The 144179-nt window shown below is 44.9% G+C and overlaps 1 protein-coding gene across 1 annotated transcript; it reads right to left on the bottom strand.

Annotated features, from left to right (window-relative positions):
- Window positions 1–54614: 54614 nt before the first annotated feature.
- On the bottom strand, window positions 54615–111838 carry LOC141073497 (acidic mammalian chitinase-like). The gene is made up of 11 exons (XM_073560742.1): window positions 111759–111838; window positions 111519–111548; window positions 110086–110287; window positions 109864–109920; window positions 109621–109786; window positions 80116–80240; window positions 79800–79923; window positions 62929–63114; window positions 62083–62199; window positions 55972–56101; window positions 54615–54991 (listed from the first exon to the last, which is right to left on the bottom strand). Exons 1-11 carry the CDS (start codon window positions 111781–111783, stop codon window positions 54687–54689), a joined length of 1467 nt encoding a protein of 488 aa, XP_073416843.1. The 5' UTR covers window positions 111784–111838; the 3' UTR covers window positions 54615–54686.
- Between the last annotated feature and the right edge of the window lie 32341 nt (window positions 111839–144179).

Below are 144179 nucleotides of genomic sequence, written 5' to 3'. Positions count from 1 at the left end.
GGTGTCCTCCATTCATTATTGCGCCAACACACTCAGCACCGCTACATCTGGGTGCCGGCTTCCACACCGCCTGCGCCTCTCCTCATCCATTATACCTACACTGCCCTGGGACTACAGCTCCACCTGTGGGGAGCTTCACCATCTTGGCTGCACCACACCACCAGCCCCAGAGGATCTGTATGCAGTGTCGGCCTAACATCCTACTTGCCGAACACCACAGGTGGCATCACGATTTATTCATCTAACTACATTCCACCATTACATTCCCCCATTACTTGGGTGCCCAGGACCACGGACCGGGTCACCGCTGCTGTGACACATCCCGCTGACACCGTTGTGCCTTTTGTTCTATTTTTTTTACCATCATGGCTTAGTTTTGTTTATTTTTCCACTGTTGACCTGTTTTGATTGGCAGCGTTTCTTCAATTAGAACTGTTGAGATCATGGACGCTGAATGATCCGGAACTGTGTTTTGTAAATAGTTGCACCTCTTTAGGTGCCCTCTCTTCGTTTTACATAGGACACTTTTCGAAGATAAGGTCTACCTCGTTTGGAGCGAGATTCCAATCAAAGGACACTGCAAGGAGATCCAGCGTTTACAAGAATTATTGAAAATATTTAATGTGAAGTATTTAATGATGTGTCTTATGAGAGTAAGTGGCTTTTATATAGAATTAAGAATGTTTGAATAAAGAGATGAGAGATATGAATAAAGAATAAAAAGATTGGAAAATGTAGATGGTGAACCAAGTATCAATGGTTGTCACTTTAAGCTGGTGATAGAGAAATAGAAAATGTAAAAAAGGGAAAGATGATGCAGAAGTGTGTTGATGAAGAATACTGAAGTGATAGTGAGCAATAGATAATAGCACTTTGAATTACGAATTGTATTGAAACTTGCACTTTTGACTTAAGATTTTAGATAGATAATTAAAAATTGTTTGCAACGTTTAATAACGAGTGCCTCTCATATTGGGAAGTTTAGTATAAGAAATGTTTATTCAGCATTATAAAAATTTTGTATGTTCCTGTATTGTCAACTTTGTTTACCTTGCAGCCCACGGATGTGCTGTGTTTAACGGGGGGGGTATGTGGGTTAGAGGAAGGACCCTGCCTATAGGTTCTAAACGCAAGGCCGGGGCCCGGTCCCCGAGGTTGTATGGACACTTATGGTTCTGCAGCAGACACTGGTGGAGTAGTCGGCTGTAAATGCACTACTCCCATCTAAGACTTGGGGCACAACAGCAACTTGGATAGTGAGCCGGGACTCACGAGAAGGGAGTCCCTGAAACAGGATACAGCTGTCTGCCATACAAGTAGAGTTCTTGGGAACATCTGTCCGGAGGAACTCCAGTGTAACTCAGTACTAGGAGATCTTTACACTTAAAGGCACTATAGAGGAGACGTTCATAAAGGTACATATTGGCGGAGTGTTAGAGGGGAGCATTCCATCTTGCCTGGAGGATGACTGAGTCTCTAACCCGGAGGACACGGCCCGGAGGCAGGCACCTGTGTGTACTCCAGACTGTGAGTAAAGCTTTGGAACTACAAGCCCCGGTGTCCTCCATTCATTATTGCGCCAACACACTCAGCACCGCTACATCTGGGTGCCGGCTTCCACACCGCCTGCGCCTCTCCTCATCCATTACACCTACATTGCCCTGGGGCTACAGCTTCACCATCTTGGCTGCACCACACAACCAGCCCCAGAGGATCTGTATGCAGTGTCGGCCTAAGACCTCCCTTGCCGAACACCACAGGTGGCGTCACGAACTATTCCATTAACTACATTCCCCCATTACTTGGGCACCCAGGGCCACGGACCGGGTCACTGCTGCTGTGACACATCCCGCTGACACTGACCCGGTACCGAGTACCCCACAGCCCTGGGAGGGTCACCCATGAGCAGCAGGCAGCAGTAATGGAGTACCAGCTGCATCAGGCGCAAGCAAGTCACACTGTGCGCCGGTCACACTTCAGCACCACTGAGTGGGCCTCTACGAAGGACATCTGCCACGTTTTGCGTGCCTTCGATGATTCCACGCAGATGGTGAGTGCAGACGATGCACTAGTCAGCATGACTGTCCCCCTTATCTGCCTGCTTCAAAAAACACTGCAAGCACTAAGGGAGGAGGTTTAGGAAGAGGTGGAGGATGAGGAGTCACAAATGCCATCTGCTTCTGGACAGTCTGCGCAACGTGGTTCCTCACAAAGGCCTAGGCAGGGGACACTTTGTGAGGAGGATGAGGAGGAGTCAATGGAGGAGGAAGACATCTCTACAGAGGAGGGAGGTACACAATGCTCTAGTAGTCAGTATGTACAGCGAGGGTGGAGTGATGCAGAGCAGGCAGAGATGACGCCTCAAGCAGGGAACAGCGTTTCTTGGGCAGTTAGGAGTCTGCAGCACATGGTTGATTTCATGCTGCAGTGCCTGAGAAACAACCGCCGCATCGCCCACATTCTCAACCCGCCTGATTATTGGGTGTACACCCTCCTAGATCCTCACTACCCGGACAACTTACAAAGTCTCATAACATCGTTGAACCGGGAGCGTAAAATGCGGGAGTACCAAGACACACTGGTGCATTCCATCATGTTCTCCATTCCACCCGAGAGCAGTGCTGCTAGTGCTTTACAAAGCAGCTCTGTGCGTCGAGGCAGTGGAGGAAGCTCTGCACAAAGAGGCAGCAGAGGCAGCGCATCAGCACAAGGCAAGACCAGTATGGCCCAAATGTGGCAAAGTTTTGTGTGCCCGCCACAAATGTCTACACCATCACAGAGGGCTCCAGTCAGCAGGAGGCAATGTTTCCGTCAGAAGGTAACAGACTACATGTCTTGCCCTGTCAGTGTACTCCCAGACGGCTCTTCCCCCTTCAAGTTTTGGGTCTCTAAGCTGGATACATGGCCAGAGCTTAGCCAGTATGCACTGGAGGTGCTGGCTTGCCCTGCTGCTAGTGTATTATCGGAACGCGTCTTTAGTGCCGCAGGTGGTGTACTAACAGACCGTCGCACACGACTATCCTCCGATAACATTGACCGGCTTACATTTCTGAAAATGAACAAGGCCTGGATCTCGCCGGAATTTGCCAGTCCTCTTCCAGAATAAATAATTGGTTGGCAGCAGTATTCAGGTCTCCTGTTGTGTTCATTTTTCTACTACCTGAACTGTAATCCCTGGGCTCTAACATCGCCAGTTGCTGCTCAGAAGTGCCATCTGCACAGAGAAAAACACTAGCTCCTGTGTTAGTGGGGTTCAGTAACGCCAGCTGCTCCCCTGCTGTGTGTCCGGCAAAGTCTCCTGCTGCCTCCACATTCAAACTACATCAGATTTTGCACTTGCTCCAAGTTGGCCTCAGCCTACTCCATGAATGACCCTGGGCTCCAACACTGCCAGTTGCTGCTCAGAAGTGCCGTCTGCACAGAGAAAAACACTAGCTCCTGTGTTAGTGGGGTTCAGTAACGCCAGCTGCTCCCCTGCTGTGTGTCCAGCAATATCTCCTGCTCCCTCCACATTCAAACTACATCAGATTTTACACTTGCTCCAAGTAGGCCTCAGCCTACTCCATGAATGACTCTGGGCTCCAACACCGCCAGTTGTTGCTCAGAAGTGCCGTCTGCACAGAGAAAAACACATGCTCCAGTGTTAGTGGGGTTCAGTAATGCCAGCTGCTCCCCTGCTGTGTGTCTGGCAATGTCTACTGTTGCCTCCACATTCACACTACTACTGATTTCAAACTTGCTCCAATTAGGCCTCTGGCTCCACTCTGTCTCTAGTATTTACCCTGGCCTCCAACACCGCCAGTTGCTGCTCAGAAGTGCCGTCTGCACAATCAACATTTGTTCCCGTGTTACTGGGGTTCAGTAACGTCAGCTGATCCCCTAATGTGTGTCCGGCAATGTCTCCTGCTCTGTCCACATTCCCACTACTAGTAGGCCTCTGTCTCCACTCTGTTTGAAGTATTTTCACTGGGTTCCAGCACCGCCAGCAGGTTCTCGGCAGTGTCTTTGGCACAGGTACTCCCTCCTGCCCAGCCTGGTTCCAGCACGCCTGCTGTTTCCGGATAGTGTCAATGTCACTTTGCCACCAATACGTTGTCCTGTCGTGTTGCGGTCAGGTTAGCCGAGTCTATGGTGCCTGCAGTTTATGGGCTTCCTATGTGGGCAGCGGGATCTGGCAACAAAGGCTGGTTCCATAGTGCCAATAGGACAAGCACCCCCTATAGGACTGTGGGTTTTGGTAACTGCGGCCTGCTCGCAGCCTTGCAACTTTGTTTTTCATGGGTACCTTCTGCTACCCATCCGGGTTCCAGTACCATCAGCTGGTTCTCAGCAGTGCCTTTGGCTTAGGTGCCTCCTTCTCAGTATCCGAGTTCCAGCAAGTCTGCTGGTCCTTGGTAGTGCTTTCTAGCACAGGTACCTCCTGCTTAGTAACCAGGTTCCAGCACCGTCAGCTGGTCCTCGGTAGTGCCATTGGCTCTTGTTCCTTCTGCTGCTCCTCTGGGTTCCAGCACCGTCAGCTGGTTCTCGGCAGTGTCTATGGCACAGGTACTCCCTCCTGCCCAGCCTGGTTCCAGCACACCTGCTATTTCCGGGTAGTGTCAACGTCACTTTGCCACCAATACATTGTCCTTTCGTGTTGCGGTCGGGTTAGCCGAGTCTATGGTGCCTGCAGTTTATGGGCTTCCTATGTGGGCTGCGGGATCTGGCAACAAAGGCTGGTTCCGTAGCGCCAATAGGACAAGCACCCCCTGTAGGACTGTGGGTTTCGGTAACTGCGGCCGGCTCGCGGCATTGCAACTTTGTTTTTCATGGGTACCTTCTGCTACCCATCTGGGTTCCAGTACCGTCAGCTGGTTCTCGGCAGTGCCATTGGCTCTTGTTCCTTCTGCTGCCCCTCCGGGTTCCAGCACCGTCAGCTGGTCCTCGCTAGTTCCATTGGCTCTTGCAGCTTCTGCTACCCATCCGGGTTCCAGCACCGTCAGCTGGTTCTCGGCAGTGCCTTTGGCTTAGGTGCCTCCTTCCCGGTATCCGAGTTCCAGCAACGTCTGCTGGTCTTTGGTAGTGCTTTCTAGCACAGGTACCTCCTGCTTAGTAACCAGGTTCCAGCACCGTCAGCTGGTCCTCGGTAGTGCCATTGGCCCTTGTTCCTTCTGCTGCCCCTCCGGGTTCCAGCACCGTCAGCTGGTCCTCGCTAGTTCCATTGGCTCTTGCAGCTTCAGCTACCCATCCGGGTTCCAGTACCGTCAGCTGGTTCTCGGCAGTGCCTTTGGCTTAGGTGCCTCCTTCTCGGTATCCGAGTTCCAGCAACGTCTGCTGGTCCTTGGTAGTGCTTTCTAGCACAGGTACGTCCTGCTTAGTAACCGGGTTCCAGCACCGTCAGCTGGTCCTCGGTAGTGCCATTGGCTCTTGTTCCTTCTGCTGCCCCTCCGGGTTCCAGCACCGTCAGCTGGTCCTCGCTAGCTCCATTGGCTCTTGCAGCTTCTGCTACCCATCCGGGTTCCAGCACTGTCAGCTGGTTCTCGGCAGTACCTTTGGCTTAGGTGCCTCCTTCTCGGTATCCGAGTTCCAGCAATGTCTGCTGGTCCTTGGTATCAGGGTCCTGACAGCGCTGGCGTACAGCCTCCGCTAAGCAGGGACTCACCAGTACTGTAGAGACCTCTGGGGACAAGAACAGCCGGAAAATACAGATGCACAGGACCTGAACACTGAAGTTTAGCAAGCCGGCACAGGACCTACGGTCATGTGACTGCAAGGGGGCGGGGCTTAGCATCCTGCTTTCAGAGAAGGTAGAAAACTCAGAGTCGGGCAAAACGGAGGTCATACACAGTACAAGCAACAAGGTACAGGAGGGATCAACAGACGGGAGGTCAGACAAAGCCAAAGGTCATACACAAGAGGGTGGAGCGGTACCAAAGGGATGGGCAGAGAGCAGTCGAGTCACAAGCAGAGAGTCATACACGAGACAGCGGTGCGGTACAAGAGGGGCAGGCAGAACTCGTAACAGGGACAGAACCGGATCACAACCAAACAAGCAACAAGCAATCAGGCACAAGGCACACGTATACAAAAGGTCAACTAACTCAGCCGAGAGCAGGAGTATAACTGACACTGGACCTAGGTCCAGTGAGCATTAAATAGCCACCCTCTGCCAGAGAGAGGCAGAACAAATAACCTCCAGTCTGACCAGGACGGGCCAAAGTGAAACCCCGTCCTGGATCATGACACTTGGTAGTGCTTTCTAGCACAGGTACCTCCTGCTTAGTAACCAGGTTCCAGCACCGTCAGCTGGTCTTCGGTAGTGCCATTGGCTCTTGTTCCTTCTGCTGCCCCTCCTGGTTCCAGCACCGTCAGCTGGTCCTCGGTAGTGCCATTGGCTCTTGTTCCTTCTGCTACCCATCCGGGTTCCAGTACTGTCAGCTGGTTCTCGGCAGTTCCTCAACCTTCTTGTACCTTCTGCTACATTTCCAAGTTCAAGCTTTTGGAAATGGTTTTTGGTTATCACTCTGGATCTCCCTGACGACGACCCTGAAGACGATGACCCTGAAGACCACCCCGAAGAAGACGACGACCACGAAAACGATGACCATGAAGACGACGACCCGTAACACTACCCCGAAGAAGACCAAAAAGATGACCCTGAAGATGACCAAGAGGACAAAGAACATGAAGACAACCACCAAGATGCAGAACAACAAGAGACAGAAGACCAAGAAGCAGAAGAACAAAAAGCAGAAGAACATTAAGCATAAGACAAAATCAGAGCAAAAGATATTATCTAAATTATAAGCAGAAGAAGACTAAGCAGTGTATGGAGGTGAGTCCGTTCCTCCTCGTGGTGCCCCTGGAAAATGCCTGCTGCTGCAGGCCAAACAGAACGTGGACAAATCCTGTTGTAAATCTTTTGTGACAGGCAGAACAGAAGGTGTAATCTTCAAACTTTTATAGATAACAACTACAGGAACGACTGTCACAAATAAGAATATGATGAAGAAGAAGAATAGGAAGAAGATGAAGAAGTAGAATATGAAAAAGAATAATAGTTGAATAAGAAGAATATGAAGAATGTAAAAGAAAAGAATAATAGGAAGAAGGTGAAGAAGAAGAAGAAGATGAATAAGGTGAAGAAGAAGTTGATGAAAAAGATGCTGCTGCTGAGGATCATGAAGGAGAAAGTGTGGGAGAAGTAAAAAAGAAGGTGAATAGTATGGAAGTAGTGAAACATACATATCTGACAAAATGTAAAAAACTTAACATAGTCAATATCTTTGTAACGTCCAACGTCTTTAAAAAAAAAAAAATATTCCTGCTATTCCATTTGATTGGGCTAAACCACTATGCCTTTAATGTCTCCTCCACCTCCCCCAATACATTCTACATTATTATTAGTTGTTTTTCTTCATGTAGAATTAACCTACAAGGAAAGAAAGGGGTTTTTTTAATTCCGATATTTCTGTCCCGTTGACTTGCATTGGTTTCCGGTATCGGAATCAGCAATATCCGATACTTTTTGGGTATCAGTCCGATCCAATCCGATCCGATATTTCACGATATCGGATGGTATCGCTCAACACTACTCTTTACCCAAAAAATTTGGGAGGAAAATGGTGGGTGTGTCTTATAGTCCGAACGCAGGCTTACTGGGGGGTTGCGGCAGCAGTGTAGCAGTGGAATCGGCGGCAGAGGTGTGGCGATGCTGAGGCTCAATGTCGGCGGTGAGTGGTGCAGAGTGCATCTGAGCAGGATCCCTTCCTCAGAATGCTGGTGGCAGAAATGTGGTGACTCTGCGGCCCTGAGTCCATGGCGAGAATTGCTGAGTGCATCACCGGTTTCCCTGCGGCCATCTTCCTGAAGCCGTGGGACGCCGGATGCGGCGCATGCACAGATGGCGATCTCTGGGACCCTCAGCTTCATTTTACTGGAGCTGAGGGACAATGAGATCTCAATCTGTGCACACGTGGCCTCAGGAAGATGGCCACCGAGAAACCGGTGATGCACTCAGCTCTGCTCACCGTGGACACCGGGCCGCTGCGTCGCCACATCTCTGCCTCTGGCATCCTGAGAAAGGGACCCTGCTCCATGCTCTGCATCGCACCCCAGGACTGCAGAATTGCCCCACTTCAGCCGCCGGCTTCCTGAGGAAGGGACTATGCCTCCTGTGACCCCGCTCTACCACCGCTGGCCCTCAGGTAAGATATCTTAAATATGGACAATAAGAGGGACCCACATCTTATAAAAATCTTTTTTCTGATATTTTCCACCCCAAACCCGTCTTATGGTCCAGTGTGTCTTATAGTCTGAAAAATACGGTAAATCTGGTATCGCTGTAATCGCACCGACCTGAAGAATAAATCTGCCTCATCACATATCAAAACTCAAGACTAAACAGAAATCTAAAAAGACCAGTGAAAAATGACTAAGCAAATACATTTTTTTTAGAAAATCACGTATAAAAACAGACTAAAGGCAATACATATAAACATAATAAGAGAGCAAATGGAGGCGATAAGAAGGTAGGCAAATAAGATTAAAATAGATAAATCTCCGGGTCTGGATGGCATACACCCACGAGTACTAAGAGAACTAAGTAATGTAATAGACAAACCATTATTTCTTATATTTAGAGACTCTATAGCGACGGGGTCTGTTCCACAGGACTGGCGCACAGCAAATGTGGTACCAATATTCAAAAAGGGCTCTAAAAGTGAACCTGGAAATTACAGGCCAGTAAGTCTCCTCTATTATTGGTAAAATATTTGAAGGGTTTCTCAGGGATGTTATTCTGGATTATCTCAATAAGAATAACTGTTTAACTCCATATCTGCATGGGTTTATGAGGAATCGCTCTTGTCAAACCAATCTAATCGGTTTTTTGAAGCGGTAAGCTATAGACTGGACCAAAGTGAGTCATTGGACGTGGCATATCTTGATTTTTCTAAAGCGTTTGATACCGTGCCGCACAAGAGGTTGGTACACAAAATGAGAATGCTGGGTCTGGGGAAAAATGTGTGTAAATGGGTAAGTAACAGGCTTAGTGATAGAAAGCAGAGGGTGGTTATAAATGGTATATTCTCTAACTGGGTTGCTGTAACCAGTGGGGTACCGCAGTGGTCAGTGTTGGGACCTATTCTCTTCAACATATTTATTAACGCATATGCATCCATTAGCCCTCTGTGTCTGTACTGATACACACTTAACATTATGGCTGGTCCATACAATCAGGGCAACTGTTACCACCCACCTTTCGTGTCTAACTTTTTTCCTCATAAATTGTAAGCTGGCGAGCAGGGCCCTCATTCCTCTTGGTATTTGTTATAATCTATGTGATTATTGTTATGCTGTAATGTCTATTGTCTGTACAAATCCCCTCCGAAATGTAAAGTGCTGCGGAATATGTCGGCGCTTTAGAAATAAAATGTATTATTATTATTATTAACGATCTGTTAGAAGGTTTACAAAGTAAAATATCGAAATCTGCAGATGATGCAAAACTATGTAAAGCAGTCAGTACAAGAGAAGATAGCAGTCTGCTATAGATGGATCTGGATAAATTGGAAACTTGGGCCTAAAGGTGGCAGATGTGGTTTAACAATGATAAATGTAAGGTTATACACATGGGAAGAAGGAATCAATATCACCATTACACACTGAACGGTAAACCACTGGGTAAATCTGACATGGAGAAGGACTTGGGTATTCTAGTTAATGATAAACTTACCTGGAGCAGCCAGTGCCAGTCAGCGGCTGCCAAGGCAAACAGGATCATGGGGTGCATTAAAAGAGGTCTGGATACACATGATGAGAGCATTGTACTGCCTCTGTACAAATCCCTAGTTAGACCGCTGTTGGAATAATGCATATTGATCTGTATTATTGCAACAACTACTACTGTACTGTTTTATATATTGTGCATATTGTGAAATTGTTAACAAAGTTCAGTGAAAAAAAAAAAAAACAGACAGGATGCCCCCTCCTTCTCTTCCTTTCTTGTAATGCTCCCATGCTGCAAGCCACAGCAGATACCAGACTGATCACATTTCATGCTGTAAGCTGTTCAACCTGGATATGAATAAATCTACATTCTGTGTTGCTGACTCTGGATGTTACGCTGATTAATCCGCTGCTAACAAGTTATGGGCCCAGAGTCCTAGAGTCCCAGATCCCCAGAGCACAGAGAAAAGAAAAGAAAGGAAGACAGCAAAGATGGCCACCAGCAGCAGCAACTCCATGAAGTTTACAGTACCAAGTCTCACTAACCAGAATTATCAATCCTGGAAATTCAAAGTGAAAATGTTGCTGATAAGAGAAGGTACTGTCAGAGACACCGCACTGAACTTGCTCACTGAGCCAGTGCGCGTGTCCTGAGTAAAGCGAACTGTGCTCAAAGCTACCTGTGGAAGGGGCAGCAACCGAATAGATGCATACTTCAGAGCTGCAGGTCCTGAAGCACATGACTGCTAGAGGCGTGGCCTAAACTCCACAGAGCTAGGAGCTGCAAGACAATTCCTAGCAGAGTAACTGCGAGACAAAGTTACCAAGGGCATAGACAGTGAGAATAGTCAGGACGTAGCCAATGAGTCACACACAGAGATAGCTGTAGGGTACCAAAGGGGGCGAGCAGAGAGTAGTCAGGTCACATGCAATGAGTCATACACCGATAGTTGCAAGGTACAAGAGGGGCGAGCAGAGAGTAGTCAGGTCACATGCAATGAGTCATACACAGATAATAACGCAGTACAAAATCAACAGGCAAACTCACAACGGGAAACAGAATCGGGTCAGAACCATATAAACAAGCTATAGCAACAAACAGGCACACGGGGGTCAGCACACTAGGCCAATGGCAAAAGTATAACTGGCAGGGATTGAAGCTACCCAGGGGTTTATGAAGCTCTCCCAGAACCAGAAAGAGGCCACAATCATTAACCCCAAGTGTGCAGGTCAAAACCTGCACAGAGCTCCAGATATTAACCCCCGGTGTGCAGCTCAAAAACCCACACTGGGATCATGACAGTACCCCCCTCTCAACGGGGGGCCTCCGGACCCCCAGGCTTCCCCGGGTACTTGGCATGGAACGCCTGAACCAGGCGATCTGCATGTACCAAGCGAGCAGGGACCCATGAGCGCTCTTCTGGTCCATATCCCTTCCAGTGGACCAGGTACTGCACCCGCCGAGAGTCCACAATATGTCCGACCTCATACTCCAATTGACCCTCCACCAGCACTGGAGGAACAACAGTCTCAGAGTTCTCTTTGACAGATCCTGCTGGTTTCAACAGAGACTTATGGAACACATTAGATATTTTTAAGGAGGCGGGGAGACGCAACCTATATGCCACAGGGTTGACTATCTCCATAATCTCGTACGGACCAATGAACTTTGGTCCCAACTTAACTGATGGTACCTTTAAGTTGATGTTACGCGTGGAGAGCCAAACCTTCTCTCCCACCTGAAACATGTCTCCCGAGGCTCTCTTTTTGTCCGCAAAATATTTGTATCTCCCCTGGGCTCGAGAGATATTACGCTGGACCTCAGCCCAGAGGTCTTTTAACCGTTGAACGGACCCCTCTGCTCCTGGACAACCGGAATCCACCCGAGAAAACTCCCCAAAATGCGGATTGAAGCCATAGTTAATCAGGAATGGGAACATGTTGGTGGACTGACTCACCCGGTTGTTAAAAGCGAATTCAGCCAACGGTAAAGCATCACACCAATCCTCCTGTCTGGCGGAGGTCGGATACCTGAGAATTTGCTCCAGGGATTGATTGGTGCGTTCTGTCTGACCATTACTCTCCGGGTGATATGCCGACGAGAAGGAGAGTGAGATGCCCAATTTCATACAGAACGCCCTCCAAAATTTGGCCACAAACTGCACACCTCTGTCAGACACAACATTCAGGGGTACCCCATGCAATCGGACCACATGCTGCACAAACAATCTTGACAACGTTTCTGCTGAAGGTAATGCTGTCAAGGGAATGAAATGGGCCTGTTTAGAAAACCTATCCACCACCACCCAGATCACGGTATTGCCCCTGGAAGGTGGAAGGCCGGTAATAAAATCCATGGAAAGATGAGTCCATGGCCTATCAGGAACCGGTAAAGGTATGAGTTCCCCAGCCGGTCGGTTATGCGAGCTTTTGGAACGGGCACATATGCCACAAGCAGAAACAAATTCCTTGACATCAGACCTTAACGAAGGCCACCAAAAACCCCTGGCTACTGCCTCTCTAGTGGCCGTGATACCTGGATGAGCACTCAGCCTAGAATCATGAAACTCCTGCAGAAGTCTAGGCCGCAATGAATCTGGAACAAACAGTTTATCACTTGGCCTGGTTGCCGGAGCTAGGGCCTGAGCCCTTAGGATTTCTTGTTCCAACTCAGTTGAGACCCCCGCCACTACCACCCCTGGGGGAAGAATGGAGGACGGCGGCTCAGGGGGAGACACTGGATCAAAACTTCTGGACAGGGCATCCGCTTTAACATTTTTGGACCCCGGTCGAAAAGTAATTGAGAACTGAAATCGTGAAAAAAAAAGTGACCAACGGGCCTGTCTAGGAGTAAGCCTCTTAGCAGATTCAAGGTATGCCAAATTTTTGTGATCTGTGACAACCGTGATAGGGTGAGCCGCCCCTTCCAAAAAGTGCCTCCATTCCTCAAACGCCAGCTTGACCGCAAGAAGTTCTCTATTGCCTACATCATAGTTTTTCTCAGCTGAAGAGAACTTCTTGGAGAAGAAGGCGCAGGGTTTGAGATTAGTAAGGGTGGCCGGACCCTGGGACAGCACAGCCCCCACCCCCACTTCAGAAGCATCCACCTCCACAATGAATGGTTTGGACGGGTCAGGTTGCACCAACACCGGGGCAGACATAAAACATTTCTTAATCGCTGAGAAGGATTCCTTAGCGAGTACAGACCAATTTTTTACATCAGCTCCCTTCTGGGTAAGATCCATGAGTGGTTTCACCACTTGTGAGAAACCTTTAATGAATCTCCGGTAATAGTTCGCAAATCCTAAGAAGCGCTGGAGCCCCTTGAGATCTCGAGGCTGAACCCAGTCAGCGATCGCCAGCACCTTCTTAGGATCCATACGAAACCCCTCACAGGACACAATCAACCCCAAAAAAGACAGCTCCTGTACAAAAAATGAACATTTTTCCAATTTGGCGAACAATTGGTTCTCCCTGAGTCTCTGGAGAACTGTCTTTAGATGTTGCAAGTGAGATTGACTGTCCGGGGAATACACCAAAATATCATCCAAATAAATAATAACAAAACGGCCTATCAGATCAGAAAACACAACATTGATGAAATTTTGGAAAATAGCGGGTGCATTAGTTAACCCAAATGGCATTACCAGGTTCTCAAAGAGTCCTTCTGATGTGAGGAATGCCGTTTTCCACTCGTCCCCTTCCCGAACCCTTATCAGATTGTAGGCCCCCCGCAGATCTAACTTGGAGAACCATTGGGCCCCAGCTAACTGGTTACATAAGTCTGGGATGAGTAGAAGCGGGTAAGAGTTCCTAACCGTTATCTTGTTCAGTTCCCGAAAGTCGAGGCACGGCCGCAAACCACCATCTTTTTTCTTCACAAAGAAGAACCCTGCTGCCACAGGTGACACAGAAGGCCTGATATGCCCTTTGCGGAGACTCTCAGCTATGTACTCCTTCATGGCTTGGCGCTCAGGCCCAGACAAATTGAACAATCGAGCCTTAGGTAACTTGGCTCCGGGTACTAAATCAATGGCACAATCATAGGGTCTATGTGGTGGCAGCGCCTCAGCCTCACTTTCGGAAAAAACGTCTTCGAAATCTTTCAGGTACTCCGGAATACCTTCCAGATCGACAGACGACACAGACACGGATTTAACAGCGTTAACAAGATGTCCCCGGTTACCACATTTATTATTGCATCCCCATTGAGTGATTTCCCCTGTAACCCAATCAATGGTAGGATTATGGCGTTGAAGCCAAGGCATCCCCAGTAACAGTCCTGCAGGCAAGTTATCTAGCACCAGACAACTTAGTTTCTCCACATGAGTGGAACCCACTTTTAGAGAAAAATGTTCAGACCTGCAACAGATACCGTCTTGGTTAAGAGGAGATGAGTCAATTGCCACAAGTTTAACAGGATCATGAAGCCTGACTGTCCCTATCTTATTAAGAGTCATAACCTTGGTATCAATCAGGTTCACAGCCGAACCGCAGTCAATAAAAGCAGTAGTCTTAACAGAACCATAACCAAGTTCCAGTTCCACCTGCAGCACCATTTTTGCACATGAGGAAAATTGTACCTGAAGGTCTGGGTAGCCTCCTCGATTACTACCCAGACCTAGTCATTTCCCGCCATCTTGGAGGATGACGGACAGGAGGGGCAGTCCTTCTTCCAATGTCCAGATTTCCCACAATAGAAGCACAACTGCTTTTCCCGGCGGCGTCTTCTTTCTTTTCCCTCACAGGTGACAGCGCTCACCTCCATAGCCATAGGAAGAGTCTGGGTCTCATCTCCACTGAAGAATAAGGGCGATTCCCGTTGCATAATGCCTCTAGCCCGCAGCCTGCGATCCATGCGAACCGCTTGGACCATGGCATCCTCCAGGGAGTCAGGCGGAGGATGGAGTGCCAAAGCATCCTTCAGACGTTCACACAGGCCTCTGTGGAACAGCCCCCGAAGGGCGGCATCACTCCAGGAAATCTCCGCTGCCCAACGTCTGAATTCAGTACAGAACCATTCGGCCGAGTGCTCCCCCTGACAGACACTCATCACTTTGTCCTCAGCCGACCGCACTCTATCAGGCTCATCATAAATAAGCCCTAAGGCTTCAAAAAATGCATCCACAGACATTCTCTCAGGGGCAGAAGAGGAAAGCGAGAACGCCCAGGCTTGTGGGGACCCCCTAAGCAGGGACATCACCACCCCCACCCTCTGTTTCTCATCCCCAGAGGAGCGGGGTCTCAAAGAAAAAAAAAGCTTACAGCCCTCCTTAAATGCCCTGAAGTCATCCTTGTTACCAGAAAATATATCTGGCAATTTAACCGGGGATTCAGGTGGGATTAAAATGACATCTCTATTCCCCACCTGCTGGAAGCCTGCGGAAAGTACCCCCTGAACTGAGTCCTCAACCCGCCGTTGGGACTGGGCCAGAGATTGGTGTTCAAAACTAAGCTTCTGCAGTGACTGAGTCAAGCTTTTCACCTGCTCAGATAAAGCACACATTGGGTCCATGTTGCAGAAGTGAGGAGAGAGAAAGAAAAAAAAAAAAAAATTGTAGGCCAGTTATAATGTCAAAGACACCGCACTGAACTTGCTCACTGAGCCAGTGCGCGTGTCCTGAGTAAAGCGAACTGTGCTCAAAGCTACCTGTGGAGCGGGCAGCAACCGAATAGATGCGTACTTCAGAGCTGCAGGTCCTGAAGCACATGACTGCTAGAGGCGTGGCCTAAACTCCACAGAGCTAGGAGCTGCAAGACAATTCCTAGCAGAGTAACTGCGAGACAAAGTTACCAAGGGGCATAGGCAGTGAGAATAGTCAGGACGTAGCCAATGAGTCACACACAGAGATAGCTGTAGGGTACCAAAGGGGGCGAGCAGAGAGTAGTCAGGTCACATGCAATGAGTCATACACCGATAGTTGCAAGGTACAAGAGGGGCGAGCAGAGAGTAGTCAGGTCACATGCAATGAGTCATACACAGATAATAACGCAGTACAAAATCAACAGGCAAACTCACAACGGGAAACAGAATCGGGTCAGAACCATATAAACAAGCTATAGCAACAAACAGGCACACGGGGGTCAGCACACTAGGCCAATGGCAAAAGTATAACTGGCAGGGATTGAAACTACCCAGGGGTTTATGAAGCTCTCCCAGAACCAGAAAGAGGCCACAATCATTAACCCCAAGTGTGCAGGTCAAAACCTGCACAGAGCTCCAGACATTAACCCCCGGTGTGCAGCTCAAAAACCCGCACTGGGATCATGACAGGTACGTGGAAATACACACAGGAGCCTAAACCTGACCCAGTATCACAGGAGTGGATAGAGATGGATCAGAAAGCACAAAGTACCATATCACTCAGTATAGATGATGATCAGATTGTGCATGTGTGTAAAAGTGAAACTGCAAGAGAAATGTGGGAGCAGCTGCAAAAGGTGCATGAGAGGATAAATTTAAGCAATAAACTTTATCTCATGAGAAAATTGTACCAGTCTAAACGACAGAATCGCCAGGATATGCAGGACTACATAACAAGCATTCTAGAGATTGTAGAATGCCTGAGAGGCATTGGGGAAGATTTGAAGGACTTTCATGTAGCCGCATTACTGCTTAGTGGTCTTCCAGAAAACTATGACATGCTTGTAACCGCACTAGATGCACGCCCAGATGATGAGCTTACATTGGAGTATGTCAGAGGGAAGCTCATAGATGAATATAAGCGGAAAGCGGAAGGTGTAAACAGCAGGACATGCGATGCAGAATCTGCTTTACAGACACAAAATCTAAATGATGACAGAAAGCACCTAAAAGAAACACGTGAATTTTTTGTTTGCAAGAAATCAGGACATTTGAAAGCCGACTGCAGAGTCTGGAAAGCTAGAATGAATCAGCTGAAAAAGCAAAGCAGTCTTCAAAGGGTTAAAAGTGCTGTGTCTGCAGAAAATGATTCTGTGAATACTGACACTGCATTTACTGTCAGTGTAAATACATCAAAGCATGCATGGTGTATAGACTCTGGAGCAACTAGTCACATGACTAATAACAGGGACTTCTTTTCTAAGCTTAACCAAAGTAAGTCAGAGAAAGTGATTATGGCTAATGGCCAGTACATGACTTCACAAGGTATTGGAGATGGTTACATTGATTGTCAAATCTCACCAACGCAAAGCAAGAAGATCCCAGTAAAAGATGTGCTCTATGTGCCTAGTCTTGAGAGTAATTTACTATCTGTGAAGAAACTCACAAAACAAGGAAATGAAGTTACATTTAAGCATGATAGCTGCATCATCTCAAAAGAGGGCCACACACTAGCAGAAGGAAAAATCACAAATGAACTTTACCAGCTTAAATGCAAAGAGTGTGTGTATACTGCTCAGGAAGAAAGGCACAATAACTGCATTCATGTATGGCATAGGCGCCTAGCACACAGAGACCCAGAAGGAATAAGGAAGTTAGTTCAAAAGCAACTAGCTGAGGACATTACAATTGATCTATGTAACCAGATAATGAAATGTACTAGCTGCATCAAAGGAAAAATGTCTAGAAAAGCTTTTCCTAAGAGAAGTACTACAAGAACAGAACAGACATTAGATTAAATACTTACAGATGTCTGTGGTCCAATGAGCACTCAGACTCCTGGGAAGAAGATATTTTCTCACATTTATTGATGATCATTCAAGATATACAGTTGTCCATCTGCTTCACAGCAAGAAAGAAGTTCCAGAGAAACTTGAAGTATATCTAGCTGAGGTATATAATAAATTTGGGAGAATGCCAAAGATTCTACATGCAGATAATGGGACTGAATACACAAGTAATGAGACACAGAGCATTTTAAGGAAAAATGGAATCCTATTTCAGACTACTGTACCGTACAATCCTGAGCAAAATGGTGTCGCGGAAAGAAGGAACCGAACACTCTGTGAAAATGGAAGAAGTATGTTGTTTGATGCAAATCTGCCCACAGCATATTGGGGTGAAGCAATCATGACAGCTTGCTATCTTCAGAACAGACTACCAGGTAAAGCTACAGAGAAAACTCCGTTTGAGCAATGGAACAGCAGAAAGCCAAAACTACATCATATAAGAATATTCGGAAGTAAAGCGCTTGTACATGTTCCCAAAGAAAGGCGAACTATGTGGGAATCTCACGCTAAGGAAGGGATCCTGGTAGGCTACAGTGAAACCCAGAAAGGTTATAGGATTCTACACCCAGAAACAAACAAGGTCACAATAAGTAGAGATGTAGTGATTGATGAGAACTTTGTGTCCCCCAAGTTTTGTGACATCACGCCAGTAGTCCAGCTGAAGTCACAATTACAAAACAATAACAAGGAGGATGTAGAGGTCTGGCTGGATTCTTCAACCACTGAAGGAACAACAGAAAAATCAGGTGAATCTGAAATCAGGAGATCTTCAAGATCAAACAGAGGCTAAACGTCTATCCTACATAGTCAAGACACTACCTGAATCAGAGCCGCAGTAATGGGATAAAATGCAAGAACTACCTTTCCATGAAAGAACAAAGTGGATCAATGCTGCTAATGAGGAAATCAAATCGCTTCATCAACTTCAAACTTGGAAACTCACCAAGCTGCCACAGGGCAAAAAGGCAATCAAGTGCAAGTGGGTCTTCAAAACCGAATATGACTCTGAAGGTAAAGTCGACAGATTTAAAGCAAGATTGGTGGCAAAAGGATATTCTCAAAAGTATGGCGAAGATTACGATGCTACGTTTGCTCCAGTCGCTAAACAGACCACGTTCAGACCTTTGTTAGCTGTAGCTGCTGTACAAAAGATGAATGTCAGGCATTTGGATATAAAAACTGCCTTTTTAAATGGTGACATTGAGGAGGACTTATACATGACTCAACCTGAAGGTTATGTAAAAGGGGGTGAAGAGAATCTTGTTTGAAAACTACAAAAATCCCTTTATGGTCTTAAGCAATCAGCAAGAGCATGGAATACCAAGATGAATAAGGTCTTGTTGGAAGAAGGTTTTAAAAGAGGTCAAGCGAATCCATGCTTATACACAAAATATACAGATGGAAAGTGGATGTATATTCTCTTATATGTGGACGATGTGATTGTAGTTCATCAGGAAGACGCAGAAATTGGAAAAATGGCTGAAATTCTGAACCAGCATTTTGAAACGAAAGACCTTGGAAATGTGACATATTATCTAGGAATCCAAATCCAGAGAGAGGAAGATGGAAGTTTTCTTCTAAACCAAAGTGCAAAAATTAATTCGATTCTGAATCAGTTTGGAATGTCAGAAGCCAAACGTATATCAACCCCAATGGAACCATCCTACCTGAAGCTGGAAGGAGAAGATGACCTGTTGCCAAACAATGAGAAATATCGTCAGGCAGTGGGGGCACTTCTATACATATCAACTATGACTCGACCGGATATCACAACAACAGTTGGAATCATTTGCAGATATGTGCAAAAACCACGCCAAAGAGACTGGAATGCTGTTAAGAGACTTCTCTGATATTTAAAAGAAACGCAAGGTGTAAATTTAAAGCTGTCTGCAACAGGAGATCTAGAACTCACCGGCTATGTAGATGCAGATTCGCCTGGTGATTCGCATGATCGTAAATCCACAAGCGGATACTTGTTTAAAGTTGGAGAAAGTTTAATCTCCTGGTCTAGTAGGAAACAAGTGTCTGTTGCCTTGTCATCTACAGAAGCGGAGTATGTGTCCGCAGCCTATGCAAGCCAGGAGGTCATTTGGCTAAGACAATTGATGGATGATCTTGGCACACCGTCAACTCAGCCGACGGTGATTTATGAGGACAATCAAGGATGCATTAAACTTGCATGCAGTGAAAAGATCAGTGCTAGAACCAAGCACATTGACGTCAGACATCATCATTTACGTGATTTGATAGATCGTGGCATAATTCAGTTTTTCTATTGTGAAACTGATAAGATGGCAGCTGACATTATGACAAAGCCATTGCCACGAGCCAGGTTCCAAGAATTGAGGACCACACTGGGACTAAGAGGATAAGTAGTTGTTGAGTGGGGGTGTTGGAATAATGCATATTGATCTGTATGTATTGAAACAACTACTACTGTACTGTTTTATATATTGTGCATATTGTGAGATTGTTAACAAAGTTCAGTGAAAAAAAAAAAAAACAGACAGGATGCCCCCTCCTTCTCTTCCTTTCTTGTTGTTGTAATGCTCCCATGCTGCAAGCCACAGCAGATACCAGACTGATCACATTTCATGCTGTAAGCTGTTCAACCTGGATATGAATAAATCTACATTCTGTGTTGCTGACTCTGGATGTTATGCTGATTAATCCGCTGCTAACAACCGCACATGGAGTACTGTGTACTGTTTTGGGCACCGGTGCTCAGGAAGGATATAATGGAACTAGAACGAGTACAAAGGAGGAAACAAAACTATTAAAGGGGATGGGGAAACTACAATACCCAGAGAGATTAGCCAAATTAGGATTATTTAGTCTAGTAAAAAGATGACTGAGGGGCGATCTAATAAATATGTATGGGTATATAAGGGAACAATACAAATATCTCTCCGAGGATTTTTTTATTTTTTATACCAAGGAAGGTGACGGTCACAAGGGGGCATTCTTTGCGTCTGGAGGAGAGAAGGTTTGTCCACCAACATAGAAGATGATTATTTACTGTTAGGGCAGTGACAATCTGGAATTCTGAACTTTGGAGGACAGTCATTTTCAGGTCTCTCCAGAGATGCTCAATTAGGTTAGGGCTCTAGCTGGGCCAGTCAAGAATGGTCACAGAGTTGTTCTGAAGTCACTCCTTTGTTAATTTAACTGTGTGGTTAGGGTCATTTTCTTGTTGGAAGGTGAACCTTCAGCCAAGTCTCAGGTCCAGAGCACTCTGAAAGAGGTTTTCATCCAGCATATCTCTGTACTTGGCCGCATTAATGTTTCCTTCAGTTGCAATCAGTCATCCTGTCCCTGCAGCTGAATACACCCCCATAGCATGATGCTGCCACCACCATGTTTCACTGTTGGGATTGCATGGGGCAGGTGATGAACAGAGCCTGGTTTCCTCCACACATACCACTTAGAATTATCACCAAAAAGTTCTATCTTCCTCTTATCAGACCAGAGAATCTTATTTCTCATAGTCGGGGAGTCCTTCATGTGTTTTTTAGCAAACTCTATGCAGGCTTTCATATGTCTTGCACTGAGGACAAGCTTCCATTGGGCCACTCTGCCAAAAAGGCCAGACTGGTGGAGGACTGCAGTGATAGTTGACTTTGTGGAACTTTCTTCCATCTCCTTACTGCATCTTTGGAGCTCAGCCACAGTGATCTTTGGGTTCTTCTTTACCTCTCTCACCAAGACTCTTCTCCCACGATTGCTCAGTTTGGCTGGATGACCACATCTAGAAAGTCTTCTGGTGGTCCCAAACTTCTTCCATTTAAGGATTATGAAGGCCACTGTGCTCTTTAGTACCTTGAGTACCGCAGAAATTATTTTGAAAGCTTGGCCAGATGTGTGCCTTGACACAATTCTGTCTCTGACCTCCTTGGCCAGTTCCTCTGACCTCATGATTCTCATTTGGTATGACATGCACTGTAAGCTGTGAGGTCTTATATAGAGAGGTGTGTGCCTTTCCAAATCAAGTCCTATCATTTTAGTTAAACAAAGATGGACTCCAATGAAGGAGCAGAACCATCTCAAGGAGGATCACAAGGAAATGGACAGCATGTGACTTAAATATGAGTGTATGAGCAAAGGGTCTGAATATTTGTGACCATGTGATATTTCAGTTTTTCTTTTTTAATAAATTTGCAAAAATTTTTACATTTTTGTTTTTTTTTTCCAGTCAAGATGGCATGCATTGTGTACATTAATGAGAAAAAAATGAACATTTTTGAATTTACCAAATGACTGCAATGAAGCCAAGTGAAAAATTTAAAGGGGTCTGAATACTTTCCGTACCCACTGTACCTATAAACCAATATCATGAAATGCCATCGGAAAAGCACCTGCTTACCCATGGTAGGTCCAGACCACTACAGCCTTCCTTGCTGCCCCTGACGCACATTTCGCATGCTTGCTTTATCACTTATATTGCATGATGAACAGCGCAAAAATAAAAATAAGAACTATTCCTGTACAGGTGTCTATTTGTTCATTCTACCTCTCAATATTCAGAATAAGGCTTGGCTCACAGTTATCCTGTGCTCTGCTATGAGCGCTTACTTTGGGGTTTCTGTGTAAATTCCCCAAAACCGGGTTCAGGCAAAGCCCCAATGGAATCACTAGCTCATGAGGCAGAAGGAGTAACTTCGGACTGGTCTATGCTCCAGCGATGTCCCATCATTTTAGGTGTCTTTTTAGTGCACAAGTGTGGGCAACCACAGATCTGTGGATACTACTGAAGCAGATGCCAAACAGAATGCAAAGTGTTTCCATCTGCCTCATGGTGGGTGGTTCCCTCAGGGGTTTCAGCTAAATCACAATTTTGTGGGATTTACATGGAAACCCCCATGTGAGTGCTCAGCTCAGCGTAGAACACAATTAACACAAGCATGTGATCCTAGCCTTAGTCTGGAAGCGATCGAATAATATTATGTACCCCAAAATGTACATAAAAACCCTAATTTATCCTGCACGAAACCAGCATCCACTCAGGTCCGTCATCTGTCACTGAAACAATAGGTGGTTCCTATGTTACTGGTAGAACAAAGACTCTGGAAAAGCGACATGGCTCCCACCTCCTCAAAAAATCCAGTGAATTCTGCACTCCCAAATTCTAATGCCCCACTCCTGACACCCTCTGTGCCTAAACCACAGTAAGAGACCACATGTTTGGCATTATTGTAATGGTGAGAAGGCACTTAATTTACAGGTGCATATTGCCAGAAGCACAAGCAGGGCACAATGTGGCGCTACACTGTATGGGTACTACAGGATGGGCCATGTATATGGATAATGTCATGATCCAGGACGGGGTTTCGCTTTGGCCTGTCCTGATCAGACTGGGGGTTAATTGTTCCGTCTCTCTCTGGCAGAGGGCGGCTATTTAATGCTCACTGGACCTAGGTCCGGTGTCAGTTATACTCCTGCCCTCGGCTGAGTTAGTTGACCTTGTGCGTACGTGTGCTTTGTGCCTGATATCTTGCTTGCTTGTTTGGTTTTGATCCGGTTCTGTCCCTGTTACGAGTTCTGCCTGCCCCTCTTATACTGTGCTACCTCTCGTGTATGACTCTCTGCTTGTGACCCGACTCCTCTCTGCTCGTCCCCTTGGTACCACGTCGCCCTCTTGTGTATGACCTCTGGCTTTGTCTGACTACCTGTCTGTTTGTCCCTCCTGTGCCTCACTTGCCCGTACTGTTGTGACCTCCGTTTTGCCTGACTCTGAGTTGTTGTATGATGTCCAGTCTTATCTGAAAGCAGGATGCTAAGCCCCGCCCCCTTGCAGTCACCTGACCATAGGTCCTGTGCCAGCTTGCTAGCTTCAGTGTCCGCAGGTCCTGTCCCTCTTTACTTTCGGGCGCTGACTGGACCCTGACACTAATAGTTTGAAGCACGCATTGTCACCTCTGCTGACCAGCTTCACAGGTATCTTTTAGCACTGTTTCTGTACTCAGGACACGTGCACTGGCTCTGTGAGCGAGTGTAGTGTGGTGTCTCTGACAGATAACACCTAAATAAAATGGGAATGGTTGGTGATATCAACTTCCTGTTTGTGTCACATTAGTATATGGGAGGGGGGAAATCTTTTCAAGATGGGTGGTGACCATGGCGGCCATTTTGAAGTTGGCCATTTTGGATGCAACTTTATTTTTTCCAATGGGTATCCGGGTCATTGCAGCAGATTTCAATGCAATACACCCTATTTAGTAAAACTGTCACCATTCCCATTTTATTTAGGTGTATCCATATAAATAGCCCACCCAAAAAAGTTTGCCTCATCACTCAACATAATGTTCTGTGTAAACTGACGGTCCTGTTCCAACTTTTGTTTTGCCCATTCTGCAAATTCAGCACGCTGATCTGGGTCATACTCGATGAGATGCTGTAGCAGCTGGATTTTGTAAGGGTGCCATTTGTGAGTAGCTAATAGCTGCCAAAGGGATGTTTGACTGATGCCAGATCTAAAACAACATTGTTGTGAAAAAATGAAAATGTTCAATATGACTACTTAATGTTATAATGTTGTAGCACCTGTGAGTTCAAAATGCTCATTGTACCCCTGGATAAAATCCTTGAGGGGTGTAGCTTCCAAAATGGGGTAACTTGGGGGTTTTTACTGTTTAGGCACATCAGGGGTTCTAGAAAAGCTAATTGACACTATTGAGAACAGCTATCATCAAAACAACCCCACTATAGACTGATAAAAAGTTATACCTTTATTAACTTATCAAAAAGAGACAAACAACATACAGTGACACACACCATGGAAAAAGTACACACTACGTCCACTCTATAGATGATCCCTGACCTGTAACCTACCTACCTGCCGAGGTTGTCACCCTATGAAGAAATATACGAGAATGGTGCTAGATAACCCTAATCAAAAGTGACAGATGCACACATCTACATGCAATATCCATCCATCCAACCTCCTGATGAGCCGTGTGGTGAAACGTGTAGAGGTCACATGATACCTGAATGATAAGTATCCCCCTCTGACTATTTTTTGTTAACATGCTTTATCTGATATCCTACTGGAGGGTTTAGGTTTGGTTTATATTATATCAATATGAATTTATAGCCATGGAATAGCATTTACTTACCCTTTGCTTCCACTTACCATTAATGGTCAACCCCTGGGTTAAGAGTTTATCAGAGCTTCCCAGTAACAGCCATCGTGGAGCACCACCCGGTGGTCGGCACTCATAGAAAGTCAACAATTCTTCTACATGCATGAACAAGTGTGGAACAAGTGTGGATTGTGCAGACGCCACTTCAGAGCAGCAACTTGCAGGGTTGGAGGCCAAGGGAAAAACTAGAGACAGTAGAGCCAGAGGACTAAGTGGAGCACGGTTAAAATCAGTAGTAGTGTACAACCGATATAAAACTTGCTTGTTCCTGGGTTACAGGGGCTCAGTCACATCAGTTGATCCCCTGATGTGTATCCGGCAAGGTCTCCTGCTCTGTCCACATTCCCACGACTAGTAATGGGAATGTGGACAGAGCAGGAGACATTGCCGGACACACATCTGGGGATCAACTGACGTGACTGAGCCCCAGTAACACAGGAACAAGTGTGGATTGTGCAGACGCCACTTCAGAGCAGCAACTGGCGGGGTTGGAGGCCAGGGGAAATACTAGAGACAGTGGAGCCAGAGGCCTAAGTGGAGCACAGTTAAAAATCAGTAGTAGTGTGACTGTGTGGGCAGCAGGAGACTTTGCCATCCACACAGCAGGGGAGCAGCTGGCGTAACTGAACCCCACTGACACAGGAGCTAGTGTTTCTCTCTGTGCGGACGGCACTTCCAAGCAACAACTGGCTGTGTTGAAGCCCAGGATCAATCATGGAGCAGGCTGAGGCCTACTTGGAGCGAGTAGAAAATAAGATGTAGTGTGATTTTGGAGGCAGCAGGAGACTTTGTCGTCCACACAGCAGGGGAGCAGCTGGCGTTACTGAACCCCACTAACACAGGAGCTATTGTGCTTTTCTCTGTGAAGACGGCACTTCTGAACACTAACTGGCGTTGTTGGAGCACAGGATCAAGCATGGAGCAGGCAGAGTCCTGATGGTTTTTGAATGTGGAGGCAGCAGGAGACTTTGTCGTCCACACAGCAGGGGAACAGCAGACGTTACTGAACCCCACTAACACAGGCGCCAGTGTTTTTCTCTGTGAAGACGGCACTTCTGAACACCAACTGGCGTTGTTGGAGCCCAGGATCAAGCATGGAGCAGGCAGAGGCCTGATGGTTTTTGAATGTGGAGGCAGCAGGAGACTTTGTCGTCCACACAGCAGGAGAACAGCAGACGTTACTGAACCCCACTAACACAGGAGCTAGTGTTTTTCTCTGTGAAGACGGCACTTCTGAACACCAACTGGCGTTGTTGGAGCCCAGGATCAAGCATGGAGCAGGCTGAGGCCTGATGGTTTTTGAATGTGGAGGCAGCAGGAGACTTTGTCGTCCACACAGCAGGGGAACAGCTGACGTTACTGAACCCCACTAACAAAGGAACTAGTGTGTTTTTCTCTGTGAAGATGGCACTTCTGAACACCAACTGGCGTTATTGGAGTCCAGGATCAAGCATGGAGCAGGCTGAGGCCTGATGGTTTTTGAATGTGGAGGCAGCAGGAGACTTTGTCGTCCACACAGCAGGGGAACAGCAGACGTTACTGAACCCTACTAACACAGGAGCTAGTGTTTTTCTCTGTGCGGACAGCACTTCCGAGCGACAACTCGCTGTGTTGAAGCCCAGGATCAATCATTCAGCAGGCGGAGGCCAACTTGCAGCAAGTTTGATATAGGTTGTAGACTACTACTGATTGTAACCGTGCTCCACTATGGCCTCTGGCTCCACTGTCTCTAGTATTTCCCCTGGCCTCCAACTCCTCCAGTTGCTGCCCTGAAGTGGCGTCTGCACAATCCACACTTGTTCCTGTGTTACTGGGGCTCAGTCACGTCAGTTGATCCCCTGATGTGTGAGACAGTAGAGCCAGAGGACTAAGTGGAGCACGGTTAAAATCAGTAGTAGTGTACAACCGATATAAAACTTGCTTGTTCCTGGGTTACAGGGGCTCAGTCACATCAGTTGATCCCCTGATGTGTATCCGGCAAGGTCTCCTGCTCTGTCCACATTCCCACTACTAGTAATGGGAATGTGGACAGAGCAGGAGACCTTGCCGGACACACATCAGGGGATCAACTGACGTGACTGAGCCACAGTAACACAGGAACAAGTGTGGATTGTGCAGACGCCACTTCAGAGCAGCAAGTGGCGGGGTTGGAGTCCAGGGGAAATACTAGAGACAGTGGAGCCAGAGGCCATAGTGGAGCATGGTTAGAAATCTGTAGCAGTTCGATTGTGGAGGGAGCAGGAGACTTTGCCATCCACACAGCAGGGGAGCAGATGGCGCTACTGAACCCCACTAACACAGGAGCTAGTGATTTTCTCTGTGAAGATGGCACTTCTGAACACCAACAGGCGTTGTTGGAGCCCAGAATCAAGCATGGAGCAGGCTGAGGCCTGATGGTTTTTGAATGTGGAGGCAGCAGGAGACTTTGTCGTCCACACAGCAGGGGAACAGCAGACGTTACTGAACCCCACTAACACAGGCGCTAGTGTTTTTCTCTGTGAAGACGGCACTTCTGAACACCAACTGGCGTTGTTGGAGGACAGGATCAAGTATGGAGCAGGCAGAGGCCTGATGGTTTTTGAATGTGGAGGCAGCAGGAGACTTTGTCGTCCACACAGCAGGGGAACAGCAGACGTTACAGAACCCCACTAACACAGGAGCTAGTGTTTTTGTCTGTGAAGACGGCACTTCTGAACACCAACTGGCGTTGTTGGAGCCAAGGATCAAGCATGGATCAGGCTGAGGCCTGATGGTTTTTGAATGTGGAGGCAGCAGGAGACTTTGTCGTCCACACAGCAGGGGAACAGCAGACGTTACTGAACCCCACTAACACAGGAGCTTGTGTGTTTTTCTCTGTGAAGACGGCACTTCTGAACACCAACTGGCGTTGTTGGAGCCCAGGATCAAGCATGGAGCAGGCTGAGGCCTGATGGTTTTTGAATGTGGAGGCAGCAGGAGACTTTGTCGTCCACACAGCAGGGGAACAGCTTACGTTACTGAACCCCACTAACAAAGGAACTAGTGTGTTTTTCTCTGTGAAGATGGCACTTCTGAACACCAACTGGCGTTGTTGGAGTCCAGGATCAAGCATGGAGAAGGCTGAGGCCTGATGGTTTTTGAATGTAAAGGCAGCAGGAGACTTTGTCGTCCACACAGCAGGGGAACAGCAGACGTTACTGAACCCTACTAACACAGGAGCTAGTGATTTTCTCTGTGCAGATGGCACTTCTGAGCGACAACTGGCTGTGTTGAAGCCAGGGATTACAGTTCAGGTGGTAGAAACATGAACACAACAGGAGACCTGGATACTGTTGCCAACCAATTATTTATTCTGGTAGAGGACTGGCAAATTCTGGTGAGATCCAGGTCTTGTTCATTTTCAGAAAAGTAAGCCGGTCAATGTTATCGGAGGATAGTCGCGTGCGACGGTCTGTTAGTACACCACCTGCGGCACTAAAGACGCGTTCCGATAATACACTGGCAGCAGGGCAAGCCAGCACCTCCAATGCATACTGGCTAAGCTCTGGCCATGTATCCAGCTTTGAGACCCAAAACTTGATGGGGGAAGAGCCATCTGGGAGTACACTGACAGGGCAAGACATGTAGTCTGTCACCATCTGACGGAAACGTTGCCTCCTGCTGACTGGAGTCGTCTGTGATGGTGTAGACATTTGTGGCGGACACACAAAACTTTGCCACATTTGGGCCATAGTGGTCTTGCCTTGTGCTGAGGCGCTGCCTCTGCTTTCTCTTTGTGCCGAGCTTCCTCCACTGCTTCGACGCTCAGAGCTGCTTTGTAAAGCACTAGCAGCACTGCTGTCGGGTGGAATGGAGAACATGATGGACTGCACCAGTGTGTCTTGGTACTCCCGCAGTTTACGCTCCCGGTTCAATGGTGATATGAGGCTTTGTAAGTTGTCCCGGTAGCGAGGATCTAGGAGGGTGTACACCCAATAATCAGTCGTGTTGAGAATGTGGGCGATGCGGCGATCGTTTCTCAGGCACTGCAGCATGAAATCAACCATGTGCTGCAGACTCCCAACTGCCAAAGAAACACTGTCCCCTGCTTGAGTCGTCATCTCTGCCTGCTCTGCATCACCCCACCCTCGCTGTACATACTGACTAGAGCATTGTGTACCTCCCTCCTCTGGAGAGATGTCTTCCTCCTTCATTGAGTCCTCCTCATCCTGCTCACAAAGTGTCCCCTACCTAGGCCTTTGTGAGGAACCAGGTAGCGCAGACTGTCCAGAAGCAGATGGCATTTGTGACTCCTCATCCTCCACCTCTTCCAAAACCTCCTCCCTTAGTGCTTGCAGTGTTTTTTGAAGCAGGCAGATAAGGGGGACAGTCATGCTGACTAGTGCATCGTCTGCACTCACCATCCGCGTGGAATCATCGAAGGCACGCAAAACGTGGCAGATGTCCTTCATAGAGGCCCAATCAGTGGTGCTGAAGTGTGACCGGCGCACAGTGCGACTTGTTTGTGCCTGATGCAGCTGGTACTCCATGACTGCTGCCTGCTGCACACACAACCGCTCCAACATATGTAATGTTGAATTCCACCTGGTGGGTAGGTCACATATGATGCGATGTTCCGGTAGGCGTAATCGGCGCTGCAGAGGAGCAAGGCGCGATCTTGCCGTGCTGGAACGCCGCAAGTGAGCGCACTCTATGCGGACCTTTATATGAAAAATACTCCAAAGAAACATCCTTATTCCATTATTAGTAAAGTACATTAATAGTGCCTCATGAAATCTATTAACATGGAGACGATTCTCAATAAAATGAGAGAAAGGAGAGCCCAGAATCCAAATCCATTTCAACCGTATATTATATTTATTTATCAAAAGAGACACACATTGGAGATACAGGAAAATAGGGGAACCAATAAAATGGGTAATCACATAAGGCCCGATACTAGAAAGATAAGCAGACAGCCTATAATGGGCATGTATAGCCAAAAGACAAATACCACAGGTTTGCAATATAATCACTATGATAGTAGTAGAATGGCATAGAGAGTAATCACTAAACCAGCCACAGAACAAATGGTGAATCTATTGTACAAGAGTCGCTGTCAAAAAGCAACCCCAGGGCAATATTGTGTATTGTTTAGTACCCTGATAGGAATGACGGTGCCAATTACTAATAAACTGGGTGTAGGTCAGCCAATATGTTCTAAGACTAAGTATGTGAGAAACTCAAACATGCGCCATATGAATGTGTCATAAATCATGTGGCAAACAATCCTGTGGAAAGAGTCAAAGATAAGCTCAAATGAGCTGGTTAAACATACCCATCATGTCCCAGTGTGTAGTAGGCGTCAGCTTGTATGCCCCTACGCGCGTTTCGCGGTATAGGAGACCGCTTCCTCGGGGGGGCGTGAACGCCGCAAGTGCTGGAACGCCGCAAGTGAGCGCACTCTATGCGGACCTTGTGCAGCAGTGCATCAAGATCCGGATAATCCCTCAGAAAGCTCTGCATGACCAAGTTCAGCACATGTGCCAGACATGGGATGTGAGTGAGGTTGCCTAGGCCCAGAGCTGCTACCAGATTTCAGCCATTGTCACACACTACCAAGCCCGGCTGGAGATTCGCTGGCACAAACCACACGTCGCTCTCCTGCTTGATGGCATTCCAGAGCTCCTGCGCTGTGTGGCTTCGATTCTCCAAAGAAATTAACTTGAGTACGGCCTGTTGACGTTTGGCCACGGCTGTGCTCATATCGGTCGTAACAGGCTCCTGCAGCGCTGTTTCTGAGGAACTTGAGTAGGAGGAGGAGTCAATGTGTAGAGACTGGATTCCTGCAATCCGTGGAGTTGGCAGAACACATACAGTGCCACTCTCCAGATCTGTACCCGGCTCCACAACATTGACCCAATGGGCAGTGAGGGAAAGGTATCGTCCCTATCCATGGTTACTGGTCCACGCATCAGTGGTCAGGTGGACCTTGCTACTGACGGCGTTTAGTAGCGCATGTTTTATTTTTCCCTCCACATGTTTTTGTAGGGCAGGGCAGGCTTGCCTTCTGAAATAAAAGCGGCTGGGCACGGTGTATTGTGGGACTGCCAATGCCATGAAGTTCCGGAAGGTGTCAGTCTCCACCAGCCTGAATGAGAGCATTTCAAGGGCCAGTAGTTTGGCAATGCCAGCATTCAGAGCCTGTGCTCGGGGATGGTTTGCCAAGTATGGCCGCCTTTTATCCCATGCCTGTGCTAACGGTGGCTGTAGAGTGGCCTGGGAGTGTGAGGATGACAGGGAACGTGGTGCTGTGGGTGGAATGTCACTGGGTCTCCAGACAACGGTGCCAGAGGTTCTTCCTTGGCGATCCTGTGAGGAAGCCAAACCAGCTGTGTGTGAGCTGGAGGAAGAGGCCCCAACACGAGCTGAAGAGGTGGTAGGTGGTGCTGTACGTTGGCCTACGTCTTCAGTGTGTCTGTGTAACTCCAGTTCGTGCTTGGTCCGCACATGTTTCCACATATTTGTGGTATTGAGGTTGCTGACATTTTTCCCTCTTTTGACTTTCTGATGACACAGCTTGCATTTGACAAAGCAAATGTCATCTGCAAGTGTGTCAAAAAAAGACCACGCACTGCAAGTCTTGGGAGCGCCCGTTTTGGCTTTTGGAAGAGGAATGCTCCTAACGGGTGCCGAAGTGGAGGCTACAGGCAACCAAGTCTTCACCTTCCCTCTCCCTCCTGATTTGGCTGTTCGGGGAATCTCTTCCTCAGAGCTGCTCCCACCACCTCCCTGTTCCTCACGCCATGATGGGTCAAGGACCTCATCATCTACACTCCCCTCTTCAAACACCTGCTTCTCCTGGGTTGTCTCGCCAGCACCGTACGCACCAGAAAGTGGCACCTGAGTCTCGTCATCATCTGATGCATACTGAGGTGTCCTGACTAGCCCACCCGCCTCTTCAGATTCAGAGGGACAAAGAAGTTGCGCATCACTGCATACTCCCTCTTCTTCACATTCTTGAATGCTGCTTGACTGTCCCCTCTTTCCAAGCCAACAGATTCAGAGAACAGAAGTAGAGACTGTGATGGCTCCTGTCCAGGGCTCTCTGACTGCCTGGGCACTTTGGCAGGTAGTGAAGAGACAGATGGTTGCTCTTCAGTCCTCTGGCCCTGAGAGGACGTGGAAGTCATTGAAGTTGATGCGTTAGCTGCCATCCATCCGACAACAGCTTCAATTTGTTCCTCCCGCAGCAGTGGGGTACGGCGAGGTCCTACAAAGCTGCGCATAAAGGACTGTTGCCTGCTAAAACTGGGGGATGCTGATTCACTGGTGCCCGCAGCAGGCACAGAATCCCCACGTCCTCTCCCTGCAGAATCCCCACGTCCTCTCCCTGCATAATCCCCACGTCCTCTTCCTGCTGAAACTCCACGCCCACGCCCACGTGCCTTACTCCCTGCCTTCTTCATCTTGGTAGACTGATAAAGATAGGCAGAAAAGTACAAAGTGTGCTTATTCCTGAACAGCTCCTAACAGGTATAAGAAACACTAATTTTATAAAGTGTGTGGACTACACTTTAATATGAGCTAATGTGGCCTACACAACTGTCAAATGGAGTGTTTGGTGAACTTTAGTTTATTTGTTTGTTTTTTTTAAAAACTAAAAGGATGTGACCAAAGATTTGAAAGCGATAGTATCACTAACTTTTTGGAGCTATTACAATGCAGGAAGGTAACCTACAATGCAAAAGATGAGGCTCCAAAAAATAGGGTAATACTAATCTGGCTGCAGCTGAAGGGCACAAGCCAGAAAAAAGGCTCCTCTATCTACTCCTATATAGTGTTTGCAACCAACCAATGTAGATGGATACGGATGGATGCACACTAATAGGAGAATAAAAAATGAGCTGCAGTAAAAGAAAAATATGTGTGAGGCAGTGACGCACGCTGAGCGGCCTACAACCAGGCGTAGCTGCAGGTCACACTACTCAGCGTGAGCTGCACTCACACACAGTCAGAGACCTCTCAGACAGCCGTGAACAGTGCAGATAAGTGGGCACTAGCACTGAAAGGCTGCAGAGAGGCTCTGCTGTCTACTCCTATAGTGTTTGCAACCAACGTATATGGATACGGATGGATGCACAGTGCACACTAATAGGAGATTGAAAAATGAGCAGCAAAAAAATAAAAATATGTATGAGGCAGTGATACGCTGAGCGGCCTACAACCAGACGTGGCTGCAGGACACACTACTCACACAGACCTTGCAGACAGCTGTGAACGCTGCTGCAAGGCAAAAGAAAGCTACAGTGCTGGATTATGTAGCCTGGGTAAAGCACACTATGATTGTGAAAATCGCTATCTCTAACTGTCCCTCACAGTCTTGAACAGCAGCCTGTCCCTAACTGAATTCACAGCAGAGTGAACCAGAAATGGCGGCTGCGGCGGCTTTTATAGTGCATCATGACATCATTTCAGCAGCCAATCACAGCCATGCCATTAGTTAACATGCCTACATGCCTAACAGGATGTGCCCACACTTCTGAGGATTGTCATTGGCTGAATCAAATCAAATTGGCTCATAGCATTATGGGAACTTCCGATTCCGGTATTCGATATGCTAAAAGTATCGGAACTCAGTATCGGAATTCCGATACAGTGAATATCGGCCGATACCCGATACTTGCGGTATCGGAATGCTGAACACTACTCGTTACCAACTGATTTATGACCTGCCCACATGCTGGAATTCAACCTTTCATATGTTGGCAAGGCTTAGTGAGCAGCAGAGGGCAGTGTCTGAATTCCAGCTTCTCAATACCGTTAGAGTAACACTCAGCCCCCCACATAACAACTGCGGAGTGGGTTTGGATCACTGACATATGTGAGGTTCTTCAAAACTTTGTGTACTGCACTGCAGTGGGATGGTGAGCATCGTTGATGCTATTATCCGTGTAACCATGCCACTGCTCTGTCTATTAAAATGTTTGCTGCAGAATCTCAAAGAGGAAATTTTGAATGCCGAGCAGGTGGCTATGGAGCAAGATTTTTCAGTGACTGATACCACAAAGCACAGCCTCAGATAATATTCTGAGGCCACATTGGGTGATGACGAGGAACAGGAGGAGCAGGAGTTTTTGGTCTGTGATAAAGAGGGGATTCCCAATCCCAGCTTCATGCCTGTCTAGCATGGATGGCCTGAAGAGAAGGAGGAGGAGGAGGCTGATTTCACACCACACAGGAACCTATGCAGCTAACTGACAAAAATATTTACCTCTAGCAAAATGGTGGCGGCAGCAGGAGTGGCCCCTGTGCAGTTGCATCTATCACTTAAAGATGAATGCTACTGTGCATCCTCCACCGCTATCTTGCTGGAGACAATATTTTGTTGGCTCAAAGTAGTGCCGGCTCATACACAGTAGCATCTATCTGCAAGCGATGCTCATAATCTGCTCGAACCCTGCCCACTGCTGGCAGAGCTTGCACAGATTTACTCTGCTGGAGGTAATTTGTTTTTTCAAAGCCCACAATATTAACTGCAATATTGTGTCTCCTGGCTGCACCGCAATATTAGGCATAACAATTTTTAAGTGGAAATCTAGCCTTCTGATTTGCAACTGAAACACAGGTTTATCCCAAACTATTTGGATTAGCAAATTGGTCCTCCTGACTGCACCCCAATAGTAGGCCTAATGATTTTTAAGTGGAAATCTGGCCTTCTAATTTCTCACTAAAACACATTAGTATCTCAAGCGATTTGGGGTAGTAAATTGGACCTCCAGGCTGCATCCCAATATTAGGTCTAACGATTATTAAGTGGAAATCTGGCCTTCTGATTTGCCACTAAAGCACAGTTTTATCCCAAACAATATGGATTAGCAAATTGAACCTCCTGACTGCAGCCCAATATTAGGCCTAATGATTTTTAAGTGGAAATCTAGCTTTCTGATTTCCCCCTGAAACACAGTTTTATCACAAACGATTTGGCTTAGCAAATGGGGCCTCTAGTGAATGCAACACAGTTTTAGCACAATCTAGTTAGATGCCAGAAGATTGATTTCACACGGGACAGGTTCTTCTGTAGCTAACTGATAAAAATATTTATGGGTCACCCTCCCAGGGCTGTGGGGTACTCAGTACCGGGCTTGTCAGGGAGATGTGTCACAGCAGCGGTGACCCGGTCCGTGGCCCTGGGCGCCCAAGTAATAGGGTGGTGGAATGTAGTTAATGAAATAGTTTGTGACGCCACCTGTGGTGTTCGGCAAGGTAGATGTTAAGCCGATGCTGTATGCAGATCCGCTGGGACTGATGGTATGGTGCAGCAAAGATGTAAAAGCTCCCCACAGGTGAAGCTATAGTCCCAGGGCAGTGTAAAGGTGGTTGGCACGGGGATGTAGCAGTGCCGGAAGGGTAAAAAGCAGACAAGACACAGTGGGGTGCAAATTCTGTACCTTTACTTGATAACTGCAGTCCAGGGTCCTGATTACAGATGGTATTGGAGCAAGTTAGCCTGGAAGCAGCTCAGGGATTCTCTCTCTGCAGAAGGGCTGTGCAGTCTCCTTCCTAGCGCCTCTATATGTGAAGATCTCCTAGTACTCAGTTCACTGGAGTTCCTCCTGTCAGATGTTCCCAAGAACCTCACTTGCATGGCAGACAGCTGTAGCCTATCTCGGGGGCTCCTTTCTCCTGAGTCCCGGCTCTCTATCCAAGCTGCTGTTGTGCCCTCTAGTCTTTGATGGGAGCAGGGCATTTACAGCCTCCTACTCCTCTGGTGTCTGTTGCAGGACCGTTAGTATCCGTACAACCGTGGAGACCAGGCTCCAGCTCATGCGCTCTCACCGTGAGGGAGCTCTCCAGCTGGAGCTCAACCTCAGCGCTCTTTCCACATGTCTGCACACTTCACCCTCAGCAGACTAACTGACTACCCCTTTCTCTTTGCCCACAGAGAGCACTCCTCCCCTTAATCCTGGTTCAGAGTTCCCCCTGCTGGCCTGGAGTGGAACTGTATTGCATGTATAGGTAAACTGCTGGAGAGACCCATCATTGCCTCCAAGCCTGGCATTACCCTCCCCTGGAGGAAGGCAAAGCCAGTGTGGCGACCATACTGCTGGGGGCGCCACATTCCCCCCTAGTGAAAGTCAGCACTCCTGGGCTGAACAAAGAAAAACATGAATAATACATAACAGTTAAACAATAGGAATTGCACAAGATTTAAAAATAAAAAGTTACAAAAACCAAGTGTTTCAAAAATGGTCCTATGATGACAAGTCCAAACATCAATGTCCATGGTCCATTCCTGGCAAATAGTAAATTATCTACAAGCAAAGTTTTTGACCACACACAAGTCCTGTGGTTCAGTGTCCATAAAAATTCAAAGGGAACTCTTACAGGTTACCTGTAGGCACAAACTTGAAAAACAGTTACATATTTACACAAACAATTTTAGTATTTACATTTATTCTACTATATACAATATCTAAGGGGCGGTATCCCTTGTGTGATGCGGGTAGACCTGCGTACGACTGGTGTAGTGAGTAATGTACTGGATACACTACCGGGTAGTAAACTGGGCAGCACTCTCATATGGACTCTTAGACTCACCAGGGGCATAACAGGTTCACCACTGGCAGGGTGAGGGTTCTCTGGCTCCACTGCTGGTGAGGCATCTGCTGCCTGGTTTTCCTGATCCTCAGGATTCTCTTGAGTCACTTCTTCCTGGGCTACCACTTGAGGAAATATCAACAGTGGCACCACTATTACATCATTCACTTTAGTCCAGTTCACAGGGAATTCTCCAAGTATTGTGCTGACCTTCTTTTCTTCCACTATGGGTTGGATGTTATCTGGCTCATCTTTTCTCTCTTTTAACTGGTCAGGGCACAACTTCAAATGATCTCTCGATACCGCTGCTGAGGTCTCTCCTCCATCCTTACTAACAAGGCATACCTTAGTATTATCAAAATTTGAGGGCATAATGGTATAAGGTTCAGCTTCCCACTGATCATCCAACTTGTGCAATCTTCTCTTCCTTTTCAAGACTTTCTCTCCCGGCGACAAAGGAACGGCAGGTGCATTTTGATTATACAGCTTCTCCTGCTTTTGTCTTGCCTGGGCTAAACTTTTCTCCACACATTCTTGAACTCTTCTGTACTGTTGCTGCCTTTCCGTATCCCAGTCAGCATCTGGTGACGTTACTCCAGGGGTCAGGACTCCCATGTCCTGATCAATAGGCAGCTTACCAGGTCTTGCTCTCATTAAGTAAGCTGGGGTACAGTTGGTGGAGTTCACGGGAATATGGTTGTAGAGGTCTACCAGATCTGGCAACTTCTCTGGCCACAGATTTCTCTCCTCCAAGGGCAAAGCCTTCAGGAGGTCCATCACCACCTAGTTCATCTTCTCACACATGCCGTTGGTCTGTAGGTGATACGGTGTTGTCTGTATCTTCTTACAACAATACAAGCTACAGAATTCATGGAACACTTCTGCCTCAAAAGCTGGACCTTGATCAGTAAGCACTCTCTCAGGATACCCATGCGGTCTACAAAAATGTTGTTGGAAGGCTCAGGCTGCTGTCCTGGCTGTCAGATCTTTGACAGGTACAACTACCAGGAATCTTGAGTAGTAGTCCACAATGGTAAGAGCGTAGATGTAGCCTGACCAGCTTGGAACCAGCTTCACATGGTCCAGGGCTACCAACTCTAGTGGCTGTTTGGTGATGATTGGCTGTAGAGGAGCTCTCTGGCTGTCTCGATCCTTTCTGCGCAGGTTACACTGTCCACACTCCCGGCACCACCTCTCAATGGCTTTCCTCATACCAGCCCAGTAGAACCTCTCCCGGAGCAATACTTCCAACTTCTTCCATCCGAAGTGTCCAGCTCCATTGTGGTATGCTTCCAGGACCATTGATGCCTCTCTCTTTGGGACTACCACCTGCCAAACCAGCTCATGAGTACGGGCATTGATACTCCTCCAACACAGCTTTCCTTCATAGATAAACAGCCGGCCTCTCTCCTTCCACAACTGCTGGGTTTCTTCCGGAGCATCTGACTCTGGACGTGAGTCAACTTGTGACAGTAGCTCCTTCACCAGGCGGACTGCCGGGTCACCATCTTGCGTTTCTGCCTTATCATGATGGGACAACGGATTCAGGGTGACCTCCTTCATGCCAGAGCGCCTGTTCCTCACTCCTTGAGCATGTTGGGCCGCAATTGGCAGGTGGAAGGGAGGTAATTCTATTTCCTCCAGAGCCTCAGGGTCTTCTCCTGCATCTGGCAAATTAGGCATCCGGGACAGCGCATCAGCATTGGCATTCTTGTGCCCTGCTCGGTACTTGATAGTGAACTCGTAATTAGACAGCCGAGCCATCCATCGCTGCTCCAGTGCATTCAACTTTGCAATGTCCAAGTGGGTCAACGGATTGTTGTCCGTGAAGATAGTAAACTTGTCAGAGGCTAGGTAATGTTTGAACCTTTCGGTGACAGCCCAGACTATGGCAAGGAACTCCAGCTTGAAAGAACTGTAGTTGTCAGGGTTCCTTTCAGTGGGGCGCAACTTCCTGCTGGCGTAGGAGATGACTCTTTCCTTTCCAATCTGTACCTGCGACAGTACTGCTCCTAGTCCCACATTGCTGGCATCAGTGTACAGCACAAAGGGTTTCTCATAGTCTGGGTAGGCCAGAACTTCGTCACCTATGAGAGCCATCTTCAACCGAGTGAAAGATCTCTCCAACTCTTCAGTCCATTCAAAGGTGGAATTTTTCTATTTGTTCTACTTGGACTGCCCCACCAGAAGATTTTGCATAGGGGTGGCTATTTCAGTAAAGCCTTTGATGAATCTTCGGCAGTAGCCTACCAGTCCAAGGAATTGGCGTACTTCATGGAGGTTGCTGGGCTTCGTCCAGTCCCGGATGACTGTGACCTTGTCAGGATCTGGTGCCACACCTTCTGCACTGACCACATGACCGAGGTACTGTACCTTGGGCTTCAGGAGATGGCATTTGGAAGGCTTCACCTTCAGGCCAAAATTGGACAGAGCCTCAAACACTTTAGCCAGGTGTTCCAGATGATCTTCATAGGTCTTGGAGAAAACAATCACATCATCCAGGTACAACAGGACCGTCTCAAAGTTCATGTGTCCCAGGCAGCACTCCATCAGCCGTTGAAATGTTCCTGGAGCAGTGCAGAGCCCAAACGGCATATAATTGAACTCACAGAGACCCATTGGAGTGGTAAATGCGTTTTTCTCCATGTCTGCCTCTGCCACGGGAACCTGCCAATACCCACTAGTGAGATCCAAGGTGGAAAAGTAGTTAGCAGTTTTATGTGCAGCTAAGGACTCTTCAATTCTAGGTAATGGGTAGGCATCTTTATGTGTAATGCTGTTAATTTTCCTGTAATCAACACACATTCTCATGGTACCAACATTTTTCTTTACAAACACTATAGGAGCTGCCCATGGGCTACAACTGTCTCTGATAACCCCTGCTTCCTTCATCTCTTTCAACATACTCTTAGCACATTGGTACTGTGTTGGGGGTATAGGTCTGTACCTCTCCTTTATGGGTGGATGGTCTCCAGTGGGGATATGATGTTGGACCCCTTTTGCCTGCCCGAAATCTAGTGGGTGTTTGCTGAATACCTGCTCATACTCTTGTGTCACTCTGTAAACCCCATTTTTCTGGTATGAAGGTGTAGAGTCAGTTCCCACCTGCAGTTGCTGGCACCACTCCTCTGGCTGCTTCACAGAGCCATTGTCCTCCACCTGATCGGATGAGACCAAGGGCTCTGCTGCCTGCAATGAGTTGTTATTAACAGTGAGCAGCTTAGCAACTGTGGCGTAACGAGGTATGGTGGCCTCCTCTTCCCCACAATTCAAAAGGGGTACAGGTACTCTCCCCTTACGTACATCAACCACCCCTCTGGCTGTCAGGACAGTGGGCCTGCTATCAGAATATACTGGTTCTACCAATGCCTGGTAATCTCTCTCTCTAAGACCTATAGCTGCCCGACACCATATCAACATTTCACATCTGGGGGGTATTGCAATGGGGAAAGCATCACTCACTCTGACGCTGCCAATCTCACCGCCAGAGAGTTCTACCTGCTGTCTTTGCATCAGGGCTCGGATCTCCTTCTGCAGGACTTGTTGTTCTCTGGAACCAGCAGTCTCAGCCACCTGTTGCAACAAGACAATAACCTCGGACAGACAGTTTTCAATTACATTGGTACCAAGAGTCATCATGGGATTACATTCACGTCGATCAATATCAGCAACTATCAGGCCCTGAGATTTCAGCTCTACCCGACCCACTTTAACAGTAACCTCTTTACATCCAATCTGCGGCAAAGTCTGACCATTACTGGCAACTACTGTTAGCTCATCAGTTGGGCCACGGGTGAGTTCAGAATCAGCCCAATATCTCTTATACAAAATATACGGCATAGTGGTCACCTGGGAGCCAGTGTCCAGCAAAGCGTTCATGGGGATACCGTCAATCACCACAGGAAGGATCGGTCTCCCTCCCACATACTTGGCTAACCAGTTCCTTGGGCCTGCTGGTCCTACTCCTGGGGATTGGCCCTCTGCCCCAGTGGTTGCTCGTTTAAAGGACAGTACCTTGCAAGATGACCTGCCTTGTAACAGCGACGACAGATGGGACGTCCGTCCTGGTCATAGCGATCGTTGTTCCTTCCTCAAAGTGGCGGGGCTCTCCTCCTCCGGAGCCATGGGACATCCTCTGGACTGGAAGCAAGCTGGAGCTTTTCTTTGGAGGACACCTGTGGGACTGCATGGTTTTGGTAAGTGCAGCCATTCCTTTGGTCATCTCCTGGACCTGAAGACGCAGCTCCTCAGTTGGATCCTTATCCAGAGTCTGGGCATCAGCCTCCACAGGGATGGAAGGGAAAGACGTGGCTTCCTGGTGGTAGGTGATCGCTGGGCGCCTCAGGGGCGCTGGACGACTGTCAGCAGGTTCCTGCAGTACCCGTATAGCCCTGTCCTTAAAATCAGCAAAGTCCAGATCAGGGTCTTGCAGGGTTAGAATGTGCAACTGTCCTCTGTGGGTACTGGACAGGAGTCCCTCTATGAACTGCTCCTTTAACAGTTTATCTTCCTCTTTTACACTCTCAGGATCAACTTGCTTAGCCACTCGCAGCGCCTCCTGCAGGTTGAGAACATAGTCCCTGATACTGTCCTGCACCTTCTGTTCACAGCCAAAGAACCTCATCTTGATTTCAGCTGCAGTTCGGGTGTCAAAGGTGCTTCTCAGCTTGGCCAGGATCTTTACAACAGTCTCTTTATCAGTGTCCTGCCAGGCTTTCACCTCTCTCTGTGCTGCACCCGTTAGCTGTCCAATCAGGATATTCACTTTCTGGCTTTCAGACAGAGGGTATACTTTAAACAAACTGCACAGTCTCTCTTTAAATACACTCAGGGTATGCGACTCCCCCGAGTACTGTGGTAGCCAGGCCGCTCCCGGTATGTAAGGCTTAGACAGCGGCATTATGGGGACTGCTGCTGCAGGCGTTCCTCCTTGCGGTGCTGCGGGGTTGGCGGCAGCGTCCGCCGCTGCATCGCCTTGTGGCGCAGACATTCTCCCCCCCCTAGTTAACGTTAGCCAGGGCCGGGGGTTGTGTGTGCTCACCGGCGGCCACTTCGCAGGCCCGATGCTCCGGACTGTAGGCCTCAGCTCCTCCTCTTCTCGCGCGCTGTCCTCTCTTCCCGCGCGGCCCTTCACTTCTTCGCGCTCTGCGGCATGATCCGCCCACGAAGGCCTGCCCCTTCTTCTTCCCGCGCGCGCCAAGCAGCGCCGCAATGGCGGCGATTGGTGCCAAATTTCACACACAGTCTATGGCACACAGGACCCGGGGGTACCGGGCTCCGCAATCCTGTTCGTGACACCAAGTTGGGTCGCCCTCCCAGGGCTGTGGGGTACTCGGTATCAGGCCTGTCAGGGGGATGTGTCACAGCAGCGGTGACCCGGTCCGTTGCCCTGTGCGCCCAAGTAATAGGGTGGTGGAATGTAGTTAATGGAATAGTACGTGACGCCACCTGTGGTGTTCGGCAAGGGAGATGTTAAGCCGACGCTGTATGCAGATCCGCTGGGACTGATGGTATGGTGCAGTAAAGATGTAAAAGCTCCCCACAGGTGAAGCTATAGTCCCAGGGCAGTGTAAAGGTGGTTGGCACGGGGATGTAGCAGTGCCGGAAGAGTAGAAAGCAGACAAGACACAGAGGGGTGCAATTTCTGTACCTGTACTTGATAACTGCAGTCCAGGGTCCTGATTACAGATGGTATTGGAGCAGGTTAGCCTGGAAGCAACTCAGGGATTCTCTCTCAGCAGAAGGGCTGTGCAAGTCTCCTTCCTAGCGCCTCTATATGTGAAGATCTCCTAGTACTCAGTTCACTGGAGTTCCTCCTGTCAGATGGTCCCAAGAACCTCACTTGCATGGCAGACAGCTGTAGCCTATCTCGGGGCCTCCTTTCTCCTGAGTCCCGGCTCTCTATCCAAGCTGCTGTTGTGCCCTCAAGTCTTTGATGGGAGTAGGGCATTTACAGCCTCCTACTCCTCTGGTGTCTGTTGCAGGACCGTTAGTATCCGTACAACCGTGGAGACCAGGCTCCAGCTCATGCGCTCTCACCGCGAGGGAGCTCTCCAGCCGGAGCTCAACCTCAGCGCTCTTTCCACATGTCTGCACACTTCACCCTTGGCAGACTAACTGACTACCCCTTCCTCTTGGCCCACAGAGAGCACTCCTCCCCTTAATCCTGGTTCAGAGTTCCCCCTGCTGGCCTGGAGTGGAACTGTGTTGCATGTATAGGTAAACTGCTGGAGAGACCCATCATTGCCTCCAAGCCTGGCATTACCCTCCCCTGGAGGAAGGCAAAGCCAGTGTGGCAACCATACTCCTGGGGGCGCCGCATTTACCTCTAACAAAATGGCGTCGCCAGCCCCTGGCAGTATCATCTGTCGCTTATAGATGGATGCTAGTGTGCATGTGCCTCCTCCATCTTGCTGGAGCAGATTTTTTTTTTTGCTCCAACAGGGCAATGCGCAGTAGCAACTATCTGCAAGTGATGCTCATAATCTGCTTAAGCCCTGCCAACTGGTGGCGGAGCGTGTGCAGATTTACTTTGCTGGAGGCAATTTTTTTTTAAACCTCACAATATTAACTGCAATATTTAAAATAGGAGACAGGATTAGTGACCTGTCATTTAAGCCACAGTAATGAAGATGAGGCTCGAGAGCCCCAAATATGGACTCGCCCACAGCCCCACCCCAAAGCACTAGAATCTCATTAACTGAAAATTGAAAGCAAAGATTAAACAACAACCAGTTTCTTAAACCCAGGTATTGTAATTAGTCAAATAGTGCCAACCTGACAGTGTCTTTAATTTATTTAGCAAAATCCTGATGACAGGTTCGTTTAAGCAAGTTGAAAATGAAATGATTTCTAAAAGGGCTAAAATTATAGATTGCACATTTCTTTTTAGGATGATGCAACGGATTGGACACCCTGCATGGTTAGTACCTAGTAGCCCTCCCTTTTGAAAGTATCACAGCTTGTAAACACATTTTGCAGCAGCCACAAGAGTCTTTCATTTCTTGCATGAGAGATTTTCATCCATTCTTCCTTGGAAAATTCATCCAGTGTTTTGAGATTCCTGGGTTACCTTGCATGCACCTCTATTTTGAGGTCTAGCCACAGATTTTAACCCCTTTCTGACATATGACATACTATCCCGTCCATGTGCCCTGGGACTTAATTCCCAAGGACGGGCTAGTACGTCATAGCGATCAGCGGCGCTCACGGGGGGAGCGCCGCTGATCACGGCCGGGTGTCAGCTGATTATCACAGCTGACACCCCGCACTATGTGTCAGGGGTGGTCACGGACCACCCCCAGCACATTAACCCCTGGCACAGTGCGATCAAACATGATCGCAGTGTACCGGGGGTGTAGGGAAGCATCGGCAGGGAGGGGGCTCCCTCCGTGCTTCCCTGAGACCCCCCCAGCAGCGCGATGTGCAGCGCTGCTGTGGGGGCCTCCTTCCCTGCAGGTCCCCGGATCCAATATGGTGGCGGGGACCTTCGGGAGCCTGCAGGGAGCCGGCTTCCTCAATGCCTGCAGAGCGCAGGCATGAGGAAGCCTGTGCAGTGCCTGTGTCAGATCGCTGATCTGTTACAGCGATCTGTGATGTGTCAGATCAGAGATCTCTCACACATGACAGTGATGTCCCCCCTGGGACAGTGTACTAAAGTTAAAAAAAAAAAAAAAAGTGTAAAAATAATTTATAAAAAATCGCTAAATAAATTAAAAAAAAATATTCCCTAATAAATTCATTTTTTGGAAATAAAAAAAAAACAATAAAAGTACACATTTACTATTGCCGCGTCCGTAACGACCCGTCCTATAAAACTGTCCCATTAGTTCACCCCTTTAGCGAACCCCTTAAAAAATAAAAATAAAAAACAAAGCAAAAAATAATGATTTATTATCATACCGCCGAACAAAAAGTGCAATAACGCGCGATCAAAAAGACGCATATAAATATCCATGGTACCGCTGAGAATGTCATCTTGTCCCGCAAAATACGAGCTGCCATACAGCATCATCAGCGAAAAATTAAAAAGTTATAGCTCACAAAATAAAGCGATGCAAAGATAATTATTGTTTATATAAAATTGTTTTCATTGCATAAAAGCACCAAAACATAAAAAAATGACATAAATGAGGTATCGCTGTAACCATACTGACCCGAAGAATAAAACCACCTTATCAATTTTACCGCATGTGTAACGGTGTAAACGTACCCCCCAAAAGAAATTCATGAAATGCTGGTTTTTGTTAATTCTGCGTCCCAAAAATCGGAATAAAAAGCGATCAAAAAATGTCACGTGCCCGAAAATGGTACCAATAAAAATGTCAACTCGTCCCACAAAAAATAAGACCTCACATGACTCGGTGGGTCAAAATATGGAAAAATTACAGCTCTCAAATTGTGGCGATGCAAAAACTATTTTTACAATAAAAAGCGTCTTTTTAGCATATGACCGCTGCCAAACATAAAAGCCCGCCATAAATAGTAAATCAAACCCCCCATTAAAAATAATAAAATAAAAAAAAATGTATTTATTTCCATTTTTCCGCTAGGGTTAGGGTTAGGGCTAGGGTTAGAGCTAGGGCTAGGATTAGGGCTGAGATTAAGGTTAGGGGTGTGTTGTTGTTAGGGTTGGAGTTAGAATTGGGGGGGTTTCCACTGTTTGAGCACATCAGGTGCTCTCCAAACGCAACATGGCGTCCGATCTCAATTCCAGCCAAAAAAGTCAAATGGCGCTGCTTCCCTGGGCCAAATAGTCATTTACACCCACATATGGGTTATCTGTTGTGAGTTCATTTTTCCCTTCACCATTGAGGTCTGTTGAACTCCCTCCTCTGGTGAAGGAAGGTAGTGAGGCTGATTACCTAACACCTGGGCAGCTAGATGATGACTGGGTGGCTGGAATTGAGGACTGGATATAAGACAGCCGACGCCCTTCTTCCTGGCTGGTGATTTTCCTGCTGGATTCTTGGAGACCAGTCTGATTCCTGCATCTCAAAGCCAAGTTTTTCTGCTCTTCTTTGTACTCTTCAGTTTTGTTTTTGTTTTGCCTTGTTTTTTTGGGAGTTCTGCCATCTCCGGCCGGGGGTGAGCTGAACTCCATTTTTGTCTCTGATCTGTTGATATTTTGCTCTGTCATCAGAATATACCTGAGTGCTGATATAGTCTTTTGAAGCCTAGCGACTTCAGGGCCTGTTTTTCCTATGAGTCGGTTGGCTCATTTTGATAGGGTTTTTGCGGATGGCAGACAGCAGCTTTCCTATCCTGTCCTATGTTGTTAGCTTGGGCCCCATCATTTGCTCAACCTATCTTTCTATCTGTGTTAGTGTTTTCATCTTGCTTCACCGTCATTATATGTTGGGGGCTGCCTATTGCTTTGGGGTCTGCTCTGGGGCAGTTTAGTTTTTCCCCTTTCTGTCTTTAGGCTATATAGTTCTCCGGCTGTGATCGAGGGGTCTAGGGCACCGTAGGAACCCCCCACGGCTACTGCTAGTTGGTGTGGATAGGTTCAGGGGTCTGCAATCCGATAGCTGCCAACCTCTCTGGTTTTTCTGGACTTAGCTGGTATTTTGTTTTTTCCTCCTTCGGTGACTCATCATAACAGAATCACCAGCCATACCACAGGTACTCAATAGCAGGAAAGAATTGAAAAAAAAAAAGTGTCAGATTTTTTTTTTTTTTGTGTGTATATTTTTTCCTCTATATCTCTGAGGCCGTAGGGGGAATTTTTCTCTCAATGGAGATGAAGCAATTGTCTGATCATGTGGAGCAGCTCGCTGCTGAAGTGCGGGGTATTTCCGCCTATCTTGCTCATTCACATGCTGCTGAACCAAAGATTCCTACTCCTGATGTATTTTTGGGGGATCGGTCTAAATTCTTGAATTTCAAGAATAATTGTAAATTATTTTTTGCCTTGAAGCCTAGCTCGTCAGGGAACTCCGCGCAACAGGTTAAAATTGTCATCTCTTTGCTGCGCGGCGATCCCCAGGATTGGGCGTTTTCTTTGAAACCTGATGATCCTATTCTGAATAATGTGAACGCATTTTTTCAAGCCTTGGGGTTGTTGTATGATGAACCTAATGCTATTGATCAGGCTGAAAAGACCTGTTGGCATTAAGCCAGGGTCGGGATTCGGCAGAGTTGTACTGTCAAAAATTCCGAAAGTGGGCGGTCCTTACTACCTGGAAAGATGGTGCCTTGGCAGCCCTCTTTCGGAAGGGTTTGTCAGAAACTGTAAAAGATACTATGGTGGGATTTCCTGTTCCCTCTGGTCTTGACGATTCTATGTCATTAGCCATTCAGGTGGATCGGCGTTTACGTGAACGCAAAACTACACGAGAGATGTTGCCACCTGTTGAACACATGTCTGAACCTATGCAATGTGATAGAGTTTTGTCTAGGGCGCAACGTCAGGAGTTCAGAAAGCGTAATAGGCTGTGTTTTTTTTGTGGAGATGCCTCGCATGTTATTTCTGTCTGCCCTAAACGAGAGAAACGTTGTGCACACACGTTTTCTGTGGGTGGTGTTCATCCTAAGTTTCTTCTGGCAATTACTCTGATCTGCTCCCTGTCCACATTTTCCACCAAGGCTTTTGTAGATTCAGGAGCAGCTCTGAACCTGATGGACTTGGATTTTGCTAAACGTTGTGGATTTCCTATGACACCTCTGCGGACGCCTATCCCTTTGAGGGGTATTGATGCTACTCCTTTGGCGAAGAATAAACCTCAGTTTTGGACCCAGGTGGTAATGCGGGTCGCCCCAGACCATCAAGAAAATTGCAGATTTTTGGTGTTGCATAATTTGCATGATACCATTGTTCTGGGGTTTCCCTGGTTGCAAATCCATAATCCAGTTCTGGATTGGAAATCTTTGTCTGTGGTGAGTTGGGGTTGTCAGTGTGCCCTTAGTGATGCTCCTGTTTTCTCCACCTCTCCCCAGTCGCATGATGTTCCTGACTATTTGGCTGACTTTTATGATGTATTTAGTGAGAATGAGTCTGCGTCTTTGCCTCCTCATAGGAGTTATGACTGTGCAATTGAGCTGAACCCGGGGTGTAAATTCCCCAAGGGTCGGCTTTTCAATTTATCTGTACCCGAGCACGAGGCTATGCGATCCTAAATTAAGGAGTCATTGGAGAAGGGTTATATTAGACCATCCTCTTCACCCTTAGGTGCTGGGGTTTTTTTGTGGCTAAAAAGGATGGTTCATTAAGGCCTTGTATTGACTATCGTGCCCTCAAAAAAATTACTGTTAAATATCAGTATCCATTACCCCTGATTTCTGATCTATTCTCCAGAGTTAAAGGTGCTTGGTGGTTTACAAAGCTTGACCTCAGGGGGGCGTATAATCTTATTCGCATTAAGCATGGGGATGAATGGAAGACGGCGTTTAATACTCCGGAGGGACATTTTGAGTACCTGGTGATGCCTTTTGGGCTCACTAATGCCCCTTCTGTCTTCCAGTGCTTCATGAGCAATATATTCCGAGACTTTGTGGATACATTTTTGATTATCTATCTGGATGATATTTTGATCTTCTCCAAGAATTGGGACTCTCATGTGGAACATGTTCGGACTGTGTTCCGGATTTTGAGGGAGAATTCCCTGTATGTTAACTGTCAAGGGATCGAAATGCCTTTTTGGGGTACAGAGGATTTCATTTTTGGGATTTATTTTGTCTCTGTCAACTATTGAAATGGACCCGGCCAAGGTACAGGCCATTTATGATTGGGTTCAGCCCACTTCTTTGAAGGCCCTCCAGAAGTTTTTGGGTTTTGCTAATTTTTATCGGAAATTTATAGCTAATTTTTCTGGTATTGCCAAGCCATTGACGGATTTGACTAGGAAGGGTGCTGATGTGCTGAATTGGTCTCCGGAGGCTGTTTCTTCCTTTCAGGAGCTGAAGCGAAGATTCACTTCTGCTCCGGTTTTGCGGCAACCTGATGTCTCACTCCCGTTTCAGGTGGAGGTGGACGCTTCTGAGATTGGTGCAGGAGCGGTGTTGTCCCAAAAAGATCCTGTGACATCTAAAATGAATCCTTGTGCTTTCTTTTCCCGAAAGTTCTCCCCATCCGAACGTAACTATGATGTGGGGAATCGGGAACTGTTGGCCATGAAATGGGCATTTGAGGATTGGAGACATTGGTTGGAGGGAGCCAAACACCAAGTCTTGGTCCTTACTGACCACAAGAATTTGATTTACCTGGAGTCGGCCAAGCGCTTGAATCCTAGACAGGCTAGGTGGGCCTTGTTTTTCACACGTTTTGATTTTGTGGTCTCTTTTCTTCCGGGCACTAAGAATGTCAAGGCAGACGCCCTCTCTAGGAGTTTCCTTGCTGATTCTCCAGTTGTGACTAAGCCTGCTACCATCTTAGACGAGGGGGTAGTTCTTTCTGCCATCTCGCCCGATTTGAGACGTGCTCTGGAAGAGTTTCAGGAGGACAAACCTGAGCGTTGTCCCAGTGGAAAGTTGTATGTTCCTGACCAGTGGAGGAAGAGAGTGAAGTGTGAAGGTCATTGCTCTGCATTGGCTGGTCATCCAGGTATTTTTGGCTCTAGAGATCTGGTGAGTCGGTCTTTTTGGTGGCCCGCCTTGTCTCATGATGTCAGGAATTTTGTGCAGTCCTGTGGGACTTGCTCCCGGTCTAAACCTTGTTCTCGCTCTAGTGGCTTGTTGATGCCTTTGCCAGTGCCCAGGAGGCCATGGACCCATATTTCAATGGATTTTATCTCTGATATGCCTGTCTCTCAGAGAATGAGTGTTATTTGGGTGATTTGTGATAGATTCTCTAAGATGGTCCATCTTGTACCATTCCCTATGTTGCCATCTTCCTCTGAGTTGGTGCCCTTGTTTTTGCAACAGGTGGTTCGCTTGCACGGGATTCCTGAGAACATTGTATCTGACAGAGGAGTTCAGTTTGTGTCTAGATTTTGGAGGACTTTCTGTTCCAAGCTGGGAATTCAGTTGTCCTTCTCCTCTGCGTTTCACCCTCAGACCAATGGGCAGACGGAGAGAACAAACCAGACTTTGGAGTCGTATTTGAGATGTTTTATTTCTGCCGATCAGGATGATTGGGTTTCATTTTTGCCCTTGGCCGAATTTGCTTTAAATAATAGAGCTAGTTCTGCCACTTTGATGTCACCTTTTTTTTGTAACTTTGGTTTTCACCCTCGATTTTCTTCAGGGCAGGTGGAGCCTTCTGCCTGCCCAGGTGTTGACACTTTGGTGGAGAGAATGCATAAGATCTGGGACCAAGTAGTGGATATGTTGTCTCTCTCCCAGGAAAAGGCCCAGCGGTTTTCCAACCGGCGTAGGACCGTTGGTCCCCAGTTTAAGGTGGGTGATATGGTTTGGTTGTCATCAAAACATATCGCTATGAAGATGGCTTCTCCTAAGTTTAAGCCTAGATTTATTGGACCTTACAAGATTTTGGAGATTATTAATCCGGTCTCTTTTCGGTTGGCTCTTCCTGTCACATTTAAAATTCATAATGTGTTTCATAAGTCCTTGTTGAAGAGGTTTGTTGAACCAGTAGTTCCTGTGGTGGCACCTCCTGACCCTATATTGTTTGAAGGTAACATGGAATATGAGGTAGAGAAGATACTGGATTCCCATCTGGCTAGACGGAGACTCCAGTATTTGGTTAAGTGGAAGGGTTATGGTCAGGAGGATAATTCCTTGGTCTCTGCCTCTGATATTCATGCTGAAAGATTGGTGCGTGCCTTTCATCGGGCTCACCCAGATCGCCCTGGTGGCATGGATGAGGGTTCGGTGACCCCTCCTCAAGGGGGAGGTACTGTTGTGAGTTCATTTTTCCCTTCAACATTGAGGTCTGATGAACTCCCTCCTCTGGTGAAGGAAGGTAGTGAGGCTGATTACCAAACACCTGGGCAGCTAGATGATGACTGGGTGGCTGGAATTGAGGACTGGATATAAGGCTGCCGACGCCCTTCTTCCTGGCTGGTGATTTTCCTGCTGGATTCTTGGAGACCAGTCTGATTCCTGCATCTCAAAGCTAAGTTTTTCTGCTCTTCTTTGTACTCTTCAGTTTTGTTTTTGTTTTGCCTTGTTTTTTTGGGAGTTCTGCCATCTCCGGCCGGGGGTGAGCTGAGCTCCATTTTTGTCTCTGATCTGTTGATATTTTGCTCTGTCTTCAGAATATACCTGAGTGCTGATATAGTCTTTTGAAGCCTAGCGACTTCAGGGCCTGTTTTTCCTATGAGTCGGTTGGCTCATTTTGATAGGGTTTTTGCGGATGGCAGACAGCAGCTTTCCTATCATGTCCTATGTAGTTAGCTTGGGCCCCATCATTTGCTCAACCTATCTTTCTATCTGTGTTAGTGTTTTCATCTTGCTTCACCGTCATTATATGTTGGGGGCTGCCTATTGCTTTGGGGTCTGCTCTGGGGCAGTTTAGTTTTTCCCCTTTCTGTCTTTAGGCTATATAGTTCTCCGGCTGTGATCGAGGGGTCTAGGACACCGTAGGAACCCCCCACGGCTACTGCTAGTTGGTGTGGATAGGTTCAGGGGTCTGCAATCCGATAGCTGCCAACCTCTCTGGTTTTTCTGGACTTAGCTGGTATTTTGTTTTTTCCTCCTTCGGTGACTCATCATAACAGTTATCAGCGCACTCAGGACAATTTGCACAATAACTTTTAGGGTCCTGTTACCCTTGAGAAAATAAAAATTGGGGTGAGAAGATCATTTTTGTGGAAAAAATATGATTTTTGTGGAAAAAATATGATTTTTTAATTGTACGGCTGTACATTATAAACTTCTGTGAAGCCCTTGTGGGTTCAAAGTTCTCACCACTTATCCTTGGGGGTCTAGTTTCCAAAATGGGGTCACTTGTGGGGGGTTTCCACTGTTTAGGTACATCAGGGGCTCTCCAAACGTGACATGGTGTCCGATCTGAATTCCAGCCAATTTTACATTGAAAAAGTCAAACGGAGCTCCTTCCCTTCTGAGCTCTGCCATGCGCCGAAACAGTGGTTCCCCCCCACATATCAGGTATCAGCGTACTCAGGACAAATTGCACAATAACTTTTGCAGTCCAATTTCGCCTGTTACCCTTGGTAAAATAAAAAAATGGACCTGAAGTAATTTTTTTGTGAAAAAAAGTTAAATGTTCATTTTTTTTAAACATTCAAAAAATTCCTGTGAAGCACCTGAAGGGTTAATAAACGTCTTGAATGTGGTTTTGTTCACCTTGAGGGCTGCAGTTTTTAGAATGGTGTCACTTTTGGGTATTTTCTATCATATAGACCCCTCAAAGTGACTTCAAATGTGATGTGGTCCGTAAAAATAAAATGGTGTTGCAAAAATGAGAAATTGCTGGTCAACTTTTAACCATTATAACTTCCTAACAAAAAAAAATGTTGATTCTAAAATTGTGCTGATCTAAAGTAAACATATGTGAAACGTTATTTATTACCGTATTTTTCGGACTATAAGACGCACCGGACCATAAGACGTACCCCAATTTTCAGAAGGAAAATAGGGAAAAAAATAATAATCTGTCAAATGGGGGTCCGTCTTACAGTCCGAATTCAGCTTACCTGGGAAGGGATCCGGCACAGGTGGAGGAGTGGTCACAGGGGTCATTCAGTGGTCCAGGCTCGTGCGGTGGCGGCTCTGTGCTGGGGTAGGTTGGTTGTGCTGGAGTAGCTGGGCTGTACTAGGGCAGCTGGGCAGGGCTGTGCTGGGGCAGGTGGGCTGTGCTGGGGCAGCTGGGCTCTGGCAGCTGTGCTGGGGCTGTGGCAGCTGTGTTGGGGCTGTGGCAGTGGGGCTGGGGCAGCTGTGCTGGGGCTGGGGCAGCTGTGCTGGGGCTGGGGCAGCTGTGCTGGGGCAGCTGGGCTGTGCTGGGCTGGGGCAGCTGGGCTGTGCTGGGGCTGGGGCAGCTGTGCTGGGGCTGGGGCAGCTGTGCTGGGGCTGGGGCAACTGTGCTGAGGCTGGGGCAGCTGGGCTGTGCTGGGGCAGCTGGGCTGTGCTGGGGCTGGGGCAGCTGGGCTGTGCTGTGCATATATGGTTTCTGCAATCAAGCGACAATGGTGTATTATAAAGCGAAGAATGAAAAATCGATGATATTACTGAGTACCATGCATCATGATGGAAGCATTGACACCAATGACAGGAAACAGAAACCAGAAATCATCCTGCATTATAATAAAACTAAAGGAGGTATGGACAAGATGGACGAAATGATTGGAGAGTATTCGTGCAAGAGGCAGAGAAAACGTTGGCCTGTAGTCATTTTTTCTAATATGCTTGATGTGTCAGCCCTCAATACCTATATTGTTTATAGTAAAACTCATCCAGAATTCCATGCCAACAGGAAGGACAAGAGACGTCTATTCTTGACGGAACTTTACTATGAACTTTTAATGCCTACCTGTGGAGCGAAGCAACACAAAATGCTTGCCAAGGCAAACTATGGAAGCTATGATCCGATGTGGTATACATAGTAACATAGTAACATAGTTATTAAGGTTGAAGGGAGACTTTAAGTCCATCTAGTTCAACCCATATCCTATCCTAACTTGCCCTAACATGTTGATCCAGAGGAAGGCAAAAAAAACCCATGTGGCAAACAGTAAGCTTCACATTGGGGAAAAAAATTCCTTCCCGACTCCACATACGGCAATCAGACTAGCTCCCTGGATCAACGCAATATTAAGGAAACTAGTGTATATACCCTGTAATATTATGCTTTTCAAGAAAGGCATCCAGTCCCTTCTTAAATTTTAGTAGGGAATCACTCATTACAACATCATATGGCAGAGAGTTCCATAGTCTCACTGCTCTTACAGGAAAGAATCCACGTCTGTGAGTATGCTTAAACCTTCTTTCCTCCAGACGTAGAGGATGCCCCCTTGTCCCCGTCACAGGTCTAAGAGTAAAAAGATCATTAGAAAGGTCTTGGTATTGTCCCCGCATATATTTATGCATTGTAATAAGATCACCCCTAAGCCTTTGATTCTCCAAACTAAATAACCCCAAGTGTAATAACCTGTCTTGGTATTGCAGACCCCCCAGTTCCCTAATAACCTTGGTCTCTCTTCTCTGCACCCGCTCCAGTTCAGCTATGTCTTTCTTATACACCGGAGACCAGAATTGTGCACAGTATTCTAAGTGTGGTCGCACTAGTGACTTATATAGAGGTAAAATTATGTTCTCCTCATGAGTATCTATGCCTCTTTTAATGCATCCCATTATTTTATTTGCCTTTGCAGCAGCTGCCTGACACTGGCCGCTAAATGTGAGTTTGTCATCCACCCATACACCCAGGTCTTTTTCAGTAACTGTTTTGCCCAGTGTTTTACAATTAAGCACATAATTATACATCTTGTTCGTTCTACCCAAGTGCATGACCTTAAATTTATCCCCATTAAAGCTCATTTGCCATTTATCAGCCCAAGCTTCTAGTTTACATAAATCCTCCTGTAATATAAAATTGGCCTCCTCTGTATTGATTACCCTGCAGAGTTTAGTGTCATCTGCAAATATTGAAATTCTACTCTCTATGCCCCCTACAAGGTCATTAATAAATATGTTAAATAGAAGTGGGCCCAAAACTGACCCCTGTGGTACCCCACTGCTAACCGTGACCCATCCGAGTGTGCTCCATTAATAACCACCCTTTGTTTCCTATCCCTGAGCCAGCTCTTAACCCACCTACACATATTTTCCCCTATCCCCATTGTTCTCATTTTATGTATCAACCTTTTGTGTGGCACCGTATCAAAGGCTTTTGAAAAGTCCATGTACACCACGTCCACTGCATTCCCTTGGTCCATACATTTTCAGGAACAACCAAAGCCAAGAGAAAAAAAAGAAAGCGTTGTTATATTTGTCCAGCAAAGAAGGAAAGGAAATCTGAGCGTATCTGTACTACTTGTGGACAAAATGTCTGCAAGGAACATTTTTCCGAACAGATAACATGTGAAAATTGTTGAGGTCATCAGTAAAGTTGAAAAGGAAAGTTTGAAAACAAATATTCCTGCATCATGTTTACTACAACTTTTATATGAAAGACGTGTAGACAAAAAAATCGTTATTATAAAGAATTATATAGAATGCATATATTGGGCGTTTTAAGCCCATGTACTTACTTTTTTGTTTCTTTTTGCACATAATTATAATGTTTTGAAATATTCATATCTTAGGCTGTGTTCCCACTGGCGCTGGGGTCCGCCAGAAGGGGATCCGTAATGGATCTGACCTGGTAACTCCAGTTAAGGTTGCCGGAATGCCGGTATTCCGCCAGCCTTAGCTGGGGTCACCAGGAGGTCAGATCCATTATGGATCCCCTCCTGGTGGACCCCAGCGCTAGTGGGAATGCATCATTACTTTTTAATTTTCAAATAAACTTTGAAAATTATTTTTATTTGAGTTATTCCATGTTATTTGCGCACAGGCCTAAAAGACCCCAGGTATGTGAAAGTGTAGATTTCTATGGATATGTGTTCTAGGGTTAAAAGAGTGTAGAAATGTAGCAATGCTTTATCTAGATATATGTAAATTAAAAAATGTAAAAAACAAACTCATACACCGCAATAGCTTACTGAAAAGAACATTTATTAGGAAGTATACATTGATAGTCTCAGATTAGATGAGAAAGGTGGATATTCACGGCCAGTTGCAGCAGTTGCAGCTCATGTCAAATACTAAGCCATTAGCACATTGCCCTGAATATGTAATTCCAGCTGCACATGTGTAAAATTTGTTGGAGTTTAGTGGATTTACATAATAGCCATCACCTCTACCAGCACAGAAGTTTGTGTCAACATCATCAACAGGAGGATCAGGTGGAGGAGTGACTGGAGGCACTGGTGTGCTGCCTCCACCAGGATTGGATGTTGTGGTTGTTGTATCTGGAGTTGGTGGAATAACCGTGTCACTACATATCTCCCCAGGGCAGTCCACTGTTGAACCTAATAGGTTATAGAGAAAACATTCCATGAAAAATGTCCTTATCTACAGGAAAACTTGCTGAACTTAAACAATTCCTTAAAAAGGTTGTCCACTACTCTAACAACACCTTCTCAATCCCTATGTTTCCCCATTGTAAAACAATAAGACCTGTACTCGCCTCCAATGCTGACGCCATTCTAGCAATGGCTCTCTAGGGGAATGGATCATTATTATGTCACACACGTCTTGCAGCCAATCATAGAATCATGCAATGTTAGAGTTGGAAGGGACCTACAAGGTCATCGTGTCCAACCCCCTGCTCAATGCAGGATTCACTAAACCATCTCAGACAGATGTCTGTCCAGCCTCTGTTTGAAGACTTACATTGAAGGAACTGCATCTGTCAAAAGAATTTGCTGCTGCTTTAGTTTTGTTTTTTTTTTACTTTACATTGCAGGAATTAACACAAAGTGGAATGAAAGAATTATAGATTTTTTTTTCAATAAATGTTGCTTCAGCTTCAAGTTTTTCTTTTTCACACGGCGTTGTTGGAAAAAATTCACCCCTCCTTTGATTACAAATTTTTTTCATACAAAAAATCACTAATGTCTAAATGAGGCCTAAGTGTGAAAAATGCTCATGTATGTCCATCAAAGTTGAATACAGGTATACAATTACTGCAGTTTAGAGAAGAGGTTTTTGGCTTTGTGGCTTGTACAGGTGAAGCACACCAAGTTCGGCTATTTAGTGTAGGTTATCTCTATTCAAGAATTTCTGTTAAGAAAATTTCAAAATGTAAATAGCTAATTGTTGAGTGCAGTTAATATGCAGAAAATAGAGAATGAGCAAATTCCAGTGTTAAAAATATACAATGTTAATTATCATTTAAGATGTCAGCAGATGTCATTCAAAACACAACGTACACGTCCATGTTTTGCTGTGTAGGTTTGATGCTGCTTAATGCTAATAGCTGCATCCTCTCTGTAAAATGGTCACTTACTTGCCAGCAGGGACTTTAGGTGATTGATCAGTGGATATTTCCCTTCATTGCAAAAGCTTCCTCGGAAATCATCCAAATCAAGGGCCCAAACCATGGCACCACCAAACCCACTTTCTTTTAAGAACCTCACCTTGAAATAAGAAAGAGATCATAGGGCTAGATTCATTATTACATTTTTGTCTTTTTTTTTTCAAAAAGTCATAAAATTTGTGGCAAGTGCACTTCAAAACCCCCAATTATGATCTTATGTATGCCAAAATATTTTTTGCACAATTTTTACAACAATTTTTGTGAAACAGGCAACTTTTTGTTTGAAATAGTAAAAAAATATTAAAGACAAATATAAAGATGATTTTTGACTTTGCACAAAATTCATGGACCAGATGCTCCATTTTGAAAAATTTGGTGCAATGAATACCATAAAAAAACAAAAAAAACCATAATCAAACAAAAGTGACTTAAAAAAGCTCAAAAGAAATGTCAGACCATTGTTTTATTATTATAGAGCGAACCATAATGCTGCGACATATCACTCTCAAATTGATGACTGACCAAATACGTTGATTTGCAAGAAGCCTTTACGTTTCCACAGAGGTTTTTTTCATGCTGAGGCAGGAGTCATACTACTGTATAACATGGCCGAGTGCTATAAAACATCACATAGCATTCGGCCCAGTGTTATACTATGGGGCAGATCACATCTGCGATTTTTTTCTCATGGCGATTCGGCATGAGAGAACAATCGCAGCGCTGCGATTGGCAGCGAAGCTCTGTGCACTCGCACCCATACAAGTCATTAGAGTGCAGTGATATATACGCTGACGTTGGCAGCAGAGGAGATGTAGAAATTACTTTCTCCATCTCCTCCCAGCTGTTCCCCTATCCGGTCATGCGAGAGGATCAGAGCCCAGAGCACTGACACTTGGCTCATACACGCAGCAGAGCAGGAGCCGAGGGTCATTAGCATATCGCATCCAATGCTATACGCTAGTGTGACTCCAGCCTTACAGAAAAAATTGTGCTGAATGTGGCCAAATTTTTTACCTCAAAAACAATGGAGCCGATGGTAAGTACAAAACTAAGTACAGAGACCGTAGATTAGTAGCACTGGACAGCGCGAAACGGCCGTTGTCAGCTGTTTCTTTACTCCCGACATCACTTCCCTGGCCGACATGTAATCCATGTGCCAATATATATATATATATTTATTTATTTGGCACAGTAAGATAGAACAAAAGCCGGTAATTCATTTGCCGGCTTCTTTCAAATCATTTCAGAACTCAACAGCATATGAGACATGGTTTACATATAGTACACCATTGCATATCCCAATTTTTTTTATATGTCCCTCACTAAAAATGTTAGCAGTGTATGTGTTTCAAATTTGTGAGCTGTAGCTCTTAAATTCAAGGGTTAATTCCCGGAAAAAAATGCGTGGGCTCCCGCGCAAATTTCTTAACCATTGAGGGAAAGCCAGTGATTGAGGGCATATTTTATTAACCTAGAAGGGGACCATTGTTTTAGGCCCTCACTGGCTAAAAAAATGTGCCCCCAGCCACCCCAGAAAAGGCACATCTATAAGATGTGCCTTTTCTGACACTTAGCCTCTCTATTCCCATTGTCCTGTAGCGGTGGTGAATGGGTTAATATTATTGGTTTGTCACCTTGTGATTGGAAGGTGACATTAAGCCGATTAATAATAGAGAGGTGTGAATAAGACACCTATCCATTATTAACCCTAGACCAGTAAAGGGTTAAAAAACACACACAGACATTAATGAAAAAGTCTTTTAATGAAATAAAGACAACGAGTTTTTGACCACATTTTATTGCTCTGCTATTCCAAAATAAAACCATAACCTGCAAAAAAATAACATAAAAAAGCAACAATATCCTTACCTCTCCACCATTCAGTCATGTCCCACGCTGTAATCCTTCACAAGGGGTTAAATAGTTTACAATGAGGTCCGGTGCTAATGCGACAGCCCCACTGCAAACTACTGCAGAATGACTTAGTTCAGCTCTGCGCAGCCTCACTGGCTGCCGGGAGATGAACTAATAAGCGTGGGAACGTGTCTTACTTTTTTTCCTACGCTCATCCGTAGGAAAATTCCAATTATAACAACATATAATGAGAAAAGTAAGGATATATCAAGAATAATAAAAAAAAACACTGGGGAATGTTAGGGAGATGTTTACCTCATATTGAGGAACTAACCTTGCCACCACTGTTCGCATACAAAAAGAATAAAAATATTGGAAACTTTTTGGTGAAATCTGATGTTGGATCTTTGAAAATAAATTTTCAAGCCACATTGACGGGTAACAAAAAGACAGGCTGTTACCCACGTTTGTCATGTGTGAACTGCACTCTAATGTTAAAGGGTCCCACTTTTCAACATTAGGAAACCTCCAAAATATATAAAATAAATCAATATTTAACGTGCAATTCTGATTACGTGATATACCTTTTGGAATGCCCCTGTAAATTGTGGTATATTGGAGAAATTACATGCGATATTAAGACCAGAATAAACCAACATAGGTATACCATTAGAAAGAAAAAACTTGATTTGCCAGTCCCTAAACACTTTGTGGGGTGTAACCATACCGAGCGGGATTTGAAATTTAGGATAATCGATGAGGTTCCTATACAAAGAAGAGGTGGGAACAGAGTACTTATACTCAAGAAAAAGGAACTGAAGTGGATCTATGAGCTGAATACTCTAAAACCTAAAGGGTTAAATGTTGATTTTAAAGTACATACTGTTATGTGAATGATTCCTCTCTAAGTGATATATTGGAGGTCCATGGATATATGGGGAATGTCTTTGTGATTATTCCTGATTTTAATTCTTTTTTAATTTATTCTAGATGCATCATTATCTGTAGCGGTGTTGAAATTACCCTGATGAAGACATTAAGGACATGGAGGACTAATGGATTTATGTAAAAAAATTCTTAAAAAATTCTTTATAAACAATTTTCTTTGAAAAAAAGATTTTTTACTAAAAAAATTTCTGTACCTAAATTTTTTTTAAAATACTGTGTCATGAAGTCGGCCAATTGTATATGAAAATATTGTAAATTTGTGGGTTTCTATGGCTGCAGGGATAACAGGCATATTGCCCTTTAGTTGCTTAAGTGAATCAGGTGACCTGAAGAAGGTTATGTGGCGCACAGGAGTGACTATTTGGATAAACCGGAGACAACATGGAAAGGGTGTTGTCTGGGGTTCCAGGGCCAGTATAAATGCTGTTAATATCCCCATAAATGCATAGAAAAATATTAGCAGCCATAAAAAGAGAAAATGACCCCCCCAAAAAAGTACTATATATGATGGTGCAGTATGGTTGAAGCTAAACGCTTGGCTGAATGCACTTTACTAATGAAAATGTATGATTTGTGGTGTTATATATAAAAAATTGACCTTCTGCCACACAAAGATGGTGCTTTGGAAGGGATAAGCATGCTAATGCGCCTGTGCTTCAAGGAAAATGCCACACAACGTCTCCTATTGGCCGTTGAAGTATGACAACGGTAATGACACATAGAACATGCGCAGTAGAGCTATAGGAATGCCAGACACAGCGTTCATAGCGTTCATGGTGTCCTCCATGTGGCGGTATGTAAACTAAAGGGGCTATATGAGGCACTGTACTATTGTATAACTAATGCAAGTGATGAGCTATTGTGTAGATAATTATATGGAAATGAAATTCTGTAAAAAGCACAAAGCACTTTTGGCAGTATTTGCACATGGGGATTATATGGATTGCAATGAAAGACAATGTACGCACTTTAAAGTATTTTGTAATGTAATATTTAAAATGATTGGCAGTATTTAGAGATAGTTTTGTTATTTGGTTTATAAATAGACACCACTTAGTAACACCCACTGCGTGAGAAAGGCTCAGTTGAGCCGAAACGTTGCCTTGATATGTGGGTCCAATAAACTCACTACCACTTGAAAGTCTAACTATGGAGTGCTGCCTTTATTTGGAATGAATATATATATATATATATAATGTGCAAGTGTGTTTTTGTGTTTTGAAGAATTTTTTTTTTTAAAACGATGTGTACAGTGTTAGTTTACAATGCTATTTTAACATGAGTTCTTACATGGAGAGAATTGATCTATGTAAAACCTCATGTTAAAATGGTGTTGCATACGCATGTCATATGGATGTCATATGGAAAAATTGCACAGAAATCACATTACACTCGCATGACACTTGCATAGCACTCGGCCGTTTTTTTGGTCCTGAAATTGGACTGTTTTTTTACTCGCAAATGGGGATGAGCCCTAAAGGTGACTTCCACTGTAACTGATACTAAAGCACCTTCAGATGCATAGAAAGGATGGTGTGGCACAAAAACTTACCACCTAATGCTAGATGTGTCCAGCTAACACGAGATCAGGTAAATATAGAGATCTCTGCTAAAGATATATACAGTTGTGGCCAAAAGTATTGACACCCCTGCAATTCTGTCAGATAATACTCAGTTTCTTCCTGAAAATGATTGCAAACACAAAATCTTTGGTATTATTATCTTCATTTAATTTGTCTTAAATGAAAAAACACAAAAAGAATTGTCCTGAAGCCAAATTGGATATAATTCCACACCAAACATAAAAAAGAGGGTGAACAAAAGTATTTGCACTGTTCGAAAAATCATGTAATGCTTCTCTAATTTGTGTAATTAACAGCACCTGTAACTTCCCTGTGGCACCTAACAGGTGCTGGCAATAACTAAATCACACTTGCAGCCAGTTAACATGGATTAAAGTTGACTCAACCTCTGTCTTGTGTCCTTGTGTGTACCACATTGAGCATGGAGAAAAGAAAGAAGACCAAAGAACTGTCTGAGGACTTGAGAAACCAAATTGTGAGGAAGCATGAGCAATCTCAAGGCTACAAGTCCATCTCCAAAGACCTGAATGTTCCTGTGTCTACCGTGCGCAGTGCGAAGTTTAAAGCCCATGGCACTGTGGCTAACCTCCCTAGATGTGGAGGGAAAAGAAAAATTGACAAGAGATTTCAACGCAAGATTGTGCGGATGTTGGCTAAAGAACCTCTACTAACATCCAAACAAGTTCAAGCTGCCCTGCAGTCCGAGGGTACAACAGTGTCAACCCATACAATCCGTCGGCGTCTGAATGAAAAGGGACTGTATGGTAGGAGACCCAGGAAGACCCCACTTCTTACCCCGAGACATAAAAAAGCCAGGCTGGCGTTTACCAAAACTCACCTGAAAAGCCTAAAATGTTTTGGAAGAATGTTCTCTGGTCAGATGAGACAAAAGTAGAGCTTTTTGGGCAAAGGCATCAACATAGAGTTTACAGGAGAAAAAAAGAGGCATTCAAAGAAAAGAACACGGTCCCTACAGTCAAACATGGCGGAGGTTCCCTGATGTTTTGGGGTTGCTTTCCTGCCTCTGGCACTGGACTGCTTGACCGTGTGCATGGCATAATGAAGTCAGAAGACTACCAACAAATTTTGCAGCATAATGTAGGGCCCAGTGTGAGAAAGCTGGGTCTCCCTCAGAGGTCATGGGTCTTCCAGCAGGACAATGACCCAAAACACACTTCAAAAAGCACTAGAAAATGGTTTGAGAGAAAGCACTGGAGACTTCTAAGGTGGCCAGCAATGAGTCCAGACCTGAATCCCATAGAACACCTGTGGAGAGATCTAAAAATGGCAGTTTGGAGAAGGCACCCTTCAAATATCAGGGACCTGGAGCAGTTGCCAAAGAAGAATGGTCTAAAATTCCAGCAGAGCATTGTAAGAAGCGGTTGGTCGCAGTTATTTTGGCTAAAGGTTGTGCAACCAAGTATTAGGCTGAGGGTGCCAATACTTTTGTCTGGCCCATTTTTGGAGTTTTGTGTGAAATGATCATTGTTTTGCTTTTTCCTCTTTTGTGTTTTTTGACAGAATTGCAGGGGTGTCAATACTTTTGGCCACAACTGTATTATATAATAAATAAATCAGTATGCGTTCAATATTACATTCTTTAACCCCTCATCATGTGCCCTATAGACAGACATTTTCAGATATAACAGTAGCTATACAGAAGACTTTGTAACAAGTTATTTAAGCTCCATCTTACTTTGCATTCATAACTTTGTTGGTTGTCAAATCCAACCCACTCATTATCCTTACAAGCGTATGGCACCCTCTGGTCAGCAATCCACCTCACTGTGGTCCCTTTAAGCCAAGTGCAGATCTAAGAAGAACATATATAAACAGAATGTTACACAGCGATTATTGCATTTGTGTGTCACTGTACTGTACACCTGATCTTGACAGTAGCCATGGCCTACAATCAGGTTTGTTATAGTTTTGTGTGATGTTAAACTGATGGTACACTATTAACACCATGAACACGTTTCATTAACATTAAGCAATATGAGCTCATAAAAGTTTTAACAATCATATCAAATAAAATGCATCATTTATGTTTTTGATTATGATGAACATGCTAACTTTCTAAAAGCTGGTTAAATTTATTGATAGTATTAAATATTGTCCGAACATGAATAATTTATACATTAATGAAACACAGTTAGAAATATTTGGCCTCCTTTTTTGAACTTAATGCTTCTTAGTACTATACAAGATAGAATATATACAGCAGAAGACAATCGGAGATGGAACAACTGCTGATAGAAACGTCTATACCCCCACACATAAAAATGTTGAAAGACATGAAAACCTTAACCCTACAATAAATATTAATTTTTTCTGCAATTAGGCACAATTTACACAGTTTTTATCTTCCATCTGCTGAAATCTGTTAGTTAGGTAAAATATTAACAAAAGCAAGCAAATGCAGGACATACCGAAATGTAGCACACATTAATTTATAAATTCAAACTCACAACATCCCATAATAGTGACCCGCTGCGCTATTGTGCTGTACTGCTCAAAGTAAAGTAATACAATTGAATCCTACCTCATAGTAGGCCCAGAATCCAGCCTCCCTGGTATATGTTCCAGCTGATCCTGCTCCAGCCACCGGGATTCCTACATCGCACAAGTTAGGATTTGGGTTTCTGAATGTTCGACCATATGTTGGGAATCCAAGAATTAGTTTCTGTGCAGGAGCTCCATTGTTTTTCCAATAATTCATGGCATAATGCTAGGAACAAAGCAACCATATAATGTTTGGGATTACATAGACAGGGATGTCAAACTCTTATACACAGTGGGCCAAAATTAAAAACTTGGACAAAGTCTTGGGCCAACCTTGATATTTATAACATTAATCACAACAAAAAATGGGTGGTGGGGTTATGATGAGGGGTAAATAATGGGTTGGGGGAATCTGTCTATTGTAGGAACAACCCCAATGCTGCAGGATCTAGGGTTGTGGGGATCATAGATATTAGTATACAGGAGAATAGAAAAGATGTGGTGACTCTCAAATACAAGAAAATATACAGTAGGGAAGTAGAGAGCATTAGTATGTGAAGAAAACAAAGAGTTCGCAGAGTCAAGATGGTAGGGAGTTTACAAAATGTTAAGATCTCAATACATTTGGAACACATTACAATGTATAAAAAACTGTTAGGAACGGCGGAACGCACTAAATAAATAAATAATCAAGTGCGTTCGCCACTCGGGGTCCACCGTGCAGAAGGTGTTATCACTGCTGCTGAGTAGTGGCAGACGCGCTATATGGCAGTATAACGCGCACGGGTTAAACGCCACCCAATGTGCGCTGAGCGGACTCTGTTAGCTCACAGAGGCGCTGTCACATACTGTAAACATAAACGCCGAGCCTGTTAGACTCACAGGTCTCAGCTAAACTGCACGTGCGTTATACAGTCACAGGACACGGGTCCAAGGCTGAGGTTGGTGTCCGTCTAGACCTACCATGCGTGCGGCGTCGCTACCGCAGACGCCGGTAAGTGCTGCTGACTGCAGCGCAGCGGCAAACACAGCCGCTATACAATAGTGCCGTGAGGCGTGGCACGATCAGATGCTAGTGTAGAGGTGCGGTGTGCACAGTGGCCTAAGGCTTGCCACTGACTGGCGCTGACTCTTTCTCTAGTTCCCTATCCACATGCGTAATATCAGAGGGAGGGGAATCTTAATAAGTGAGTCACCAGAATGATACATCCATCACCATTCACACATCTAGCAAGTAAAGTCTATACTAGCGCATGTAAAAGACCACCAGGTTTCCCCACTTGTCTGCGTGCACAAGCACTTATTAGGTAATGTAGGACATGTTTACTGTTTTCAATATGGCTATCTGCAGTGTTTTTATGTGTTACTACCTTTAATTTGAGCAGGCTATGCCTTTATATATTATATCGAATGGTGGTCTCACTTTTTTGTCCTCCCTCTAAGGGATACATTGAAGCAGCATGTGTGGACAACGGTGTCTTGATATTTCTGTGATGAGCTATCAGCTACTATTTTATATCTAGTATTGTTCCTTGCCCTGTGTCCAATAAAGCAATTTTATACTTTGACCTTTATTGTCTTCTGGAAGTTGCTTATCTTCCCCCTCCCCCTATACCGGGCCTTTTATAGCCGGGCGCTGCCGGGACCTTCCAGATCTCTGAGATGGACCAATCAGATCTGGAGAAGGACCTGAGCATGTGACTCCTGACCTCCAATGGGAGATCATCTCGTGAGCATGCTCAGTGGAGCAGCAGAGGGACTTAGCCTCAGGAATGGCTTGCAGCATGTGAGGCTCTGGATTCCTGTTGTGTCGCTGCAGGAATCCGACACCTAACAAAATACAAAATGGAGAATACATGACCAAATAAAGGAATAAAATAAATAAAAAAATAAATAATTATTATAAAATAAAAAAAAAAAAAAAGATTTTATAATAATGGCATGAGTGCACTGGCTTAATAGCATACCTGTGCCCAGATTGTGGAGGAATTATAAAGTAGTAGGCTCTTTGAGCAACGAGATGTATGAGTGAGCACAAAGGGACTAAGAGCTGATGTGGGAATAGTAGGGATCTTCCAGCTCAGGGGAATGAATGCTGATCAGAAAGTGCGTCATAACTAGGGAGTGCGTTACTACGGGACGTGTTGTAAATAAATAGTCTTGTGCCAACCAGAGAGTGTGCCGGATCGGAAACCAGGGATATGTAGTATTTGCAGTGCATGCGCTGTCTACCAGCCGGCCACATCTAGCAGACATGTGATATTTTCTCGTATGTCAAATATAATTACACTGTGGGTCAGATTTGGCATTTATGATGTACAGAATTATATACAGCCTTAAAAACAAGATTAGAAGGGAAATCTCCAATAATACAATGCATCAGAAGTCTGACACATAATGCGACAAAAAAGTGGAGTACATGAAATACAGCAGATCCATCAGAGTGTTTCTCTAATATTTTTCCAGATTTTTGGAAAACGGGCGGAGCCTAACAGAAAAACGGAATGGCCAAAGGTGGATGACAAATTCATCATAATTACTCCCCAAAGTTATGTAAATAATGACAGAAATTTACTCCAGTCAACTACTGAGCACTACTTTGTTGCACAGCAACTGTAAGATGCACCAAATTTAAGGAGAAGGGCTTGTCTCTTAAAAAATTTGGCGCATATTACATCATCAGTCTCTTAATGTTTTAGACACAACTTGCATCTCAGTACACAGTTCTGAAAAGTGTTTAGAAAAGGAGTCACAACTAAGAATAATCATAAAATACAGAAGCTCAACTTTCATGTGGTCATAAATCAGCTGAGAGGTTCTCAGAGAGAGAAAGAGTGGCATTATAGACTCTTCTGTCAGTACAGGCTCTCTGAAGGATTAGCTCAATCTTCAACCAGCAATAGCCAGTGCAACACTGAGGCATACAATTTGTAATAAACCTCAATTGAAAAAATACATTTTAGCTAAAAATATATGAACATAAGTATAACATTTTCTGTCAATTAAATCCATATCCTTTAAATTGCTTTAAGGTATATTGATGCCCATCCAAAAAAATGTGACGCACTGTGTTAGCCTGTAAAATCTATATGATTTTGCTAAGAAAAATAAAAAAATATATATACAATATACCAACGATGCTAGTGTGCAGGGTTGATTCAGCAGCGAGTAAGGAACCCCCACACCACCAGGGGTGAAAATAAACAATTTAAACAAAATGATACTCGCGCTATGAATCAATGGAGAATAAAAATATATATGTAGTTACATGTAGAATCAAGGCAACAAACTCATAAGCATTAGATGTTAGAGGATACTGAGTATTGATGGATCAAACTACAAAAAGACAAAACAAAGCATGAGTTTTAAATCTGAAAATGCAAAATCATGCAAAAAAAAAAAAAGTGTGAAGTGTCCGGGTTAGGCCGGGGTCACACTAACCGACGCAAAATACGGTCAGTATTTTACATGCGTAATACGGATGACAGACCCCTAAACAGTGCTCCGTATGTCATCCATAATCAAGGTGTGGTCGCGTATTTTGCGCATGTCAGCATCCGTATGTAATCCGTATGGCGAGATTTTCTCGCAGGCTTGCAAAATGGACATATAATGGAGCCCTATGACAGGGTTTCTAACAGAAACCAAAGAATAGATATAGACACATAGAATGCATATATATATATATATATATGTGTGTATTCTATGTGTATATATCTATTCTTTTGTTTCTTTATTAAACCTGTCAGTGTGAGTTTACTGTATCGCGCACTGAATTGCCGGCTTTGCTAAAAGACACCGGGTGCGTATTTCTCGCAAGTCACATGTGTGGTCCGTGTGTAATCCGTATTTTTTGCGCACCCATAGACTTGCATTGGCGTATTATGGCCGTAGTACGCTGACAATCACAGCATGCTGCGATTGGCACGGAGCGTAGAATACGGATGAGAAATATACGGCTGGTGCGAGGGACCCCATAGAGAATCATTGGTCCGTGTCTAATGCGTGCTTTTAGCGCCTCTCACTCGGCCGTATTCCTCGCCAGTGTGACCCCGGCCTTAGACTCTAGTGACCAAGAGCATGGTCGGTATTGCGTTCTAATAGTTAATTAAAAACACCTACCATATAACTATACAAACATAAATAAAAACAGAAACAAACACACTGGGGGAACCATAAAGTGCTATATATGTACCTTGCACATACCCCCACTGTGACTATTACCTCTGAATAGGAGTGCAGTGGGAAACGCCCAGTGGCTCACTAATGTGAACAGACTTTTAAGCATTCACCGCTGTGAGCGGACTTTTAAGCAATAGAAGCCAGTGGCATATACTTGCTAATCATTTAGGAAGTTTCTCAATTAGTATATAAAAACTAACTATGCAGACATAAATAAAAACAGAAACAAACACACTGGGGGAACCATAAAGTGCTATTAATGTACCTTGCACATACCCCCACTGTGACTATTACCTCTGAAAAGGAGTGCAGTGGGAAACGCCCGATGGTTCACTAATGTGAACAGACTTTTAAACAGTAGATTCACCGCTGTGAGCGGACTTTTGCTTTTGAGCGGTAGACGCCAGCGGCATATACTTGCTAATCGTTTAGGAAGTCTCTCAATCAGTAGAAAAAAAACAAATAAAACACCGAGCTCTGTTCCGGCCTGTAACAGGCTCCAGGTGCTGGCAAACGTCCGATTAATCTCCGATGATTCTCCGATGGTGATAGATCCCGCGTGAATGGCGGGAGAGCAGGGAAAAGAGCATTCCTCAGGGAAGGAATCCGTGCTATTCCAAAACTAGTTGGAATTTTGGTTCAAGCAGCACTCTTGTTATCAGACATCACGTGATTGCGCGCCTCTCGTGATCTGGATTATCATCGCAGGTCCTGCCAGATTCACACCACGCTGACCGCGGTTGTCTACAATCTATAATGCGGCTGGTATGCTGACCGCCGTTGGACTGTGTCTACTTTGGTGAGCGATCATTTATGCTCTTTTCCCTGCTCTCCCGCCATAGTTATATGGTAGGTGTTTTTAATTAACTATTAGAACGCAATACCGACCATGCTCTTAGTCACTAGAGTCTAACCCGGACACTTCACACTTTTTTTTTTGTATGATTTTGCATTTTCAGATTTAAAACTCATGCTTTGTTTTGTCTTTTTGTAGTTTGATCCATCAATACTCAGTATCCTCTAACATCTAATGTTTATGAGTTTGTTGCCTTGATTCTACAGGTAACTATCTATATATTTTTATTCTCCATTGATTCATAGCGCGAGTATCATTTTGTTGAAAAATAAAAAAAAATTGCTAATATAGCTCCCTTTAGGTTTCTTTGTTGTTACCTTGCACACATCTGCCGCATTTCTCTCTACACATCTGTGTTAAGTATACAAAGGGATCACATGTCAAGTCAGTGGCCAAACAGTCTCAGCCCCTGTGGTGACATTGTAAGGGGTGTACCGGAACCACGTGATGTTCCACACCCTTTCTTATGTTGATATTATGCTGCTATGTGTATATATATGTATATATGTTGTGTAGATAGGGAAAGTGCAGTTACAGGATTAGCCACTAGAGGGGAACATAATAGGATAGGAACACAATAAATAGTTAACATAGGTGGGGTCTGCTGTAGGTAAGACAGTAGCATTTCCTGAAGATAGTTAGTAGGGCCAGGGAGGCCTGACAGCTCAGCAGGGCCTTAGAACCCAGGCTACATGGTGGACCCTTTAAAGTTTGAAGCAAGGAGCCCAGTCGTCCAGGGCTTGGGAACTGAAGGAAACAGCAGCAGTAGAATGCCAGGCAGCACCAAAATGTGGCAGTTTACTACATGGGCAGAAGCTCTTATGTCTGGGGTGAAACGGACAGGGGAATTCCTGAAAGTAGCTAAGCTGGACAGAAGGAATGCTGCAGTACCGGATGAATCGATATGACCCGGGAGCATTCTAGAAGACGTAGGGGAAAGCACAGGAATAGACAAAGATGTGTACTGTCATGTTCCCTGTGAAGTTGCTGTAACTGAGCTGGATGTACTGCGAAAGGATTCAAGTAAAGTTGTCTGTTACAAGTTGAAACTGGACTCTGTCTCAACTTTGTGTGAAGTCCATAGGAGTGGCAGATCAAAGGGGACACTGATGGCACCGAAGGTGTAAAAGAAGGTACGCTGCAAAGGGGACATTTATGTAAGTGGCGGGAGACCAGGACTTGATTGAGCAATCTATGTCAGCCACAACTATGGCCCTGGCTCCTCTCACACTTGGCGGAGAGCGACAGGATCCCGCAACCTTGAAACGTGGGAATGCCATGAAAGATGAAGATGCTATTAATGTAACTGATGTGACTGATATTCTGTATTCTGTTACTGACACTTGGATTGTGACAAAGATGGTGGCTTTGAAGATGGCAGAAAATGTCACGCAGATGGAGGATGGCAGCTTTGATCCCACCCCTCGTGGGCGCGAAAATCTGCCTGGCAGAGCCAGAGGCCTGAACTAGTGAATCGTGCACGCCCATGGTGGGCGCATCTGAAAAGAAGTGGGAAAGTTTTGGAATATTTTCCCACGCTGCTGAGTTTACCTCAGGTCAGACGGGGCCTCTGGGCAGCCTCAGTGACATCAGCACTAGTCACTGAGGATGCCCAAAGGCCCCGCCTGACCTGAGGTGAACTCGGCAGCGTGGGAAAATTTTCAGAAACTTTCTGACTCTACAGAGTTTATGACCAGTCAGGCAGGGAGGCTGCGCAGGCAGGTTTTCATTCATTCCTTATTGATTTGCAGCCAGGCCGGTAGCATTAGTACCGCTCCCGGCTGCAAACTATTTAACCCCTTGAGATGGATTGCAACGTGGGACTCTGCACGGCGGACAGGTATGGGATATTGTTTGTTTTTGATTTTTGATTTTTTACAGGAGAACGAGAGCTTCGCTTGGATTGGGAGTTTAATAAAGATGGGAAACCAGTTTGTTTAATTATTTTATTAAATGACTTTATTCTTAATGTGTTTGTGGTTTTTTTTACCCTTTCATACTATAAGATTAATAATAGATAGGTGTCTTATTGACACCTCTCCATTATTAACTGGGCTTAATGTCACCTAACAATAGCAAGGTGACATTAACCCCTTATTATCCCATATGCCATAGCTACAGGGCAGTAGGATGAGAGAGGCTAAGTGGCAGAATTGACGCATCTTATAGATGTGCCTTTTCTGGGGTGACAAGAAGAGGCAATAACCATGGGACCTTCCTAGGCTATTAATATCTGCCCTCAGTCACTGGCTTTCCCTCTCTGGCGCAGAAAATTGCGTGGGAGCCCACGCAATTTTTTCCCATGAATACATCCTTTTATTAAATACATCCAGGTCCCAAGTATTACACACACATACTACTAACACTGTTAGTCACTGACATATGTCAATCTAACTGTTCTGCAATGGTTTACTGTATGTAAACCATGTCTCCTATCCTGTTGGCTTCTGCAATGATTTTACAAAAGCCCACAAATGAATTACCGGCTATTCTACTATGTATCTCTCTATAAAATATAAGGAGATATATATATGTTACTGATATATACGAGTATATATACTGTATATATATATATACTGTATATATATATACCTATTCAATGTGTATACATGTATTCTATCATTTGTATTATAACATGTCAGTGTGATTTTACTGTATTGCCTCATATGCATTGCTGGCTTTTCAAAGGACACCTGTGCGTAAAAATCGGACAGCACTTTCATGCTGCTATTTTTTTCTCAGTCCAATTTCAGCTGAGGAAATACTCACAAATAAGATGTCACCTATTGAATAACATTGGTCTGAGTACAATCCGTTTTTTTCTACGGATTGCACTCGTTCGTATTTCTCACAAGTGAGTATGAGCCGGAAGGAGGATAGCACCCAATAGCAAAAATCAGGAAGCTTATACCCATGTGTGTGTGAAGAGGTGCATGGGAATACACCTCCCAAAAAAGACAATGTATTGGAGGTTATGTTTCGCTGTTATCATTCGGTAGTGTAGAGAAGTCTGGCCCAATACAGCCCTTGTTCATTTTTATAAGACTCAGCCTGTCTGCATTTTCAGTTGACAGGTGAATGCGCTTATCAGTTATAATTCCACCAGCGGCACTAAAAACCCACTCTGACAAAATGCTAGCGGCAGGGCAGGCCAGGACCTCCAAGGCGTAGAGAGCCAGTTCATGCCACGTGTCCAGCTTGGAAACCCAATAATTAAAAGGCACAGCGGAATCACGGAGGACGTTGGTACGGTCAGTAAGGTACTCCCTCAGCATTTTACAAAACATTCCATTCCTTGCAACATTACCCCACGCCTCAGGGCCAGGGCGATTGGAGGGTCTAAGAAAACTCTCCCAGAACTTTGTGTTCCCCTGCCTCTGCTGGATAGGATTTGTGTCTCTCTCGACTGTACTCCTTGGTTGTCCAACAAACTGTGACGTCTGCTGCCAGTGTTTTTAGATGGGAATTTTTTAAATAATTCAGCAACAAGGGCCCTCTGGTACTGCACAATTTTAATAGACCTGTCTGCCTCTGGAAGAAGAGATTGGAAGTTCTCCTTGTAGCGTGGGTCTAGAAGTGTCACCAACCAGTAATGAGTGTCACCGTAAATTTTCATAATGCGAGGATCACGGGAAAGGCAACGCAACATAAAATCAGCCATGCGTGCCAGACTGGTAACAGTAACAGGCAAGCCTGGTGTCCTCACAAACAGGATGACTGACCATGGTGTAGTCCTCCTCCTCCTCCCTGTCCTCAGGCCATCCATGCTGAACAGACGGTATGGCAGTTGTGCTTGTAGTGCCGTCTATAGAGCATGAAAGTAGCTCCTGTTCTTCCTCCTCCTCCTCTTCCTCATTGTCAACCAATCCACATTGGGATGACATGAGGCTGGGCTGTGTGTAATCACCCTGTATGCTTCCTTGCTTCATGTCCTTGTGCTCAGCCTGCAATGCATCCTCTTTCATTGTGAGCAGAGAGCTTTTCAGAATGCAGAGAAGCGGGATGGTGAAGCTAATTATGGCATAATCGCTGCTCACAATCTTGGTGGACACCTCAAAGTTTTGGAGGATGGTACATATGTCTGACATCCATGTCCATTCCTGAAGTCTTATGTGTGGAGTCTGACCTAAATACCGATGGCCTTGTTGATGCTGGTAGTCAACATCTGCCCTCTTCTGCTCACAAATCCTTTCCAACATGTGCAGTGTTGCGTTCCAACGCATAGGGACATCACATACCTGTCGGTAAGCCGGAAGCTTAAAGCGCTACTGAAGCGCGGCAAGGTCAGCGGAAGCTGGAGCCGACTTTCTAAAATGGGCACGCAGGCGGCGTACATTGACAAGCAGATCCAGCAGCTCTGGGTAGCTTTTGAGAAACCGTTGAACAACGAGGTTAAGCACATGGGCCAGGCATGGTACGTGCGTGAACTCGCCTCGCCTCAGAGCCACCACCAGGTTGCAGCCATTGTCACAGATGACCATGCCTGGCTGTAGGCTCAGCGGTGTCAGCCACACATCTGCCTGTTCTTTCACACGCATGTGAGGGGTCGCATGCTTTCAGCAAAGCATCGCATTAGCAAAGCATCAAACAAAAGCAGTTATTTAATGGCAGAATCTAACACGCATCTCTATTCTCTTCATACAGGTAATCATTTCATTCCACTCCTGCGCTGTTCCATCTTGCATGTGTTCACTCTATTCCATATCAGCAAGCATTTTGTTCTGGTAATCATTTAATTCAACTCCTGCACTGATCCATCTTAGATGTGTTCACTCAATTCCATGTCAGCAAGCATTTTGTACTGGTAATCATGTCATTCAACTTCTTTGCTATATTTTATCTGTTACATTGTTCTCAGTACTTACTGTTGTATATCCATAGGGGGGAATCACTGGAGATGTTATCATGGGAGAGATGCTATAGAATAGAGATGGAATCAGGACTAGCGTCTTTGATCATCTATTACACACCATGATGTGTTGAGCAGTGGTTGCTAAAGTATAACAAACAGCTCCCACAATCCCTCTCTTTTGTCCCTGTATTGGGGCCTATAAATGTAGCAACATTCTAAGGGGTGCACGCATGTGAGGGGTCGCACGCATTCAGCAAAGCATCGCATTAGCTAAGCATCAAACAAGAGCAGTTATTCCACTTCCTTGACCACTTCTCAGCCTGGCTGCCGCACTTCATGTCCTCAGAACTACCAACCCTTTTCCTGGGAGATTTCAACATCCCCATTAACAGCTCCACTTCCACATCTGCATCCCAGCTTTTATCACTAACCACTTCTATCAGCCTCTCACAGCTCTCAACCTCTGAGACCCACAAAGACAGTAACACCCTTGACCTGGTCTTTGTCCGGCTTTGTTCAATCTCCTACCTAAATAACTCACCGCTTCCCCTCTCTGAACACAACATTCGCTCCTTCACATTCACAAATCCTCAACCACCCAGCACACTCCTACCTACTACACATTCAGAAATTTACAAGCCATTAACCCTCATACACTTTCAGAATCCCTACACTCATATCACTGTCCCCAATCTCCTTTTTCCTGTCCTGATCTGGCTGTACACCACTACAATGGCACTCTCAGAAGCACCCTTGACCAATTAGCGCCCCTCACCCTCCGAACCTCCAAACATAGAATAAAACAGCCCTGGCTCACATCGCAAACTCGACTTTTCCAGCGATGCTCTAGGAGTGCTGAACACTTATGGAGGAAAATCCGCACACCAGAAGACTTCATCCACTTCAAAGTTAAGTTAAGAACCTATATCTCTGCCCTTCACCTCACCAAGCAGACCTACTTCACCACTCTGATCTCCTCACTAGCCAACAACCCCAAGAAACTTTTTTGACACCTTTCACTCCCTCCTCAGGCCAAAAGCACAAGCCCCTATCACAGACATTTGTGCTGATGACCTGGCCAACCACTTTATAGAGAAAATAGATAACATCCATCAGGAAATCCACTCCCAACCACTAAGTGTTGTGACTCCCATCCCTTCCTTCATTTCCCCTGGCTCACTCTCCATATTTGATCCCATCACAGAAGAAGTCTCCAGACTCCTCTCTTCTTGTTGTCCGACTACATGCACTACCGACCCCATTCCCTCACATCTCCTCCAGTCTCTCTCTCCAGTCATGACAACTCACCTAACTACAATCTTTAATCTCTCCCTCTCCTTGGGCATTTTACCATCCTCCTTCAAACATTCTATCATTACTTCATTATTAAAGAAATCCTGCACAAACAACTACAGACCAGTCTCCAATCTCCCCTTTATCTCTAAACTCTTGGAGCGCCTTGTCTACTCCCCCTTACCTGTTACCTCTCCACTCACTCCCTCCTAAACCCTTCACAGTCTGGCTTCTGCCCCCTACATTCGACTGAAACTGCACTCATCAAAGTTACCAATGACCTTCTGACAGCAAAATGTAAAGGTGAACACTCTCTGTTCATTCTTCTCGACCTTTCTGCAGCTTTCGACACTGTTGACCACCGTCTCCTACTCTCTAGGCTCCAGTCACTAGGCATTAAGGACACTACTCTCTCCTGGTTCTCTTCCTATCTTTCTGACCCCTCCTTCATTGTTTTGTTCGCTGGCTCCACGTCATCTCCTCTTCCTCTCACTGTTGGGGTACCTCAGGGCTCAATCCTTGGCCCCCTTCTCTTCTCTCTCTAAACGGCCCCAATTGGACAGACCATGAGCAAATTTGGCTTTCACTACCATCTCTATTCTGATGACACACAAGTATACACGTCATCCCCTGACCTTACCCCCGCTGTACTACACAATGCCAGTGACTGTCTGTCCGTAGTCTCCCACATCATGTCTGCCCTCTATCTGAAATGCAACATCTCCAAAACTGAACTTCTGCTCCCACCATCTACTAGCCTCCCTGAACCTGACATTTCTCTCTCCGTAGGTGGCACCATAATAACACTCCAGCAGCAGGCACGCTATCTGGGTATTATGTTTGACTCCAATCTCTCCTTCACATCCCATATACAATCTCTTGCCCGCTCTTGCCGCTTACACCTAAAGAACATCTCTAGAATCTGCCCTTTTCTCACCATGGAAACAATAAAAACCCTTACTGTCGCTTTGATCCACTCACGCCTGGACTACTGCAATGCTCTATTATTTGGTCTCCCCGTTACTCAACTTTCCCCCTCCAGTCCATACTTAATGGAGCAGCCAGGGTCATCCATCTGGCTAATCGGTACTCGGACGCGTCTGCTCTTCACCAATCATTACATTGGCTGCCCATTCATTATAGGATCCAATTTAAAGTACTTGTTCTCACCCACAAAGCTCTCCACAGTGCAGCAAACCCCTACATCTCCCTCATTTCTGTCTATCGGCCTAACTGACCGCTGCTCTCTGCAAACGACTTTCAACTAACCTCCGCACTAATCCGTTCCTCCCACTCCAGAATCCAAGACTTCTCCCGGGCAGCGCCAATCCTCTGGAATGATCTGCCCCAAGAAATTAGGACTATCCACAATTTGCATAGTTTTAGGTGCTCCCTCAAAACACATTTGTTCAGAGCGGCCTATCACGTTCACTAATCAAAGTCATTTTATGTAGAAGTGTGCATGTGTAGCCCATTCACCAGCTTCATCTATCACTCACTCCCTCATTGTAAATACACCATTGTAAATATATAACTGTACTTTGTATCTCCCCCACCTCATTGTAGATTTTAAGCTCTCATGAGCAGGGTTATCTAATTTTGCTTTAATTATTGTATTGTTAACGTCGTTACTTATGACTTGTAATTTGAAACTGTTAAACTGTAAAGCGCTGCGGAATATGTTGGCGGTATATAAATAAAGATCATTATCATTAGCTGTCCACAACTCTACAGCATTGTGCGGTTTGTCACCTAAGCATATTAGCTTCAGTACAGCCTGTTGCCACTTGGCTGAGGCAGTGCTGCAGTGCTTCCAGCTTGTGATTGATGTGCTCATTTCGGAGATGGAGACTGAAGAGGAGAAGGAGTAGGAGGATGAGGTGCAGGAGCTGTAGACTGTGGGGTCCGCGATCCTCGGCATCGGGAGGACTTGTTCCATTCCAAGGTCCGTCTGGGTCCCAGCTTCCACTATGTTAACCCAGTGTGTCATCAGCAAGATGTAGCATCCCTTCCCACAAGCACTTGTCCTCGTGGATTTTCCCAGTTACAGCATTGTCCAGGGCACATTTAATGTTGAGGGACACATGCTTGTGTAATGCTGGGATGGCACACGGGGAGAAATAGTGGCGGCTGGGGACCTAGTACCTTGGAATGGCCGCCACCGCCATCAGGTTGCAGAAAGCTTCCATCTCCACTAGCCTAAAATGCAACATTTTGGCCGCAAGCAGATGAGAAATGTGTGAATTTAGTACTGTGGCCTGTGGGGCATTGACTGCGTATTTACGCTTCCAATGACTGGGGTATGGACAACTGAAGGCTGTGCTTGGACAAGGACATGGACGTACTTGATAATGGTGGTAGTTGAGTGTAGGCAAGACAGGTACAGGGCAGGAGGCATCTTTGCATGCACCATGGACAGAGGATTGGCTTGCATGCACAACAGTGGAAAAAGCAGTGTTTTCACCCACAGACACTGTTCCTGGAGCCTGGGATTCAACCCACCAAGTCAGATGCTTTGCTGCCATGTGCCTGATCATACTGGTGGTGATCAGGCTGTTAGTTTTGCTACCCCTGTTGATGCAGGCATGGCAGGTGGTGCAAATGCCCTGTTTGGTTATCAGCAGAGTCTTTGAAAAACAACCAGACCCGTGAAGACCTAATAGTTGTACTGCCAACTTCCGTCGCGTTGGTGTTACGACGAACGGTTGCCTGCCTTCTGTCTGCGGCCACCACACTGCTTATTCCTCCCTGTTGGGGTGCTACGCTTCCTTCCTTCTGTGTGCTGCTGTCCTCACTCTGCATGTCCTCCTGCCAGGTTGGGTCAGTTACTATATCATCCACCACCTCCGCTTCCACTTCCGGACCCTGTTCCTCCTCCTGTGAAACTTTCCCACCGTCGCCTTCATGTGACCGTGGCTGTTCAAATATTTGGGCATTGCTACATGCCATCTTCTCTTGCCCCGCATCAATTGGAACGGGCAGGAGGCCCGAATCTATAAATGGAAAAGTGAATAGCTCTTCAGAGTGTCCAACTGTGGGATCAGCTGTCTCCGGGCACTTGGCATGGTGGGAGGAAGGAAGATCAGGGTGAGGAATATGCGGTCCAGACTCACAGCAACTCAGACTTGACCGTGTGGAAGACAGGGTGGTAGTGGTGGTGGTGGCAAACTGACCGGAAGTATTATCCTTCCTTCTATAAGAAGGAGGGGAGGGCTAACACCTGCTGGCTAATTTAATGTGTAGTAACCCCAGCGGCCACGGGAGGCAAAACCCATTAGTAGCAACTAGTTTGTAATAACCCCAGTGGCCACCGGGGGCAAAACCCATCAGCAGCCGCCAAGGTTGTAATAATACCGGTGGCCACCGGGGGCAAAAACTAAAATTAAGCCAGAGGCTTGAAGGAAAAAAAGGTTACATGTGAGCCCAGATCTGCCACAGATCCAAACATGGATTGTGACAATCCGCTAACTAACCAACAACCGTTTCACACTGCTCTGGTTTCAATAGTGATGTCCTGCTGCAGGCCCCTTTTAATTGGGTCATGTAAGTCGGGCGAGAAGATGTGGGTGTTTGTTGTGGTACAATTTCAGCTTGCCCATGGCCTCAGCATCTGCATGCACTATCACCATCACATTCACTTGCCCATTCCTTGCCATGCGCCTTGCCCATTTTAAATGGACTATTCTGCTTTGTCAACAAGCAAATGGAGTAAAACAAGGGAACTCTGGATTGCTTTGGAATAAAATAATCAGGATTGAGATGCCAAAAAAATTATTCCAGCCCACTGATACCTGGGGCTAGGAATATACAGTCAATTTATGTAATAGTCAGCAGCAGCAGACAGTAATGGAATGGACCTTCTTGATGTATGCAATGATATCTATGTACCCACATACAGTGCCTGCATGTCTTGCACTGATGTGTATATAGCCACATACACTCCCCTGCCTACCTAGCACTGTAATCTATATACCCCATAATTAGTCCTTAGAAGAACTGTTGGTTTAGCTGGATATGTGGATTCAATGATGGTAAACCCACACTAACTAATAAAAGCACAAATCTCTCCCTATCTATACAGCAGCTTTCCCTACTATGTCTGATTCAAGAGGCAACTGGGCTGAACAGGGCGGTGCCAGTTCTGATATAGACCTGATGATGCTGTGCGGCCAGCCAGTCACTGTAATATCACAGCAAAGTAGGCTGCGGCATTACTGTGCATGGCAGACGATCCCTGCATGTTGATTGGTGCTCTAAAGAGCATCAAACATGCAGGGCGGGGACCAGAGCTCCTGCCAAATAATCCCACACATGCTTGGTGCTTGCTGAATAGCGCGAATACAACGATACTTGGGCGCGTGCCGAGTAGTGGCAAACATGCTCGCTCATCACTATTTTTTATTTCTTACTTGATCGAGGATGACCAATCTTAAAGGAGAGGCGAGTACGGGGTGTACCGGGACCACGTGATGCTCCACAGCCTTCCTCAGGTTGATACTATGTTGCTATGTGTATATATATGTATATATGTTGTGTAGATAGGGAAAGTTTAGTTACAGGATTATCCACTAGAGGGGAGCATAGTAGGATAGGAATACAATAAATAGTTAATATAGGAGGGGGTCAGCTTAGAGCTCAGGCTACACTGTGGAACCTGTACCGTTTGAAGCTAGGGGCTCAGTCGTCCAGGTCTTGAGAACTGATGGAAACAGCTGCAGTGGAATTCCAGGCAGGACCAAAATGTGGCAGTTTACTACATGGGCAGATGCCCTTATGTCTGGGGCAAAACGGACAGGGGAACTCCTGAAAGTAGTTAAGCTGGACAGAAGGAACGCTGCGGTACCGGATGAATCGGTACAACCTGGGAGCTTTCTAGAAGAATTAGGGAAAAGCACAGGCATAGACAAGAATGTGTACTTTGATATTCCCTGTGAAGTTGCTGTAACTGAATTGGATGTACTGTGAAAGGACTCAAGTAAAATTGTGTGTTACAAGTCGAAACTGGACTCTGTTGTTCTTTGTGTGAAGTCCATAGGAGTGATCCCACAGCAGATCAGATGGGACCCTGATGGCACCTAAGGTGTAAAAGAAGGTACGCTGCAAAGGGGACATTGTATGTATGTGGCAGGAGACCAGGGTGTGATTGAGCAATCTATGTCAGCCACTACTACGGCCCTGGCTCCCCTCACAACATCACTGGTGACTACATACTTCTGCAACAGTCTATAATTGGTTGGTCTGGTCACATGACATCTATATGAGCAAAGCATCACTGCACAGGCGTATAGACAGTGGCGGTGAGAGAGCTGAACTCCAGAGCCAGGGACCAAGTACAGAAGAAATCCTAAAGGTTATTATAGCAAAAAGCTTCTAATTAATAAGTTGACCTCAATAAAACTTTTTTCTTTGAAATATTGTAAAGTATAAAAGTCATGAAACAATAAATGTAAAAATAAAGTATCTAATATTTGTAAAATGCATATATTGTAATGTACAACATGGACACAGGGCAGTCTGTTCTGCGCAGAAGTCAAGCATTGGACACATTAAGTTTCCAGCAGACTGAGGATTGCATTACACTATCCTTGTCTATAGTTAGCGTTTGACCAGAGGGTGAAGAGGATCATCGCAGGGGGAGAGGGCTCGGCTGGTTTATTATACACACACATATGTACATGAAACTTTTAGAGAAATATTAATAATAAATGAAATAAACTAATTTTCTTACAGTGTTAAAGTATATTAAATCTCCGGAGTCTGTGGATCCCTTACACAAGGGGCTGTTATGTCCAGACTGAGGATCCCACCCACCATGGAAATCATAAGTCATTACGCTGATGAAATCCAGTAACCTATGGAGAAACAAGCAAAGTCATTCCAAATTTCTTTCTCAATGTTGTACAACATGCAACAGTCACACTCATTCTTGTGATCTTCCATTATGCAATGAAAACCACGAACTATGACAGACTGGTCACATTGCGGAAGATTACAAAACCTCAAGAACTTCACTGTAGCCCCTTAGTTTACTTCTCCATACTCACCGTCCGATCTCTGCTATCTCATAGCCAGCATCTATGGTGCCTTTTCCTGCAGACACTGCCGCTGTGATTAGGAGTCGTGGAAGACCTGAGGATCTCGCTTCTTCATTAAATGCATCAAGCATTTCCTAATAGAGGGAAGGGAAAAAAAACAACACGATTTAACCCATTAGTGACTGAGCTCATTTTCACCTTAATGACCAAGCCATTTTTTTTCAATCTGACCAGTGTCACTTTATGAGGTTATAGCTCTGGAACGTTTCAACACATCCAAGTGATTCTGACAATGATTTTTCAAGACATATTGTACTTCATGATAGTGGTAAAATGTGTTCGATATGACTAGCGTTTATTTGTTAAAATATTGGAAATTTTCAAACTTTCAATTTTTATGCCCTTAATCCAGAAAGTTACTGTATATCACACAAAATAGTTAATAAATAATATTTACCAGATGCCTACTTTACACCTGCATCATTTTTTAAACGTTATTTTTTTTTTGTCAGGAAGTTCGAAAGGTTAAAATTTGACCACCATTTTCTCATTTTTCCAACAAAATTTACAAAACCATATTTTTAGGGACCACATCACATTTGAAGTGACTTTGGGGGCCTATATGACAGAAAATACCCTAATTTGACACCATTCTAAAAACTGCACCATTCAAAGTCCTCAAAACCACATTCAAGAAGCTTATTAACCTTTCAAGTACTTCACTGAAACTAAAGCAATGTGGATGGAAAAAATTAACATTTTAATATTTTTCACAAAAATTTTACTTAACCCCCTTTTTCTATTTACAGAAGGGTAATAAGAGAACATGAACCCCAAAATGTGTTGTGCATTTTCTCCTGAGTACACCGATACCCCATACTGTTTTGGCACACGACAGGGCTCGGATGGAAAGGAACACCGTTTGCTTTTTTGAACACAAAAATGGTTGGAATAGAGAGTGGATGCCATGCCACGTTTGGAGAGCCCCTGATGTGCCTAAACAGTAGAAACCCCGCACAAGTGACCCCATTTTGGAAACTACACCACTCAAGGAAATTATGTAGATCTGTGGTGAGCACCTTGAAACCTCAGGTGCTTCACAGAAGTTTAAAACTTAGAGTCGTGAAAATAACAAATTACATTTTTCCCACAAAAATGTACTTTTAGCCCCAAATTTTTTATTTTCACAAGTGTAACAGGAGAAAATGTATTCCAAATTTTGTTGTGCAATTTCTCATAATTATGTCATGAGACCATATTTGGGTAAAACTACTGTTTGGGCACACGGCAGGGCTAGGAAAGGGAAGGGTGATGTTTTGGAACGCAGACTTTGATGGAATGGTCTGTGGGTGTCATGTCACGTTTGGAGAGCACATGATGTGTCTAAACAGTAGAAACCCCCAACAAGTGACCCAATTTTGGAAACTACACGTCTCAAGAATTTTATCCAGAGGTATAATGAGCATTTTGGACCCACAGGGACTGCACAGAATTTGATAACATTATGTTGTCATAGTGAAAATAGGTGAAAATGAACGCCATAATTTGTTACGCAATTTCTCCTGAATGTGATGATACCTCATATATGGTCAAAAACTTCTGTTTGGGCACATGGCATGGCTAGGAAATGAAAGAGTGCCATTTGCCTGGAATAGATCGTGAATGCTATGTCGCATTTGGAGACCACCCGATATGCAAAAACAGCAGAAACCCACCACAAATGATTCCATTTTGGAAACTAGAACCCTCATGGAATTCATCTAGGGATGTACTCAGTATTTTTAACCTACAGGTGATTTACAAAACTTTATAACATTTAGATGTGAGAGCAAACAATTTTTTTTTACCAAAATAGAAATCATAATTTACACTAGGGGTAATGAGAGAAATTAGACCCCACAATTTGTTATGCAGTTTCTCCCGAATGTGGCACTACCCCATATGTGGTTGCACACTACTGTTTGAACGCCCGACAAGGAGCGGATGGCAAGGAGCCCTACTTGGCTTTTAGAGAGCAGATTTAATTTAAATAGATGATGGACTCCATTAGCTGAGCCTCTATAGGGCCAGAACAGCAGACACTCCCACCAGGTGACCCCATATTGGAAACTTCACTGCCTAAGGAATTCATCTAGGGGTTTAGTGAGTATTTTGAACCCATAGGAGCCTCTCAAAAATGTATAACACTGAGACATGAAAATTTGACATTATAGTGGTAAAAATGAAATTTTTGTGTTTGCTGCAAATTTGTCAGGTACTAAAGGCTTAATCGGTGCACAGCTTGTGCTTCTGGTGACATTGTTTAGTGCGCTCTCCACTCTACAATAATGACAAACATGTGGTCACTTACTGCAGCTTAAGCACAGTGTTGCTCAGAAGGAGGGGGAATTTGAATTTGGGAGTGCAGAATTAATTAGAATTTATTTGCTGAGGTGGGAGCCATGTCGCTTTTCCAGAGTATTTGTTCTGCCAGTAACAGGAGAATCCCCTTCAGTTCACGAGACAGATGACAGACAAGGTATGGTTTTGTGCGGGATAAATTAGGGTTTTTGTTGGTACCATTTTGAGGTACATACAGTAATATTTTTCGATCGCTTCCAGTATAAAGCTAGCTCCCAGTCTTGTATTTTACAATGAGCACTTATGTCTGGGTTTCCGCGTAAGTCACACAAAAATGTGATTCAGATTAAACCCCCAATGGAACCACCCACTTTGATGGAGACACTTTGTTCTCTGTTTGATGTCTGCTCTGGTGGTATACATCTTTTTAGGAATGCACAGATCTGTTGTCACCCACACTTGTGCGCTAAAAAGACAGCTAAAATGATGGGACACCGCCAGAACACAGACCAGTCCAAATTGACTCCATCTGCCTCATAAGTGAGTGATTCCATCCGGGGTTTTGTCTGAATCATGATTTTAGGGAATTCACACGGAAACCTGGACATAAGCGCTCAGTGGAAAGCGCAGGATAAATGTAAGCCGAGCCTTGTTCAGATTTTTGGGATGTAGAATGAACAAATAGACAGCAGTACAGAAATAGTTCTTATTTTTATTTTTGTGTGGTTCACCATACGATATAAGTGATAAGGCAGATTTATTCTTCAGGTTGGTGCGATTACAGCGATACCAGATTTATATAGTTTTTTTTAGGTTTTGCTGCTATCACAAAATACTTGTTTATAAAACTTTGATTTTTTCATTGCCATATTCTAAGAGATGTAACTTTTTTTCTTTTTTGATGAACAGAGCTGTATGAGGGCTTATTTTTTACGGATGGAGTTGCATATTTTTTTAGGTCCATATTTTATTTTTTTCACTTTTTTACTTGGTCCCACTGTGGGACATGTATAATTTTTATTTTGATCACTGATCTCATACACTGCAGTACTCATGTACTGCACTGCATGAGACTGTCAGTGTGTCTGTGAGACTTAGCTTATGGCTGGAGTCACACTAAACGTATGAAAAATAGTTCCGAGTCTCCCTGCCGAGAATCGCACTAGTATAATGCAAGTGTGATGCGACTGTCATGCTTGTCAATCCAATTTTTCACACCTAGCCTCCGATTTACATCCGAATGTAGTTGATATCTGATTGCAATGAGATTTTAACATGAACTTTGACATAGAGCAATTCTCTAAGCCTTTTTTTAATATCAGCTCACAACTGTATACTTAGCCTTTTACTGGCTATTAAAATGGGGGACCCAAAAAAAATTTTGTATGGTCCCACAACTGCAAAGGATATGCACACAGCTGCGGGCTGATATTAATAGCCTAGGAGGAGGCAATGGATACTGCCCCCCAGGCTAAAAACATCAGCTCTCAGCCACCCCAAAAAAGGCACATGTTTAAGATGCTCACTCACTTCACAGTGAGCACCGTTGGAAAATTTCCCACCCCGCTCGCGCTAACATCAGAAACGTGAAGTGCGTTCATTGGCTGTGAACTCGCATGACCTTTCTGAAGGCACTGTGAGTGGGAGAACTTTCTCACGCTTGCGGTGCCATCAGACAGGGAATAGGAATTCACAGGGAGACACTGAGCACATGCTGCTCAGTGTCTCTGCTGGATGGCAGGCTGTATGGTCACATCATGCAAGCATGCAGCCTGCCATCGAGATGTAGCAGATCTAGACCCATTGTGGGACAAATGGACTATCATTATCTCTGTGGAAAGGTGAGGAATATTGTTTGTTTTTTTAACTCTTTTGCAGATGACAATGGCATCGGTGGAATGGGCGAGGTCATAAGTATGTTTTAATTAAGATTTATTAAAGGAGTCAGTGTCATTCTTTCAATTAAAGGATTTTTTTTCTGCATGTGTGTGTTTTTATACAATATGACTATGGGGTTAGTAATGGGGGCATCTTATTGATGCCTCTCCATTACTAACCACGGGGCTTAATGTCACCTGTCAATACAAAGGTGACATCAACCCCACAACGATCACCCCACTTGCCAGCGCTACAGGGCAAGTGGGAAGAGCAAGGCTAAGTGCCAGAATTAGCACACCTTAGAGATGCATCTTTTCTGGGCCGACTGAGAACTGATATTTTAAGCCTGAGGAGGGCCAGTAACCAAGGACCCTTCCTAGGCAATTAATATCAGCCCCCAGCTGTCTGCATAGCTATTGCTGGTTATTATTTATAAGGGGACCATACATAATTTTTTTTAGGGTTCCCCATTTTAATAGTCGGTAAAGGCTAAGTATACAGTTGTGAGCTGATATTAATAGCCTGGGAAGCTCCATGGGTATTACCCCCTTATAAGGCTATAAACATCGGCCCCCAGCCATCAGCTTTCCCTCTGCTGGTTAAGAAAATTACACGAGAGACCAAGCCATTTTTTTTTCCGAAAAAAATATTTCATTAATTAACTACATGTACAGTAAGCTGCACACACACTGTACTAATTATATTTGTCACTAACATCTGTAAACCTATTCTATATGTATTTACAGTATGTAACCCATCTATTCTATGCTGTTGACTCCTGCTGTGATATTACACTATGCGGCAGCTGAATTGCCGCCTTTTCTTCTATCTATCTATGTAATATATATGTATATATACTGTATAGATATATATATATATATATAATATATAAAGCTCAAAGTGGGTGTGTATGTATGTCCGGGATTGGCATCCGCACCGTCGCAGCTACAGCCACAAAATTTGGCACAGTCACACGTCTGGACCCCGAGTGCATCATAGGCTATGTTGTGAGGCAAAATTTTAACCGCTCGCGTTCCAATTCACCAAACAATTTTGCCCCTATCTACATAATGGGGAAAAAGTGAAAGGAAAAGTGTTGGAGGCAAATTGACAGCTGCCAGATGTGAATAAGGGGGACTTAAAGAATGAGAGCAATGGCGCCAAAGAGTATATACCGTACAGTTGCTAAGGTGGGGCCCTGACATGGGATACTCACCACACACGGGGATATGAACACACACACAAAATGCGTCACACACTACCACATGCTTCAACACATATACCACCCTCAGCACACATTTCACCACACATACACCAACCTCGCCACATAAAAGTCGAAACACAAAAGTCGCCACTCAAAACTTGCCACGCTGTCCCAGAGCTGTTTAAAAGTTGAAAAATAAGCTGTGATTGGTTGCTATCAGCAACAGTTTTCTTTGTAGACAGTTGTGGTAACTGAGGCCTATTATTTTTATCATTTCTATGGTGTTATCGTCCTTCTGTAAAGCTGGAAATAACACAATTTATTACCGTGCCAACACAGACCACCCTCTGACACAGACTGCAGGGGGAGCCCAGAATCACACAGGATAGGATTAGATACACGGCTCAGCAGTCAGTATCACACAGGATAGGATTAAATACACAGCTCAGCAGTCAGTATCACACAGGATAGGATTAGATACATGGCTCAGCAGGCAGTATCACACAGGATAGGATTAGATACATAGCTCAGCAGACAGTATCACACAGGATAGGATTAGATACATAGCTCAGCAGACAGTGTCACATAGGATAGGATTAGATACACAGTTCAGCAGACTGTATCACACAGGATAGGATTAGATACACAAATCAGTAGTCAGTATCACACAGGATAGGATTAGATACACTGCTTAGCAGGCTATCACACAGGATAGGATTAGATACACAGCTCAGCAGTCAGTATCACACAGGATAGGATTAGATACACAGCTCAGCAGTCAGTATCACACAGGATAGGAATAGATACACGGCTCAGCAGACAGTATCACACAGGATAGGATTAGATATGCAGCTCAGCACACAGTATCACACAGAATAGTATTAGATACATGGCTCAGCAGACAGTATCACACAGAATAGGATTAGATGCACGGTTTTTATGTGCAATATAATCATCATAATTTGTTATAACTAACCACAGTTGGTTACTATGCCCAGGCAACGCCGGGCTCTTCAACTAGTATATATATGTTGTGATGTAGTAACCACTGAGTCTGCTAGGGGGGCGCTGTGTGGATGTCCCAGGAGAAAAGATGAATGGCAGAATACGGAATGGCCGTTATGTATCCCAAAGTGGGTGGCTTTGGGATGGAGACTTATGTGTTGTTCAGCAATGATATTGCTGAGGTGTTGCTTCAATGTATAAGGGAGAAGTCTCCAGGTAACTAGAGAGATGGGCAGGCCTGGTTACCTACAAACCCACCCAGGGGTGTGTTTAAGAGTGTCATAATAAAGTATATGTGTGGCTTTGTGTAATAGGACCTTTAGTGAGATCATAGCCATGTGATCACCTGTGGGTGTGGTTATGGACCATATAAGGTACCTGAGGTCCAGTCACATGAGAGAGAGCGCATGGATCTGATTGGGCCATGTGGAAGGTCCCGGCAGGCCTATGTGGAGGAAGGTGTGCTACCTTCCTGAAAACCACATGCTGAGGCTGCTGACCCGGTGAGGCCTGTGGATATTGGCTGTATGTGAGGACAGATAAGCCTCCTGTGTATGCTGAGGCTCCAGGACTGAGCCTGAAATCATGGACACTTATGCTTGCTTTTGCCTGAGCTAAAGGCTATTCCTTGTGTTATGTGCTGCTTTATGGGTTATGAAGCAATAAACCCTGTGAACTTTTAAAAGGAACGTGCCTCCTGATTGACTCCCGTGGCTCCTGAGCGAGTTGAATCCCTACAATTGGTGACAAACTCTCAGAAAGGAAATGTAACATCAACTGTTCTTCACTGTCCTATTAAGGGAATAGAAGAATCCAGGATATTTATAAACAGAAAGATAGTGAGGAAACACTTAGCTAACCTAAATGAATTCAAGTCTCCAGGTCCAGATGAATTACACCCCAGAGTACTGAAGGAGATAGCAGAAGAAATTTTTGAACCCCTCTCCATAATCTTTGAAAATTCTTGGAGAACAGGAGAAGTGCCAGAAGACTGGAGAAGAGCAAATGTTGTTCCTATCTTCAAAAAGGGGAAGAAGGTGGACCCAGGCAACTATAGGCCGGTGAGTCTGACTTCTATACCAGGAAAGATCTTTGAACAAATTATTAAACAACATGTATGTCAGTACCTGGATAAGAATGAAGTGATTAAACAGAGTCAGCATGGGTTTGTAACTAATAAGTCATGTCAGACTAACTTAATTTCCTTCTATGACGGAATCACTGATTGGGTGGATCAAGGAAATGCTGTAGATATAGTATATCTTGACTTCAGCAAAGCATTTGACAAAGTCTCTCATACAATCCTTATTGAAAAAATGACTAAGTATGGAATGGACAAGGCAACTGTTAGGTGGATTCATAACTGGCTTAGTGATCGGACCCAAAGAGTGGTCGTAAATGGCTGCACATCCAGTTGGAAGAATGTCTCAAGTGGGGTACCACAGGGCTCTGTCCTGGGTCCTGTATTGTTCAACATCTTTATCAACGATTTAGATGAAGGAATTGAGGGTAAACTGATTAAATTTGCTGATGACACAAAGCTAGGAGGTATAGCTAATACTAGAGAAGAGAGAGAGAGGATTCAAAAAGATATAAATAAACTGGAGAAGTGGGCAGCAACTAACAGAATGGTTTTTAACAGGGAGAAATGCAAAGTACTACATCTGGGCAATAAAAATGAAAAAAGCATATACAGAATGGGAGGAATAGGGCTAAGTGACAGCACATGTGAAAAAGACTTGGGTATACTAATAGATCACAGACTGAATATGAGTCAACAGTGTGATGCAGCAGCAAAAAAGGCAAATGCAATTCTAGGATGTATTAACAGAAGCATACAGTCTAGATCACGGGAAGTCATTATTTCCCTCTACTCCTCTTTGGTCAGACCTCATCTGGAATATTGTGTCCAGTTTTGGGCACCACATTTTAAAAAAGACATCAACAAACTGGAGCAAGTTCAGAAAAGAGTGACCAGAATGGTGACCGGTCTGCAAACCCTGTCTTATGAGGAAAGGTTGCAGGATTTGGGAATGTTTAGTTTGCAAAAGAGAAGACTGAGAGGAGACTTAATAGCTGTCTACAAATATCTAAAGGGCTGTCACATTGTAGAAGGATCAACTTTATTCTCACTTGCACAAGGAAAGACTAGAAGCAATGGGATGAAACTGAATGGGAGGAGACACAGATTAGATATTAGAAAAAACTTTTTGACAGTTAGAGTGATCAATGAGTGGAACAGGCTGCCACGAGAAGTGGTGAGTTCTCCTTCAATGGAAGTCTTCAAACAGAGGCTGGGCAGACATCTGACTGAGATGATTTAGCGAATCCTGCTTTGATCAGGAGGTTGGACCAGATGGCCCAGGAGGTCCCTTCCAACTCTACGATTCTACGATTCTATAATTCTAAACTGCGGGCAGCGGTTCCAAGAAGCACATGTTGCCGTACTGGCGGCTCTCAGCCAGGAGAGCAAACGGTCTGGAAAATCGTGAGTAGTACTGATGGAGGTCAGAGAAAGTGACTGTATTGAGACTTGTGGGATATCTCTGAGGAGAAGAGGCGTCCAGGATCCTGTGTGGCCATCACCAACAGGTAACAGACAGGAGTCTGTGGTATACTGACCAGGGTCAATGAGTAAGACTGTGTACCTAGAGGGTTCAGTGAGCAAGGTCCTGGAGGGTCAGTGTTGGGAGGTTCTAGGAGAAGAATCGGATCCCTGGAGCACGTGGTATGACCTTGGACTTGGTGAGGCGTGAGTGTTGGGCAGTCTCAAGTGGAGACGGATGTCCTGAATAGCACCTGCCGAGCCCCTGGACCTGGTGAGGCCAGTGTGTTGGGAAACCCTGGGAGGAGGGTCAGCTCCCTGAATAGCACCCGGTGCACCTTGTGTGTTGGACAGTCTCAGGCGGAGACGGTACGTCCTGAATAGCACACAGTCAGGACACGTGAGTTTTTTTGTGGTGTGTTTTTTTTCTCTTCTGTTCTTGACTCAGCCTGCGGTGGCTCAGTGGGAGTCAAGAAGGTGACAAGCAGCTTCCTGTAACTTGGCGGGGTTACGAAGGGGACAAGCGGCTTCCGGTAACTCGGCGGGGTTACGAAGAGGACACCAGCTGCTGTGTGTGAACAGCAGCCGGTGGTGTCGGTGATTTGTGACAGCAGGAGCTGTGGCAGCGCCAGAAGGAACTGGTGTGGTGTCATGCTTAAAGGGCCAGTTCCAGCCCAAAAAGACATAAACTGTACTGTGTGAACTGTGGCATAAGAAGTTCTGCAGAACGGACATGGGGAAATCCCAAAAGGGGGCGGTGGCCCAAATCAGGGTGGTGGCCCAGAAAGGGGTGGAGTCCCAGAAGGGGGAGGTGACCCAAATCGGGGTGGTAGCCCAAAAGGGGGTGGAGTCCCAAAAGGTGGCAGCGACTCAAATTGGGGTGGTTCAGGAAATGGCAGCACTGGTTGCCTCAGTGGGTATGTCTGGGGAACCGCAGTGTGTGTGTTTGAGTTTTGAGGAGTGCGGCATGTATTTTCCTGATAACGACGGGCCACAGGTGTGTACCGTGATGCTGCACCGGGAAGGAGTCCCTGGTAGGCTGGACTCAAAGAGTCAGGTGACTCTGACAGGAACTCCGCTCGTTTTATCTCTGACCAAGAAAAACGTCAGGGTTCGCTGCGACCATAGGGTCATTGTGAATTATATGGTGGACAGAGTTATGATTGAGATGACAAAGGGTAAGTGTCAAGGTGGTAGTATGCCACCAAGCTTTGTGCATACCTTTGAGAGGGGCAGAGACTTTGTTGTATTTGATGACGTATGGTCAGACGAAGAAGACGTTTTGACTGTGGGGCCAGCAGACACTGAGACAGTGACGGTTCCTGACATGGACAGGTCAGAGGTAGAACTGACCGGGAAAGTAAGTACATCTGCCCAACTGACGGACCTGATGTCTCGTGACAGGACGGATGGTGGGCTGGGAGATGAGACTGATGGGACTGACCCAGTGGTACCCTTTGACAGCATAATTAATGAGGTAGTGGTGCGACACATGTTGGCCAAAAGAGAGCAGGACTACACAATAGAGATGCTTAAAGAGACTGTAAAAGAACATGTCGAACAAGAAAGGGTCCTAAGGCAAGCAGCTGAGCACAGAGTGGATGAGCTGGAGAAGGAAGTCTCTGAGCTCAGAGGTCACCTGTCAGCATGTCAAACTATGAACAAAGCTATAGTGAAGGATATGGAGGTGCTCAGAGAGGCCCAAGAGAAGCATCAACAGGAGATTCTCCGGAGAGAGGATGAGCGTTGCTAACTGGCAGAGGAGCGGGATAAAGTTCTTCAAGAACTCAGTCAGAGGAGTAGTAAAAAGTCTTCTGCGGGAGAAGAGCTGCGACGAAGATGTACAGCTGCCAGGCCTGAGTGAGGAACAGTGTGAAGACAAAAAGAAACTGAAAAGTATGGAAGCAGAGGTGATTCGTTTACAGATGGAACTTGCTGCTGCAGAGTGTGCTAAAAGACAAGCACAGCAGGAAAAAGATGAACTGGCTGATGTGATTGCCAACAACAGAGGTGAAGGTGCTCTGGCTTTGGAAGAAAAGAGGCGGTTAGAGTCTCGCATTGTTCAGCTTGAAGAAGAAGTGGAGGAAGAACACGGCAACGTTGAATTAGCCAATGACAAGCTGAGAAAGGCCACACTTCAGGTTGACCAGATGGATGCTGATCTGAAGACAGAACGTAGTAATGCTCAGAAGAATGAGAATGCCCGTCAGCAATTAGTTCACCAGAATAAGGACTTAGAAGGAAAGGTTGAACTACTGGAGGAACAGCTTGATGCAGAAATTAAAGTGCGACAAATTGCTAGCAAACAAGTACGGAGAAAAAACTGAAGGTTGTACTAAGGCAAATGGATGATGAAAGGCATAATTCTGAGCAGTACCAAGACCTGGCGGAGGGAAATGATGTGCGTCTGAAACAGTTGAAACGCCAGGTGGAAGAAGCAGAGAAAAAAGGCGCAACGTGCCAATACTTTGCACCGTAGATTACAGTGTGAACTGGAGGTTGCTACAGAGACAGCAGATGCAAAGAACTGTGAGGTTAATGCACTGAAAAGTAAACTTAGATGTGGTAGGGTACCATTTGTTACAAGACGCGTAGATAGAGAAAGGAAGGTGACTAACCAGTGTCTGACGATGCAGACAGACCGTGACTGGAGAGTTAAAGCCAATGACCGATATTCTGACCACTGGAGGCGGGGGAGGTCTAACGTAGGAACAAGGCCGTATGACAGATGGAGACGGTTCTCTCGACCTGTGGGGCAAGGTGTAGTGAGTGCCCGGTCGCGAGACCCTGGTGTAATGTTGTGTGTTCAGCCCCACAAGTTTGAACAGAGGGGGGAGGTATGTGATGTAGTAATTACTGAGTCCGCTAGGGGGTGCTGTGTGGATGTCCCAGGAGAAAGGATGAATGGCAGAATACGGAATGGCCGTTATGTATCCCAAAGTGGGTGGCTTTGGGATGGAGACCTATGTGTTGTTCAGCAATGATATTGCTGAGGTGTTGCTTCAATGTATAAGGGAGAAGTCTCCAGGTAACTAGAAAGATGGGTGGGCCTGGTTACCTACAAACCCACCCAGGGGTGTGTTTAAGAGTGTCATAATAAAGTATATGTGTGGCTGTGTGTAATAGGACCTTTAGCGAGGTCATAGCCGTGTGATCACCTGTTGGTGTGGTTATGGACCATATAAGGTACCTGAGGTCCGTTCACATGAGAGAGAGCGCATGGATCTGATTGGGCCTTGTGGAAGGTCCCGACAGGCCTATGTGGAGGAAGGTGTGCTACCTTCCTGAAGACCACATGCTGAGGCTGCTGACCTGGTGAGGCCTGTGGATATTGGCTGTATGTGAGGACGGATAAGCCTCCTGTGTTTGCTGAGGCTCCAGGACTGAGCCTGAAATCATGGACACTTATGCTTGCTTTTGCCTGAGCTAAAGGCTATTCCTTGTGATGTGTGCTGCTTTATGGGTTATGAAGCAATAAACCCTGTGAACTTTTAAAAGGAACGTGCCTCCTGATTGACTCCCGTGGCTCCTGAGCGAGTTGAATCCCTACAATATATATATATGTCACTGACATCAACAGTTGTGCTCAAAAGTTTACATACCCGGCAGAATTTTTCCTTTCTTGGCTTTTTTTCAGAGAATATGAATGATAACACCACTTTTTCTCCACTCATGGTTAATGGTTGGGTGAAGCAATTTATTATCAAACTACTATTTTTTTTCTCTCTTTTTAAATCATAATGACAACCCAAAACATCCAAATGACCCTGATCAAAAGTTTACATACCCTGGTGATTTTGGCCTGATAGCATGAACAGAAGTTGATACAAATGGGTTTGAATGGCTACTAAAGATAACATCCTCACCTGTGACCTGTTTGCTTGTAATCAGTGTGTGTGTGCATAAAAGCTGAGTGCGTTTCTGGGATCCAGACAGATTCTTGCATCTTTCATCCAGCCACTGATGTTTCTGGATTGTGAGTCATGGGGAAAGCAAAAGAATTTGTCAATGGATCTACTGGAAAAAGTAGTTGATTTGTATAAAACAGGAAAGGGATACAAAAAGATATCCAAGGAATTGATAATGCCAGTCAGCAGCATTCAGGTGCTCTGTAAAAACAAAACCATGGTCATGTAGACCAACAAAAATTTTGTCCACAACTGCCAGGGAAATTGTTCGGGATCCAAAGAAAAACCCACAAATAACATCAGCTGAAATACTGGACTCTCTGAAAACCAGTGGTGTGGCTGTTTCAAGAAGTACAATAAGGAGGCGCTTGAGGAAAAATGGGCTGCATGGTCGAGTCGCCAGAAGAAAGCCATTACTGTGCAAATGCCACAAAGTATCTAGCCTACAATACTCAAAACAGCACAGAGACAAGCAAGCTTCAAAACTTCTGGAACAAGGTAATTTGGAGTGATGAGACCAAACTTTTTGGCCACAACCAATAACGTTACATTTGGAGAGAGATCAACAAGGCCTATGATGAAAGGAACACCATTCCTATTGTAAAGCATGGAGGTGGATTGCTGATGTTTTGGGGATATGTGAGCTACAAAGGCACAGGAAACTTGATCAAAGTTGAAGAAAAGATTAATACAGCACGTTATCAGCAAATACTGGAGGCAAATTTGCAATCATCAGCCAGGAAGCTGCGCATGGGATGTACTTGGCTGTTCCAACATGACAATGGCCCAAAATATAAGGCCATAAGGCCAAGTTGACCTGTCATTGGCTAGAGCAGAACACAGTGAAGGTTCTTTAGTGGCCTTCTTAGTCTCCTGACCACAATATCATTGAGCCATTCTGAGGAGATCTCAACAGGCAGTTCATGCTTGACAGCCCAGGAACCAACAGGAGCTGGAGGCTTTTTGCCAAGAAGAGTTGGCAGCTTTACCATCTGAGAAAATAAAGAACCTCAAACACAACTACCACAAAGACTTCAAGCTGTCATTGAGGTTAGAGGAGGCAGTACATTGTATTAAGAAATGGGGTATGTAAACTTTTGATCATGGTCATTTGGATGTTTTGGGTTGTCATTATTATTTAAAAAGAGAAAACACAGTAGTTTGACAATAAATGGCTTGCTTCACCCAACCACTAACCATGAGTGGAGAAAAAGTTTTGGTATTATCATCCATATTTTCTGAAAAAGGCCCCAAGAAAGCAAAAATTCTGCAGGGGAATGTAAACTTTAGAGCACAACTGTATATATTTAGGTATGGTATGTGTATACAGCTATAGCAAAAATTAAGAGACCACTGCATAGTTTTATAAAAATCAGTGTCTCTACAGGTCTGTCTGACAGCCATTCCATTCCAGTGTTAGATGAATTCCAACCAGCATACACCTCATTCTACTTAATGTGCTTCTGATTAGGTGATCACTTGAACCAAATCTTATCTAACGAAGGAAAGTATAAAAACCCTGCTGTAGTGTTCACAATACTCTTGCAATAGGACAAGCTGGATGGCAAAACAAGTGCTAGTAATATCACAAAAGTAATAGGAATGAAAAAATTACTTTTAACCATGCCAAAGGAGTTGAAAAGAAAAGTCTTGAGTGGGGAAAAGATGGGCTCAATTCTGGCTTTAATAGCAGAGGGATACAGTGAGCGTCATATCCTCCATCCTTAAAATTTCAAAGACGGCAGTCCATTACAACAAGGACAGGAAGCAGACGTTGGGGACGATAAAGTTACACACCAGCAGAGGGCGAAAATGACTCTCCACTGACCGGGCTGACAGTGATCTTATTCGAATGTCACTCAGCAACTGTAGGATGACATCAAGTGACCTAAAAAAGGAATGGCAAATGGCAGCTGGGGTGAAGTGCATGGCAAGAACAGTTCGTAACAGGCTCCTAGAGGCAGGGCTGAAGTCATGTAAAGCTATAAAAAAGCCTTTCATCAGTGAGAAGTAAAGGAGAGCCAGGCTGAAGTTTGCCAAAGACCATAAGGATTGGACCATAGAGGAGTAGAGTAAGGTAATCTTCTCAGATGAGTCTAATTTTAAGCTTTGCCCAGGGTCTACTAATGGTTAGAGGGAGACCTGGAGAGGCGTACAAGCCACAGTATCTTGCACCCACTGTGAAACTTGGTGGAGGATCAGGGATGATCTGGCGATGATTCAGCAAGGCTGGAATTCGGCAGGTTAATTTTTGCGAAGGACGTATGAATCAAGTCGCATACAATATTATCCTGGAAAAAGAGTTGATTCCTTCTGCTCAGGCAATATTCCCCAACTCTGAGGACTGTTTTTTTTCCAGCAGGACAATGCACCGTGTCACACAGCTAGGTCAATCAATGTGTGGATGAAGAACCACCACATCAAATACCTGAACCCCATTGAAAACATCTGGAATCTAATCAAGAGGAAGATGGATAGTCACAAGCCATCAAACAAAGAATAACTGCTTAAATTTTTGTACCAGAAGTGGCATAAGGTCACCCAAAAGCAGTGTGTAAGACTGGTGGAAAGCGTGCCAAGACACATGAATGCTGTGATTTAAAATCATGGTTATTCCACAAAATATTAATTTCTGAACTCTTCCTGAGTTAAAACATTAGTATTGTTGTTTCTTGTTTCTAAATGATTATGAACTTGTTTTCTTAGCATTATTTGAGGTCTGCAAGCACTGCATTTTTTGTTATTTTGACCATTTCTCATTTTCTGAAAATAAATACAAAATTTAGTGCTTGGAAATTCGAAGACATGTTGTCAGTAGTTTATAGAATAAAAGAGCATTTTACATTTTACTCAAAAATATACCTATAAAGAGAAAAATCAGACAAACTGAACATTTTGCAGTGGTCTCATAATTTTTGCCTGAGCTGTATATCTATTCTATCTATTCTATTCTAACCTGTCACTCTGTGATTTTACTGTATGCGACAGATAAATTGACGGCTTTTCAAAAAGACACTGATGCATAAAAATCAGACAGCACTCGCATGGTCCGAGTACTGTGCGTTTTTTTTTATTGCACCCATAGGGTTTCGTTGGCGAGTCTCGGATGAGTCTCAGCGACAATCGCAGCTTGTTGCGATTTTATACGCACACGGAATATGGCTGAGGAAATAAACGCTGATCTGAGCTTCCCCATAGATTAACACTGGGCCGAGTGCTATGCGATGTTTTCTCGCATAGCACTTATCCATATTGTACAGTAGTGTCACTCCGGCTTATAACTGGATCTCACAGGCCACCATACCCTGGGGTCATCACATCATATCAGGGTACCATGGTAACCATCAGCACCAACGATTCTCATCGCAGGGGTCCGATGGTTAGAGAAGGGGGTCTTGTAACCCCCTTGTAACCAACTAAATATTGCTGTCACTTATTGACAGTAATATTTAAATGGTTAATCTGCTTCCAAACCGGTCTGGGCCAATACTGCAGGGTGTCAATTGTCATGTACAGCTGACACCTGCTGGAATTGCGTCCGCCAGGTGGCACTATCCCCTTTTTCCCATTCATCATTTTAAATTGGCAATGAGGGAATAAGGCCCCTTAATGACCATCATTTTAATGGGTATTGCTGGTCAGTAAGGGGTTAAGTAAGAATAGATAGCTAAACATCTGGGTTCCTGATGCAGCCATTCGGTAAGCGCTATTCGGATAAGGAGTTATCCAAAGCTATTCGCCCATCCCTAATCAGTAATGATAGAAAACTTGTATGCAATTACCGATACCAAGCACACTGATAATGTTACTTATACTGGACATAGGGTGCAGTCAGACTGCCATATAAATCGGACCGAGAACGAAATGCAGCACATGGACTGAAAAAATACGGCTTATGGTCCCTGATCCATTTTTAATTAGTGCTAACTTTTATGATCTTTACCAAAGGGGCATAGCTCACAGTATTATTTTGAGCCATAGCTTTAGGCTGCTCTGTATTATTATCCTGTGAGCACTGGTCTCATGTAAACACCATAACAATTAGCACTAAATTAAAAAAAAAAAAGCCCATAGATCTGGAACTGTAAAGGTGTATACTTTTTTAAGTCTTTTTATTTACTGTTAATTTTTATCGTCTTTATCAAATGGACTTTGCTCATAGAATTAAGTTGCTCTTCATAATTACATTGTGAAATTTCCTTTGCAAAGGACATTTAATTTAACACTAACAAAGCCCGTATCTTCTCTAACTGTATGGCGGATTGTGAAATAACTAAAACTTGGCCTGTTTTCACCTGGTGACACGTCCTCTTTAAACTACAAATTGTTAAGATAACTAGTTGGCATCATACAGGGTATTCAAATATAACTATATTCATGTATACAACAGTATGAGAGACAACGTTTCATTTCTTCACATAGCCATGTAATAAGATAAATAGTTCAGTGAAGCAGCAAGAAGCTTAAGCTAAAACTGACAGAAAAGGTGCTAAGGAAAAAATAATACTGTAGATCAAAATAGAAATTAGGATGTATCAGTTTCTGAATCTGTAGCTTCTGATGGTAAAAATAGTGCTGCTGGGTCACCATTGGTACCACTATAGTGCCATATAGTGCCACTGGTGTCCACCATGTGCAGAATCTAGCATGGGAGTTGAAAGGAACAGTTAAAGTTAATAGTTGGGACTAGCCCAGAATGTGAGGGGCAATGAGTCATATATGGCTTGGAGTACATAGAAAGGGAAAATAAGGTTGCCGCATTCTTGGTTGTCGCTAAACTGAAAGGAGAACAATGGAAAGAGTTGAATAGCGGATGGTGTGACCAACTAGAAATTTGAATATAAGCATGTTGGGCAATGAAAATTTTTAAATAAAACTAATATACTTTATTCAAAATGTTTAAAACCTATTCAATAATAAAAGTGCACATGCAACAACAGACAGACAAACAACATAGACACTGCACACTATTACTGCACGAATAACCACAATGGCAGATAAGTGGAGGTTATAGTAATCCCAAGCAGCAATACAAACAGATCCAATGTGCAGTTAGATCAGGCACCTAATATATACCTATCCTTACAGTCAGCATAATTGCAAGGTAGTTAGTGCCTATGAAAGCATTATCATACTCACTACTGTGTTTAGCAGGTAATGAATTTTTGTCACAAACTATTAATGCTCTCACTCTAACAATGATCAAAAATTACATAAGGGTCCAGTACCTCATAAGAATAACAGTCAGATGCTGGGGGTACAGTCCCTCATGAAAATCGACATTCAATTGATCATTGGATTATCAGCAGCATAATTATCAAATATGAATTGAGCAACACAAAAAACATGGGGAGGGTTTTCTCAGGGACGTGCATAATCATGGCATATTAACAATCCCATAGTCAAGTCCTTTAATACCAATATAACCCCTATAGAAATCTCTCAAACAGAGAGTCACTGCGACATTAGTGAAAAAAGGAAGGATCTCACCCAATATATGACCAGCGTCAGAGCCATGTAATCCTTGTGACCTCCCCCTTAGGTAGCTAAGGAGAGTCAACGTTGAGTGGGGGCACCACTACGCAGGTTCTAGGGTGCCAACCTCCGCGTTACGTAGGGTATTTAATAGTGAGGGCATACTAGGGCCATATTAGCCCCCCACTCTATTTTATCATTGTCACTTCTTTTTTCTCTTGTTTTCTTGTTGCACATGCACTTTTATTATTGAATAGGTTTTAAACATTTTGATTGCCCAACACACTTATATCCTAACAAGGGAAAGAGGTAGCAAGACACAGAGTGATTCTATGGAGTCGGGTACTGGGAGAGGAGTAGTAAAGCCAAGAGTTTATAACTTGCAAGGTAATGGGCCTAGACAGGACTGAGTGTGTGAGATGGATAGATTGTCCTGAGCGGGAGTTACAGAGTGTCCACACTAGAAGATACGAACTGGCCATACTGGCACCCTAAGGGGAAAGAAGACACAGAACTGCGAGTCAAGTAAAGGTCTTTTGCTAAGCAGGACTGTAAGGTTGAGCTAGGTTGTTGTGAAACAGTGAGAAACAATGGAGGCGTAAGAGACGAGAACCTTGCCCACTGCTACCACCACGTGACACGTTCCACTTATACTTCCAAGTCTTTGCTCTATACTTTCAAATGTATAGAGAGCGCAGATTCTAAACAAAGTCACCCAAAGAATGAACATATTACTTTATTTTGACATTGTTGTGCACAATATTCATTTTTTGAAGTGCTTCTGAGGCACTTTTTCAGGAGGATTCCAAGCACAATATGCCTGAAAAAGATTTTGTGTGCATGTAGCCTTATGGAACCAAGGTGGAAACTGATGGATCCTGTCATAGAAAATATTAAAACCTCTGAAACTCATTCACCCCCTTCCGTCCTCCTCCTCATATCACACAGAATTGCAGTAGCAACAATAGCTGACAGTCTAAGTCTCTTAGAAATAGGCTGGTACAATGGACATAAATAAGTAGGTAATTGGGTATAGTTGGATAGTGACAATCTTTACCCTTTATCCCCCAAGGGTGGTTTGCACTTTAATGACCGAGCCAATTATTACAATTCTGACCACTGTCCCTTTATGAGGTAATAACTCTGGAATCCTTCCATGGATCCCAGTGATTCTGACATTGTTTTCTCGTGACATATTGTACTTCATGTTACTGGTAAAATTTCATTGATATAAAATTTTGAAAATTTTGCAATTTTCCAACTTTGAATTTTCATGCCCTTAAATCACAGGGATATGTCACACAAAAAAAACTTAATAAGTAACATTTCCCACATGTTTACTTTACATCAGCACAATTTGGGAACCAAAATTTTTTTTTGTTAGGAAGTTATAAGGGTAAAAAGTTGACCAGTAATTTCTCATTTTTAGAACACCATTTTATTTTTAGGGACCACATCACATTTGAAGTCACTTTGAGGGGTCTATATGATAGAAAATACCCAAAAGTGACACCATTCTAAAAACTGCACCCCTCAAGGTGCTCAAAACCAGAATCAAGAAGTTTATTAACCCTTCAGGTGCTTCACAAGAATTTTTTGAATGTTTTAAAAAAAAATGAACATTTAACTTTTTTTCACAAAAAAATTTACTCCAGGTCCAATTTTTTTATTTTACCAAGGGTAACAGGAGAAATTTGACAGCAAAAGTCATTGTGCAATCTGTTCTGAGTACGCTAATACCTGATTTGTGGGGAGAACCACTGTTTCGCGCATGGCAGAGCTCAGAAAGGAAGGAGCGCCATTTGACTTTTTCACTGCAAAATTGGCTGGAATTTACATCGGACGCCATGTCACATTTGGAGAGCCCCTGATATGCCAAAACTGTGGAAACCCCCCATAAATGACACCATTTTGGAAACTAGACCCCCCAAGGAACTTATATAGATGTGTGGTGAGAAATTTGAACCCCCCAAGGGCTTCACAGAAGTATATAACGTACAGCCGTAAAATTAAAAAATCATATTTTTTCCACAAAAATGATCTTTTCACCCCCAATTTTTATTTTTCCAAGGGTAACAAGACCCCAAAAGTAATTGTGCAATTTGTCCTGAGTACGCTGATACACCCCAAGTGGGGGTAAACCACTATTTGGGTGCATGGCAGAGCTCGGAAGGGAAGCAGCACCATTTGACTTTTTCACTGCAAAATTGGCTGGAATTTAGATCGGACGCTATGTCACGTTTGGAGAACCCCTGATATGCCATTTTTTGCGGGACGAGTTGACGTTTCTATTGGTACAATTTTTGGGCATGTGACTTTTTTGATCGCTTTTTATTCCGATTTTTGGGATGCAGAGTGAGCAAAACCCAACTGTCATGATCCAGGTTGGATTATGACAGATTTTGCACAAGTAACCTTTTTTTTCCTTTAAGCTGTTTGCTTAAAGTTAGTTTTGCCCCCGGTGGCCATTAGGGTCATTACACTGTGGTTGTTTTAGTTCTAGTTTTGCCCTCGGTGGCCACTAGGGTCATTGCACTCTGGTTACTTTGGTTCAGTTGCCCTGGTGGCCGCTAGTGTTATTGCACGTGATGATGAAGCAGGTGTGATACCCTGGCTCCTATCTATTAAGGAGTTAAGGAGTAGCAGGTGGTCTCACTCATTGATGGTGATATTGCTCATTTCCAACCAAGTCTGGTGAAGGAAGGAACTACATAGAGGTGTTCCTGGCAGCTCAGGGGAGCTCTGGTGTAATAGCTACAGGCGGAAGCTGAATTCAGGTGTCAAACTTCAGGGGTGAAGCTAAACTTTGGTGTTGTACTCTGTTGCTGGGAGCAATAGCAACAGAGCAAAACTAAGTGGTGTTTTTCCCTGTTTGTGACTTTCCTTGTGTGTGTATTAGTACAGTGCTGGGATTAGTTTCTGCACCGTCCAGTTCACTAGAAAGGGATAGGTGCAGGGCGAGCTAGGGATTTGAGGTATCCAGCTCGTCACCAGGTGCGAAGCCTGCCTAGGGATCATCAGGAGTGTAGGGACACTGACTCAGGGCAGTTCAGGAGGTCTCCACGTCCCCGTTCCCTATTGCAGGGCCCTCCATTGTAACGGTTTCCTCGGTGTTTCCTTTAACTCTGTTTAAATTCGCCCTGCTGTAGGCGCTGTATCCAGGTTCACGGGTGTTATAGAAATTCACCCTGCTGGAGGCGGTGTATCCAGTCACACGTGACATTACACCGGCATTTCATGAATTTCTTTTGGGGGGTGCGTTTACACCGCTCCACGTGTGTTAAAATTGATAAAAGTTTTATTTTTTGGGTCAGTACAATCACAGTGATATCTCATTTATGTCTTTTTTCTCTGTGGCCATCTTGGATCCGGGGACCTGCAGGAGACCAGCGGAGCAGCGCAGCACATTGCGCTGCTCTGGTGGTCTCAGGGAAGCACAGAGTGAGCCCCTGTGACACCCCAGAGTCCGGTTGTCACAGTGACATTACCTCCCTCTAATGGGTAAAGTCATGCTTGGAGGCAGAAAAGAGACTCCCATGCCAGGTAACAGAGATTAAATCACAATTGCTGCTGCAGGTCAGAAAAGAGAGCTGCCTTTGGATTCAGGGAGTTTCCAAGGGAGGTCTTACTGAATTGCTGTTATATTATATTAATACTTTTTTTTTTTTTTTTTTTTTTACATTTATTTTTGCTTATCTTATTGTCTGGTGCAATCCCCATTAGGATGTGCTCCACTATTGCCAATGCCATCCAGTGCACGTCTTGCCGCATGTATGAAATCCTTGAACAGCCGGTCGAGGGTGCATACTGCTGTGCAAGATGTGAGCACGTTGTGCATTTGGAAGCCCAGATACTGGATCTAAATGTGCAGCTGGCAACACTGAGATCCATAGACAATATGGAAAGGAGTCTTCTGCTCACAGAGCAGACGCTCAATGGGATTGAGGGGGGATGCTAGGTTGGAGCTGCAGGACAATGAAGCAGCTAGCTGGGTGACAGTTAGAAGGCGGGGTAGAGGGAAGAGCACCAGGGAGGCTAGTCCTGATCTGGAACACCCCAATAAGTTTGCTAAGTTGGCAGATGAGGGGAGTGTTAGTGCAGGAGTAGCACTGCTGCAGCAAGGCATGTCCTCTGAAAGCCGGAGGAGTGTCTGCTCCAGTAAGGGAGGAAATAGGAGAGCAGGGCAGGCCAGACAGGTTCTGGTAGTGGGAGACTCAATTATTAGGGAAACAGATAGGGCAATCTGTCACAAAGACAGGGATCGTCGAACGGTGTGCTGCCAACCTGGCGCTCGAGTCCGACACATCGCTGATCAGGTTGACAGATTACTGGGAGGAGCTGGTGAGGATCCAGCGGTCATGGTGCACATTGGCACAAATGACAAAGTTAGAGGTAGGTGGAAGGTCCTTAAAGATGATTTCAGGGAATTAGGCTGTAAGGTTAAAGTAAGGACCTCCAAGGTGGTATTTTCGGAAATGCTTCCTGTACCACGTGCCACGCCAGAGAGGCAACGGGAGATTAGGGAGGTTAATAAGTGGCTCAGGAATTGGTGTAGGAAGGGGGGGTTTGGGTTCCTGCAGAACTGGGCCGACTTCTCAGTTGGCTACAGGTTCTACGATAGGGACGGGCTGCACCTCAATGGGGAGGTTGCAGCTGTGCTGGGGGAGAAAATGGCTAGAAGGTTGGAGAAGTGTTTAAACTAGGGATGGGGGGGAGGGTATTCCTTTTATAGGAGGGGAAAACAGTGCAGATAGAGACCTGGGCACAAATAATGACATTGGGGGTGGGGGTGGCATGGGGGGTGGGGTTAGAACAGTTAATAATTTAAGAAAGAATAGAGGTACAGAGAGATACATAAAGTGCATGTATACTAATGCCAGAAGCCTTGCCAACAAAATGGAGGAATTGGAGTTAATGTTGTTGGAACATAATTATAACATGGTGGGGATATCTGAGACATGGCTGGACGAGAGCCACAACTGGGTGGTTAATTTACAGGGCTATAGTCTGTTCAGAAATGACCGAACAAATAAGTGAGGGGGAGGTGTGTGTTTATATGTAAAATCATCCTTAAAACCCATCCTTCGTGATAATATATATGAATCTAATGAAAATGTAGAGTCACTGTGGGTAGAGATAAGGGGAGGGGGGAAAAATAATAAATTACCGATAGGGGTTTGTTATAAGTCTCCAAAAATAATGGAAGCAACAGAGAATATCCTCATAAAGCAAATAGATGAAGCTGCGACTCAAGGAGAAGTCATTATTATGGGGGACTTCAACTACCCTGAAATACATTGGGGAACCGAAACCTGCAGTTCCAGCAAAGGTAATAGGTTTTTGACTACTGTGAGAGACAATTACCTTTCACAACTGGTTCAGGACCCAACAAGAGGGGGGGCACTGCTAGACCTAATATTAACCAACAGGCCAGACCGCATATCAAATGTAAGGGTTTGGGGTCACTTGGGTATTAGTGATCACAAATTAATACGTTTTCATGTATCCTTTAATAAGATGTGTAGTAGAGGGGTTACAAGGACACTAAACTTCAGGAAAGCAATTTTCCAACGGATAAGAGATGATCTTGGTGCAATTAACTGGGACGATATCCTGAGACATAAAAATACACAAAGAAAATGGGAGACGTTTATTAGCATCCTGAATAGGACCTGTGCACAATATATACCATATGGGAATAAACATGCTAGAAATAGGAGGAAACCACTATGGCTAAATAGATCTGTAAGGGGCGCAACAAGAAATAAAAATAAAGCATTTAGAGAATTAAAGCAAGTAGGTAGTGATGAGGCATTAACTAAATACAGAAGATTAAATAAATTCTGTAAAAAGCAAATCAAGACAGCAAAGATTGAGACAGAGAGACTCATTGCCAGAGAAAGTAAAAATAATCTCAAAATATTCTTTAACTACATAAATAGTAAGAAACTAAAAAATGATAGTGTTGGCCCCCTTAAATAGTCTGGGTGAAATGGTGAAATGGTGGATGAGGATGAGGAAAAAGCCAATATGCTAAATGACTTTTTTTCAACAGTATTTACACAAGAAAATCCCATGACGGATAACATGATCAGGGATAAAAAAAAAATTCCGTTAAATGTCACCTGCTTAACCCAGCAGGAAGTACGGCGGCGTCTAAAAATCACTAAAATTGACAAATCCCCGGGCCCGGATGGGATACACCCCCGAGTACTGCAGGAATTAAGCACAGTCATAGATAGACCATTATTTTTAATCTTTAAAGATTCCATAATAACAGGGTCTGTACCACAGGACTGGCGTATAGCAAATGTGGTGCCAATATTCAAAAAGGGGACAAAAACTGAACTTGGAAATTATAGGCCAGTAAGTTTAACCTCAACTGTGGGTAAAATCCTGGAGGGTTTTCTAAGAGATACTATACTGGAGTATCTGGAGAAGAATAACCTCATGACCCAATATCAACATGGGTTTACAAGGGACCGTTCCTGTCAGACTAATCTGATAAGCTTTTATGAAGAGGTAAGTTCCGGACTGGACCAAGGGAATGCAGTGGACGTGGTGTACATGGACTTTTCAAAAGCTTTTGATACGGTGCCACACAAAAGGTTGATACATAAAATGAGAACAATGGGGATAGGGGAAAATATGTGTAGGTGGGTTAAGAGCTGGCTCAGGGATAGGAAACAAAGGGTGGTTATTAATGGAGCACACTCGGACTGGGTCACGGTTAGCAGTGGGGTACCACAGGGGTCAGTTTTGGGCCCGCTTCTTTTTAACATATTTATTAATGACTTTGTAGGGGGCATAGAGAGTAGAATTTCAATATTTGCAGATGACACTAAACTCTTCAGGGTAATCAATACAGAGGAGGACAATTTTATATTACAGGAGGATTTATGTAAACTAGAAGCTTGGGCTGATAAATGGCAAATGAGCTTTAATGGGGATAAATGTAAGGTCATGCACTTGGGTAGCACGAACAAGATGTATAATTATGTGCTTAATTGTAAAACACTGGTCAAAACAGTCACTGAAAAAGACCTGGGTGTATGGGTGGACGACAAACTCACATTTAGCGGCCAGTGTCAGGCAGCTGCTGCAAAGGCAAATAAAATAATGGGATGCATTAAAAGAGGCATAGATGCTCATGAGGAGAACATAATTTTACCTCTATATAAGTCACTAGTGCGACCACACTTAGAATACTGTGTACAGTTCTGGTCTCCGGTGTATAAGAAAGACATAGCTGAACTGGAGCGGGTGCAGAGAAGAGCGACCAAGGTTATTAGGGAACTAGGGGGTCTGCAATACCAAGACAGGTTATTACACTTGGGGTTATTTAGTTTTGAGAATTGAAGGCTTAGGGGTGATCTTATTACAATGTATAAATATATGCGGGGACAATACCAAGAGCTTTCTAATGATCTTTTTACTCTTAGACCTGTGACAGGGACAAGGGGGCATCCTCTACGTCTGGAGGAAAGAAGGTTTAAGCATACTCACAGACGCGGATTCTTTACTGTAAGAGCAGTGAGACTATGGAACTCTCTGCCATATGATGTTGTAATGAGTGATTCCCTACTAAAATTTAAGAAGGGACTGGATGCCTTTCTTGAAAAGTATAAAATTACAGGGTATGTACACTAGTTTCCTTAATATTGCGTTGATCCAGGGAGCTAGTCTGATTGCCGTATGTGGAGTCGGGAAGGAATTTTTTTCCCCAATGTGAAGCTTACTGTTTGCCACATGGGGTTTTTTTGCCTTCCTCTGGATCAACATGTTAGGGCAAGTTAGGATAGGATATGGGTTGAACTAGATGGACTTAAAGTCTCCCTTCAACCTTAATAACTATGTTACTATGTTATAAATTCTGGCCAGCAGAGGGGTTGGTGAGTCAGCTAGGAGTGAGCTGAGGGAGTTGTCATGGAAACGAAAGCAGCTGTGAGCTGTGAGGAGAAATGACAAGGCAGTTAAACGTGAGGTAAAAAGATCTTTCTGGAAGGTCCAGCCAGTTCAGGAGGGAGCTGATCTGAGAGGAGTTCAAGACAGGCAGCTGATCTGTGAAGAGGGAAAGGACACGAGCAGAGACAGAGAGGTTCTGGGAAAGCTAAAATACTGCATATAGCAGACCCTTGAGCGAAGCGCTAATAGGGTAATAGGGAGAAAAAGGGACATCAGAGTCTTTGGTGGTCAGGAGCTGTATGTCCTGTCGCTGGATCTGAAAGTACAGGGAATTGTAAATTCCTGTGCACATTGAACACCTGAGGGCACGTCAGCGGATAAGGAGCCCGGGGCCGACGGTGAAAAGGACGGTACCCGTGGAATAGGCTCACACTGACAGCCGTACAAGTTAGTGAAACCATCATGAATAGAGGGTCGCAGCATAGTTATATACAACGGAGACCGACACACAAAGTGCAGAAAGGAAGGTCCTAAATCCCCACCTTGCAAGGTGGATCCCCTGAATGCCTCCAGGCGAGCCGAACTCATTCCATCACCTGTATGTGGTACTCCGGACTGCAACCAATTACCAGTAAAAGGTAAAGAAACTGCACCTCTCTGTGTCTTTCTCTCATTTCTCTGCACCCCAACGTTCACAGCCATTTTTACTATTTATTTAACATCTTTGCCCTGGGACTACAGCCCTACCTGTGGAGGGCTACAACATCATAGCTGCGCCCAACATCCATCCCAGAGAAGCAACATCGCAGCGCTGGTCACCTCTGACCAGAATACCACAGGTGGTGTCACGTATTTTACCATCTATAAACTTTATCTTAATCTTTACCACATAAATTCCACACAACTATCCTCTATTTTTAGTACTGGACGCCTCTGGGCCACGGACCGGGTCGCCGCCGCCGTTACCCCATCCCTCATGGAAGTCGATGGGCCCGGTACCGAGTACCCCCAGGCCCCACGGGGCGCTTCACCCCCTCCCTGCCGATCCTTCTCTAATCCCACGGTACACTGCGATCATGCTTGATCGCAGTGTGCCAGGGGTTAACTGCCCGGGGCAGTCCGTCACCGCCCCTGACACATAGTGCTGGGTATCAGCTGTGATAATCAGCTGACACCCCCTCCCCCAGGGCGCCGCTGATCGCGATGACCTACTATCCTGTCCCTGGCCATAGGCGCCCGGGTACCGTGGATGGAATTGTATGTCAGATGTCAGAAAGGGGTTAAAGGGAACCTGTCACCTGTTTTGGCCGCTATAAAATGCGGCCACTGCCTTTCAGGGCTTATCTACAGCATTCTATAATGCTGTAGATAAGCCCCCGATCCAACCTGCAAGTGAAGAAAAATAAGTTTTATTATACTCACCTCCAGGGAAGTCCAGTCACATGAGTTTCGCAGGTACGTGTCCGGCGCCTCCCATCTTCTTGTGACACATCCCTTCTGCTTGCTTCATCTCTCCCCGGCATCGCACTGCTGCGCAGGCGTACTTATCTGCCCTCTTAAGGGCAGACCAAAGTACTGCAGTGCGCAGACGCTGGGCCTTTTCTACCTTTCCCGGCGCCTGCGCACTGCAGTACTTTGCCCTGCCCTCAACAGGGCAGATAAGTACACCTGCGCAGGAGCGCGATGCCTGGGAGCGATAAAGAAGCAGGAGGGCGGCGTCGCAAGAAGACGGGAGGTGCCGGATCCAGACCTGTGACACCCATCAGACCGCGGGTGAGTATAATAAAACTTATTTTTCTTATCTTTCAGGTCGGATAGGGGGCTTATCTACAGCATTATAGAATGCTGTAGCTAAGCCCTGAAAGGCAATGGCTGCATATTATAGCAGCCAAAACAAGTGACAGGATCGCTTTAATTAAAATGCCGACAGTGCCAACGAGGATGTCTACTGTGCATAGACAAAGGTATATAGATTGAAAGGTAATTAAGCCAGGATACGTATTGTCTGTCCAGAAAGTACATCCTGCAAAGATTTATTCCCTCAGAGGAAATTATATATCTACAATAGGTAGCTCAGTTTTGGGGTCTCCGAAAGTAAATTATGACTATTGGGGCTTGAATAGATCCAAAAGTGATGGGACATACATTTTCAGCTTCAGGGCGATTTGGGGAAGAAGATGCATATTTTTCCATAACTTAACCCCTGCCTATAAAACACAAATAAATAATTGGCATATCACTTGCAACAGCCATGTCATGTTTGGTCTCTGGGGAAAGGTAAAATCCCAATTAAAAAAATATGGCTGCGATTTCGAACTTTTGAGATCATCAGGAGTGAAGTTATCGCATAGTTGGAAATTTCATAAAATCCTGAAGGGTTGAGGACATCCCACAACCCTGTCCAGGTGAGATTCTCACAGGGGGGTGTAAGTGTAATTCAGATGCTGATAAAATGTCAAGATAAATTATGATCTGCGTTCAATGCTGAGGAAGATACATACCTGTGTAGGCTTGATCCTGATAACCAGATGTTTTCAATCAGATCATTTACATCCACTAAACTGAATCATCTCTGTGACCAGTGCAGTAAGTTATTTTGCTAATCCTGCTTTATTTTATGCAATTGTATACGCTGTATTGTTTTATCCCCCTTGTAAAATCTTTTGTTTATTTTTATAAACCACTGCATATCCGTTTGGATTAAATATAAAACTTTACAGCTCTGTTCCTTTTGTTCTGTATCCCGAACCCCAAAGACATACGCTACCACAACCAGGCCTCCTGTCTGCCTGTATAAAAATCGACTGGTGGTGGAAGCAGAGTAGCTTTGAGTTGTCGTGGGAATCTAAGGTGTATATACCATACTCTCACTGTTAGTTTCCCAATACCCGGCCTATAAGTGGAAACAGCCTGTGATCTCATCCATTAATCGTCGCTCAATCCCATAATTGTCCAGACGACAGTGTGCAGCGAAGAGCTGTTTGCTCCAGAGATAACAGCGGGTGGGTTGAGATACGACCCCTCTGGCTGTGATCTATGACAGATCCTATTTTAACTCATTGGCATTTAATTGGATTTGCTGAGATAAATTTGAAATTAAATCTATCATACTGCCTGTCATTTTACATGCAGCATACTTCATGAAATGCCATATATATGTCTGGTGCCTAATGGAGAACATAAAGCAATGCATGAAGGCTTCATACCAAGTGGATGACAGATTTATATCAACAGATCTGATAGAGAGTCCCCACCTTTATCAATATAGTAAATCTCTGCTTATCTTCAGGAGGGCTGCCTCGAGATCCTGGGTACTCAATATCGAGGTCAATTCCATCAAAGTTATATTGGCGGAGATATGCAGTCACTGATTTAATGAAAATCGACCGGTTCCCAGAATTAGCAACCATATCAGTGAACCTAAACGCCAGAGATGAAAGAGTTATAAAGAAGTTCTTTAGCACCTATACTATATACGTGTATGTGAATTTGATTACCTCTGTGTCCCAAAGTTCCAACCTCCAATTGCCAGTAATGTCACAAGTTTTGTATTGCTGAAAGAAGAAAATAAAAGCAAATTATAGCATCATGTGTTTGTTTTATACAGAATACAAGAGATGGATGGACCTTGTAAAGCCTTTATTATAAGACTCTAACAAAACCAGGACTGAATTATTCTCAAAAACAGACAGTATCAAAGCTTGTAAGTAAATACTAACATCTTTTTTAGGTCGTTAAACTGTTTGTATAGGACATCGTCATTCCACTCATAAGGTGCAATCTTATGCTCATTCATGGTGGCAAAGGAATATATGAGATGAGTGCAGAGCTGCGGGTCGACATCCCCTGGCATGAACTTTCCCTGGTCAGGCCGGTACTGTGACCAGTTTGTAAAGTAACAAACCAGTTTGTAGGTAGAACCTGAAAAAGTATAAAAACAATAAAAACATACATTTTATATTGAATGCAATGCAGTTTTTAATTTCACAATTCATTTTATCAAATAATGAACTGAAAAATGGGAAAAAAAATTCAAGTGGCTTTTAGGTTTTGTGTCTATAGGGTACATTACATTGCAGTAAAAATGGCAAGGCAATATGGTTCTCCGGGTCAGTACAATTACAGAAACCCCAAACTAGTATAGGTTTTTTTTCATTTAAAAGGTGAGTAAAAAAAAAAAAAAAATTGAATGTGTTGCCATCTTTTGAGACCCATTATGTTTTCTATTTTTCATTTGATGGAATGTGTGAGGACTTTTTCTCTGGAGAGCTGATGCTTTAATAGATAACATTTCTGTGTACTTATGTAATTTTAATCACTGTTTATTGCAATTTTTTTTGCATTGTTCCAGCGACTAAATAAAAGCCCCTGAAATTCTGTCAATTTACTGCATTTACCGTTTGGACTAATTCATTTTATATTTTGGCAGATCAGACTTTTATGGATGTAGTGATACCAAATATGTTACTTTTTTTAACTTTTCTAATGGGGAAAAAGGAGATCGATTGACATTTTTATATTTTTTAAAACATTTTCTTACTATATTTTTTAGCCATCCTAGAGGATATTACATTTTTACCTATACTACATACTGCAATACAATAGTATCGCAATAGATCATTTAAAATCACTTTGTCCAGTGAATGCCAGCCACAGGCATAAGTACTTTCATTGCAGACACATGTTCTACAGGCCTCCGACAGACATGGCAACCCATCAACACCCTCCATCATTTAATGGAGGATGCAAAAGGGCAAGTGGATTAGCGTGCCTGCCTGGTTAACACTCTGCAAGTAACATTTAGGGAGTTAGTGGTGAACAGAGGTCCACTGTTCTCGCTGATGATGGCTGTAGGACAGGCCACTAGGTGCTGGGAATGATACAGGACCAGCTGCTGAGCCTGCATCATAGATAAAGACCTGACAAATGATGTACCAGTTCATCATATGTCAAGAATGGATAAATTACAAATGCCTGCATCGGCAGTAGCATATCTAAGATGCCGTTTAAAAACCTGTTTTCTTCTCCTTCAATTTATTGTTTGTACTGTTTACTTATTCTTCCACTATATTATGTTGCTTATTCACTTTCTTTTGTTCTGGCCCTTTTTTAACAATTTGATATCTCTATAGCAAATAAGTTAATATCTTACCCAGCTGAACATGTAGCAGCAGGAATAGACCTGTATCATAGAAAACACATAAACTTAATTTCATAAAATGGCAACAAATTAGATCATGAAATCAATCACAAATCCTCAAAACTCAGATCATGCAAAGGGCGTAAAGATATTAATAATTGCAGAGATACTGGAGAATAAGTGTGGCATGCATCAATCTAACAAATCTGATGTGTACACATCAATGGGCATTCAAATTATTGACGTTCTTACCCGCCCAAAGCAACATCTCCCTCATATCTCCGTCTGTCTTGGCAATGCCCAGAGGTTGCAATAGCACTTTATAGAGTAGGAATTCCCGCTATCAGTGTGGGAAAGGTACAGGTGGTTACAGTGATAAAAATAAATGTCATCATGGCATAAAAATAAAAGCACCTAAGTGTTGGATAGGGAACACTGAAAAACATGTTGGAACTATAAAGGCTGATAAAGGTAGAGTGTTATTGAAAATACAAGGGCAACCATTACAAAAATACAGTTCAAGGCAAGAATCAAGGGCATTCTAATCTAAAATTATATAATAATGATACATTTTATATTAATATCATTGTATGTCAGGCCCCCCTCACATGTCCTGATGATTCTGGTACTGGAAAAACAGTACTGTGACATCAGGGCTGCCACCAAGAATTTCAGGGCCCCTTACTGGCAAAATTTTCGGGCCCCTTGAGCCTCCGCCCAGGCTCCACCCCAGCTCTGTCTCCATCCCAGCTCCATCTCCACTCCTCAAATCTTCCATAATTCCACTGCCCAATTTAGGAAAAACTCCACTTCTGCACCACATCCTCACCAATAACACATTAACAGTTCCCATCATACACCATATCACATATACAGCCATCAACTTTTGTTTTGACCAAAAGATTTTTCCAGACTGCCACCATGACAAAAAAAAAAAAAGACCTTAGTGGTAGACACCTTAAGGAGGCAGGCAGGAAAATTAGGTCTCTTTTAAATAGACGAACCAAAACTTGGAGGAGCCATGCATTCCTTCAAAAATATATTGAAAAGGGCCTCATTCCACGTGGACTTTAGGGTCCAAATGTGGCGCCCCCAGGAGTATGGTCGCCACAGTGGCTTTGACTTCCTCCAGGGGAGGGTAATGCAAGGCTTGGAGGCAATGATGGGTCTCTCTCGCAGTCAATCCATACATGCAACACAGTTCCACTCCAGGCCAGCAGGGGGAACTCTGAACCAGGATGATGGGGAGGGGTGCCCTCTGAGGGCCAAGAGGAAGGAGTGGTCAGTTAGTCTGCGGAGGGTGAAGTGTGCAGACGTGTAGAAGGAAGCTGGAGGTTGAGCTAGGAAGGAGAGCTCCCTCAGTTTGAGAGCGCACGAACTGGAGCCTGGTCTCCACGGCTGTACGGATACTAAAGGTCCTACAGCAGATACCAGAGGAGTAGGAGTCTGTAAATGCCCTACTCCCATCTAAGACTTGAGGCACAACAGCAGCTTGGATAGAGAGCCAGGACTAGAGAAAGGAGTCCCCGAGAGAGGCTACAGTTGTCTGCCGTGCTAGTGAGGTTCTTGGGAACATCTGACAGGAGGAACTCTAGAGTAACTAAGTACTGGAGTGCTTCACACCACAAGGCGCTAGGAAGGAGACTGCACAGCCCGTCTGTGAGAGAGAATCCCTGAGTTGCTTCCAGGGTACTGTTGATCAATTACATGATTTTATGCGGGAATTGAATCGCAACAGCCTCAACATCAGACTCACATATACTTATCATCAGAAAATGATTTCTTTTTTAGACGTTACTTTGTTTGTCCAGAGGGATGGTTCTATCCACACTGATGTATTTAGGAAGGAAACTTCTGTGAATGCCCTCCTTCATGCCTCTTCGTCTCATACGAAATCCACAATAGGAGCAATTCCTATTGGACAATTTTTACGAATGAGGAGGATTTGTACTACTGAGGAGGCATTTGAACGTCAATCTGTGGACCTTGGGGAGAGATTTCAAGCGCGAGCATATAGCAGGAGGAGTATTAGGAGAGGATATTATCGGGCGAGAAATTCTAAACGAACTGAATTGCTCGCAATGAACAAAAAGGTCAAGAAAGAGGATTCAAGAATACGATTTATATCAACATTTAATCATAGGTGGGAGACTATAAGATCCATTCTTAAAAAACATTGGCCAATACTAAAAACTGACCAGGTGCTGTCTAGATATCTCTCGGATTCCCCCCTCATGACGGCAAGGAGGAGTAGGAATTTGAGAGATGTCCTTGTACAGAGTCACTATGTCCCCAGAAGACCTGATCCTTTCGGAGCTGGCAAACGGAAATGGGGTTTTTATCCCTGTGGAGATTGTCTAGCATGCCGGAATCATGTCCGTACCACATCCTTTATGTCTGCTGATGGCCAGAAAGATTTTAAAATTACGGATTATATTTCGTGCAGTACTACATTTGTAGTCTATGTGGCAAAATGCACTTGTAATTTGTTATATGTTGGCTTAACATCACGCGAATTGAGAATTCGCACACGTGAGCATGTCAGAGATATATCAGCAGCAAAGGCGGTGGAGGATTTTGCAGTGTTGAAAACTGTTCCACGACATTTCAAATTATACCATAAATGCAATCCCAGAGACCTGCAAGTCTTTGGTATTGACAAAATTAGATGTGGCATCAGGGGCGGAGATATGAAGCGCCTTTTGGCACAGTTGGAATGTCGTTGGATTACTGTTCTGGGGACTATGAGTCCTTTTGGCCTGAATGAGCAGCTCAGTTTTGCATCTTTTCTGTGAGTATTCTTAATTTGTCCCTGTTCTTGGATTTTAATCTGTGTGTTTTCTTGTTTCATTTAGTATTTCGTGCTCATTCCATCATTGTCTGATGTTCTTGGACATTTTGTGATTGGAGATCAGTGATCCGTGTGGGAATGGCAGGCTATTCAAGATACAGCAACTCTGAAGCAACTGCCTTGTTATTGGGTTTATATTCTATATGGAAGGGTGCTCTCTTGCAATTTTTTATGTGTATTGTAATTGTGTATGTTTTTATAATTATGTATTATTATATATTTTGTCACGTGTATTTTCCCTTTTTTTAGGGATCTTTATAACAATATTTACAGTTTATTTATTTTTATGTTCTATCTTTTCACAAGATTTTGAGAAATATATAATAGTATTACTCTATATAATGTGCGTTCACTTGGAGTGGAAATTCTTATAAATTTAGTATATATGTTCTATGTATGTGGGTCCATCTTTGAGTGGGTGCCCTAATAATGTGGCCCCTTTGGGTCTTTGTTTTTATATTCACTGAAGAATAGAGTCTTTCACAGTATTTTCAGATTGCACTATTATGAGATGTAGCGATATGCATGCCCTCTTTCTTGCCCTTATATAAGATGGTTGCCTCAGTGAGTGCGCATGCCTAGTGTGGCCGCTCTTATGACTCATCTCCCAGGCGGCTGGCTGTGATGCGGGAGGCGGTTGACGTCATGAGGGGTTTTCCCTCTGCCATCCGATCACATGGGCGGCTGTGGGCGTTGTGTCATGGCGCTCTGCCTCACACTGCGCATGCGCCGATTATGGAGCTGACGATTCTGCACACCTGGGTCTCTTGCATAAAATGCCCACAATCTCAACACACAGACACAGCCCCCCGAGGAAGCCCACGCGAAACGCGCGTCGGGGCTGCTCTCCTTAGTGCCGCGTTCACCTGCAGATATACATGGGTATGATTTTGACTCCTTTTATTGTGGTATTACTATTTTGGATAGATATCCATTCACCTACATTGAATCTTTCCATTTGGAGTGTGATAGCTCTGTTTTCTCATAAGTGAGGGCCTGTATACTATGATATGAATGGCTCCCTTTGAGACTCTTTGCTTTACTTCATATCACCCATTCTGTTATAAATAGGGTGTTATTAGCGGTTACCATATATGAGCCCTGCATGAGCATTTTGTTTTTTGTCTGTATTTTGTACTTTTTGTCTAAAGAGTTTGTTACAATAAAGTGACTTTTTACTTTACTTGCGGGTTATATCTCCGTGTTGTTTGTAGGATTTATATTGTAGTGGAGGTTCCGTGGTTATTTATATTTCCTCAATGAAGGTCTATTGGCCTATATGAGTAATGGGTGTGTATCAGTGGTTTGTATTATCAAGTCTTTTCTGTGTTTTCACAGCTTTTTCTGCTGATCAGATGGATTTTAAAGCACGTGAAAAAACGTGGCTTTTGCAGCTGGACAAGGTGTTTAACAGTGGTTCATGTGTGGTTGTCGACTCCAAGAGTAGGGACTTGACTGAATTAACAATTAAATATAAAGAATTACTCCAGAGAAGGATTCGCTTATGGTGGAACAAATCCTTTTTAGAAAGATACATCTCGTGTGGCCTTATACCGAGAGGTTTACGTGTCCAAATTTTCCCCTCTTTTAGTGTTGAGAGTGATCAATTTAGAAATCAATGGGAAGAAATTGCATCCACATGTTCAAAAGGCTTTATGGGGCTATTGATTTCCAATAATGAAGGAACTCTTAGTGAGATTGATAAAGATCTCATCCTTATTCAGGATGAGATCAATAAAAATCTAACTCCTGAAACCAGTATTAATTTCAAAAATGAGATTGATAATGAAATAGAGAAATGGCAAAAAGATATTGTTTCTATTAAAACTAAGAAATATCAGCGTGATTCAATGGATGCCCAAAATAATCGGGTTTATAGATGGAGATCCAACCTAAACAGGAGATCCACATCCAGAGCACGATCTGTTTCATTTTCATCAGTTTCTTCTGTGGATGAGAGATCTGGAACATCTGATATAAATAGAACGGGTTCTGACAGATCTGATGGCAAAGACCGTTGGCAGAGAACGACTAGATTCAATAACAAAAGGAAAAAAGTTATATCACCCCAGAAAGACAAGAGACCTAAGAACAATACTCTAGAGGTAATTAATTTATCTCGTCATACTTTGACTATGCCTCAGAAGGAAGTCTTGGGTCTCGGTCTTTCCTTTTCTCCATGTAATAACTATGATTATTTTACAGCATTGAAAGATTTGCATCTATTTTCACGAAAACTTGTGTTGAAAAAACTACATTCACGGTCTGCAACAGAAAACCTGAGTATTGCAGAGCAAGAAGCCATTTCTATATTGGAGGATCTGGAAAAAGAATCTATGGAGTCACCTGCAGGTATTTCTCTTCCTCCTATTTCTGCTAAATCGACCACGTTTCCCCCCTTTTCCCTCTGTCCACAGGTAGACATCTTTACCAGATTGGTCTCTGCTGATTTAAAAATGGTTTCCAATAAAGGGAAGAGGGATAATCTGACCGTGGTTCAGAGGGAAGCTCTAAAAGAATTAAAAGGATTACAGGATATTGTTATAAAACCAGCAGATAAAGGGGGGAACGTGGTCATTTGGCCCGTTGAGAAATACGAGAAAGAGGCTTTTAAACAATTACGTAACAAAGAGACTTATGAACTTCTTTCTCAGAATCCACTCTCCCATTTTCAATGCGAATTACTGGAAATCTTGGAGGAAGCACTTGATGTGGGTGCTATACATAAGAAACTGTTTGACGGATTGGTTACTAAAAATCCTGTTATTCCCACATTTTATCTTCTCCCCAAGGTCCACAAAGATGCTTTAAATCCTCCTGGGCGTCCCATTGTCTCTGGCATAGGAGGGCTGTGTGATCCGATTTGCAAATTTATTGATTATTATCTTAGATCACAAGTTGAGACGTTGCCCTCCTATGTCAGAGACACCACTGACGTCCTGAGGCGTGTGGATGGGGTTGTCCTTGACATGTTACTAGTTACGGCGGATGTTGAGGCATTATATACCTCCATCCGCCATGAAGATGGACTCAAGGCAGCGTCATTTTTTCTGGAATCTAGTAACATTGATGTGGATGTTAGGAGTCTGGTGTTGAGGCTCTTGCGGTTCATACTTACTCACAATTTCTTTACCTTCAGGGATCGGTACTACCTCCAGAGTAGGGGCACCGCTATGGGGGCGGCCTGTGCGCCCTCCTATGCTAACCTCTTTCTGGGATACTGGGAGAGGAGCATTTTCCAGGGGGGTGTGCAGTCCGCTTCCCATATTCTGGGGTGGTACCGTTTCATTGATGATATACTTTTTATTTGGCAGGGTACTGTTGATCAATTACATGATTTTATGCGGGAATTGAATCGCAACAGCCTCAACATCAGACTCACATATACTTATCATCAGAAAATGATTTCTTTTTTAGACGTTACTTTGTTTGTCCAGAGGGATGGTTCTATCCACACTGATGTATTTAGGAAGGAAACTTCTGTGAATGCCCTCCTTCATGCCTCTTCGTCTCATACGAAATCCACAATAGGAGCAATTCCTATTGGACAATTTTTACGAATGAGGAGGATTTGTACTACTGAGGAGGCATTTGAACGTCAATCTGTGGACCTTGGGGAGAGATTTCAAGCGCGAGCATATAGCAGGAGGAGTATTAGGAGAGGATATTATCGGGCGAGAAATTCTAAACGAACTGAATTGCTCGCAATGAACAAAAAGGTCAAGAAAGAGGATTCAAGAATACGATTTATATCAACATTTAATCATAGGTGGGAGACTATAAGATCCATTCTTAAAAAACATTGGCCAATACTAAAAACTGACCAGGTGCTGTCTAGATATCTCTCGGATTCCCCCCTCATGACGGCAAGGAGGAGTAGGAATTTGAGAGATGTCCTTGTACAGAGTCACTATGTCCCCAGAAGACCTGATCCTTTCGGAGCTGGCAAACGGAAATGGGGTTTTTATCCCTGTGGAGATTGTCTAGCATGCCGGAATCATGTCCGTACCACATCCTTTATGTCTGCTGATGGCCAGAAAGATTTTAAAATTACGGATTATATTTCGTGCAGTACTACATTTGTAGTCTATGTGGCAAAATGCACTTGTAATTTGTTATATGTTGGCTTAACATCACGCGAATTGAGAATTCGCACACGTGAGCATGTCAGAGATATATCAGCAGCAAAGGCGGTGGAGGATTTTGCAGTGTTGAAAACTGTTCCACGACATTTCAAATTATACCATAAATGCAATCCCAGAGACCTGCAAGTCTTTGGTATTGACAAAATTAGATGTGGCATCAGGGGCGGAGATATGAAGCGCCTTTTGGCACAGTTGGAATGTCGTTGGATTACTGTTCTGGGAACTATGAGTCCTTTTGGCCTGAATGAGCAGCTCAGTTTTGCATCTTTTCTGTGAGTATTCTTAATTTGTCCCTGTTCTTGGATTTTAATCTGTGTGTTTTCTTGTTTCATTTAGTATTTCGTGCTCATTCCATTATTGTCTGATGTTCTTGGACATTTTGTGATTGGAGATCAGTGATCCGTGTGGGAATGGCAGGCTATTCAAGATACAGCAACTCTCAAGCAACTGCCTTGTTATTGGGTTTATATTCTATATGGAAGGGTGCTCTCTTGCAATTTTTTATGTGTATTGTAATTGTGTATGTTTTTATAATTATGTATTATTATATATTTTGTCACGTGTATTTTCCCTTTTTTTAGGGATCTTTATAACAATATTTACAGTTTATTTATTTTTATGTTCTATCTTTTCACGAGATTTTGAGAAATATATAATAGTATTACTCTATATAATGTGCGTTCACTTGGAGTGGATATTCTTATAAATTTAGTATATATGTTCTATGTATGTGGGTCCATCTTTGAGTGGGTGCCCTTATAATGTGGCCCCTTTGGGTCTTTGTTTTTATATTCACTGAAGAATAGAGTCTTTCACAGTATTTTCAGATTGCACTATTATGAGATGTAGCGATATGCATGCCCTCTTTCTTGTCCTTATATAAGATGGTTGCCTCAGTGAGTGCGCATGCCCAGTGTGGCCACTCTTATGACTCATCTCCCAGGCGGCTGGCTGTGATGCGGGAGGCGGTTGACGTCATGAGGGGTTTTCCCTCTGCCTTCCGATCACATGGGTGGCTGTGGGCGTTGTGTCATGGCGCTCTGCCTCACACTGCGCATGCGCCGATTATGGCGCTGACGATTCTGCACACCTGGGTCTCTTGCATAAAATGCCCACAATCTCAACACACAGACACAGCCCCCCGAGGAAGCCCACGCGAAACGCGCGTCGGGGCTGCTCTCCTTAGTGCCGCGTTCACCTGCAGATATACATGGGTATGATTTTGACTCCTTTTATTGTGGTATTACTATTTTGGATAGATATCCATTCACCTACATTGAATCTTTCCATTTGGAGTGTGATAGCTCTGTTTTCTCATAAGTGAGGGCCTGTATACTATGATATGAATGGCTCCCTTTGAGACTCTTTGCTTTACTTCATATCACCCATTCTGTTATAAATAGGGTGTTATTAGCGGTTACCATATATGAGCCCTGCATGAGCATTTTGTTTTTTGTCTGTATTTTGTACTTTTTGTCTAAAGAGTTTGTTACAATAAAGTGACTTTTTACTTTACTTGCGGGTTATATCTCCGTGTTGTTTGTAGGATTTATATTGGAGGGTGAAGTGTGCAGACGTGTAGAAGGAAGCTGGAGGTTGAGCTAGGAAGGAGAGCTCCCTCAGTTTGAGAGCGCACAAACTGGAGCCTGGTCTCCACGGCTGTACGGATACTAAAGGTCCTACAGCAGATACCAGAGGAGTAGGAGTCTGTAAATGCCCTACTCCCATCTAAGACTTGAGGCACAACAGCAGCTTGGATAGAGAGCCAGGACTAGAGAAAGGAGTCCCCGAGAGAGGCTACAGCTGTCTGCCGTGCTAGTGAGGTTCTTGGGAACATCTGACAGGAGGAACTCTAGAGTAACTAAGTACTGGAGTGCTTCACACCACAAGGCGCTAGGAAGGAGACTGCACAGCCCGTCTGTGAGAGAGAATCCCTGAGTTGCTTCCAGGCTAGCCTGCTCTGTTACCATCTGTAATCAGGACCCTGGACTGCAGTTATCAAGTAAAGGTACAGAAATTGCACCCTGCTGTGTCTTGTCTGCTTCCTACCCTTACGGCACTGCTACATCACCGTGCCAACCACCGCTACACTGCCCTGGGACATTAGCCCTGCCTGTGGAGGGCTATACCATCACTGCTGCACCACACCATCTGTCCCAGCGGAGCTGTCTGCAGCGTTGGCTTAACATCTCCCTTGCCGAACACCACAGGTGGCGTCACGAACTATTCCATTCCATTAACTACAACCCCCCATTACTTGGGCGCCCAGGGCCACGGACCGGGTCACTGCTGCTGTGACATATTTCCCTGACACCAGCCCGGTACCGAGTACCCCACAGCCCTGGGAGGGCGACCCAACTTGGCGTCACAAACAGATTTACGGAGCCCGGTATCCCCGGGTCCTCTGTGCCATAGACTGTGATTGTGAACTGTGTGTGAAAATTGGCGCCAGTTGCCGCCATTGCCGCGCTGCTTGGCGCGCGCTGGAAGAAAGAGGCGGGCCTTTGTGGGCGGAGCCTGCCGCAGAGCGCAAAGGAGCAAAGTGCCGCTCGGGAAGAGAGGACAGCGCACGAGAAGAGGAGGAGCTGAGGCCTACAGCCCAGAGCGTCGGGCCTGTGAAGCGGCCGCCGGTGAGCTCACACAACCCCCGGCCCTGGCTAACGTTAACTAAGGGGGGAGAAGATGTCCATGCCAAACGGCGATGCAGCGGCAGGCGCCGTTGCTAACCCTGCGGTCCCCATAATGCCGCTATCCATGCCCTACATACCGGGAGCGGCCTGGCTACCGCAGTACTCGGGTGAGTCACACACCCTGAGTGAATTTAAAGAGAGACTGTGCAGTTTGTTTAAAGTCTACCCTCTGTCTGAAAGCCAGAAAGTAAATATCCTGATTGGACAGCTAACGGGTGCTGCGCTGAGAGAAGTGAAAGCCTGGCAGGACACTGACTGTTGCAAAGGTCCTGGCCAAACTGAAGAGCACCTTTGACACCCACACTGCAGCTGAAATCAAGATGAGGTTCTTTGGCTGTAAACAGAAGGCGCAGGACAGTATCAGGGATTATGCTCTCAACCTGCAGGAGGTGCTGTGAGCAGTTAAGCAAGTTGATCCTGACAGCATAAAGGAGGAAGATAAACTGTTGAAGGAGCAGATCATTGAAGGACTCCTGTCCAGTACCCACAGAGGACAGTTGTGCATCATAACCTTGCAAAACCCTGATCTGGACTTTGCTGAATATAAGGACAGGGCTATTCGGGTACTGGAGGAATCCAATGACAGCTGTCCAGCGCCCCCTAGGCGCCTAGCGATCACCTACCATCAGGAAGCCCCATCTTTCCCTTCCATCCCTGTGGAGGCTGATGCCCAAACTCTGGACAAAGATCCCACTGAGGAGCTGCGTCTTCAGGTCCAGGAGTTGACCAAGGGAATGGCTGCACTCAGCAAAACCGTGCAGTCCCTTCAGGTGTCCTCCAAAGACAAGATCCAGCTTGCTTCCAGTTCAGAGGATGTCCCGTGGCTCCGGAGGAGAAGAGCCCCGCCACTTCGAGGAAGGAACTACGACCGCTATGACCAGGACGGACGTCCCATCTGTCATTGCTGTCACAAGGCAGGCCACCTTGCAAGATATTGTCCTTTAAACAAGCAACCCCTGGGGCAGAGGGCCAACCCCCAGGAGTAGGATCCCCAGGCCCAAGGAACTGGAGAGCCAAGTATGTGGGAGGGAAACCAATCGTTCCTGTAGTGATTGACGGCATCCCCATGAACGCTTTGCTGGACACTGGCTCCCAGGTGATCACTATGCCGTACATTCTGTACAAGAGATATTGGGCTGATTCAGAGCTTACCCGTGGCCCAACTGATGAACTGACAGTAGTTGCTACTAATGGTCAGTCTTTACCGCAGATAGGATGTAAAGAAATTACTGTCAAAGTGGGATGGGTAGATCTAAAGTCTCAAGGTTTAATAGTTGTTGATGTTGACCGACGTGAATGTAATCCCATGATGACTCTTCGTACAAATGTAATTGAAAACTGTCTGTCCGAGGTTATTGTCTTGTTGCAACAGGTGGCTGAGACTGCTGGTTACAGAGAACAACGAGTCCTGCAGAAGGAGATCCGAGCCCTGATGCAAAGACAACAGGTGGAACTCTCTGGCGGAGAGAATGGCAGCGTCAGAGTGAGTGATGCCTTCCCCATTGTAATACCCCCCAGATGTGAAATGTTGGTTTGGTGTCGGGCAGCTATAGGTGTTAGAGGGAGAGATTACCAGGCATTGGTAGAACCAGTATACTCCGACAGCAGGCCCACTGTTCTGACAGCCAGAGGGGTGATTGATGTCAAAAAAGGGAGAGTACCTGTACGCCTTTTGAATTGTGGGGAAGAGGAAGCCACAATACCTCGGTACACCACAGTTGCTAAGCTGCTCACTGTTAATAACAACTCTTTGCAGGCAGCAGAACCCTTGGTCTCATCTGATCAGGTGGAGGACAATGGCTCTGTGAAGCAGCCATATGAGTGGTGTCAGCAACTGCAGGTGGGAACTGACTCTACACCTTCATACCAGAAAAATGGGGTTTACAGAGTGACACAAGAGTATGAGCGGGTATTCAGCAAACACCCACTAGATTTTGGGCAGGCAAAGGGGGTTCAACATCATATCCCCACAGGAGACCATCCACCCATAAAGGAGAGGTACAGACCTATACCCCCAACATAGTGCCAGTGTGCTAAGAGTATGTTGAGGGAGATGAAGGAGGCCGGGGTCATCAGAGACAGTTGTAGCCCCTGGGCAGCTCCAATAGTGTTTGTAAAGAAAAAGGATGGTACCATGAGAATGTGTGTTGATTACAGGAAAATTAACAGCATTACACATAAAGATGCCTACCCATTACCTAGAATTGAGGAATCATTGGCTGCACTTAAAACTGCTAATTACTTTTCCACTTTGGATCTCACTAGTGGGTATTGGCAGGTTCCCGTGGCAGAGGCAGACAAGGAGAAAACCGCATTTACCACTCCAATTCGTCTCTGTTATGAATGAGTCACCGAAGGAGGAAAAAACAAAAATACAAGCTAAGTCCAGAAAACCGGAGAGGTTGGTAGCTATCGGATTGCAGACCCCTGATCCTATCCACAACAACTAACAGTAGTCGTGGGGGGTTCCTACGATGCCCTAGACCCCTCGATCACAGCCGGAGAACTAAATAGGCATAAAGAAAGAAAGGGGAAATCTAAACTGCCCCAGAGCAGACCCCAAAGCAATAGGCAGCCCCCAACATATAATGACAGTGAAGCAAGATGAAAACACTAACACAGATAGAAAGATAGGTTGAGCAAACGATGGGGCCCAAGCTAACTAAAAAGGACAGGATAGAAAAGCTGCTGTCTGCAATCCGCAAAAAACCCTACCAAAAAATGTCCCAACCGTCTGATAGGAAAAACAGGCCCTGAAGTCGCTAGGACTTCAAAATGACTATATCAGCACTCAGGTAAATTCTGAAGACAGAGCAAAGAGACAAACTGATCAGAGACAAAAATGGAACTCAGCACACCCCCGACCGGGGATGGCTGAACTCCAAAAAACAAGGTAAACAAAACAAAACTAATAAGTTCAATAGCAGAGCAAAAAACTTATCTTTGGGAAGGAGTAATCAGACTGGTCTCCAAGAATCCAGCAGAGAAATCACCAGCGACTCAGAAGGGCGTCGGCTGCCTTATATCCAGTCAGCAGTTCCTGTTACCCAGTCATCATCTACCAGATCAGGTATTTGGTAATCAGCCTCACTACCTTCCATCACCAGAAGAGGGAGTTCATCAGACATCGACGGTGAAGGGGAAAATGAACTCACAACAGTACCTCCCCCTTGAGGAGGGGTCACTAAACCCTCATCCACGCCACCAGGGCGATCAGGATGGGCCCGATGAAAGGCACGAACCAATCCTTCGGCATGAATATCGGATACAGGGACCCAAGAATTATCCTCCTGGCCATAACCCTTCCATTTAACCAAATACTGGAGTCTCCGTCTAGCCAGGCGAGAATCCAGTGTTTTCTCAACCTCATATTCCACATTACCTTCAACCAATACCGGGTTAGGAGGTGCCACCACAGGAACTACTGGCTCAACAAACCTCTTTAACAGAGACTTATGAAAAACGTTATGTATCTTAAATGTAACAGGAAGAGCCAATCGAAAAGAGACTGGATTAAGAATCTCCAAAATCTTGTAAGGTCCAATAAATCTAGGTTTAAACTTTGGAGAAGCCACCTTCATAGCGATATTCTTTGATGACAACCAAACCATATCACCCACCTTAAACTGGGAACCAATGGTCCTATGACGGTTGGAAAACCGCTGGGCCTTTTCCTGGGAGAGAGACAACTTATCCACCACTTGGTCCCAGATCTGGTGCATTCTCTCCACCACAGTGTCAAAATCTGGGCAGGCAGAAGGCTCCACCTGCCCTGAAGAGAATCGAGGATGAAACCCAAAGTTACAAAAAAAAGGTGACATCAAAGTGGCAGAACTAGCTCTATTATTTAAAGCAAATTCGGCCAAGGGCAAAAATGAAACCCAATCATCCTGATCAGCAGAAATAAAACATCTCAAATACGACTCCAAAGTCTGGTTTGTTCTCTTCGTCTGCCCATTGGTCTGAGGGTGAAACGCAGAGGAGAAGGACAGCTGAATTCCCAGCTTGGAACAGAAAGTCCTCCAAAATGTAGACACAAACTGAACTCCTCTGTCAGATACAATGTTCTCAGGAATCCCGTGCAAGCGAACCACCTGTTGCAAAAACAAGGGCACCAACTCTGAGGAAGATGGCAACTTAGGGAGTGGTACAAGATGGACCATCTTAGAGAATCTATCACAAATCACCCAAATAACAGTCATTCTCTGAGAGACAGGCATATCAGAGATAAAATCCATTGAAATATGGGTCCATGGCCTCCTGGGCACCGGCAAAGGCATCAACAACCCACGAGAGTGAGAACAAGGTTTAGACCGAGAGCAAGTCCCATAGGACTGCACAAAATTCCTGACATCACGAGACAAGGCGGGCCACCAAAAAGACCGACTCACCAAATCTCTAGTACCAAAAATACCTGGATGACCAGCCAATGCAGAGCAATGAACTTCAGACATCACTCTCTTCCTCCACTGGTCAGGAACATACAATTTTCCAATGGGACAACGCTCAGGTTTGTCCTCCTGAAACTCTTCCAGAGCACGTCTCAAATCGGGCGAGATTGCAGAAAGAACTACCCCCTCACCTAAGATGGTAGCAGGCTTGGTCACAACAGGAAAATCAGCAAAGAAACTCCTAGAGAGGGCGTCTGCCTTGACATTCTAAGTGCCCGGAAGAAAAGGGACCACAAAATCAAAACGTGTGAAAAGCAAGGCCCACCTAGCCTGTCTAAGATTCAAGCGTTTGGCCGACTCCAGGTAAATCAAATTCTTGTGGTCAGTAAGGACCAAGACTTGATGTTTAGCTCTCTCCAACCAATGTCTCCACTCCTCAAATGCCCATTTCATGGCTAACAGTTCCCGATTCCCCACATCATAGTTACGTTCGGATGGGGAGAACTTTCGGGAAAAGAAAACACAGGGATTCATTTTAGATGTTACAGGATCCTTTTGGGACAAAACAGCTCCTGCACCAATCTCAGAAGCGTCCACCTCTACCTGAAACGGGAGTGAGACATCAGGTTGCCGCAAAACCGGAGCAGAAGTGAACCTTCGCTTCAGCTCCTGAAAGGAAGAAACAGCCTCCGGAGACCAATTCAGCACATCAGCACCCTTCTTAGTCAAATCCGTCAATGGTTTGGCAATACCAGAAAAATTAGCTATAAATTTACGATAAAAATTAGCAAAACCCAAAAACTTCTGGAGGGCCTTCAAAGAAGTGGGCTGAACCCAATCATAAATGGCCTGTGCCTTGACCGGGTCCATTTCAATAGTTGACGGAGACAAAATAAATCCTAAAAAAGAAATCCTCTGTACACCAAAAAGGCATTTCGATCCCTTGACATACAGGGAATTCTCCCTCAAAATCCGGAACACAGTCCGAACATGTTCCACATGAGAGTCCCAATCCTTGGAAAAGATCAAAATATCATCCAGATAGATGATCAAAAATTTATCCACCAAGTCTCGGAAAATATAATTCATGAAGCACTGGAAGACAGAAGGGGCATTAGTGAGCCCAAAAGGCATCACCAGGTACTCAAAATGTCCCTCCGGAGTATTAAACGCCGTCTTCCATTCATCCCCATGCTTAATGCGAATAAGATTATACGCCCCCCTGAGGTCAAGCTTTGTAAACCAGCAAGCACCTTTAACTCTGGAGAACAGATCAGAAATCAGGGGTAACGGATACTGATATTTAACAGTAATTTTGTTGATCGATAGTCAATACAAGACCTTAATGACCCATCTTTCTTAGCCACGAAAAAAAAACCAGCACCTAAGGTTGAAGAGGATGGTCTAATATGACCCTTCTCCAACGACTCCTTAATATAGGATCGCATAGCCTCGTGCTCGGGTACAGATAAATTGAAAAGTCAACCCTTGGGTAATTTACACCCAGGGCTCAGCTCAATTGCACAGTCATAACTCCTATGAGGAGGCAAAGACGCAGACTCATTCTCACTAAATACATCATAAAAATCAGCCAAATAGTCAGGAACATCATGCGACTGGGGAGAGGTGGAGAAAACAGGAGCATCACTAAGGGCACACCGACAACCCCAACTCACCACCGACACAGATTTCCAATCCAAAACTGGATTATGGATTTGCAACCAGGGTAACCCCAGAACAATGGTATCATGCAAATTATGCAACACCAAAAATCTGCAATTCTCTTGATGGTCTGGGGCGACCCGCATTACCACCTGGGTCCAAAACTGAGGTTTATTCTTTGCCAAAGGAGTAGCATCAATACCCCTCAAAGGGATAGGCGTCCGCAGAGGTGTCATAGGAAATCCACAATGTTTAGCAAAATCCAGGTCTGTTGTGAGTTCATTTTTCCCTTCACCATTGAGGTCTGATGAACTTCCTCCTCTGGTGAAGGAAGGTAGTGAGGCTGATTACCAAACACCTGGGCAGCTAGATGATGACTGGGTGGCTGGAATTGAGGACTGGATATAAGGCAGCCGAGCCCTTCTGCCTTGCTGGTGATCCTGCTGGATTCTTGGAGACCAGTCTGATTCCTGCGTCTCAAAGCTAAGTTTTTCTGCTCTGCTTTGTACACTTCAGTTTTGTTTTTGGTTTGCCTTGTTTTTTGGGAGTTCTGCCATCCCCTGCTGGGGGTGAGCTGAATTCCATTTTTGTCTCTGATCTGTTGATATTTTGCTCTGTCTTCAGAATATACCTGAGTGCTGATATAGTCTTTTGAAGCCTAGTGACTTCAGGGCCTGTTTTTCCTATCAGTCGGTTGGCACATTTTGGATAGGGTTTTTGCGGATGGCAGACAGCAGCTTTCCTATCCTGTCCTATTTAGTTAGCTTGGGCCCCATCATTTGCTCAACCTATCTTTCTATCTGTGTTAGTGTTTTCATCTTGCTTCACCGTCATTATATGTTGGGGGCTGCCTATTGCTTTGGGGTCTGCTCTGGGGCAGTTTAGTTTTTTCCCTTTCTGTCTTTAGGCTATGTAGTTCGGCTGTGATCGAGGGGTCTAGGGCACCGTAGGAACCCCCCACTGCTACTGCTAGTTGTTTTGGATAGGTTCAGGGGTCTGCAATCCGATAGCTGCCAACCTCTCTGGTTTTTTCTGGACTTAGCTAGTATTTTCTTTTTTTCCTCCTTCGGTGACTCATCATAACACAAGTCCATCAGGTTCAGAGCTGCTCCCGAATCCACAAAAGCCTTAGCGGAAAATGTGGACAGGGAGCAGATCAGAGTAATTGCCAGAAGAAACTTAGGTTGAACACCACCCACAGCAAATGTGTGTGCAAAACGTTTCTCTCGTTTAGGGCAGACAGAAATGATATGCGAGGCATCACCACAGAAGAAACACAGCTTATTACGCCTTCTGAACTCCTGATGCTGTGCCCCAGACAAAACTCTATCACATTGCATAGGTTCAGACATTTGTTCAACAGGTGGTATCTTTTACGGTTTCTGACAAACCCTTCCGAAAGAGAGCTGCCAAGGCACCATCATTCCAGGTAGTAAGGACCGCCCACTTTCGGAATTTTTGACAGTACAACTCTGCAGAATCCTGACCCTGGCTCAATGCCAACAGGGCCTTTTCAGCCTGATCAATAGCATTAGGTTCATCATACAACAACCCCAAGGCTTGAAAAAATGCGTTCACATTAGTAAGAAAAGGATCATCAGGTTTCAAAGAAAACGCCCAATCCTGGGGATCGCTGCGCAGCAAAGAGATGACAATTTTAACCTGCTGTGCGGAGCTCCCAGACGAGTTAGGCTTCAAGGCAAAAAATAATTTACAATTATTCTTAAAATTCAAAAATTTAGACCGATCCTCAAAAAACACATCAGGATTAGGGATCTTTGGTTCAGCAGCATGTGAATGAGCAAGATCGGCAGAAATTCCCCGCACTTCAGCAGTGAGCTGCTCCACACGATCAGACAATTGCTTCATCTCCATTGAGAAAAAAAAAAAAATTCCCCCTGCGGCCTCAGAGACATAGAGGAAAAAATATACACAAAAAAAAAATATTCTGACAAACTCTTTTTTTTTTTTTACAATTCTTTCCTGCTATTGAGTACCCTAGGATCTGCGGTATGGCTGGTGATTCTGTTATGAATGAGTCACCGAAGGAGGAAAAAACAAAAATACAAGCTAAGTCCAGAAAACCGGAGATGTTGGTAGCTATCGGATTGCAGACCCCTGATCCTAACCACAACAACTAACAGTAGCCGTGGGGGTTTCCTACGATGCCCTAGACCCCTCAATCACAGCCGGAGAAATAAATAGGCCTAAAAAAAGAAAGGGAGGGGAAATCTAAACTGCCCCAGAGCAGACCCCAAAGCAATAGGCAGCCCCCCAACATATAATGACGATGAAGCAAGATGAAAACACTAACACAGATAGAAAGACAGGTTGAGCAAACGATAGGGCCCAAGCTAACTAAAAAGGACAGGATAGAAAAGCTGCTGTCTGCAATCCGCAAAAAACCCTACCAAAAAATGTCCCAACCGTCTGATAGGAAAAACAGGCCCTGAAGTCGCTTGGACTTCAACATGACTATATCAGCACTCAGGTAAATTCTGAAGACAGAGCAAAGAGACAAACTGATCAGAGACAAAAATGGAACTCAGCACACCCCCGACCGGGGATGGCTGAACTCCAAAAAACAAGGTAAGCAAAACAAAACTGATAAGTTCAATAGCAGAGCAAAAAACTTATCTTTGGGAAGCAGGAATCAAACTGGTCTCCAAGAATCCAGCAGAGAAATCACCAGCGACTCAGAAGGGCATCGGCTGCCTTATATCCAGTCAGCAGTTCCTGTTACCCAGTCATCATCTACCAGATCAGGTGTTTGGTAATCAGCCTCACTACCTTCCTTCACCAGAAGAGGGAGTTCATCAGACATCGACGGTGAAGGGGAAAATGAACTCACAACAGGTCTCTGTGAGTTCAATTATATGCCATTTGGACTCTGCACTGCTCCAGGAACATTTCAAAGGCTGATGGAGTGCTTCCTGGGACACATGAACTTTGAGACGGTCCTGTTGTACCTGGATGATGTCATTGTTTTCTCCAAAACCTATGAAGATCATCTGGAGCACCTGGCTGAAGTGTTTGAAGCTTTGTCCAATTTTGGCCTGAAGGTGAAGCCCTCCAAGTGCCACCTCCTGAAGCCAAAGGTGCAGTACTTCGGTCATGTGGTCAGTGTAGAAGGTGTGTCACCAGATCCTGACAAGGTCACAGTCATCCGGGACTGGCCGAAGCCCAGCAACCTTCATGAAGTACGCCAATTCCTTGGACTGGTAGGCTACTACCGAAGATTCATCAAAGGCTTCACCTAAATAGCCACCCCTATGCAAAACCTTCTGGTGAGGCAGTCCAAGAAGACCAAACAGAAAAATTCCACCTTTGAATGGACTGAAGAGTTGTAGAGATCCTTCACCCGGCTGAAGATGGCTCTCACAGGAGACGAAGTTCTGGCCTACCCAGATTATGACAAACCCTTTGTGCTTTACACAGATGCCAGCAACGTGGGACTAGGAGCAGTACTGTCGCAGGTACAGAATGGGAAAGAAAGAGTGATCTCCTATGCCAGCAGGAAGCTGCGCCCCACTGAAAGGAACTCTGATAATTACAGTTCTTTCAAACTGGAGTTCCTTGCCATAGTCTGGGCTGTCACCGAAAGGTTCAAACATTACCTAGCCTCTGCCAAGTTCACTATCTTCACGGACAACAACCCGTTGACGCATTTGGACACTGCAAAACTAGGTGCACTGGAACAGCGATGGATGGCTCGGCTATCGAACTACGACTTTACCATCAAGTACCGGGCAGGGTACAAGAATGCCAATGCTGATACGCTGTCCAGAATGCCTAACCCACCAGATGCTGGAGAAGACCCTGAGGCTCTTTAGAGATAGAGCTTCCTCCCTTCCACTGGCCACTTGTGGCCCAGCGTGCTCAAGGAGTGAGAAACAGATGGTCTGGCTTGAAGGAGGTCTGTTATAAACAGGTAGCCGAGGAGGAAATAAAAAACAATACAAGCTAAGTCTCAGAAAACCAAAGAGGTTGGTAACTATGCAGACTGCAGACCCCTGATCCTAACACGCAACTAGCAGCAGTCGTGGAGCGCTCCTACGGTGGTCCTAGATGCCTCGTCACAACCGGAGAACTAAATAAGCCTAAAGCAGGAAAAGAGGAAAACTAACTGCCCCAGAGCAGACGCCAAAGGAGAGACAGCCTCCCACATGCATTGACGGTGAAAAAAGATGAAAACACAAACAAATGCTGGAAAATAGGCTGAGCAAACGATGGGGCCCGACTAACTAGAAAGGACAGGAAAGGAAAGACACTGTCTGCAGTCTGCCAAAAAACCCTACAAAATGTCCAACACAACTGATAGCAAAATTAACCCTGAAGTCACTAGACTTCCCACTATATCAGCACTCTGAAATATTCTGAGACAGAGCAAAAAGAGGCCAATCTAATAAGGGACAAAAAAAAGGCAATTTGGCAAATAAGAGTGGAAATTCAGCACAGCCCAGCCGGGCTGGCTGACCACACAAAAAAACTGAAAAGACCAACAACAGCAAGTGTGAACATTAGCAAAAAACAAACTTATCTTGGGAAGACTGGAACAGAGCTGAGTCCTAGACCTGAGAAGCAGACTGAATCACCAGTACCTGGATAGGGCGTCGGCTGTCTTATATCCAGTCTGATACTCCAGAGATCCAATCATTATCTTCCTCACCAGATGGCAGATCACTACCACTTAAACCAACCTCACTACCTCCCGTCACCACCAGAGGGAGAACGGAAGGGGAACTCTCAACTGGTGGAGCAGAAAATGAGCTCATAACAGTACCCCCCCTTGAGGAGGGGTCACCGAACCCTCATCCATGCCACCAGGCCGATCAGGATGGGCCCGGTGAAAAGCACGAACCAATTTATTGGCATGAATATCAGAGGCAGAGACCCAAGAATTATCCTCCTGGCCATAACCCTTCCATTTGACCAAATACTGGAGTCTCCGTTTAACCAAACGAGAATCCAATATTTTCTCTACCTCATATTCCATATTGCCTTTAACCAACACAGAGTCAGGAGGTGCCACCACAGGAACTACTGGCTCAACAAACCTCTTCAACAGTGATTTGTGAAATACGTTATGGATTTTGAACGTAACTGGAAGAGCCAATTGAAAAGAAAAAAGAAACAGGATTAAGAATCTCCAAAATCCTATAAGGTCCAATAAATCTTGGCTTAAATTTTGGAGATACAAGCTTCATAGGAATATTCTTAGACGACAACCAAACCATATCACCCACTTTAAACCGGGGACCAATGGTCCTATGCCGGTTGGAAAAACGCTGGACCTTTTCCTGAGAGAGCGACAATTTATCCACCACTTGGTCCCATATCTGCTGCATTCTCACAACCACAGTGTCCACACCTGGGCAGGACGAAGATTCTACTTGCCCTGAAGAGAATCGAGGATGAAACCCAAAATTACAGAAAAAGGGTGAAATCAAGGTGGCAGAACTAGCTCTATTGTTCAGTGCAAATTCGGCCAAGGGCAAAAATGAGACCCAATCATCTTGATCAGCAGATATAAAACATCCTAAATAAGACTCCAAGGTCTGGTTTGTTCTCTTAGTCTGCCCATTGGTCTGGGGATGAAACGCGGAGGAGAGGATAACTGAATTCCCAGATTGGAACAAAAGGCTTTCCAAAATCTGGAAACAAACTGGACCCCTCTATCGGACACAATGTTCTCAGGAATCCCGTGTAACCGAACCACCTGTTGTAAAAACAAGGGTACCAACTCAACAGAAGATGGCAACTTTGGGAGTGGTACAAGATGGACCATCTTCGAAAATCTATCACAAATTACCCAGATAACAGTCATTCTCTGAGAGACAGGAAGATCAGAAATAAAATCCATTGAGATATGGGTCCATGGCCTCTTGGGCACCAGCAGGGGCATCAGCAACCCACTAGAACGAGAACAGGGTTTAGACCGAGAACAAGTCCCACAGGACTGTACAAAATTCCTGACATCACGAGATAAGGCAGGCCACCAAAACGACCGACTCACCAAATCTCTGGTACCAAAAATACCTGGATGACCAGCCAATGCGGAGCAATGGACTTCAGACATCACTCTCTTTCTCCACTGGTCCGGAACATACAATCTTCCCATAGGGCAACGCTCAGGTTTATCCTCCTGAAATTCCTCCAGGGCGCGTCTCAAATCGGGAAAAATGGCAGAAAGAACTACCCCCTCACCTAGGATAGTAATAGGCTCGGTCACATTAAGAGAATCAGCAAAGAAACTCCTAGAAAGGGCGTCTGCCTTAACATTCTTAGTGCCCGGAAGAAAAGAGACCACAAAATTAAAACGAGTGAAAAACAAGGCCCATCTGGCCTGTCTAGGATTCAAGCGTTTAGCCGACTCCAGATAAGTCAGATTCTAGTGATCGGTGAGGACCACAAATTGATGTCTAGCTGCCTCCAACCAATGTCTCCACTCCTCAAATGCCCATTTCATGGCCAACAATTCCCGATTCCCTACGTCATAGTTGCGTTCAGATGGGGAGAACTTTCGAGAAAAGAAGGCACAGGGATTCATCTTAGAAGTCACAGGGTCTTTTTGGGACAAAACAGCTCCTGCACCAATCTCAGAAGCGTCTACCTCCACTTGAAATAGAAGTGAGACATCAGGTTGCCGTTAAACCGGAGCTGAAGTAAACCTCCGCTTAAGCTCCTGAAATGCTGAGACAGCCTCAGGAGACCAATTCAGCACATCAGCTCCCTTCTTGGTCAGATCAGTCAGTGGTTTGACAATACTAGAAAAATTACCTATAAATTTACGATAGAAATTAGCAAAATCCAAAAACTTCTGAAGAGCCTTCAAAGAAGTAGGCTGAACCCATTCATAAATGGCCTGTACCTTGGCCGGGTCCATTTCAATAGTCGATGGAGATAAGATAAATCCCAAAAATGAAATCCTCTGTACACCAAAGAGACATTTCGATCCCTTAACAAACAGGGAATTCTCCCTCAAAATCCGAAACACAGTCCGGACATGTTCCACATGAGAATCCCAATCACTAGAAAAGATCAAAATATCATCCAGATAGATGATCAAAAACTTATCCACAAAGTCTCAGAAAATATCATTCATAAAGGACTGGAAGACAGAAGGGGCATTGGAGAGCCCAAAAGGCATCACCAGGTACTGAAAAAGGCCCTCCAGAGTATTAAACACCGTCTTCCATTCATCCCCGTGCTTGATGCGAATAAGGTTATACACCCCCCTGAGGTCAAGCTTAGTAAACCAGCAGGCACTCTTAACTCTGGAGACTAAATCAGACATCAGAGGTAACGGGTACTGATATTTAACCATCATCTTGTTAAGGGAACGATAATCAATACACGGTCTTAATGAGCCATCTTTCTTGGCCACAAAAAAAACCCAGCACCTAAAGGTGACGAGGATGGTCTAATATGACCCTTCTCTAACAACTCCTTAATATAGGATCGCATAGCATCATGTACAGATAAGTTAAAAAGCCGACCCTTGGGAAATTTACACCCAGGCATCAACTCAATTGCACAGTCATAACTCCTATGAGGAGGCAAAGACATAGACTTACTCTCACTAAATACATCAGAGAATTCAGCCAGATAATCAGTAATATCATGAGACTGAGGAGAGGTGGAGAAAACAGGAGCGTCCCTAAGAACACACTGACAACCCCAACTCACCACAGACACAGATTTCCAATCCAAAACTGGGTTATGAGTTTGCAACCAGGGGAACCCCAGAACAATAGTGTCATGCAAATTATGCAGCACCAAAAATTTACAATTTTCCTGGTGGTCAGGGGCAACTCGCATTATCACCTGGGTCCAAAACTGAGGTTTATTCTCCGCCAACGGAGTGGCATCAATACCCCTCAAAGGAATAGGCATCTGCAGAGGCGTCATGGACAAACCACAACGTTTATCAAAGTCCAAATCCATCAGATTCAGAGCTGCTCCTGAATCCACAAAAGCCTTAGTGGAAAATGTGGACAAGGAGCAGATCAGAGCAATTGCCAAAAGGAACTTAGGTTATATACTGCCCACAGCAAATGTGTGTGCAAAACGTTTCTCTCGTTTAGGGCAGACAGAAATAGTATGAGAGGTGTCTCCACAGAAAAAACACAGCTTATTACGCCTTCTAAACTCCCGACGTTGCGCCATAGACAAAAGCCCATCACATTGCATAGGTTCAGACATTTGTTCAAAAGGTGGCAGCGCCTCCCGTGTATTTCTACATTCACGTAAACGCTGATCAACTTGAATGGCTAATGCTATAGAGCCATCCAGACCAGAGGGAACAGGAAATCCCACCATAACATCTTTTACGGTCTCTGATAAACCTTTCCGAAAGAGGGCTGCCAATGCACTCTCATTCCATGTAGTAAGGACCGCCCACTTTCGGAATTTTTGACAATATAACTCTGCAGGATCCTGACCCTGGTTTAATGCCAACAGGCTTCTCTCAGCTTGATCAACGGAATTAAGTTTATCATACAACAACCCCAAGGCCTGAAAAAATGCATCCACATTAGTCAGAATAGGATTTTCAGGTGCCAGAGAAAACACCCAATCCTGGGGATCGCCGCGCAGCAAGGAGATGACAATTTTAACCTGAGCTTCCCGATGAGTTAGGCTTCAAGGCAAGAAATAATTTACAATTATTCTTAAAATTAAAAAATTTAGACCGATCCCCAGAAAACACATCAGGAGTGGGGATTTTGGGTTCAACAGCATGTGATTGAGCGAGATAGGCGGAAATTCCCTGCACTTCAGCAGCGAGCTGCTCCACACGATCAGACAATTGTTTAATCTCCATTAAGGAAAAAATCCTCCTACGGCCCCAGAGAAAAAGAGGAAAAAATGCATATAAAAAAAAAAATTCTGACAATTTTTTTTTTTTCCTGCTTTTGAGTACCCTAGAATCTGCGGTATGGCTGGTGATTCTGTTATGAACGGGTAGCCGAGGAGGAAATAAAAAACAATACAAGCTAAGTCTCGGAAAACCAAAGAGGTTGGTAACTATGCAGACTGCAGACGCCTGATTCTAACACGCAACTAGCAGCAGTCGTGGAGCGTTCCTACGGTGGTCCTAGACGCCTCGTCACAACCAGAGAACTAAATAAGCCTAAAGCAGGAAAAGAGGAAAACTAACTGCCCCAGAGCAGACCCCAAAAGTGAGACAGCCCCCCACATGTATTGACGGTGAAAAAAGATGAAAACACAAACAAAGGCTGGAAAATAGGCTGAGCAAACGATGGGGCCTGACTAACTAGAAAGGGCAGGAAAGGAAAGACACTGTCTGCAGTCTGCCAAAAAACCCTACAAAATGTCCAACACAACTGATAGCAAAATTAACCCTGAAGTCACTAGACTTCTCCCACTATATCAGCACTCTGAAATATTCTGAGACAGGGCAAAAAGAGGCCAATCTAATAAGGGACAAAAAAAAGGCAATTTGGCAAATAAGAGTGGAAATTCAGCACAGCCCAGCCGGGCTGGCTGACCACACAAAAAAACTGAAAAGACCAACAACAGCAAGTGTGAACATTAGTAGCAAAAAACAAACTTATCTTGGGAAGACTGGAACAGAGCTGAGTCCTAGACCTGAGAAGCAGACTGAATCACCAGCACCTGGATAGGGCATCGGCTGTCTTATATCCAGTCTGATACTCCAGAGATCCGATCATTATCTTCCTCACCAGGTGGCAGATCACTACCACTTAAACCAACCTCACTACCTCCCGTCACCACCAGAGGGAGAACGGAAGGGGAACTCTCAACTGGTGGAGCAGAAAATGAGCTCATAACAGAGGTCACCCTGAATCCATTGCCCTATCATGACTGGGCAGAAGCGCAAGATAGTGACCTTGCAGTCCGTCTGGTGAAAGAGCTGCTGACACGAGCTGACTCATGTCCAGAGTCGGATGCTCCTGAAGAAACTCAGCAGTTGTGGAAGGAGAGAGTCAGGCTGTTCATCTATGAAGGGAAGCTGTTTCGGAGGAGTATCAATGTCCGCACTCATGAGCTGGTTTGGCAGGTGGTAGTCCCGAAGAGGGAGGCATCAATGGTCCTGGAAGCATACCACAATGGAGCTGGACACTTCGGATGGAAGAAGTTGGAAGTATTGCTCCGAGAGAGGTTCTACTGGGCTGGTATGAGGAAAGCCATTGAAAGGTGGTGCCGGAAGTGTGGACAATGTAACCTGCGCAGAAAGGATTGAGACAGCCAGAGAGCTCCTCTACAGCCAATCATCACCAAACAGCCCCTTGAGCTGGTAGCCCTGGACCATGTGAAGCTGGTTCCAAGCTGGTCAGGCTACATCTATGCGCTTACCATTGTGGACCACTACTCAAAATTCCTGGTAGTTGTGTCTGTCAAAGATCAAACTGCCAGGACAGCAGCCAGAGCATTCCAGCAGCACTTCTGTAGACCACATGGGTATCCTGAAAGAGTGCTGACAGATCAAGGTCCAGCTTTCGAGGCAGAAGTGTTCAATGAATTCTGTAACATATATGGTTGTAAGAAGAACCGGACAACACCATATCACCAATGGCATGTGCGAAAAGATGAACCAGGTGGTGATTGACCTCCTGAAGACTTTGCCCTTGGAGGAGAGGAATCTGTGGCCAGAGAAGTTGCCCGAACTGATAGACCTTTACAACCATATTCCAGTAAACTCCACCAACTGTACCCCAGCCAACTTAATGAGAGCAAGACCTGGTAAGCTGCCTATTGACTTGGACATGGGAGTCCTGACCCCAGAAGTGACATCACCAGATGCTGACTGGGACACGGAGAGGCAGCAACAGTACAGGAGGGTTCAAGAATGTGTGGAGAAGAGTCTGGCCCAGGCAAGGCAGAAGCAGGAGAAGCTTTACAATCAAAATGCCCCTGCCGCTCCTTTGTTGCCAGGAGCAGAGGCGTATCCAGGGGGGGCAGCCGGGGAAGTTGCCCTGGGCGCAGCCAGCAGGGGGCACAGTCAGGCCACCTAATGCAGCGGTCCTCAGTGTCTCCCCCCCAGCGGCTGCGTTCTGCCGCTCCCCGTCCTTTGAGTCGGCTGTTCTCTCTGACGGCAGAGAAGGAGGCCGCGCCGGCTCCCAGGCAGCAATTGTACTGGCATCTACACAGACGCCAGTACAATTGAAGCTCTGACCGCCGGGTCAGAGCGACATCAGCAGCGTGAATAGGTCATGTGATCACGCTGCTGACGTCACTCCCCGGCGCCCAGTGTAAATGCTGGTGGAGGTGGTAAGTGTGCTCCACTGTGGAGCTGAAGAACCACCGAAGATGGGAGGGAGTTAATGAGTGGAGATGGGGGTTATTGTGGGAATGGGGGTTAATGAGGGGATGGGGTTAATGTGTGGTGGTTAATGAGTGGAGGGGTTAATGAGTGGAGATGGGGGTTAATGAGTGGAGATGGGGGTTAATGAGTGGGGATGGGGGCTAATGAGTGGGGGGGTTAATGAGTGGGGATGGGGTTAATGTTTGGGGGTTAATGTGGGGATGGGGGTTAATGAGTTGGAGGGTTAATGAGTGGGGATGGGGGTTAATGAGTGGAGGGGTTAATGAGTGGAGATGGGGGTTAATGTGTGGGGGTTAATGAGTGGAGATGGGGGTTAATGTGTGGGGGGTTAATGAGTGGGGATGGGGATTAATGTGTGGGGGGTTAATGAGTGGGGATGGGGGTTAATGTGTGGGGGGGTTAATGAGTGGGGATGGGGGTTAATGTGTGGGGCGATTTGGAGTGGGGGGTACATAATGAGTGGGGGCTACATAATGAGTGGGGGGTACATAATGTGTGGGGGGATTTGGATGTAGGGATGGGGGTTATTGAGTGGGGATGGGGATACTTAATGTGGAGGAATTTGGAGTGGGGATGGAGGATTTAATGTGTGTGGGGGGATTTGGAGTGGGGATTGGGGTACTTAATGTGTGTGGGGGATTGGGGATGGGGGGATTTGGAGTGGGGATGGGATTTAATGTGTGTGGGGAGATTTGAGGACACAAAATGAAGAGTATGTATGAGGGCATGTATGAGGAATACTGTAGAGAACGGGGTGCTCACTGCCAATTTAGGTGCTCAGAGTTAAAAGTCATATATTGTACAGTAGAAAAACCTCAGCACACAAAATTTATTAAATATAATGCTCAACTGTATAAGACTAAAGCAATTCTGATAAAGTTATTTCAATACATATATGCTGATACAAAGAAAGTACCTCAGATTACCACCACAGAGATAAACAGTATTGTTTCTCTGTGGTGGTAATCTGAGGTACTTTCTTTGTATCAGCATATATGTATTGAAATAACTATCAGAATTGCTTTAGTCTTATAAAGTTGAGCATTATATTTAATAAATTTTGTGTGCCAAGGCATGTATGAGGAAATAGTTTGCGGGATGGTGAAGACAGTAAGGGGTGTGAAGGGGTAAAAGTATGTGGACACAGTATGACTAGCGATGGGAAAAATGTATGTGGACACAGTATGGGGAGAGAGGGTGATGGTATGTGTGCAGACACAGTATGGGGAGTCAGGGGAATGTGTGAGCAGGCAGTATTGAGAGTGAGGGGGTAAATATATGAGGAGACATTATGGTGAACAGGGGGATGTTAGAGGAGAAAGTATGAGAAAAGAGGGGAATAGTGTGAGGCGACAGTATATTGCAGATATTTTTATTTAGGAGCATTATAATGACATTTCTGTCTTTAAAGCATCGTGTGGAGAATTGGTGCAGAAGACCGGAGAAGATGGAAGTCTACAGAGACGAGATGTGGATGAGAAAACTCATCATGGGGTCGGGACAAGAAGTAAAGAAGGAGAACGACTCCAGAGACGACATCATCTATAAGGTACCTGGATGTAAATAATATTTGTGATACTGACTTATTCTCATGTTTTTATTTATGTTAGGAACATTAAAGGGGTTGTCCAGGTCGGTGATGAGTCTGCTGTCATTCTATGTGACTGCAGACTTCTGAATTCTCACAGTGCTCACTGAACGCTGTTAGGATTCTCTCGTGCCGGTAATTTACATACATGCAGTCACATGCTGACTAGACATGTGTGGCCTCAATGAAAATGAACTGAGCGAGGCCGGGCACGTCTAGTCGGAATGTGGCCAGAAGTATATAAATCACATGCTTGTGCTGTGCTGACTGTACATCGGCAAGAGAGAATCCTAAAAGTGTGCAGTGCATTCGTTGTGAGAATTCAGTCATCACATGGCACTTCACTCATATGCGATTTTCACAGTTATGGTCTTGTGACAACAAGCCTCTCATCCTGTTTTCAGTTTTTTACTGAACATTGAGAGCATTGGGGAGAGCAGCTTGTGTGTACTTGCAAGTCGCATATGTACTTGGGGGGGCGCCGAACCAAATTCTTGCCCCGGGTGCCAGAAAGCCTAGATACACCTCTGGCCAGGAGAACAGGTCTTGAAAAGAAAGAGAAGATTGCACAAATTGGATGATCAGTGGGAAGCTGAACCTTATACCATTCTGCCCTCGAACTTTGATAATACTAAGGTATGCCTGGTGAGTAAAGATGGAGGAGAGACCTCAGCAGCAGTGTCGAGAGATCATTTGAAGTTGTGTCTTGACCAGTTGAAGGAAAGGAAAGAAGAACCAGATAACATCCAACCCATGGTGGAAGAAGAGAAGGTCAGCACAGTGCTTGGAGAATTCCCTGCGAATTGGACTAGAGTGAACGATGCTATAGTGGTGCCAGTGTGGCTGTTTACCCAATTGGTAGCACAGGAAGATGTGACTCAAGAGAATCAGGAAAATTGGGTAGCAGATGCCACACCAGCAGTGGAGCCAGAGAACCCTTGCCCTGCCAGTGGTGAACCTGTTGTACCTTTGTTGAGTCTAAGAAGTCACAGTCAGTCTAGTATCCCTATATAAAGTGCTCTCAGTGAGAGAAACAAAATAGGAATCTTGTGGGTATGATACCTTTTAATGGCTAACAAATAATAGTGAATGTTGTTACAAAGCAAACTTTCAGGACTGCTTATGTCCCTTCATCAGGCCTGATGAAGGGACATAAGCAGTCCCGAAAGCTTGCTTTGTAACAACATTCACTATTATTTGTTAGCCATTAAAAGGTATCATACCCACAAGATTCCTATTTTGTTTCTCTCACTGAGAGCACTTTATATATTTTTTCTACTGGCTAACACGATACCAAACCACTTTTTTCGTTCTAGTATCCCTGTGCTGTGTTACATAGAACCCCCAGTAGTGTATCCAGTACATTACCCACTACCACAGTAGTACGCAGGTCTACCCGCACCACACGAGGCATACTACCAGTTAGATACCGTATATAAAGTACTGTAATTGTTGAAATTGTGTAAATATGTAACCGTTTTTCAAGTTTTGTGCCTACAGGTAACCTGTAAGAGTTCCTTGGAGTTTTCTTGTTTTCTGTATGGACACTGAACCACAGGACTTGTGTGTGGTCAAAAACTTTATTTGTAAATAATTTACTATTTGCCCAGGAATGGACCATGGACATTGATGCTGGACTTATCATCATAGGACCATTTTTGAGCTCTTGGTTTTTGTACATTTTTCCCTTTTTCAAATCTTGTACAAATTATTATTGTTCAATTGTTTATATGTCTTTCATGTTGTTGTTCAGCCCAGGAGTGCTGACTTGCACTAGAGGGGAATGTGGCGCCCCAAGGAGTATGGTCGCCACAGTGGTTTTGCCTTCCTCCAGGGGAGGGTAATGCCAGGCTTGGAAGCAATGATGGGTCTCTCTCGCAGTCAATCCATACATGCAACACAGTTCTACTCCAGGCCAGCAGGAGGAACTCTGAACCAGGATGATGGGGAGGGGTGCCCTCTGAGGGCCAAGAGGAAGGAGTGGTCAGTTAGTCTGCGGAGGGTGAAGTGTGCAGACGTGTAGAAGGAAGCTGGAGGTTGAGCTAGGAAGGAGAGCTCCCTCAGTTTGAGAGCGCACAAACTAGAGCCTGGTCTCCACGGCTGTACGGATACTAAAGGTCCTACAGCAGATACCAGAGGAGTAGGAGGCTGTAAATGCCCTACCCCCATCTAAGACTTGAGGCACAACAGCAGCTTGGATAGAGAGCCAGGACTAGAGAAAGGAGTCCCCGAGAGAGGCTACAGCTGTCTGCCGTGCAAGTGAGGTTCTCGGGAACATCTGACAGGAGGAACTCTAGAGTAACTAAGCACTGGAGTGCTTCACACCACAAGGCGCTAGGAAGGAGACTGCACAGCCCGTCTGTGAGAGAGAATCCCTGAGTTACTTCCAGGCTAGCCTGCTCCGTTACCATCTGTAATCAGGACCCTGGACTGCAGTTATCAAGTAAAGGTACAGAAATTGCACCCTGCTGTGTCTTGTCTGCTTCCTACCCTTACGGCACTGCTACATCACCGTGCCAACCACCGCTACACTGCCCTGGGACATTAGCCCTGCCTGTGGAGGGCTATACCATCACTGCTGCACCACACCATCTGTCCCAGCAGAGCTGTCTGCAGCGTCGGCTTAACATCTCCCTTGCCGAACACCACAGGTGGCGTCACAAACTATTCCACTCCATTAACTACAACCCCCCATTACTTGGGCGCCCAGGGCCACGGACCGGGTCACTGCTACTGTGACACATTTCCCTGACACCGGCCCGGTACCGAGTACCCCACAGCCCTGGGAGAGCGACCCACAAGTCTTCCCCTTTTTTCCCATTGAGGATTCTGATATCAAACAAAAGTGGGAGGATTTGGCCAGCATATGTTCCAGAGGATTCATGGAACTCCTTATCCAGCTCACTGGAAGTACAATTGCCAATCTTGACAATGAAATTGAAGAATGACAGAATTCCATCAAAAACGACATGTCATGTGACGAATTGGTGGTGTTCAATCGTGAACTGGATATTGATTTTACTAAGTGGGAGAAGGAGATTTGCGAGGTAAAAACCAAAAAACTCTCCAGGGATCTTGGTGATTACCAATCGGAAACGGTATATAGATGGAATCGTAGATCCAGACCATTCAGAAACCCCAATCGGGGAAGATCAGCCTCAATTACCTCCTATGCCTCCAGTGAGGGGTCGATTAGATCTAACTCAAAACCTTTGGAGACACGTTTGGGTGTTAATCGAGAGGTACAGAACAATAGAACTAAATCCTTTCCGTCTAAGAAAACTTATAAACCTAAGAGCCAAACACTCCAGCTAATTAATTTATCCACTCATGTGTTGACTCCTATACAGACTGATATATTAGCTAAGGGATTATCTAAGGGACTAACCCATGCTTTTGATTTATTCACAGCCATAAAGGACTTACATTTGTTTTCCCACAAATTGATCCTCAAAAAACTTCATAATGGCAATAATCTAGACCAGCCTAGTAACATTCAGCTGTAGGAGGCGGCTCTATGCACACTTGAGGAACTATTGAGGGAACAGAAAGCCACTTCCCCAAGTATGTTTCCCCAGTCCATAAGTCCCAAATCCACTAGGGTCCCTCCCTTGTCCCTTTGTCCAGCAGTGGAAATCTTTACCAAATTTTGGAAGATTTCTGGGAAGTTTCCACTAGACAAAACTTTAACAACTTAATGGCACAACAACGAATAGCAATCAATGAGTTAAAATCATATTCAGATATAGTGATGAAACCAGCGGATAAGGGGGGAACATAGTGGTATGGCCCCAGGAGATGTATGAAAGGGAGGCCAACAGACAATTAAGGGACAGGGTGACATACCAGAGGTTGGATCATATTCCCTTGAAGGAGTTTTCTGACTCTTTGGAGAAGATCCTCTTTATGGCCTTCGAGCAAGGCATCATTCCTAAACAAATTTTTGAGGGCCTCCTGACTTAAACTCCTAGGATCCCTACTATATATTTTGTACCTAAAATTCACAAGGACCTCCTCGATCCGCCTGAACGTCCT

This window comes from Dendrobates tinctorius, unplaced genomic scaffold, assembly GCF_039654945.1.
Source record: "Dendrobates tinctorius isolate UK_male_01 unplaced genomic scaffold, ASM3965494v1 ptg000304l, whole genome shotgun sequence".
NCBI lineage: Eukaryota > Metazoa > Chordata > Amphibia > Anura > Dendrobatidae > Dendrobates > Dendrobates tinctorius.
The sequence above is the reverse complement of the archived record's forward strand: the minus strand, read 5'-3'. Positions and strand labels throughout refer to the sequence as shown.

Bases quoted from the DNA above. Each gene is read 5' to 3' on its own strand.
- LOC141073497 (XM_073560742.1), bottom strand. From the start codon at position 111,783: ATGAGGGAGATGTTGCTTTGGGCGG. The intron at 111,549-111,758 runs GTAAGAACGTCA...TCTATGATACAG, and splicing joins GGAGATGTTGCTTTGGGCGG to GTCTATTCCTGCTGCTACAT. The intron at 109,921-110,085 runs GTTAGTATTTAC...TTCTTCTTTCAG, and splicing joins TTTAACGACCTAAAAAAGAT to CAATACAAAACTTGTGACAT.